Raw genomic sequence first — 144,179 nt, 5'->3', positions numbered from 1 at the left:
GTCATGGCTGCGACTAATCTGAATGAAACTTGGTTACACATACAAACACTATTAAGACACGAATGTTTTTCAGAAGCATTTGTTGTAAATGGCAGTTCTGTTGACTCTCGAAAACATCGTTCCCCTGCGTTTCTTCCACATGTCACATTCAACATACATCAACCACACGTAGCTTAATGGTCACACATGGTGGAACTTTACTCAACTCACCACTAACTCTGGAATAAAGACGCAGCTTCCTCCACACTACTTCCTGTCAGTGCCGATAGCATCACACTGTACGATTACCTGTTACGATGGGCGGTTTGATCAAAGGTACTTTAACTGATCTGAAGATGACAGTCCTGGTTTACAGAAGTAAACACAGAGCCTGCCTCAGGAGGTTGATGTTGGTGGCACAGGTGTGTCACGCAGGAAGTCGTGGTTCGAGTCACGCTGGGACTGCTGCTTTAGCCTGCTCAGCCCGTGAGCTCAGCACCCTGGAACTTTGTTTTCAGCTTAATTTCACATTTTTCTCTTTCTGATTTGTTTTGTTGTTATTTGCTTTTTTACAGCTGTTGTAATTCACTGTGTTTTAGGGCTAAAGACTACTCGGAGAGGCGCCTGCGTTCCCCTAAACGTCATTTTTAGGCCTTCGGTTTAATCTGAGCAGATGCATCTCAGTCAGCTTATACTGTCCCGGGGGGTTTAAACCATGCTGTAGATGCGCCATTACCACAAACCCCTCCAGAAACCTGTGATGTAAACTGCTCGTCATATCTACTGCCATTGAGCTGTTCAGTGCTGTTGACTCCTCTGATGTACTTTTTAAATCCCTCAGTGAGAGAGTAACAGTTATTGTTACTGAGTAACAGTTATAGTTACTGTTACTCAGTAACAGTAACTATAACTGTTACTGAGTAACAGTTATTGTTACTGAGTAACAGTTATAGTTACTGAGTAACAGTAACAATAACTGTTACTGAGTAACAGTTATTGTTACTGAGTAACAGTTATAGTTACTGAGTAACAGTAACTATAGTTACTGTTACTCAGTAACAATAACTGTTACTGAGTAACAGTTATTGCCTCACAAATGTCAGCAAATTCCTGAAATCAGAAACAAAAGTGTGAGCTTTGTATTGTTTCTGTGATTGTGCAGCATGTCTAAAACACCTGGACATGATCGCCAGGTAATCGACACACACAGATGATGCTAACTGCTAACACAGGCTCTATAAATCGGACTGAGGTCGATTACACTCAAGAAGCTTCCCACTGAGGAGCGCTCTGATGCTAACGGCCTGAATGCAACGGATGCTCTCATCACTGCTCCAAATCTGTAACCCACAACAGGCAGCATTCATTAATCTACTCACACGGGGTCTTGCACTGAGTTGCCACGAGACAGTATAATTTGTATGAATTATAAGGCTGTTACCGTCCTCTGCTGGTGAATGTCCAGCACAGTCGTCTCCTTCCACAAAACAAAGAAAATAAATCCAACACCGATCACGTTTGAGGTCAGGAGTATCGCTGTCAGCAAGAGTAGAGCTCCAGGAGCGTGTTCAGGTCCAACACGGCTGAAATCGGTATGAGAATGGGACTGGGTGGATGTTTGGGGGTGGATAGAGTGCCTCTGTCCTGGCCTGATTATGCTCTCCACAGAATGAGCTCACATAACAAAGGATTTATTATCACTAGCTGGAGAGTTGCTGCAGTGTGGGAACCCCGCGCTGCCGTTTCCTCTGCCAGGCACCCAGAAAGCTGCGTTCCAGCTCTGATGGGTTTGACAACAGCACAGCCTGTATGCGTCTCTCTCTCCCCTTTGGTCCATAAAGCAGCCAGTGTTTCAGAGACAGCTGCCTCTCACAGGCCCAGGCTCCTGCAGGTACAACTGCAACTTTGTGCTAAGACATTAACTGGCTGGACACAGTATTGACTCGACACTGTGCGTTTCACTCTGTGAAAAGACGCCTGATGTTCAGTTTAGTTACATTTCCTGAGCTCAGTGCAGGATGTCTAGCCTGTGGTAGGATCAGTAGCCTATTCTGGCGAATGTTAGCTAGCTTTGGCACTAAAGTATAAGTATAGAGTCCACTTTTTTCAGTAAACATGTCGCCTGGTTGGCTATGTGAGCAGGTGATTGCTGTGAAACTAAATCCTGAGAGTCACAGGATGAAAGGATCAAATGTATCTGTGGCTGTTTGAAGCTGCAGACAGCTGCAAATATATATGCATGGGATCAAACACAGAAAGCTGCATTTGCATCCGGTTAAAGTTGCATATGTGCTATTTTTTGGTTTTTTTATCTACACATCTGATCAGCCAGAATTGGGTCCTTTAGCCATTACATTAGCAAGTAGTAATCCAACAGTTAATCTCATGAATTAGCCCTGAGACGCTGAGCTTCACTGTGTCTGTGAAAGAAACCAAGAGAGGAACTGTGCTTCTGCACGAGGAGGTCAGGAGTGTCAGAGAAGGATGTGAGGCTGCTGCAGGACATGGCTGAGGGCAGTGACACAGTGAAGTCGTGCAGTAGGAATAACAGATGGCTCTGAACTCCTTATTTGCAGTGATGATGGACAGGTCAGCAGGTGGGGTCATGCATGAGTCCCTGTGATCTGTGGTGAGAGTGGGGAGCAGGTGGAGGCAGACCATATGATCGCGACAGGCACCAACTTTGACAGAGGGGAATTCAACTCATTTCATTAAAGATAAATCAATAAAATAAAAATGTGCTCGAGTTACAAAAGTGCAAAAATGTGTGTGTCAGATTTCAGAGGCAAAGCTGGAGACAAACAGGACTTTTCTCCAGGTCCAGATGTGCGTCGTTGAACTGGCCACACACCAGCACGGCTGACTGTTTGCTCCAGTAGATCCAGGCTTTAAAACGATAATATTTTGACTGTCATTCTTCCAGAGCATGCCTCCACTTCCCCAGTCTCTCGTCCACCTGCTCCCTACCACAGAGTGTTTGTGGCCTGAGAAAAATAAAAACCAGCAGTCAGTGCACGGTGCTGATGAGAAGATGCTCCGTCTGGTCACATACTCTGTGTCACTACAAGGCACCCTTTCACATGCACACAGTCATTTGATGGAGCAGAGCAGCTTTGAATGCAGCACATTCACATCTGGATTAGTGTAAGTGCAACATGTCAGCCAGCGCTGCTTGTTTGGCTCAGGCTTTGCAGAGAACAGATCCCACCGCCAAGCTCGGCCTGTTGAGTCTGTATCACAGACACTAACCGTGCAGGCAGGACAAAGACCAAATCTGAAGGGAGCAGCTGCAGCAGGCTCAGCATCAGTGTCTCTGTTACTGGGTTATAAAATCTCATATGGATGTCTTCCAGTACAAACGAGTAGCCAGGTACTTATGAGAAGTGTTTTCATAAGATGATGTCATACAGTACCTCATCATTTATTTTCGTCACCGATAGTAACGTCAGTGTGAGGCGCACAGCTGGAAAATGTTACCAAATGTCGCTCTGGTGTTGCCAAGAAATATGAACAGCCCCTTCTCTAAGAAATACTGGAACCACAGAGAGCTGATGAACTGCCTCTCACTGCAGCGACGGCACCGCTCGACTATCACAAACACACCTGGAGCGCCATTTGGTTCAGAATTGATCCAGTTAACAAGACTGCAGCTCCGACTTACTGTAGACGTGTGAAGTCACAATAACCACATGAGCTCACACGCCGTGAAGTCCGTCACCACGTTTGCACCATGTTCTGCTTCCCTCTGCTCCAATGTTAGTGCTCATGTTGAATTTACCTGATGCAGATGTGGGAGGGTCTGTGCAGTGGGAGGGTCCAGTGAAACCACAGGTCTAAACAAACATGTCGCTGCTGGTGCGACAAAAACCCAGAAAAACAAAAAAGCCACAAACAAAGAATGTGAGCGGGATGCACACAGGAAGCTGCTCTCTCTCCTCTCATCAGGGTCTCTCACTCACTGTGTCTCCTTGATGCACACACACACAGACGCACACACCCTCACCCCCTGAGCTTGCCCCTCCTCCCAGCCGCGCCCCAAACAGCGACACAAGGCGCTCCTTCTTCTGGGTGAAGAGATGCAGTTTTGTTCCTGAGCTGCAGAGAAATGAAACCTGACTCGGAGGTAAACACGCTGCAGGTCCTGAGTGGACTACAGTGAGCAGGCAGCTGTTCACTACAGAACAGCCATTCATTCTCTTACACTGTAAACACAGCCTCTCTGAGCACAGGTTTGTGCCTGTGAGAGCGGCGCTCTGGTCCAGTTTGTTCAGCACAACAATGAGCAGAATCCAGGGAAGACGAGTCATTTACACTCCGTCTCACTTGTCAGTATATTGGACTGATTTGGATCCAACAGTAAACGGGCAGAAAAGAAAAAGAAAACGTGCCTTTAGGTAACGCCGGCCTCACCAGCAAGCTTTAACTATTCAAAATTGGGAAAAGTACCTCAGAAACGTGTAGCAGCGAACCTGAGAAGGTCTAAAGCATCCGCTGCCAAACTGGTGGGATCACTTCAGGGCACGACACATCAAAGACTCCAAACACCAGGATTTGGGCTCTAGGAATACAAACGGCATCTGAGGAATTCCCCATGATCACTGAGCCATAAATAACCTCCTCATCCTGTCATCCTTTAACTCACGACTGTTTTTCACTCTTACATGTTCTTCGGTGCGTTACCAGTTATTCTAGTTAACTTGAACCGAATCTGAAGGAAGCAGGGATGCAATGAATGTCCACAGACTGAGTCTTTGTTAAATGTGCCAGTCGTCTTCATGGTGGTGCTGTGTTCGATTAGATCACCCAGCTTGTTTGGTTTGCCCCTCCCAAACACCGCCTGTGTTATAATAATAAAACTAACTGAAATAAGCAAGCAAATAAGAAAAACCAACGATGGTCAGACTGAGGGACGCCGTATGCTCTCAGCTGTTTTAATGTCCTGGCACAGAATCAACACATGTAGGATGTAAATGCACAGTATGGAAAGATGTGAGGGCAGTGGGCTCTGAGCTGTGCTTGTTGTGCCAACAGTGTGAAACTGACTCACCTTAATGAAGACAAACAGTGACAGCATGTTGTTTGTAGAGCAGAACCCCTGCAGGCTGTCATCTACAGCTGCTGCTTCTCTCAGCAAACTGCTGATTTGGACGTGTGCACTTGAGTACTTTTATGTAAAATGATCATCTGTGTTGTTGTTGCTGACCGAAATAAATTTCACTTCAATTCCAGCCTGAACCACTGCATCCATCGTGTGTGAATACACTTGCCTGCATGTCTGCGTCTGGAGAAAGCTTCATTTTGAATTATATGACAAAGTGCACATGCCTAACATTGCTGCGAGGCCGTGTGGGATTTATCATGATTTGTATAAAGTACACTATCAGCCTAAATCTGTCCGCCTGGCTGTTGCAGAGCACATTCAACATGTTTATCCAAAGAAATGCTGATATGGCTCTGGCAGCTGCTGGGAAATCGTCTCGCAGACACACAGCTGTGATCTATCGACACGGGCTGATAGGGGCGTTAATCAGCACTGAAATGCTCGGCTATCAAAACGCCCCGTTTGTCTCATACTCTGTTTTGGAAACCAGCTTAGCGCCGACTCCCACTACCATCACACGCTCGCATTATCAGCTGTGGCAATGCTGTAACAGTGCACATACGCCTTTTCTCAGGCTGTAGCGCTGCAGGTGGCTTCACAAGCCTTTTTTACTAGACATCTGTCTTGGCTGTAATCAGCTAGCCAACATTCCTAGTTGGTAATACTGTCCTTTGACATGGTATGTAGACGTTAGCTTTAGGCTACCTAGCATGAAACAACAGTCTGTGTGGCAGTGTAGGTCAAGACCTGCGGCCAGCAGATCGTGTGGAGGCGAAGGTGAGCCGTTTATCCTGGCTGATTAGGAAACAGAACAAAAATAAGAACACCAAACTGAACGAGGAACTAATCATGAAAACCTACACTGGGACAACACTAGGAACCAGGAGACACACACTGAGGGGCGATCAGGGAAGTGGAAACACAGCAGGAACAAATCAGACGTAATGAGAACACAACGACTATCAAAGTAAGACAGGAAGTAGCACAAATACCAAGACTGAGACAAGGACACACGAGCTTGTCAATAAGGTAAAGATCAGTAAACATGGGAGAAGATAACGGACGAAACTAAGTCTAACTAACTGACTAAAAGGACGCTAAAGACAGAACTCAGAGACAACGACGATGACAACCAGACTGACATCCACACGACTCACTGAGAACAAAACACAGGGAAACACTAAAGGGAACTAAACCAGAACCACAACAATCACAAAAATCAGAAAGCTCATAAACGTAAGAAAACTGAACGAGGAAGTATAAATACATATAAGTCACTCTAGGAATACAACAATGATTACACAAGACCCAAAACCACGACAGTGTCGCCTTCATGTGCTCCACAGAGGGCCAAAGGTGCAGAAATTAAATTAATTAGATTAAATCCTAGTTAAAATATTTATTTTAAAATAATTTTTAGTCATTTCACCGTTTGTATGATTGTTTCGTGCTTCTTGTGCTGCAGTTCATCATGAAATAATTTAAACTGTGAACTATGACTCGTCAACAAACCCTGAGTGGATGGTTGTTGCACTGCTGAAGCATTACTTTAAAAATGTAACTATGCATTTACTGAGTTAATAAGCTGGTAAGGAGCTCTTCACATTTTGAATGAGCTGTTGCAAACTAAACACCGCTCCACAGCACTGTTCACCACACTAGCTAGCTTGTAGCTAACGCTGCCAGCATCGAATAAGCTTGGTACAGTAGCCTACACCCCCCATCATGTGCAAGCTAATTGCTAAAGGCTGTTTCTTTCTGGTAACTCAACATTACTGTAACAGTTTCTCCAAAGTAACTGGATTACTTTGACAGCTAATTTTGTTATGTAACCAGTAAATTGTAAATAAATATCCAGCAATGCTAGAACTGCAGTTTTGGATGGTCTCTAAATACTGCATATCAACCACATAGCAAACTGTACGGGCGCCAGATAATCGTCCCTTACTGACAGAAGCTTGTGCTTCTTTTGCCCCCACAAATGTTAATGGTAAAAAGCTGCATGTGCTCACTAAATGTAGTGGAGTGATCGTATATATGAGTTTAAAATAAAAGCTTGAGGACCTGAGAAAATGTCCACCCCAGTGAATATGCGCCCAGTGTGGCACTGAGTCACATCCACTCCACACATGACTCCAGGTACCCTGTGTGGATGAGCCTGTAGGTAACTACGAATGAGTGCGGGGGTCAGAGGTCAATTTCTCCTTTCTGTAAACACACACGTCCTCACACTTGGCATAAATGTCTGAGACAGTAAAAGCTCCCTCTCCTTTCATCTTTAATGAAAAACATGTTTGCTCCCACTGCACCAGCACCCACGCACACCCATTCACATCCTTTACAGAAACATACAGCACAGCGCTGCGGGGCTGAGCTGAGGGAATCGCTCATTATGAACATCAAAGGCCTCGATGGGCGCTGACTCGATCCTTTGAGACAAAGGGAGTGTCTGACTCGCTGAGCAAAAAGCTCGGACGTCTCCTCTTACACCATCGACCGGGTCTAAATTCAAATAGCAGGGCTGGCAGAGGAGGAGGAATGTAAAGATGTGATGGAAATGGGTCGTCGCTTTTTGCCAGGATGTGCTCGCAGCTGACGAGCGGCGAATCAGACTCGTGTTGCCCCTGAAGCCCGGGGCCACAATGTGCCGCTGCTGGAACGTTTGATTGAACAACACTATCGCTGAGTGACAATAACGTCCACGTCGGTTCTCATGTCATGCTCTGTCTGTCAGAGCCGACATGTTGTTCCCGTGTGACGATAGCGAGCACTGGTTCCTTTGAAACGTGTGATTGCTGAGAATCTGGCTTCAGGCGTTTTTCCTTTCTGTCGTTCCGAGGCAGAGAGGAACGGCAGAGCATCAGCGCCATCTAGTGCCTCTCATGGACGCTGAAGCTCTGCCAGCAGAGGCGCATACAAACTGGAGCGCAGAGTTTTAAAGGAAATAAATGGGATTTAGATTTTCACATTGCACCAGTGGGTCTGCTCGTTTCTACTCCGACGTGTGTCTCATAAATGTTTTACACCACTTCACATTTTTACAGTGAATTTTCCTTTCTATCCTTAATATCTGCCCTGTTTTCAGATACTAATGCAAGAGTACGGGCAGGCCTGAGTGTATTATGTGAACAGCTTCAGATAAATTAGTTACCATTACTTGGGGATGGCTGTACCTCAGCGAGGTAGCGCAGGTCATCGATTGGTGGTTCGATCCCTTCAGTATGTGTCCAAGTATCTTTGGGTAAAATACTGAACCCAGTTTGTCTCTGATGCCTTCACTGAGTGTTAAAGAAAAAAGCACTCAGGTGTATGTGAGCAGCTCTGCATTGCAGTGATGTGCAGAACCCAACGCAATATGATCAATGCAAACACAAGTCACACATCAAAATCAAAGCATCATTATTACAAACACTACCTGTGGAGCTGCCATGCAAATATGTGCCCACATAATAACTGGTTCTGTTGGAGGCTTCTTTCTGTCAAAAGGAAGTTTTTCCTTCCCACTGTCTCCAAGTGTTTGCTCACAGGGCACATGTTACTGTTGGGGTTTCTCTCTTTTATTGCAGGCTCTTTGTTTATTAAAATATTCTTTCAGTTTTCAAGACACAAACTTGTTACTGTTTGTGATGCATCAGCCACACAGAGGTAAATTACTCCATTTTTTACTTTATTATTTTGCTTTGCAGTTTTCTTCATTAATCATTTGGTTAAACCTAACGCTGGTATTATGAGGCGCACACATAGTAACATTGTGTGGTTTTTCTAAAATGTTTTGTTATATTAATTATGTTTCTCTTTCTTTGAGTTACCTGGGTTTGGGCGGTGGCTGTTTCCTGTCTGGGCAAAAGGCGTGGCTGAGGACTCTGGGAACAAAATGCCTGCTCAGCAGGACCAACCATGGGCTTACCAGGAGCAGGGGTGTTTTAGGTTTAGTTAGGTTATTCTGTGCTTAGTTAATATTAGTGTGTTTTTGTTTTCCCCCCTCTTGTGTTCAAATGGTTTGGCCAAATCATTATAAAAGCTACCCTCATGTGTCTTTGTAATTAGGTCAGTTTGTGAGTTAAGTTGTGTCTCACTTTGTTTTGTTTAAGTTTCTGGAAATTCTTTTTTGTAGAGTTATATTTAGTTGACCTCTTTTATGGGCCTGCTAAGTATGTTTTTGAATTTTGTTAATTTTGGACTTTTTGAGGGTTAAAATAAAGAAAACCCTTTTTGAAGATATTTTTTTGCCTGTGTCCTCCTTGCTTTGGCTGCTTGGTCCCTCACACTGTTAGAATGAAATGTATTAAGAAGTCAGTTAAATGTAACAACAAAACACTTTGGATCCACCCTTTGATTCAAGCTGAAAGGTGACAAATTCCACGAGGAAGAGGTGGCAGGGTGGCGAGGAAACAAAGAGCAACACGGGGTTCACAGAGCTGTTTGAAGACTCGCAGAGAGCACGTTTCACACGTGGACACAGAATTCATCCAATGTGTCACAGTCGGTGAAATACTTTACTCAGTGCAAACGGCTCTGTGTAAGTCAAAGACGAATGCTTCCTGGTGGTACAAAGGTCATGGCAAAGCATGACTCGGAGGTTACACACAGATTTATGTGCTCACAGGTTACCATAGAGGTGGTGCTACAAAAACATGCACTATAGCCTTGATGCCAGGAACAGGGGCTGCAAAGCAACCAGCCATGATGGAATTAGTGAGTAACACGAGCACAAAGACACCTGAAATAACACAATGATACAACCACAAATCCCCCTCAATATCCTCGAAGAAGTCAAACATGAATCACAAGGGAAGACACAAATATGAGACATAAAATAACAACTGTAGAAGAACAGCACCATGAAGCTACAATCCAATGAAACACAGCAACACAGCCTGCATCATCATAATTATATTTGTCCAGGATCAACCCGATCAGTCTGGGGGGGAGTATTTATTCTGGAAGAGTTTTATTTATTCAATAAATCTATATTAAATAAATAAAACACATCATCAAGTCAGATTTGCTGTTGGCCAGTCCTGGTGCCAGTTTCTTATTTCATTAGCCAAATCCTTGGATTCTTGGCTAATGCTAGCTGACTGCTCAGGCACCTCATGGGTCCGTTGCAGTGGAACAACAGATTGTGGATGAAGCTCTGCTTTGATGCTGACCGGTTGAAACCACAAAGAAAGGAAGAAGTGTGGGACAAGCACACATATTTGCCACGGTGGCTCTCCACACTTTTAACCCACACAGAACAGAAACAAAATTATTTCACAAATACCAAAAGATGGAAATAAATGATTAGCTCCTCTGATGGCAATCCCTGCCCGTTCTACTTTGGCAAATCTCTCAAGCTTCTCTAGATTTCCTGACATGGACGTGCTCTTCTGTTCACCCCACAGATCTTCAATAGGAGCGCTTTGTGGAGCCCACACAGTAATGTTCACTTTGGACCTCTAGAGGAAGTTCTTCACCAGGAGCGCCACATGTTTGGGGCCAGAGCAATGACTCAGACCCAGTTTTGCTGCCTTCACATATTTTGATTCCTTTCATCTTGATGAGATTCCCAGTTTGTCAGTCTATTCCCGTTTAGGGTTTTTGTGATTTTCTTCTTTGAGACTACAATTCCCAACTTGGCGAAGTCATTCACTCCTGTCTTCTGGGGTCTTTAAACCCATCTCTCAGTAGTTTGTTCAGTACTTTCAGCTCTCTTTGAATTTCTTGATGATCCTTCTCACTCCAGTTTTTGGAACTTGGAAAACTTGTCATAACGTCATATATCCATTTCCTGATTTTCCTTTGTGAAAATCAGCAATCAGTGTGTGTGTCAGGGGGCTGATAATATTTACCCCCATAAGTTTCTTTTTCTGAAATAATTCTGATATTACGTGCCAATAGAACAGAAATATCCTTCATTGTCCCTCATTGGGGAAATTCATGTGTTCCAGCAGCAAAGACGGGCAGATGGAGCATGCAGAGTCACACAAAAGTACAGAATATAACATAGAAAACAAGAAATAAGAGACCGTACACCCGTGTGCAACTAAGAATCACTAACTAACCCCACCAAGTCCACACAGACCACCCAGGGGGTGGCTTCAAACCCAGGACCTGCTTGCAGTGAAGTAAGTGGAAGTGGAAATGTGGAACGACACACCAGGCCGGTGTGTTTTCATTTGGCTCAGAGATTATTCTGATGTAAGCTACTGCAGGTTACCTCACAATGCTAACGTAACATCCACCTGCACCTCTGTGGACCAGAGGAGAGGAAACGCCTTTGACTCCACCTGTTGCTTAGTGGAGTCCCAGCCTCACGCTGGACATTTTCTCCGTTGTCCAGCTCTGGTTTTGAAGCCCGATGAGACAAAGTGTGGATGTGAGGGAGAACACTCACGGCCACTGCGTGTTCATGTGTTAGCAACAAAATGAAGATGTTCATGTTGCATCGGACTGGACTGATCTTTGATTCAGTCCAGTTGTTGAAAGATGAGTCATTCTCCGTTAGAATTTAGTTTATTGTCTGTTTAGTTTTTATTCGTTTCAGTCATGTAACTGTGACTGTATGGACAGCATATGTCAGAGGTAGGACACTCAGCACAGGTATTACAATAAAAACAAAGATTCTTATGCCACACTTTTAGGACTTCAGCATCCAGAGTACCAGTGCCTCTAATGAATGCAGTGTGAGCAACTCAGGGTTTAGTATCGTACCCAAGGATACTTGGACGTGCAGACCAGAGCAGCAGGGATCAAACCACCAGCCCGATTAGCAATGAGCTGCTCTGCCTCCTCCAGGCGCTCTGAGGGTCTGAGACCAGACGGCACCGGGTGTGCTCACGGTGGTACAAGCCTTGAATTGTCGATGTCCAGAGTTTTAATAATCATGTACTGATGAATAGAGTTTTTACCAAACTAAGGATATTTCCTCCATATTTATTTTAGTTGGTTTTCCAGGTTCACAGAATCCTGAACTATCATATCCCAGCTCTGCTCGAGGCTCTGGTGACAACGACAACAATAGTTTTCGCACTACTTTGTATTTCCTCATTTCCTCATCAAATCGTAACCACCAGGGGAGACGACCCACCAGCCAAAGAAGAGAGAAAGTGGTAGCACTGTGAAAGGCCTGCCTGCCAGCAGCTCTCGGCCCGACGGTGTCATGGTGTCGGGGAAGTTGCCTAATTCTAATGCAGTGCCAAGTAAGCCAAAGAGGAGGCCAAACATCGCGTCTGAGAGAAACTTGGCCAGTTTGAAAGAGCTGATTGTATTTGTTGGATTGTTATGCACAGCGGTGACGGCCTTTGAAAAAACAGATAAATAAAAACGTGCAGGTGACGTGCTGGATCCACAGGCTGCACACTGGTGGATTCACCTGGTGGCTCAATGCAAAGAAAATGAAGAAGGTTTCAGACTCTGCGGAGGCTGTTTGATTACAGGTGTGCCTTCAGTGAGTCTTGAGAAGCACAGCGCTCATGGCAAACACTGATGTGATTTGTTTACACCTTCGTATTAAAAGCGGGTGACAGCCAGCGGCTGCAGCTCCTCCTGTTCCCGTCCCCGTGCTGTAATTATCACCTCCATGTCACCACCACACAGACGGAGCAGCAGGTCGTCCCTTTGAACTGCAGCCTGCGCTGCCGCTGCTGATGAAGAGCCACCAGAGGCCCTGCACAGGTCGGCTCAGTCGCAGGCTCTCTTGAAAGGGACACAAAGCCTGCGGATGAGGAGTTCCTCTGTGTGGCTCAGGGGGATGTGGACACAGGGCGATGGACTGAGCTTCATAAAGACCATTATGATCTTTGATGTCAGGCTCTGCTGTCTTTCTTACTCAGGAGTTTTCTGTGAACGCCGCTCTTTCTCTGTGCGGCTCTTTGCTATAATATTTGCAACCCCTAACCCTGTGCAACATGGTGGCTGTTAAGATGGCCAAATAAACTTGGAAAGTTAAGCTCGTGGTTTTTTGTGAGGCAGAGGAAAGAGCTCCCAGCAGAGAAATGTTTAAACCTGACGCAGGAACAGATTCAGTTGGAAGAATGTGATATTTCAAGACTGGGAGCAGGTTGTGTCCATAACAAATATCTAGATATGTAAACAGTCATGTATCAATTATTCAAGAAGTCAATGAAAGTATTTGCACAAAACCTCAATGAGCTTTAACCGAAACATACAAACTGCAGGAGTCTCCTACCTTGAATCGTACTTTCTTGAGCATCGTTACTTTAGTCCAAGTAAAATTAAACGAAACTAAGGGTTAGAGAATTCCAGCCTCCATTCAGGAAAATCCACCGAAACTCCAGCCATAAGATCCAAAAAGAATCCCAGCGTGCTCTGCGGCGAGGCGTCCGTCTGCCGGCTGTGTTTAACACGCCACAGACAACAGTGCTGCTCTCCCCTCCCTCCCCTCAAACCTTCTGCAGAGCTTATCAGCTCATTCACTCGGAAAACAGACACACCCTCCTCCTAATGACTGGAGGGCCACTATTAACACCCCCGCCCCCCAACAACACCCCACAGGCTAAATAAGGTGGGCGGTAAGCTCTCTCAAACACCGCCCCACTCCCCAACATTTACCCATCTGCTGCCCACAGCATCTCCGCTCAACATCAGACTTCATCTTCACAGCTGTTCATCTTCGTCTGTCAACACAACGCAGTCAGATGTAGAACGAGCTCCTGAAACTTAGCGGGCACGTTTCTATCTGTAAGCGTTTTTAAGGACAAGCATATGATCCAAACACAGCATCGGTGTGTCTGCTGGACTCAGAGTTCTGCGATGGACAGACTTTAGTGTGGAGTCTGGTGGCAGTACCGGCTCTCAGCTGTGCTTTGCATGAACATCCTGTAATGTGGCAGTTTCACTTTGCTTCACCGTTCCTTGGACCACTGAGGGAAACTGTATCGATGTTTCCAGAGCTTTTAATACATCTCAGTGGAGGAAACATGCTGGCCATCCATGATATGCTCAGCCTGTAAATCTCTACACACAAACTTGTGTTGGCTTACATGTACATTTACAAACAAAGGCCTGATCAGGAGAAAAATGAGCAAAGCAGAAAAGAATCAGGTTTGTTTTAAAGAAACCACCTCTCGTGTTAATATAACAGAATCTTACACAGAACTTCGTAGACTCGGCCCAGTGCTGCAGATGATATGTGCTCACTTACAAATACAACTGCTGCATTCGACTTTTAAACCATTGTTGAAGCACAAACACATTTGCAGGCTGTGTGATGCGTCACTGTACAGGCCATGCTCTGGATCTTTACCATCAATCATTAGTTTTAATAATTATATTGGCCACGGCTACAACACCACTGTGAAGTTTGCTGATGACACGGTGGTGTTGGGCGCCATCTCCAACAACAATGAGACGGCCTACATGGAGGAAGTCAAGAATCTGGCATCGTGGTGCCAGGATAACTGCCTCCAACTGAACGTTGGCAAAAACAAGGAGCTGGTGGTGGACTTCAGGAGGAGTCAGCACAGAGACCACAAGCCCATTATCATCAGTGGAGCTCCAGTGGAGAGGGTGCACAGATGTCCACATCTCCTCAGACCTGACATGGTCTGCCTACATTCAGGTCCAGTCCAAGAAGGCTAGGCAGCGCCTGTATCATCTCCGACAACTGAAGAAGTTCAGGTTCTCTCCAGTGATCCTCAGGACTTTCTATGCAGGTGCTGTGGAGAGCATCCTCACACAGAACATCACATCCTGGTATGGAAGCAGCTGTGTCAAGGACAAAAAAGCTCTTCAGAGAGTGACCCGTACAGCAGAACGCTGCTGCAGGGCTGCTCCCCCTCCCTACAGGACATCTACACGAGGAGATGCTGGACCAGAGCAGCTCAGATACTGAAGGACCCGTCCCATCCCAGCAGTGAACTGTTGCAGCTTCTGCAATCAGGCAGAAGGTTCCACACCATCTGGGCAAAAACAGAGGCTGAAGAGGAGCTTCTATGCTCAGGCCATCCGGGTCCTAAACCAGAACCCCCCCTGCATAAGTGACCGAGACAGGACTCGTTCTTAACACACCCCAGCCTGACGCTTCTCACCTTCACCACAGCACTTGACTCTTTAACACCCACTCGCACAACGTCAAATTTCCAGATTGAATAAAATAAAACAATGTATATAACGTTGTCTCTCCTTTGCACAGTCGAGGAGCGTGTGAGGACACATGACCTGCTGAAGTTCACACTGAGCATCAGAATGAGGAGATTGACAGCACAGCTGCTGGAGCCAGGCAGCCTGGTCTCAAACTACTCATCTACTGAGATGTTCCCACACAACCAGCTCTACAAGAGAAAAGATCCAGTGAGCAGCAGCGCTCCGGGTGAAAATGTGTTGTTGATGCTGCCTCCAGCTGATAGGAACAGTAACAACCACTCAATTAAAAAGCCATGCAGAAGCTGCTTTGTCCCAGCTGCTGTGACCCCCACTCATGATCCTGATGAGTGAAGTCCTGTGGGATCAGAGCAGCTGGGGGCTTAGAGGCAAACATTGGTCATCAGGAGAAAAAAAAGCCTCAAATCCCAGCAGACTGAGTGGGTGTGGTTAATCTGATTGTTGATAATAACAGGCGTGCTGGCTATTTCTGTTTCACACAGTAACCAACGCAGTGAGCACTACAACACAAACAGGACACAAAATACAATTTCTTCATGTAACACAAAAACACAACAATTACACAATGACCTAATTATGACAGGCCCACTGAAACAAAAACCCAAGTCAGACTTACATTTTCCATAATACATTTTATTCCATTAAAGATTCTTTTTTTCTAATTGTACACTGGAATGTCAAGATTCCCCTTCAGTAATGTAGTTAAAAACGCTGCGTGTCGTCAACTTCCACCTCACGTCTACGAAACCACTGCGACAATTTGGTGAGTACAAATTTGGGGAAAAAAAGGAAAAAACCCATGAAAGACAAACTCATTACGGTGAATAATAAAGTAAAGGATGACTGTGAGAACAGAAGAGCTGAGCTGGGATGTGAGCGCAGTGAGTGGAGCATCAGGCTGGCAGCCTCTGATCTGTGTGCCAACTTGCACCCACTGCCATCGGAGACGTGAGCGCTCCTGTGGGATGGTAGATTAGGGGCTGGGATGTTGTTTCTGGGCTTTTCTTCAAAGTCCTGTTTTTGGATATCTGATAGCTGAGAGCTGGACTTAAATGGACCAGAGGTTAACACACAGTCTGTTCTTGACAAAATAAGGAGTGGCTGTAATGGTGTTACCATAAAAAAACAAAACAAAAACCCATTTTCTCCAGATGCAACAGTCAAATGTATTTGCTGTTTGTAACAGCGCAGCCGAGAGTCCCTCACAAATCCTGCTCTTTACTGTCAACCTCCAGATTAGTGGCAAACAATCAAAAACATACAGCAAACAGTAAAAAATGTATCCACGTTGAACATAAAAGGAGAACTTTGCTGATGATGACCTCACACAGTACAGGCGACATACTGAGTACAGCCATGTTTTCCTTTTTAAGCACGTGTACAGAAATCTGGGGAGAAACAAAATTCAAAGCACGAGAGAGAAACAAAAGAAGCTGAATGAAGAACGATACCAAGAGATCAGATCACAACAGTTTAGTGATTAAACAAAGTCAGGCTTATAACGACTGAGACAGCTACTATTCTGCAGTTTAGAAAACGTGAAAAGAAAGAGCGAGAATCCCGGCGAGCGAGCGTTGTGGAGGATGCATGAACACCAGGGTGGGCAGTTAAACTACCAGCGCTCAGTGTAGTGGCCCGGTCTACCGCCAGGGTTTACCTGACCGCTAGGCTCTCCTGCACCCCTGCAGTCATCCTCTACTTTGTCCCATTTACAGTTCTGCTTGGCGAACACAAGTTTGCTGTGTGTGTGTGTGTGTGTGTGTGTGTGTGTGTGTGTGTTTTCCGGTTCAATTAACTCTATATATAGATGATCCTCTCATACAAACATATAAATACACCACCGCTGCGACGCTCCACCACAGGAAGAGGCCTCGCCCCAGGGCTGACTGAGTCCTGTCGATGTTCACAGTCTCATAGTGTATGCAGGGTGGGCAGGCGAGAGATCTTCAATCTTTCTGTGAAGCATAGATTTAGACTTTTTTTTGTTGGTGATTTTGTTTTTTCAATTTTTTTTCTTTGCACGGGTTTACAGGATTTCATATTTGTCGACGACAAAGGAGGTTTCTGAAGAGAATCTAATGGAGCTGTCGCCGTCTACGTGAGTCACTTTGGTAACCTGTGGACAGAGAAACACGAGTCTGTTAGCAGCAGCTACTCCGTCTATCACAGGGACGAACACACAGCACTGCCATCTGGATTTTAAGCTCACGCCACACTCTGTGGCCTCTTAAACATCCATTCAGCTTTTTGATCCACTGAAAACTTGGATTGTTTTGTTTCTTTAGTTACAAGCAAACAAAAACCACCGAGAGACTTTTTGGAGCAGGCTAATGTTAGCCAACAGCTAACGTTAGCCTGCCTTACTATGTAACAAAACAGTCTTAAGTGGACAACATGTGTTTTGTCCCAAATCCCAGGGCCACTCAGTCCCAGTTATTAATGATCTCCTCCCATCTTCCTCCCCTCACCCCCAACCACTCGCGGCAGATGGCCGCTGCTCCCTGAGCCTGGGTCTGCTGGAGGTTTCTTCGCTTCCAACTGTCACCAAGCGTTTGCTCACAGCAGTGATTGTTGGGGTATTCACCCTATTATTGTAGGCTCTTTACTTTAAAAGCACCCTGAGGGGACTTGTTCTTTGCTTCTATATAAATAAAACTGAATTATGAAGTTACTGACGTTTGTCACGTATTACACTAAAGGCCGATTCACTTTAGAGAACCGAAGACCTTCTGTGGAAAATGTGCTCCTCAGTTAAACAGAGCTTCTGTCCCTCACACTGAAGTCAGCCTCCATCATATGCAACCCACCTGGATGTCGCAGTAGTTGCGCTTAGACACAAAGAACAGGCTGACAGGAAAGAAGTCATTGGGCTGCCCAGCGATGCTGAATTCCAGGCTGCCCGTCTTGTTGTTGGCATCAATGACAGGTAGGCACCACTCGAGGATGTTTCGCCTGCTGTCGTGTTTGTACTCTCCATCCAGATCACCGATCACCGGAGCTCCCACTCCAGACCTGAGGAGCACCGGGAATGTCGGTCATACACAGGACTGACAGGGATGTAACAGAGTAACAGTTTTCTTCTTATACACATTTTGTGAATAAGTACGTACGGTACAGGGATGCTGATGACCACGTCATTGAGCTCAAGGTTCTCCTCCTGCAGCTCATATTCAATGTTGACATCACAGCCAGTCCCACTCTCTGACGGCCAGCAGTTTACTGTGAGGAGGAAGAGCCGGTCAGGTTACAGCGCAATATTTACTGCAGTATTACAGCCATGCCAGTAATGATCAAGGTTATTATCGTTAACGAAAACTAACAAAATAACGAAAACTAGAAGTGAAAAAACATTTTCGTTAACGGAAATAAAAATAAAAACAAAAAAAGGAAAACTAACTAAAACTGTAATGAGTGTTCACAAAACTAACTAAAATTAACTGAATTTATAGCAAAAATGTGTTTAGTTTCATTGATGTGTGCGTGTCCTACAATAGTCGAGGGTGAAAATGAAGTTTAGTTTCCAGATTTTTTTCTTGCTGTCTCATTATGCCAGCAGGTGGCAGTACGTTAGTCGAGTCGTCTGTGTCGCTGCTCCGTCCACGCGCAGAATCATGTCAGCAAAAGTCGGGAGAAAGCGCCAGAGTCCAATGTCGGATTACTTTGAATATGACTGTGTTTTGGATAAATCAAGTGTCTTGTAGTGGAAAGAGACAAATTATGAGGGACATTTCTGAAGGGAAAAAATCCCACAAACCTTAAAGTGCACTTGAAAAGCTCGCGCAAGAAGGCTAACCTAGCTTACCTTGAGAAGGGAGCACACTCAACCCTCATCCCCAGAAAACAGAAGCTAACCCAGGCAAGGCAGCGTGATGCATCCCGAGACAACAGGACGGGGACATCTACATAACTGTGAGAGTCAATTGCCTTCAAAAAGTTTATCAATTCACTTGAACCAAAATTACGAACACCCGGTGCTGCAAGAGTTAATAGTCTCATTGGGGCCAAGATATACATTTTATAGTTGGCTGGTATCAATGGTTGTTCATCTGCCCTCATTTATTTATTTATTTATTTAAAGAACCCATAGGTGGGAATGTGAGTTGTCTGTCTCTGCGTGTTAGCCCTGCGACAGACAGGCGACCTGTCCAGGGTGCAGGGTATGGTAGCTGGAATAGCAACATACCCAAGGATGAGCAGAAGAGCATGACTGATATGATGAAACTGGGGTTTTGTTGTACTTAATTATTGCAAACACAACTAAAACTATAACTGAAACTAAGGATTTTCAAAAAAATAAAAACTAAACTAGCAAACAATTGGTAAAAACTAATTAAAACTGATATAAAATTGAAAATCTGAAGTCAAAACTAAATAAAAACTCATGAAAATTGCAAAACTATTAAAACCCTGGTAATGATAATAAGTGCCAGTGGCAATCTTCAACATTTCCCCACACAGCCATCTAACATCAAGGCTCCCATTATCTAATGAAATCATTACGCAGCTACTCAGCTAACTAAATATTCACATTTAGGCAGAAATCACAGCGTGCTAGTTTAACTTCTTCACTGAGGATATGCGACGCTTGTATTTGTCATACATCAACCCGAAGAGCTCAGACTGAGCACACATGTAAGGCTAAACACTGTCTACAGATGCCATCCTGTGCTGTGGGAAACAAACATTACTACCACTGTCAGTGTGCTTTCTTAAAGAGGACAGGAGCTGCAGACATCAGGACGTACTGGTTAGAGGTATGAGGGACTCGTCTGTGGTTTGTAGTCTCCACTTCAGCACACCCACATCATTGTTAAGAGGGAAGGACTTCTCCGGGTTCTTCAGGCCAATCACAGACTCAGCTGTGAACAACTTCTTGTCCACATTAGGATGTGTCTAAGAAACAGAGGGCGAGACGCGTTTCAATAAAGATCTTTTACTGTCAAACATCACAGCAAAACAGCCTGGGTCACTTTAAACAGAACAGACTCAGAGGCTTACGCTCTTCTTACTATTTCATTATTTCTTAACAAAGTGAAGAGCTTAAGTCTCTGGAATTGCTTTGAAGAGGGACATTTGCATTTGCAAGCTGCTGTAAACCAAAAACATGCAGTCATCCAAACCTGAAAGGAATTTCTGTGTTTACCTGTCGACCAGGAAAAACACTGCTGTGTCTGCCTTCATCTCATTTTTAACATTACACTGCTCACTTCTGTGTTTTCTGAATGTGGGCTTATATCGCCACCTGCTGCTCTGGCATGCTCGTGACAGCGTGTAACATAGTTTGTGTGCTTTCACAGAAATATTTCTTAAAACATAATAATTATCTTTGTTTGCTGGATTGTGTTTGAGCCCCTGTAAATAGGGGACCGTGGATATAGATTCATCATATAACTGTAGCTTCAACGTTCAGGTACGCAGCTGAAATCCAAACGCACGTCAAAATTACGATTATGGTTAAAAACAAATGTAATGTAAATAAAACTGAGTTATGTGTTTAACATAACATACACAGCGTAGCACTGTCTGCTGCACACGTGTGTGTGATAAACCAACCTGCAGTTGCAATCCTTTGCCATCATTGTTATTGATAATCAGGCGGATGCGTCCATATTTGTCGTCTGTGACTCGGAGCGTCACCATACCCAGCACCTCCATGTTCTGTAGGCCGCCATCACGGCCACAGGTCAACGTGATCTTCTCCTCCACACGCAGATGCACACTGCAGGTCAAATCACCCACACGCACTTTAAGAAAGCAGCACTGAGATGACACTGTGACTGAATCTTAGCATGAAGTTGAAGTTACACCAGTGAGACACACGCACGCACACATGCGCTGAGAAACAGGAGATTTGTAACCGTCCGTTTTCTTCACCTGTCTGTAAGCAGCCTGTCTGTGAGGCGTGCTGCACTGTTGGACACTTTGTTACAAATTAAAAAGCCTCACTTATGAAAATGTTACATTGTTACAATGTTAGAATTGTTATAACTCAGTTATAACAATTCTAACTTTAGGACCCACTGAGAGACAACTATGAGCCTGTTAACCGCACCCAGCACGCACCTGTCACACTGTGGGTGTGTTTGTTTTGTGTCACTAACTGGGTGGTGCATTAAAGCAGGGGATTAATTAATGTACCAGTTTTACAACCAGGTTAGGGCGCACTGATGCCAAGCTCGACCTGTAATGACATCATCCTTTATCCTTCTGTTATTTGACTTTAACAGGGAAACTTATATATTTAAGGTAAAAGTATTGGATTGCCACAAATGAGAAGAATAAGTAAATAAATGTGTCGTGATCACAGTTCAGATGTCGTTACTGCAACAGCCTGATGAAAACAGCCAGTCCCAGAAGAATACACAGCACTGAATGATGAGGGCATACCTCTCCATGTTGACTGGTGGGGGCAGAACTTTCGAAACATCGGATCCCCTCTTTCCTGTGGTGGGCATGATGGTTTCACCCTCAGACTTGAGCTTGTCAACAAAATTGTCCACCTCTTTCCCTTTAGCCCCCAGTTTCAGAGCCTTACTGGGTCCACTTGGTCTGAACAGAAACAAACACGATGTCCCATCAGCCTAATCAGTCCACTGTTTGTGCAACCACAACAAAATCTTCCCATACAAACTTGAGTTGTACCTGACTGGAGCCGCTGTGATCTTGGGCTTCTCTGGCTCGATGATGGTGTCTGTGATGATGGTCCCTGAGGACACACTGGTCATGCCAGCGCTGCCAAACCCGCCAAAAGCTGGCACCTTCTTCCCGGAGCGCTCAGCGTCCCTCCTGGCCTGCTGCAGTTCCTTGGCCTTCCTCCTCATCTCTGCCTTGGCCTCGCGCTCCTGAGTCTGTAGGATTACAAAAGAAAGTGAGCAGGGATCAGAACAGCACGCTCAGCGCTAATACAGTCACAGCACGACAGCTGGAAGTTACTCTGAAGGAGGGAAAATATAAGACTGTGTTAAATTTTAAATAGTGACAGTGCAGCTGTGTTGTCAACCATGCGGGTTCATCACACTTTGCTTAGCCTGTACAGTGTGTACGTCTCATATTCTCCTTCATCTCCCTCCTTCTATTAAGCTTTGAAAAATCACTAAACTCCATGTTAGATTTGTATTGTTGATTGTTATTTATGCTTAGAAATATCTACTCATATATGCTTAGAGGTGTATAATCAATGTCATGTTGGTAGAGGTTTGATCCTTAATAGTCTGCAAAGGCTTTGTGTGCATTCCAGAATGTTCTGGCATTCACATCCAAATCCTGGGAGCTTGGGAGAGGTCTACCTTCTCTTATTGTTTTATGGTAGGATAAACGTAGCTATGTCAGTTTTAGTCTAAGTGCCTTTTGTTTAGATGAACTGTTGGACTTCCAACCCAGCAGGCTTAGGGAAGTCTTTATGGGGTCTCTCACACACACACACACACACACACACACACACACACACACACACACGGTAGAGCAGGGCGATATGGCCAAAAATATTTATCACGATATATATTTGAAAATTTGTGATAACGATATAACTGACGATATAATTGATGAGAGACAAAATACAACTCCACAACGTTACTAGCGCAAAAAGACAACCTTCCATTTATTTTCACTTAAACAAGAAGCTGGTTTTTATGTACATTAAAGCTTTATAAAAATGTAACAGTGCAAATGCAAATTCCTTGCTGAAAGTTTAACCAAAAGGCATTTCCAGTAGAAATGGGCTGACATATCCTGAGCATAACCATGTATAATATCCACTGAAGTTAAAAAGAGGTGCTTTGCAACATTAAACTGCAGTGTGCAGTACGTATTTTTCGGACCGTAAGGTGCACGGGATTATAAGCGCACATTAAGCGAAACAAAGCAGTCAGATAAATCAAACTTTATTAAACTCATTCTTCTTGCTTCCTCCACTTCTGTACCATTGATTCATTAATGAATGAATTCTGTTCTATTCCCATGTTGTTGCAGTATATTAATGACTAACCTCGTATTGTGGATGGATTATCTCAGTTGTTCTCCTGACTGAAGTTTGGTCCTTTTACAGCATCCTGCCATGCGATTGTATTTGTCTCTAACTATCAGGAACTTTAACGTTAACTTTTATAAGTGGAAAAGTGTTAGTGTTCATCCTCCAGCTTCACTGTTTACGTTATGCTAACATAGCTGTGTCGCTAGCGATCACGTAGCACATCATTATATACCAGCTAGCCCAACTTCAGTAACCCTACAAACGTCACTGCTGTTTAGTTTCCCGTCTTCATTTATGTTGGAAGTGATAACAGAGCTGTACGTTTGAATTTTTCCAGAAATCTCAGTCAGAACATGCTACATCATGCTTAGGTAACTAGCGAAACTAGCGAGCTAACTTCCGCTAGCTTCCATTTTTACAAACCAATTCTGGTTCATCTGTTTCACTCAACAATCGGCCATGTGCGTATGAAAACAAAGGCACTGCGCATGCGCGTTTTACTCATATTCTATCGCGATAATTCATTTTCCTATCGTTGCCTAACATTATACCGGTATTACCGTGAACGGTATAATATGGCCCAGCCCTAACACACGGTACTCTTTGTTTGTATGTAGACGTTGTATGTTAATGCACCTATGCTTATTCATGTAACCTCAATAAAAGAGCAGTATTACGGGGGAGCAGATGAGAGCAACTGGGGTCAAGCGAAGGGACGGCATTTGTCCAGTTCTCTCCCGTGCACAAGAAACATAAAAAACTTTGCCTACTCGTGTCTTGCTTTGCTGTGTAATTAAATTGTCCTTAACGTTCCAGCGACTAGGTTTATGCTACAAACCTATCACTCCAATTGTTGCATTTTGTTTCTTTTACAAGACAAATAATAATTGTGTAATATAACTTTCCATGTGCTTCTTTCTAATTTGCCTGAATAATTCAACAGGAATCCAACGAGGCAGGCAGAGCCACATCTCACCTCCCTGACGGCGCGGAACACCTTCTCCTCGTGGGAGTCCATCTCTGTGAAGGTGCGGATCTGAGCCAAGTTGACGTTCTCTCTATAGCCCAGTGCAACGATCTCATCGAAGGCGAAGATCAGGTCGAAACAGTGCTCCGATATTTCACTCTCCTCCAGCACACGACAGTACTCTGGGATCTGGAACAGAAGGGAGGAGCGATTCATTTAAACTAATGGATAAGGATACAATAAGGACACATTAAGCACCACTGTAGCCTAGTTCTTGCTGACAGACTTTACTAACACCATTTATTTACCCATTATTCCCAGAACCTAATCTTCATTTGCACACCAGCTTCCATACAGATTAACTGGTATCATCTGCCCCACTTCTATCACCATCAACAACATGTGACTGAATACAACAAAGCATCAATTGGATTCACAGCTTTTCCCCACAATGAAAAACTGACATCTGTATGTAGATTTCCTTCCTACCGTGTCCTCACAGTTCGCAGCAGAGGATGCAAAAATGATATATGCCAACAGTGACATGTTTACCACATGGATACTGGCTGGCCTATCAAACAGACAGCAACAGGGACCCAGATGTTACAGCTGTTTCTCCTTATTGGAGACAGGGGCCTTTGTGCTGAACAGTAACTGTAGGTAAACAAGGCCCACAGTGGCCTTTTAAACACAGTGATGAATAAGAAAATATGGCGTAATGCTGTGTGTCCACAGGCAGTGCTTCCTGCACTGGAAGGAAACGTGGACTCACACTCAGAGCGCTTTTTCCTAACACGTGTTGTTGCTAGGCTACAAAGACATCTTCAGTGTTTTGTCCTCTGCTGTTATTTAGTGTTTAGAGCTTCAGAGGAGCTTTGAGTCTCATTATGCAGTAACACTGATTAGAGCAGCTGCTTGCTGAGGGCAGTTTTAACGTAAGGACTTCAATTTTTGTCCAGCCCAATTTTTACTCTTTAAGTGTGTGTGTGTGTGTGTGTGTGTGGGTGTGTGTGGGTGTGGGGGGGGGGGGGGGGGGGTGGTATGTGTGTATTCACATCATTTATGTTAATGAGAGTGTGGGGGGTGATTTGGAGGGTGGGTTGGGCTGCTTTTAACTATGTAAAGCACTTTGTGCTACATTTTTTGTATGAAAAGTGCTTTATAAATAAAGACTGATTGATTGATTACTTTTTATTATCTTTTTCCTGGTTTGTACATGCAGTGTTTTTAAAACTGTATTTTAAATCTTTATATTTTTTGCTGTTGAAGCCTGACTCTTAACATCTACTGTAATACAAACGTTTGGTGGTATTGCATTAACAGCCTAACACTGTTGACTTCATCACTTCAGTCAGCATGAAGTTCAGTGGCCGTGTTGCCTAAAGGCTGGTAGCAAAAGCATCGCTCCACCTCACATTTCAGCTTCTCGCACTTTAACATCATTTCAGTCATTAGATTTTTTTCTTTCTTCATTAATTCAAGACAAACGTGGCTTTCATGCCCAACTACAACAAACTGTGGGAAAGCAACAAAAAGAAGTCTGTAATCTTTCTTTGCTTTCTTTTCAGCGGCCACCAGGGGGCGTCTCCAGGTAAACACTTAGCTGGTGAGTTTATGGGCTCGCTGACTAATTTCAGGTCATAATGAATAAAATATTGAGCCCATTATGGAAATATGAGTTATTTTGGGTGTGAGGATTACCCAAGGTATGCTCATCGGCTAATGTTTGTGATTTACATGCTGCTAGCTAGTCATCTTTTTACAGTGAGATCACCCTTAGTTCATCACAGCTGGTTTCAAAGAAGCTACATCCATCATGTACACTTACTGTAACGTTCAGAACGTACAGGTTTATACAGTGACACGTCTCTACATTTATTCTTCTTTGTTACCAGACCGGTCACCTCGTCGGCATGTCAGACAACATATACTTAAATGCTCTTTGCAAACTGACTTCTATCCAAGCCTGCCTGTGTGTGCTTACCACACGGGAAAACAGTCTGAGTGTCTCCAGGTCCTCCAGGATGTTGCTGTTCTTGGTGGTGATGAGGACCATGTAGAGCTTCTCCAGTGGCTGGTACACATAGCGAACGCTGTCTGTTTCCACAAAGGTGTGCTGCTTGCCCGTGTTCATCAGTTTAGGAAATGCAGCTAGGAGACCCTCAATCCGTGTCCGGGTCATTTCCACAAACTGCCGCGATACGATGGCCTTGCCGGCCTTGGTGCACACCGCCGCTGCCAACAGCACCTGAGGGGTACAAAGGAATTTCACTACTTTAGTTTCCCACAGACCTGAACTATTACAACTAAAGATGCAGTAATCAGACCAACATCTATGCTCATAATAACAAAAGGGAGATCAGCAAATGTCAACATTCAATTTTTTTTTCATGTAATATTTTCTTCTTTTATTCCAAAGAAACAAGAAAAAACTAAACAACAAAAAAAACAGAACTGTTTACACTACTGCAGATCTTCATCACACTTACTGAGGATTCATTCATCAGCAGGAAATCTACCACATAGGTACACCGTGACTGCAAACTACTTGGAAACCCTACATCTTAACCTGATGTGCTCCTGCCTAAAAATGTAACGTCACGTTGACACAGCCAGAAACAACTGTGACTGTTCAATACCACCGATCCCTCCTGTGAATTCCTGCTACTTTTTGCTGTAGTCTTTGATTTGATTTATCAATCATCTACATATAAGGAATAATCATAGTAAATAAGAACACACATTTCACCAAATTACAGGAGGAAGATTGACAAAACTATCAGAGTGAACATGAGGAAATGTACAAAGAAGAGGAAAAGCTTCACATTGAAGAGTGGAGACTCAGGAGCAAAAAGTCTTATTTGCTTTCGTCATAGGTGACACTGCATATAAAACCCAGGAAACGAGCACAATGTAATTAGCACATAATGCACCAGCACACAAATGCTGATAACATTGGCCACTTGCATAGGTTACATCGTTGGCTCTTCAAATATCCACTGTAGAAGTCTAAGTCAGCCATTATCCAATGCTAGCCTGATGTGGCCTACACTCAGGTAGGACAATATCAGCTGATTCTGATATTTAGCGATACAGTGAAGTCAGAAAAACCAGACAAGAGTACTTGTCATTTGATATATTGGTGCTCTCCTGCTTACACACGGCTGTAGTTGTTTGAGGACATTTCTAAATGCACATGAACTAACCGCTGTTTGCCTTTCTCTTAGGTGAGCGTGTCTTACTGGTGCAGATGTTAGCACAATGGAAAATGATCTTATAAAAGAATCAGGGGTCGTTTAATATAATGAGTATAACAATGGTTGACATAAACGGACGCTTTACGTGGCTGTGCTAAATGACTGGAGGAACTGCATTGATTACACGTTGACAATAGAAATGGAAGAGCCGATCGCACCGATGTGAACTCGATAAAGACGCGCAGCAACTTTGGTTATCGAAGTCATCGACACTAGCTAACTATAATAACACAGTTGTACGTATAGTTGGGGTATGTCGCAGAGCCGGGGTCGGTTTAACCTGGCTTATTACAATCTGACAGCAGGCAGTGGTTGCACGGATCCGGCTACTGACAGGAGACAACTAGCGCTAGCCCGCAAAGCTAGTTCACGTCAGCACGGACTGCACAGCTAAAGCGCTTCACTCAGGTGAAATTCAACTTTGACGACTCATTTACTCGATTTTAGCACCTGAACATGTCGCTATCACTGTGGCTCCGATAAAAAAAAAGCACCGTTTATTAATTGTCTTCTTTCGTTCATGAGGGGGGAGAAGCTAGTTTGCTCATACCTAGCTTTAGCTACTAGCCAATGTTATGATAGCTGCTAGGCCCGATAAAAGGCAGGCAAATAATGGTCACTTTCGACTGTCACTCACCATTGTGGTCTCTCTCTACGGCACGACGGTCGTCAGTCTCTCGCGTTTCTTGCTTTGGTGATTCCTCGTCCCTCTGGAATAGCAAGGTGCGAATATACAGCTGACTTCTAGTTGTGTGATTGTTAGCTAGTTAGCGTCAATATGGCAGCAGCGCAGAGCCACGTCTCCACCGGAAGAGCCGCGCTGGATCAGCCCACCGTGGAAACCAATGACGTGGGCCCCCAAATGTTGGCCTTGTTGCATAAAGAAGTTACTCAGATTACTTCCACCAGGCGTTTCTTCTTCTTCTTCTTTAGACTTCTGACTACTGACCACAAATTACCTCCACGCGATTACTTTTAACGTTTATCAGCGTATCAATAACCTGGCAAACACATAAATAATATTCAGAGAGGTTGTCAGAGTAGTTCTGAGTGATAGCGTTTCACGTCTGATGGGGCTGGTCTCCGGGATGAAAATGTCTTCACCCACAGAGCACACAGGGGGTCGTATAAAAAAGAAGGATATGCTACAGTCCTCAGTGCAGGCAGCGCTCTCCACCACCGTCGTCAAAACACCAAATTCATCCCATCTGTGTATCCGTGATGTGAACACGTCACAGTCTAATGCAACATATGATAAAATTAGTCTTTTCTCTTTGTTGTCCTCCTTACGTTCTTTATGTTACATTTTAACCCTTAATTGTAAACATAAATATTCTCGTTGGGCATTTATCACCTGACGGGGGGGGGCAACGAACTAACGATGGCTGTGAAGCGTGTGAGGAATGTAACTCACATGTTGCACTTTAACAGTCAGATATATTATGGAATTGAATTTTGTCTTTTAAGTTTAAGTTACAAAAATGTTGAATTCTGTTTTTTATTATTATTATTATTATTATTATTATCATCATCATCATCATCATCATCATCATTATTATCATCATTATTATTATTATTATTATTATTATTATTATTAAAGAAAGAAAAGTAAACATACTCCAACAATCCATCCTTCTGCTTTTCCAGTTCCACGACTAGCTGGAGCTTATTCCAGTTCTGATGGGTGAGGGTACCCTGTCACAGGGCTAACACACAGACAGACAACATTCACACGTACAATCAATTTCCAACTTCCTGTTAGCAGGTGTGACTGTGACTGGACAATAAAGAGTTATCTAATTAAACTAACCTGTGCATGTCTTTGGACTGTGGGATTAATGCCCAGACAGAAGATTAATTACTGGAGATAATTAATAAATTATTAAACATATAGAAGAAGAAAATTGCCTTTCATTAGCATGTTTTATTTGGTTAATATTAACATAATAATATTCACTTATATTTGATATTAATTAGTATGTTAATATTTTGATCACGTAGTGAAAAGAATACAGACTTCTTTATTTGCATGGGGGATGAGTGTAGCAGGAAATATTTTAGTTTATGGAAAATAATGGGTTTGATAGCTTATAGATGAGGTAGAACATTTTAAGCAGACAGTTTGAGCATCCATCCATCCATCCATTCGCTTCCGCTGATCCTTTTCAGGGTCGCTGGGGGCGCTGGAGCCTATCCCAGCTGTCATAGGGCGAGAGGCGGGGTACACCCTGGACAGGTCGCCAGTCTGTCACAGGGCCAACACACAGGGACAGACAACCATTCGCACATTCACAGCTAGTGGCAATTTGGATTATCCAATTAACCTATCCCCACAAGCTGCATGTCTGCATGGACGGTGGGAGGAAGCCGGAGTACCCGGAGGGAACCCACGCAAACACGGGGAGAACATGCAAACTCCACACAGAAAGACCCCGGCCTGATGGTGGAATTGAACTCAGGCAATAGTGCTAACCACTGTGCCACCGCGCTGCAGTTTGAGCAGACAGTATTTTTTATTTAATGTAAATGCACACGTAAGCAAGATGCTGGTGGCAGGAACACTTTACGATATTCAGAATGTTCTTAGGGACATAAATCCAACATTCATATGGGAATACTGTTTACATGTTTGTCATGCACAGTGCGTCACTGGAGTGTGAACACATCGATGCGTCTTTCACCCAGGGGGAGGGGAAATGGTTCTCATTTTAGACCCCTAGCATGAAAAACTACACACGTCACAGTGTTGCAGTAACTTATTTAGGTCACTAGGTGTCGCCATTTAAACAAAGGGAAGAGGAACACGCGCGATCCTGTATTTATCTCACTGCGGAGGATGTTGGTTTTTTCAATCAACAGATATTTCACTGTTCCATTAAATTATACAGTAACAACGTAAGAATATGCGTGTAATATATTTACTCCCAGTCCTGCATCCGACATTGTGAATTCACTGACGCACTGGATACGCCTACAGGTGTGTAGGGTAGTTGGCATAAAAGTCCAAAGTTGACAGACAGGGTTTTATGGCCACGTCGTCAGATCACAAAAACATGGCACAAGACGTCAACTTTTAAAGTAATCGTTTTAATACTACTGGCGATATTTAGCAGCCGGAAGTCAATTATTGCGCTTTCCCTTCTTAAACAATAACAATTTTGTTTCTTTTAAACTTCCAACATAGTCACACTTGAAGTCGTGGATGTGAGCACCCACGCCCGCAGAAGCAGAAAGGACAGGCGGGACCAGGAAATGACCTCTAGCCGGTCCGATGACATCATAGCCACCACGCTCATTCATACGCGGAGCTGTTTGAGACGAGTGCTCGGAGCTCATCCAGGAGTTTAGGTGTCTCTAATGGTCTCTGTGTCCAGAAAAACACGCTGCTGATTCGCGCAACACCGGCGGAGTCAACCGAATCACCGACATGTCGGAAGAAGCTAGTTCTCAGGTAGGTTTTCTTCACTGTTCTGTCAGACTTGCTGCTCATTCAGCGTTCACGCGTCGTGTGTAAATTTCGTCATCACGTAGGGCTCGTTGATTGGCTGACGTTTGTGCTTGTCTGCGGATTCTGCTCTCCATTGGACAGGGGGCGGTGTCAAACGTGACAGACAGTAGCTGTAAAAAGCTAAACGTTTTAGTTTGATTTGGGAAGGTTAAGATCAGCGTTGGTTAGAAGCAGGCCGCCAAACAGAGTGCTGGCACCGAAACGCTGAACGCTAACCTTACAGGCTGCCTGCTTGTTCATTTGCTAACGTTAGAGTTCAGCGTGTTAGCTATAGACACCGAAAAACCCCACCGCCACTGTTTTCCCCTCTCAGACTGAAGTCACTCAGAGACACTGATACTGAGTTCACTTAAGCTTTTATATTCCTCCCTCGTGAAATGGGCAGCACTGATTTTGCTCCTGCCTCAGAGTTACGTTGATAAACTTGGGGGTGAACGCATTTAAAAGTTCAGCATTTTATTAAAATGACACTTAGCTGTTATGTCACTGGTGCCGAATGGATGTTTGCCACCTGCTAACATCGGCTACACTATAACAGGTATGTTTCTAAAGGCGCTGAGTAAATACATGACAAATTAATCGATTTTTGGACGCAGTTTTCGGACAGACGGCTGGAAATTCAGTCTTTGTTTTACCCTTCGTAATACCCAGGGTTATGTCTGAGACGTGCACGGGTCAGGTGAAAAATAAATGAGTAAAAAGAAAGAAAATGTTACAAATAATTCAGATTTAATAGTAAGAATAATAATTTAACGATGTAATCTGCATGTAGCACGCACAGAAATGAGTGAATTATCAGTTATTTTCATTAATAATTAAAACGTGTATAATAAGTCATCTAGTCAAAAGCAAACAGTCAAATCAAACATCTGGTGTGCTGTTGAAGATTATCATTTATTTTTATTAAACAACATTTTTAGTTTTAAACTACAGCATATTAGCAAATACGGAAATACTTCCGTAAGTATTACTTTGTTTTACTCGGCCACTGCTATTAAACTGTAGGCCAAGTCTGACCAGGATCACAAGGAAATAAAGACTTCCAGTGACGCGCTTAAGATCAGTCTTTACTCTGAGCAGTGTTTGCATCTTTGCATTTATTTCAGCCTTGTGTGTCCCTGATTAAAAACAGCCAGCAGTGTTATCTGGATATTTCTGTAACTGTGTTTGAAGAGGAACGTTTCCACTCACACTCTTCCCTGTGACCACACCCTGTAACCAGGACCCTCCTAAACTGCCTTTTGTAACGGACTCCTTGAAAAGACACACTTATCTGTGGGAACCAGAGATACTAGAGGTGGAGGTCCTTAGTGGGGGAGGAGTCAGCTGGGTCCAGTAAGAAAGGACACTGTTTAGTATCAAGAGGCTATATGACCTCAGCAAAGCTCCTTACCAGGACGCAGCAGTCAGTCCCAGACACACAGCGCACACAATAGCCTCTACAGTGCAGAAGCTCAGTGTGGATCATGGAGGAAGGACCTTACAAGTACATCAGGGTGAGGCCAGCAGAGAGGGATCATTCATTCGTATTTTAAGTCAGAAAGTGTAACTGTGTTGTGCTGATTGAACATATGAGGAATACATCTCGGAAGCGAGCGAGTGTTTGTAAAATCTTGTGGCTGATCTGGTTTTATGTTCCGGCAGGATGGAAACGGCAAAGTTAGCCGAGTCATTCGAGTGGGAACCCGCAAGAGCCAGGTGAGTATTACATTATTATCCAATCAGGAGCTTCAAATTCAGGCAGGTTTGACTCTAATGTAAAGCTGAACTTACAGATCCCGAGTGTCGGTTGTGAATTATCTGATTTGAAAGCCGTCTGGACCTCCTTTCCACAGAGATAAAACAATCCTGCCTGACGAGTGTGTTTTTATGATAACTGTCTGTCATCTGCTCTGTTCTGCTGATTTAATACGTGTGAAAGGACAGTGAAAGCTGACAGTGAGTGATCTTCTGTTGCAGCTGGCTCGCATCCAGACGGACAGCGTGGCCGAAACGTTGAAAGAGCTGTACCCTGACATCCACTTAGAAATCGGTAAGAAGGCAGCCCCTCTGTCTGTGCAGCGTTTCTGCTCTGTCTCCATGTTTCTGTTCAGAGTGAATGGATTACACACACGTTCTTACAGCTTAAGTCTTAAAATTGAGTCAGAATCTGTCCACGCTGTCACTCCATCCTCACCGCACTGAACACACTGAAGTTCGTGTCTTTGTTCAAAGCAGCTGGTGACCTCGTGTGTTTCCAGAAAACGTCACTGAACCTGAACGCGAGCAGCAGTCCAGTTAGACTGTTCCTGCGCCTCTTAGTCACAGATGGAAACTAAAAACCAGGAATTATTGAAAAAAGTAAATCCATCATATTACATAGAACAAGCAGTGATTTTGAATATATCGTCCTATTAAAAGGCGGCGTGCACTGATAGGGATTTTGATTGGCCCAGAATATTACCGTGTTTAAAATGCTAGTTTTATTCTTCTTTTTTAATTCTGATTAAAATAAAAAGGAATAAAGAGGAATGGTAACTTTTTAGAAAACAGTAACTAAAACGTTAAAAAGTATTTCAGTGTTTGCAGACAGTCAGCCCACTTTCATGTTCAGTACTTTCTCCTGGGTTTTTTCTTTTTCTGGAGACTGAACCAACACAAAACGGATGCAGCAGTCTTTATATGGATCTGCACATTTAATCGATACCACCACCTGTAAGTCTGCTACCAAATTCAGCAACTCTACTTTTTCTGTTGTCGTCCACCCTCCCACTGCAAGAAGTCAGCATTAAAGCTGTTCAGCAGGAACAAAATGGCTTTACATGATGTCCAAATATTGCATAAATGCCTGCTGCTTAGTGCTCATAGGGATCCCTCTCAGGAGGGAGAGCCAGTATTTTTCAGGTTTTTGATGCTCAGAAAAAAGTTCTCAAATTTGAGGATTTGAAACTTGTTCCTAGAAGCTAAATTACCAACAGCACCATTGTGTAGACAAACAGGATTAATGGCAACATTTTGTGTCTTTACATTTGTTACTAGTTTCCAGTCCGTTGCCTTAGACGGTGCGTTCACTGCCCTGTCTTATAGGGTGGGAAAAGTGCAGCATGAGTTACTGTCGGCTCGTCTCATGATCTAATCTTTTGTGTTCCAGTTGCCATGTCAACAACAGGAGACAAAATCCTCGATACTGCTTTGTCAAAGGTAAGGCTTCCAGGAAGTGTAACGGACATGACTGCTGCCACCTACACAGTCTTGTCAGCGCTGACATGAGCTTCATGGGCAACAGTGCAGACCAAACGCTGCATGGAGGTTCTTGATAAATGTGAAGCAGTTAATGGGAATCTGTCTCCTGCAGATTGGTGAGAAGAGCTTGTTCACCAAAGAGCTGGAGAATGCACTGGAGAGGAATGAGTAAGTGTGACCTCTGACACTGCTTCACACTTCCTCCCTATTTTCTCTTCTTCAGAAGCGCTCAGCTCGAATAGTTACTCAGCAGCCTGTAAAATCTGCACATTTTAATGGTTAAAAGAAGAAGCAGCCTAATACCAGTATAGGAACCTGCTAGTTTCAAGAGTTTTGCAACAGAAAATACAGAAAAGCTGTGTGGTGTTAGTCCACAGGAGCATGTGGAGTGCATGCAGAGCCTCAGATGTAGCAGGTGGGCTCTGGTTGCTGCGTAAATGGCTGCATTGTGGAGCTCATACATGCGAGTGCATATCCTGTGTGTGCTTCAGGGTCGACCTGGTTGTTCACTCCCTCAAAGACCTTCCCACCACTCTGCCTCCGGGGTTCACCATCGGGGCTGTGCTGAAGTGAGTCACTCACACACTTCTGACTCTTACAGTTACTTTGGATGCATTTACTCTTTTCAGGACAATTTCAGTGCACCCGGCACCTCGTGGTCTTCACACGGATAATCGAATACGTTCTGCTCTTAGATAACCTTTTATGACTCCGAGGCTCCACTTCATGCTTTTGATTCACAGGATGAAGGGTATAGTACAAGGGGCCCAGTCCCAGTCTTCGAGAGCTACTGTCCTGCAGCTTTTAGATGCGTCCCTACTCCAGCACAGCCGAATCAAATGGTTTGATTACCTCTTCAGCATGCCATCAAGTGTGGCAAAGGCCTGATAACAAACCATTCATTTGATTGAGGTGTGTCAGAACAAAGATGCATCTAAAAGCTGCAGGACGGTAACTCTCGGGGACTGGGCACCCCTGGTGTAGTGTGTGCAGTTACATTGTGCCAGTTTAAAATCGATGAAAAACAAGTTATTTCGAGGATTAGGTGTACCAAAGGTGCCACGCAGTGTGCGGAGCACCAGCTCCTCCTTTGTTGGGACAATAAGTCAAATAATGCTTGGGGTCATAGATCGTTGCAGCATTTGTGGTTGTGATCTGTGCGTCTTACAGGAGAGAAAACCCCCACGATGCAGTGGTCCTCCATCCGAGCCATGCAGGGAAGACTCTGGACACGCTGCCAGAGAACAGGTGCAGTCAGAGGGACCTGATTGATGCATTCTTATATCTGCTTACACTTTCCTCACGGCTAACACACTCGACTTCGTTTGTGCAGTGTGATTGGCACCAGCTCGCTGCGCCGAGCTGCTCAGCTGAAGAAGAGGTTCCCCCACCTGGACTTCAAAGACATCGTATCCTTCCTGAGAGCAGTCACGCTGTTCCTGTGTTTATCAGCTGTTTGCGCAGAGGAAACCAGCTCCCCATACACACAACTTTCTGCTGTCTCAACACCATAATGGCTAATTAGAAGGACAATATTTACCTGGATGTTACTACACCACAAGCAGCCATAATCTTCTGGGTAAATGATCATTTTCTCACGTGTGGTTACTGTGTAGTGTTAGCGAATACTATTTTTATTACAGACGCTGGAGTGCAGGTCACAAACACTCACAAACTGGTTTTGACTAGTGTGTGAACAGAGTCGGGCTAAACAAGTACACACAAAGAGGGCCAAGCTAGAGGCTAACACCAGCTGATGTTTAGGAAATATATCCAGCTGCTAACAGTCCCAAACTGTGATCACACTGCGCTTGTGTTGATGACGGCCATTATCCAGTGGGTTTTGAGTGGGCAGTTTCTGGGTTTGGTGGGCTTTTCCTGAGCTGCAGTGTTCAGCGTGGGAACCTGAATACACGGCTGAAGAAGCTGGATGAGAAGAATGACTTTGCCGCCATTATCCTGGCGGCTGCCGGCCTCAGGAGGATGGGCTGGGAAAGCCGCATCAGCCAGGTACACTGTGTGGTTATATGCAGCCTGTGGGTGGCACTTCTAGTTTTACAGTGTGATTCTTTCCCCCTGGTAGATCCTGGAGCCCGAAGACTGTATGTATGCTGTGGGACAGGTAGGAACTGCCGAGTGGAAAGGTCAGGAATCCACAGGACGGGAGGTTGTTCATGGCTCCCAATAAGGTGCATGTGTGTTTTTAAGGGGGCCCTGGCAGTGGAGGTTCGGGCCAGAGATGCAGACATCCTAGAGATGGTGTCCATCCTTCATGACCCTGACACTGTGCTGCGCTGCATAGCTGAAAGAGCCTTCCTCAGACGCCTGGTACACACACACACACACACACACACACTTGTGTGAATCTGTGATGACTCTATCATTTATTTGTGTGTTATTTTTGCAGGAGGGTGGCTGTAGTGTCCCAGTGGCTGTGCACACCCAAGTAAAGGACTCCCAGGTAAGAGTGTTAGTGACTGTGGCTCAGCACTGTTATACATCGTGCTCTTGTTAGCTACAGATCCAGCCCTGTACACACTTTATCTGCCACTCGTAGCAGCTGTGGGAGTATTTCCTGCCACTCTGCTGTGTCTCAACAGACTATTGGCACCAAGTGGCAAATACTCATATTTTATACTAATGGCCACAAGTATCACAACAGTATCAATAATAAATGGTAAATGGCCTGTATTTGTATAGCGCTTTACTAGCCCCTAAGGACCCCAAAGCATTTTACACATCCAGTCATCCACCCATTCACACTGATGGCAGCTACATTGTAGCCACAGCCACCCTGGGGCGCACTGACAGAGGCGAGGCTGCCGGACACTGGCGCCACCGGACCCTCTGACCACCACCAGTAGGCAACGGGTGAAGTGTCTTGCCCAAGGACAAATCGACTGGGACTGTCCAAGCCGGGGCTCGAACCGGCAACCTTCCGATTACAAGGCGAACTCCCAACTCTTGAGCCACGATCACCCCTAATACACAAGTGATGATATCAAACAGCTGCTATGGTTCCTGCTCAGTTTAACTCATCAAAGAAAACTGCTCTGTTGTATCTGCTGTGGCTTCACAGTGTTTTAGGTTCTGTTGATGCAGTGGCGTGCTTCAGGTCACAGCTGATGGGCGCTGCATGCTGGGCCTCAGCAGGCTTCTGCAAGATGACTGAACTATAAATGCAGGGATATGATAATCAGAAGTTTCACTGTGACTGATCACTATCCTTAAATCATTAGCAGTCGCGTGCATATGGAGACAAACCAAGTCCTGTACTGGTACCTACTTGATTCTGCAGCAGCGGCCCGCTCTCATCTGATTTTAAAAGCTTGTTGTTTGAACGTGTGAGTAACCCGGAGAAATCCTGTATGCTTTTCCAGCTGTACCTGACGGGGGCGGTATACAGTCTGGATGGCTCAAACAGCCTGAAGGAAACCATGCAGGTCAGCATCGCTGTGGGGACCCAGGTAAGAGCTGCGTGCATTGTGTTTCTGCCACGTTACCTTCGTTGCACATAGGAACCTGTTTTCATAACAACGTGCGTTTCTGCCACAGAGCTCAGAAAAGGTGGACGAGCAGGTCCAGCGAGTGGGAGTCACGGCCAACAAGATCCCAGGTAGCGTCCAGGACGAGGCCGAGAAGCTCGGCGTCGACCTGGCCAACTTACTGCTCAGCAAAGGAGCCAAGGAGATCCTGACGGTGGCCCGGCAACTCAATGACGTCAGATAGGTCTTCCTGGCTGACAGCGGGGCTCCAGAGCATGCAGGCAGTCGCAACCTGAGCTCCATCTAATGTTGGTCTGCTGACTGTTTGCTGCATGAGGTCAGGACCTGTGGTCAGGGTTGTAGAAAGCTGCTAAACTGGCTGCTATTATCCGCTCACTGAGAGTCCCCGCTGTCTCGGTTCCTGTGCGTTCTCACGCAGAGAACCTCATGGAACCTGAGCCATGTTCAGTAAGAAACACGCAGTGGCCTTCAGACATTGTTGTCAACACTTAACAGCACCAGTGCTGGCTGATATCAGTCTGTCAGCACTGCCTTCGTCTAATCATTTGTTCCCAAAGCTCAGACCGTTTCATCCACATCTGCTGTCGTAACTCACACAGCATCTTCTCGTTTCGACGGTGCCAAAGACGAGCGCTGTTCATTAAGGCGGACTGTCTGCAGAATTTCAGTTCACGCTTATGTTCACTTTGGCACACCCATTTGTTGCCATCACGAAAGAAGAGGTGACGTCCAGCTGTGGAGGGCTGCTTGCTTCCTCATTAGCAGAGAGAGCATATTTGATCCACACACTGGGCTTCAGGAGTGCGTTCTTTAACACTGGTAGTAATGCACATGTGGTGTGTGTGTGGGTTTTAATATGACTGCAGCTCCAGTGCCTGCACGTTTTCACTGTCCTGCTCTGATTCTTAAAGCATGCACTGTGGTCTTTTGTAGTGCTTTGCTGGCCACAGGGATGCACTGATATCCATACTGTACTCACTGATGTGTGTCAGAGTTCAGAGTTCAGTGATGGTGTGATGCGGAGCTGTAAGTTCAAGGAGAATAAAAAAACGACACAAAGGAAGCTTCCTGTATGAGCTCTCAGACAGACCAGTGCATCCCTGCTGGAAGCCGATGATGGGGATGAACTGTGAGCTTCATTCCTGTGAGCGATGCTTGAAGACTCCCCAAAGCTGGACACGCATCATCAACAAGAAAACACACGTGATTAGAAAAGTTCCCAGTTTTTGTCATGATGAAGACTCATGCTGTGGTGACGGCCTTCGTCCTGTTACGTTGTTCTGACTTTCTGGATTTAGATCATTATGTAATATTGACAGTAGATTGATTATTAGAGCACCTCTGTTATATTTATGGAGTCTGTATGTCACGATCACTTTAAGTATCTGAAAGCTGATGAATTGGTTTGAAGGTTTTACTGATCAGGACTCATCAGCTCACAGACGTCAGGTTAGCGGCACATAGAAGGTTTACGCTGTACCCCCCCATATATCACAATGTGTTAATGATTTTTACTGTGATTGTCTAAGTATTATCTCATTTTGCCTACAAACTGCACACCTGCCTTACATGCAGCATTCTTCACTCTGCATCATATATCCAGTGTTCATGGAATTCAATGTTCTTTTTCTAGGTTTTTGTTGCATATCTAATTTAAACCTCCTGAGACAATGAGAGGTCATGTTAGCCATATTTGTTTTCAGCTTTAATTTCTTTATAACATAGAAGACTGTTGTACTCAGTAATTTTCCCACAGCGCCGACTGTTCAAAACAAAAGGTCGTCATCAAGAAGCAATAAAGTTACTGTGCTGTGAAAAAGTATTTGCTCCTTCTTATTTTTTTATCATGCATATTTCAGATCATCAGATACATTTTAATATTAGACAATGATTACTGGAGTAAATGCAAAATGCAGTTTTTAAATGTTACTTTATTAATGGGGAAAAGTAACGAGTTCAGTGTTATCAGCCACGACCAGGTCTTATTAATGTCTCACGTGAAAGGTGACGATCTCACAGAGCGACGTGCTGTGGCCCGATCTAAAGAAACAGCCAAGGAACACCATGACTGACATCTATCAGCCTGACAGGATTTACAGGCCCACAGTCAGAGCCAGGATCCACACGTGGAGAAAACCTGGAAACTATCAAAAGTAAGCGGCTCACCAAAATTACATTAAGAGTGCGTCAATGAATTATCAAGCAGGTCACAACAGACCCATAACTCCGACGATCTCTCCACTGCATATGTGACGGGGTGGACGGATAGTCCAACATAAAGGCTCGTCTCCCAAAAAACCACCTTGATGATGAATGGATGTTGGACAGAGCACAGAAACAAGTGTTTGGGTGAATGCTGTGTGAAGTGCTCAGAGGAAGAACCAGAACGTTTAACTTTGGGAGAACATTCTGTGCACTGACGAGGCAAAAGCAGAACCTTTGTGAGGTTTGTGGGACACAAACATCTGGAATAAAAGCAACGCAGCATTTCAGAAAAGGGACATCACAGGTGAGGATCAGAGGATTCCCAGCCACTGCTGGATGTTTGGGGTTTTCTTGAATCGCGGATGGGAGCATGGGATGAATTAAACTGGACTCCGATTCTGCATCTGTACTGGGAGCATGCTGTTTTCAGCTGCCCACTGTGAGGAACTGTGACGTGGCCTAAACCTGTAAGCAGCTGTTTTAGAGAAGGACTAGAAACATGTACAACTTTACATGTTGCACTTCACTGTATCCCAGCAACTAAACTGAATGAAAGGAGGCGTCAGAGTTTTTACATCTTTACACTGACATATAAATGTGTAGAAATGAGGACGGGGTGAAGGGCGTGCTAACTGAGAAGGAGGCAAATATTTCCCATTTGAAATCAGTCTAAAGATGCTAAACCTTCTGTGTGTTGTGAAACTGAAGTGGATAATCTCACAATGAGTTCATTATGAAATTAGTGCCTTTGGCTACTCAAAATATATCTCAGTGATTCCTGAGATTAGGGACAAAACAGGTTTTAATTTTCTAAAATATATTTTTTGATTTTTCAAAAACACATTTACATATAATTGTTACACAAAACTGACTGTAAGGAAACTGCCATAGTAACACATTAATAATGCCATATGGACCATAGATGGTATTTCAAATTTCAAATTCAAATTCAAATTTTATTTGTCACGTACACAGTCATACACAGTACGATATGTAGTGAAATGCTTGGACAACTGCTCGTGACCTAAAGAAAACAAAAAAGGAAAAGGCTATGAATAAGATAGGAAATAAATATGAAAAATTAAAAAGGGTAAATTTAACTAGGAAGGAATAAAATATAAATTAAGGTTAAAAATGAAATAACTGTACAACACAAATTAGAATGAAGGGTAAATTTAACTGGGAGAATAAGATAAAATATATAAATTAAAGTTGAAAATAAAATAACTGTACAACAAAATACACAATATAGAACTATATAAGAATGTATGAAGAAATATAAATAAATATATACACAATAACAGCAGCGTGATTTAAGTATTTAAAACATGGACGGAGCTTCTGGGTGGGACAAATGAAGCCAGTGTGGAAATGCTTAAGCCTGCAATCCAAAAATCCAAAAGATTAGGCAAGCAATTGGTACATCAACAGCAGATCCAGACTATGTACTGTGTCCACCGAAAAACTGTTTAAACACCATCAAACAGTTTCACCCGATTAACAGCAAAGACCTGGAGGACATCTTAGGTAAACTGAACTCCTCCTCCTGCTGTTTAGATGTCCTGCCAACACGTTTTTTCAAAAAGGTCTCAAAGACTTTGGAGTCAGACCTGTTACAGATCGTCAACTTTTCTTTATTATCGGGCGTGTTTCCAGAACCACTAAAAACTGCTGTAATCAAACCTATACTGAAAAAGGACAATCTTGACAAGACACAAATGAACAACTACAGGCCGATCTCAAATCTCCCATTTTTAAGTAAGATCATTGAAAAAGCAGTTTCTCAACAGCTCAGTTACTTCTAAAACAGAATAACTGCTATGATGCCTTCCAGTCAGGTTTTAGACAGAACCACAGCACTGAAACCGCTCTGACCAAAGTGTTCAATGACATATGTCTGAACACAGACAGTGGAAAAATGTCAGTCCTAGTTTTACTGGATCTCAGTGCAGCATTTGATACAGTTGACCACAACATATTACTCAAACAACTGGAGAACTGGGCAGGTCTCTCAGGAACTGTACTAAACTGGTTCAAAACATACTTAGAAAACAGGAAATACTTTGTATCAATAGGTAACTTCACATCTGAGCAGACAAGTATCACATGTGGAGTTCCCCAAGGTTCCATCTTGGGACCCCCTCTGTTTAACATCTACATGCTCCCACTGGCACATATTATAAAGAACAACAAAATAAACTATCACAGCTATGCAGATGACACACAAATATATATCACAATGTCACCAGGAGACCGAGGCCCTGTACAGGCTCTTGGTAAGTGCATTGAGGAAATTAATGACTGGTTGTGCCACAATTTTCTCCAGCTAAACAAAAACAAAACTGAAGTAATAGTCTTTGGTGCCAAAGAAAAACGATTACAGGTCACCAGAGAACTTCAATCTATACACCTAAAAACCACAAACCAGGTGAGAAATTTGGGTGTAGTGATGGATGCAGACCTAAACTTAGAAAAACACATTAAGACAATAACAAAGTCAGCTTACTATCACCTCAAGAATATTTCAAGGATAAAAGATCTGATGTCTCAACAGGACCTGGAAAAACTAGTCCATGCATTCATCTTTAGTAGGCTTGATTACTGTAACAGCATCTTTACAGGTCTACCTAAAAAATCAGTCAGACAACTACAGCTCATTCAAAACTCTGCTGCTCGAGTCCTCACTAAGACCAAAAAAGTGGACCACATCAGTCCAGCTCTGAGGTCTTTACACTGGCTGCCTGTCCGTCAGAGGATAGACTTTAAAGTCCTGATGCTGGTCTATAAAGCTCTGAATGGTTTAGGACCAAAATACATCAGTGACCTCCTGACCCAGTATGAACCTTCCAGATCCCTCAGGTCATCTGGATCCGGTCTTTTATCAGTTCCCAGAGTCAGAACCAGACACGGAGAAGCTGCATTCAGCTTTTATGCTCCACATATCTGGAACAAACTCCCAGAAAGCCTCAGATCAGCTGAAACGCTCAGTTTATTTAAATCCAGGTTGAAGACTCACCTGTTCTCAGCTGCATTTGAATAAAGCACCAAATCCACACTTTTAAGCTTAAATTTCAAAACTAACATTTTAACTACTGATTTTATCTACTGTTCTGATTTTATCTGTTTTGATTTTATATATTTTTGTTTGTTAATTAGTTAGTTAGTTAGTTTGCTTGTTTTAATCAATTTTAAATCATGCTTTTTATTTGTTTTTGTTTCTAATGTCTCTGTAAAGCACTTTGAATCACCTTGTTGTTGAATTGTGCTATACAAATAAACTTGCCTTGCCTTGCAATCTTTGTGAGGTAACAGCTGTGAAGAAAAGCAGTCTGCTTCTACAGGAGACTCTGAGAAACAGGTTTCTATCTCAGCCTCAGTGATCACTGTCCGCCTGAATACACATATGAACTATTTTTAATAAAACTTGGACATACTATGTTAGCAGCTCATGATTAACAACCCAACCAGCCGGGATGTGGTCTCACAGTCAGACTTGCCCCTCCTCGTCACATCCTGGTTTTGTAACCAGGATGGTGGAGGCAGGAACACTCCTCTCTCAGGGATTTGGACTTCAGAAGTAGCGTCGTGGTCGCTTTTATACAGTTTAACATAGAAAAGTAGTTTCCCTCAGTTGAAACTGTATCGTAGAAACTGAAATTTGCAGTGTTATATTGACAAATGTAACAGAAAAACACACTTTTACTAGAATGTGGACTTAAACTGCGTCCATGTAGGAAACAGCTAGCAGTGATGTGGAGACCACAGGAAGTCAGCGACATCACAAATGACTGTGAGCAAAAAAGCGTGTGTCCTGAGATAAGTTTGAGTGATGGCTTAGACGTCATATAAACGGACGCAGCCTCTGATGTCACCTACGCGTGCAGGTTAGCCAGACCTCCAGGTGACTGTTTAGCCGTCGTTCTCTGACGTCACATGAAACAGGTTGAAACTGAGGGATTCTGCATGCTCGTGGGCTAGCGGCGTGTCAATGCCAAGATAGGCCTGAAACATAGCCATCATGCTCTGTGACTCTACTGGGGACAATAATTACCAAAAGAACATTTATTCGATAGGACTGTTTGAACAGGAAAGCCATTACCGAGGCTCCAAAGCGAGTGTGGCTGGTTTTCCATAGACTTCTCTTCTTTTACATCCAGAGGACTCGCCCTCTGGTGGCCATTAGGGAGAATGCAGCTTTAAACGTGCTCAGCAAACATTTGCATTCATATTTTTGGTCAAAGCAACAAGGACACAGTTCCCCTCTAATTAAATTGACTTTGAATGGATTTTACTCAAAAGAACAATGTAATCATGTCAATCGAAAAATACTTGACGGTAGGCAGGTTAGAATAACACGTGGTCTTTACTGGAAACAAAGAAATAATTATACTGCAAGTAAATTTCAAACAGTTTAGTTCCAGGCCATATTATATAGTATTACCATATTTTAAAGTTAATTTATTGTGGGGATACTTTAAGCATCTCTGAATATTAGGGACCTGCCCCCAAAATATATATTCCAAATACTGCTGTGTACCTTTGGGAATGACTTCATGGAGCTCCATTTCTGTCTTCAGCTCTCTCACAGGCTTGCTTCTCTTCTCATCACAGGAAGTTGGTCTAGATTTCAAATAAGCACACCTGAATTCAGTAATTCATGATGTACACGATTACCACGAGATGTTCTGAATGACTTTTGAACACTCACAGGAGGTCCGGAGCATTTGTTGGATCATCTGCTTGCTTCTGAGGCGCCACACTAGCGTCCTCAGAGGGTTTCGGCCGTTCGTTCACAGGACTCACAGTCTGGATAAACTTCTCCGTCTCGTCTTTTCCATTTTCTTTCTTCACATCAGTTTTTTTCTTTTTCATCGCTTCCAGCTTCTCTTGAGGTTTTCCAGCTTCCTTTTCTGTCTTCTTCTCTGTTTCTTCTTTCTTCGTGTCCTCACGTCCTTGCCAGTCACGTCCTTTGAACGTTTGAACACAAACACGTGATGGAACTAACAGCAGTGTTCAAAACCACCATGATGCATTCTTTAAGTGGGACCTACTCTCTTTCCCACCTTTCATATCCCATTACAGTGGTGGATGCTCCTGATAATCATGGCCTTGTCTGAAGCAGTGACACAGCGATCGCCATGAGTCCAAATCTCAGGCTGTACACGCTGTGAGAGAGCTGAGACGCTACAGCCTCCCCACCAAGGGAAAACCACCAAAGTGCGGGTGACGGGAACCAGCTCTGTGACCAATCACAGTTTGTTGTATCCAGACAAAGTCAGTCTGTGATTGGATGAATGTGTCTGTTGGCAGTTACATGAATTCAGCGATTAACTGTTTAATATGCACAGAAACACAGTTATTGACACAGTTATTCACAAACCCACCCCAGTCTCAGCGTGACTGCAGACAGCGCTGACTGTGAGCACACAAGCCCCGCCCAGTCTCTGCTAGTATATTCTGTTGGTGAGGGGCAGCCAATCAGAGGAGGTTAGCTTAAAGACAGCAGAGCTTTTTGTAGACAGCCGGGCGAACTGAGAGACTGCAGACCTAGAATAACACAAATGAGGATTATTTCGACCTGTGACTCATGCTAAGCTCTCGTACTCTGGCAGAATTCAAGACAGACTTTTAATTCATTTGAAAGCCTGATGCTCAGCCTCGTCCACCCCAGCTGTGAAACTCAGAAACCAGTCTTACTTATCTATCGTCCACCTGGGCCTTACACAGAGTTTCTGTCTGATTTCTCAGACTTTTTATCTGATTTAGTTCTGAGCTCAGATAAAATAATTATTGTGGGTGATTTTAACATCCATGTAGATGCTAAAAATGACAGCCTCAACATGGCATTTAATCTGTTATTAGACTCAATTGGCTTCTGTCGAAATGTAAAAGAACCCACCCACCAGTTTAATCACACTCTAGACCTTGTTTTAACATATGGCATAGAAACTGAACATTTAACAGTGTTTCCTGAAAACCCTCTCCTGTCTGATCATTTCCTGATAACATTTACATTCACAATAATTGATTACACAGCAGTGGAGAGTAGACTTTATCAAAGTAGATGTCTTTCTGAAAGCGCTGTAACTAAGTTTAAGAATATAATCCACCCACTGTTATCATCTTCAATGCCCTGTACCAACACAGAGCAGAGCAGCTATCTGAACGCTACCCCAACAGAGGTCAATTATCTTGTTAATAATAATTTTACCTCCTCACTACGTACGACTCTGGATACTGTAGCTCCTGTGAAAACTAAGGTCTCAAATCAGAAGTACCTGACTCCGTGGTATAATTCTCAAACACGTAGCCTAAAGCAGATGACTCGTAATCTGGAGAGGAAATGGCGTGTCACAAATTTAGAGGATCATCATTTAGCCTGGAGAAATAGTTTGCTGCTTTATAAGAAAGCCCTCCGCAAAGCCAGAACATCTTACTATTCATCACTGATTGAAGAAAATAAGAACAACCACAGGTTTCTCTTCAGCACTGTAGCCAGGCTGACAAAAATATCTTTTCATACTTTTGGGTCAATAAAACCCCTTTTTTGAATTAAACACCTGTGTCCTTTATACATTACTGCTTGGTCCCTGACACTGCTCCTCACATACAAGGTCTTAAATAATCAGGCCCCATCTTATCTTAATGACCTTGTAGTACCATATCCCCCTATTAGAGCACTTTGCTCTCGCTCTGCAGGCCTACTTGTTGTTCCTAGAGTATTTAGTATTTGGTGCAATAGACCTCAATACTTGAAATGTGCAATTCACTTGTATTTTTATTTTTATTCCTATTTATTCTATCCCCTTCGTATATTTTATTTATATATGTCTGTGTATTTATATATGTGTGTGTGTGTGTATATATATATATATATATAACATTCTGTAACTTCTGTCGGTGCTGTGCTTTTGGAAACCGAATTTCCCAGAGGAACCCACCCGAGGGATTAATAAAGTTCTATCTTATCTTATCTTATCTTAAAAGTAGAATGGGAGGCAGAGCCTTCAGTTTTCAGGCCCCTCTTCTGTGGAACCAGCTTCCAGTTTGTCTTCCTTCTCTCACCCCAACCAATCACAGCAGATGGCCCCGCCCCTCCCTGAGCCTGGTTCTGTCAGAGGTTTCTTCCTGTTAAAAGGGAGTTTTTCCTTCCCACTGTCGCCAAAGTGCTGCTCATAGGGGGTCATATGATTGTTGGGTTTTTCTCTGTATGTATTATTGTAGGGTCGACCTCACAATATAAAGCACCTTGCGGCGACTGTTGTTGGTGCTATATAAATAAAATTGACTTTAATTGAATCTAAGAAAGAAAAAAACGACGGCCTTAGTGAGCACGAGGCCATAAAGATTTTGATGAAGGTATTTTAGGGAAAAGTCCCAGAGTGACCAACACTTTAACTGTGAGGCGAATGTACAGGACAGTCTGCATGTACAGTATTTTCTTGTTTTTCTATAATTACAGTACTGTGCAAATTCATGAGCTGGACATCATTTTTTCTCTCGCAGCCTCTATTGATCACATAAGTATTACAGGAAAAAACAAAAGTGGCACCAATGTGTCAATATATACGAGCCTAAATGGATTTAAGAGCCAGCAGTCTTCAGTCAGATTTGCTGGTTATGAACAATCAATCTTCACAAAACGATTAGGTATTGATTTTTATTTGACTCATTCTCCTTTACAGTAACTGCATCAAATCAATCAAGTCAAACAGACAATAACTTGCACACATGTAGCAAAACTTCAGTTATGGAGAAAAATTATGTTTCTCTTTCAGCTTCCATCAGAACAAAACACAAAGGATCATCGTTCAGTTGTAGGCTGACGCTCACACACGAATCACTATGAAAATATTACAGCCGTTAAAAAGCGCAGCTGCTCTTTATACCTCAGCACGAGACAGAGACTGGAGATAAAAGCCTACACACACACACACAGACGCACACACACACACACACAGACATGCACACACACACACACAGACGCACACACACACACACACAGACGCACACGCACACACAGACACAGACACGCACACACGCACACACACACACAGACGCACACACACACACAGACACGCACACACACACACACACACACAGACGCACACACACACACACAGACGCACACACACACACACACACAGACGCACACACACACAGACGCACACACACAGACGCACACACACACAGACGCACACACACACACACACACACAGACGCACACACACACAGACGTGCACACACACACACACACACACAGACATGCACACACACACACACACACACACACACACACACACACACACACACACACACACACACAGTTTAAATTACAGGCCAACCTTTCTTTAAATTAAGTGCTGTACACATCTGGTGATATAATCAGACAATAAATAAAGAGTAAAGGAACACCATGGCTTCTTCCTCGTCACTTTTCACACAGATTAAGACTTTATGTTGCTCCTGAATGTTGGACGTTTATTAAACAGGAAGAAACTTTCACATTCGTGTGGGAGCAGTGACTCTTCCCTCACACATTTGCATCTGTGACCACTGTGCAGTGACTGAATTCAGCAATGCTACAAGTGCTTAGCGGGTCTGATGTGAGGTTTTCACTGCATGGACTGACTCGAGCATCGCGTCGTGTCGCCGCTGCTGTGTTCCTCCTGACTGATGCTTCTCACTGAGAGGTTTCATTGCAGACTGGTCATACAGTTTTTACAACGCAGATGTGTTCCTGCAGCTTCTTTCTTTACTCTGAGAGCAAAATTCATTGTTAGCTCTTCATAATTTACAGTTTGACAGAAATGCTAGTCAATCAGGGATTATCCTGGTTTAAAAATCTGAAAGTGATACAGCTTACAAAACAGAAACAGTTTAGAACAAGTCAAGCTTATAACAGGTTATTAAATCACCAAATGCTGTTATTAGTCTTGAATTCTCTTTATCCACCGTACTGGTTTCAGCTGCTTTTACCTGTGATGTGACCGAGTGGAGCTCTGTTGTCTGTAGCAGACATGGCAGCCGTGCAGCTGGAGTGCAGGGAACGGCTACACTTGCCAGCTGTGCCAAACTGCTTCTTTAAAGGAGCAGTTCTCCTAAACGTTGGTTGAGTCTAGGCTGAACTCTCCGCACACACGTTTCTACACAGCGACCCTTTAAAATGATCAGCGCTGAGAAGCCTTTTTTCAAACTGTCGAGCTCTTCCTGTGGCGTTGGTGATGAACACCATGATGCTGTATGTGAACGCAGCCTTAGCTCTCGTGTTAGCAATGGAAGCTGCTCTGCACTTGGAACAACGCTGACTACTTTGCTAGTATGCACGAAGACGCCAGCATTACATTGCAGTGGGAACTCATTTTGCATTGGCAGCATGAGCCAGGATTCCCCAAACGCAGCGGGATAAAAGAGCAGATGTGTGAATACGTCGTTTCTGCTACAGCTGCTGATGGCAGTTGGTACATCAGTTTAATCTTAGACAGGGGCAACATCACAGTCAATCAGTGGAACAGTTTTCAGACCACACACACTGTGTGTGTCTTAAATGTAGTCAACACCTGAGATACAGAGCATTAGTTCTTGCATGCTGTTAGAAATGATACCTGTTTTTATTATTTTTGCTTGTAACAATAAAGGCTTATAAATAAATACAAATAAAAGTGGAAGACGTTTCTGATCGCTGAGAGCGTCTGAACAACAAACTGCTGCTGGACCAGAATTAAGAAGCTACTTTGTGATTGTCGGTATTGCAGGTCGTGATGTTGCTGCAGAGACACCGCTGTCCTCAGTGTGCTACATATGGAGACGACAGTGGGGGGATGCATTGTACGGGGGCATCGGGAGGGTGTGACGAAGACTACGAGCTGTGGCGTAAACGTTCTACCTCAGCTGGTGACGTGGCAGCGGCAGGACACGGGACGCCAACTCCATGAAAGCTCCAATAACACTACGCTGTTGTTCTGATCGGGAGCTCCGTGGTTACAAACCCACAGTGTCATGAAATTTTGAGAAACTCCACTGCAGAACAAAAAGTGTTCAGGATCCTTCATGTGTTTACATAAAGCCATGTTTTTAATGATGTCGTTTATTGTAAAGTTAGAGTAAAACAGTATCTGATGCCTTTCTTTGCCCCATTCAAGGGGAAATCTTTGGACTTACTGTAAATGGAGGTGGTCAGTCTACTGTAACTAATCTTTTGTCCTGTCCAAATGTAATACTACACAAACATCGGCGTGTTTAAAACTGATTGTAATTTCACGCTTTGAGCAAAAACATTTACACCTATAGCCAGAATGCTACTGCGTGCTAACGTCACAACTCAATAGATCAAATTCTGAGTCTTCACTAAAATCAATCAAACGTCATTTTTAATACGGCGAGAGAACCGCCGTCTTATGATCCTGATGCGTTTCCTGAGACTGGGTGGGTGATATCTGAGCGTGCTTAATGTTGAGCGAACACACGCTGCCAAACGTTGTCACCTGGGGCAGAGAGCCGAGGCGCTCTCTGCTGACGGGCTGAAAGTTCCAGTATTTGGAGGAAGGGCGGGGGTGGGGCGGCGGTGCCACTGCAGTCCGAGTGTGTACATCATCAGGTTAAGAGGGTCTGCTCAGGCCGTCATTCTTGCAGGAGCGTCTCCCTCCAGTCAAAGCTGTGGTTTGGCCCATGTGTGAGGGGGAGGATGGGAGGGTCCGCTAACTGCCACACCCCCGTGTCCCCCTGCTCCTCGCAGGAGCAAAAGCCCAGGTAAGGGATCTGAGGAGCAAGCAGAGCAAAGGAAACGTGACTCGGACAGTAGATTAAAGATGACGGCGGTCCGACACAAAAACTTTGTAACATTTTCATTATCGTTTCCTGGATTTTCCCGTGTTTCCAAATGTAGCGCTCCTCATTTAACCTCCAACAGGAAGGAAGCCACGACTTCATAGATATTATGTTACAAGACTTTGTTTTATGTGTACTCACACTAACAGAGCACGTGACGTGAATGTGGGAAATACAAGGATAATAATCTTTGTATCATTTCTTTGTATTTAACAAAAACACACATTACTGTTTCATTAATTATTTATAAATCAAAGAATTTTTTTTGATCCTTTTAAGTTTCCACTTTAGTGCAAACTGATTTATTTATTTCCTATTTTTTGACATCATCAGCTGCAAAATATGAGCTGAGTATGGGTGAGACTTATTTTAGTGGCACTAGGTCAACTGTAGCAGTGCACCTGGAGTCACCAACGATTAATTTGGCTTTGGTTGTAAGCTTAAATCGATATGAAGTATTACCCAAACTACAAGGTTCTCTTGTTCTGTATAATCTTTCACTTTCACTTAAGAAAAAGCAGTATTTGTCGTTAACATCTGCAAAGTACGAAAATGCTTTTAAATGTAATATGAAGCGAAGGTTAATGATGATTGTTTTACTTTTACTTATATCCGGAGATGTGAAACCAAATCCTGGACCTGAGTTAAAAAGTGTCCAGACCCCTGCCGACTTTAAATCTCAGCCAGGGTTAAAATGTATTCATCTAAACGTACGCAGTTTATTACATAAGATGGACTTGGTCAGAATTTGGGCGAAATCGACAAACGCGGATATTGTGATTATCTCCGAAACTTGGTTGTCCAAATCTATTACAGATGACGACATCAACATAACGGGATACAATCTTTATCGTACAGATAGGCCTAGGAAAGGTGGAGGCGTAGCAATTTATGTTAAATCAAGATATGAAGTATCTATTGTTTTATCTGAATCTATTCCTAAACAAATGGAATTCTTGGCTTTGAATATTAAAATAGTAAAGTCTCTCTCTATAACAGTTGTTGGATGCTATAGGCCTCCGTCTGCTGTAAGGGAAACTTTATTATCTTTGAAGCATCTTCTGTCCAAATTAAATTATAATGAACTTCTATTGGCTGGAGACTTGAACTGGGACTGGCTGAATATAGCTTCTGATGAATTTAAATCCTTCTGTGACTCTGTAAATCTTAGCCAGTTGGTCAACCTACCTACAAGGCCAAATATAAAGAGTCCTGACAAATCTACTTTGATTGACCTAATTCTAACAAATGTCCCTCATAAGTTCCTGTCTCTAGGCGTGTTCTGTAATGATTTAAGCGATCATTGTGTAGTTGCTACTTGTAGGAACACTAAAATCCCTAAATGTAAACCGCGTATCATTTGTAAAAGAAATTTTAAAACATTTAATGAGCAAGCGTTTCATTATGACTTGTCCATGGTAAACTGGGAAAATTTGAGTCTGATACCAGACATCCATCTGGCTTGGGCTTATTTTAAAGAAATTTTTATGAAGATTTTAAATAAGCATGCACCTGCCAGAAAATTTAGGGTCAAGGGATGGGAGAACCCGTGGTTTTCATCGGAATTATCAGAGTCCATCCATCAGCGCAATGTGGCATGGGCAAAAGCTAGGAAAAATGATTCCCTGACTGACTGGTTAGACTTTAGGAAATTAAGAAACAAATGCACGACTCTTATCAAGAAGGCTAAGTCAGAATATTATTTATCTGTTACTACAGAAAACCTCAATAACCCTCAGAAATTTTGGAAAGTAATTAAGTCCTTATCTATAAATAAAATATCACAGGCTCTTCCAAAATTTATTTTAAAAGATTCTGTCCCAGTTTATGACAGAACTGAGGTCTTAAACAGCTTTAACAAGCACTTCGTAGCTACTGGTTTTTTATTTAACTCTGTTGGAGCAGCCCCCATGAATCCCTGTACAGAACCCCAAACATATTTTGGGGAGCTTTTTGATTTTTCTCCTTTTTCTGTCCAGGAAGTGCATAAAGCTCTTAAAGCCTTAGATCACAGGAAACCCCCAGGGCCAGACTTAATAGAGGCCTATTTTCTGAAAATAGCAGCTGATTACATTGCACAACCTCTTACGATCCTTTTTAATCTTTCAATCCAAAATAAAGAAATTCCACTTGTTTGGAAGTCTGCTTTTGTTACGCCAATATTAAAAGGAGGCGACCCGGCCATTCTGACTAATTACAGGCCAATATCAAACTTGTGTGTCTTGGCAAAAGTCCTTGAGTCTCTCGTCAGTGAGCAATTAAAAGAGTTCTTGTACTCTAATGAAGTTCTCTCAAAAATGCAATCTGGGTTTAGAAAACAGCATAGTGCTGTTACGGCTGCCACAAAAGTGATAAATGACATACTTGTTGCTCTGGATAAAAAACAGCACTGTGCTTCTCTCTTTATCGACCTGTCAAAAGCTTTCGACACTGTGGATCATGCCATTTTGAAGCATAGGCTTCTTTCTTTGGGGCTGTCTAGACATGCTGTCTCCTGGTTCACTAACTATTTGAGTGACAGGACTCAATGCATTAAATGTGAAAATCTGTGCTCAGAACTTTTGAATATTCGCACTGGGGTGCCACAGGGTTCAATTTTAGGACCTCTGTTGTTCATCATGTATATAAATGATTTGGGACAAAATGTGTCAAATGCTAGTATGCATTTTTATGCTGATGACACAGTTATTTATTCCTTTGGCTCAAACCTTGAAAAGGCAATAGAATCTTTGCAGAAAGCTTTTGATGTGGTTCAGCACACACTTCTGGAGCTGAAATTGGTTCTTAATGCTGAAAAGACAAAGCTAATGTTGTTTTCAAACATGAAGAGATTTCCTCAAACTGTCCCTTTGGTGTCCACTCTTGAGGGAAACCTCATAGAAGTGGTGCATACGTATAAATATCTTGGCTTTTTAATTGATGATTCTCTGACCTTTAAATCTCACATAGACAATCTTGTGAAAAAACTCAAACTAAAATTAGGATTTTTCTTTCGAAACAAATTTTGTTTTTCTTTTGAGACAAAAAAGCGTCTTGTAAATGCCACATTTTTATCTGTTTTAGATTATGGTGATCTGCTGTACATGAATGCTTCCGCCCAGTGTCTTCACAAGATTGATTCAGTATATCATGCCTCTTTACGGTTTATTACAAACTGTAGGGCTTTGACCCATTGTTGTGATCTGTATGCTTGAGTGGGATGGCCTTCGTTGTCCTCCAGGAGGTTTGATCACTGGTGCATCTTTATTTACAAGGCCCTGCTTGGACAAATGCCCACCTACATTTGCGATCTGCTCACATGGAGGAGTACTGTTTCTTATAGCCTGCGTTCAAGCGATCTTCTTCTGCTCAATGTTCCATTTGCCAGAACTGAAATGGGGAAAGAGGGCTTTTCCTATGCTGCCCTTTTACATGGAACTGAGACCCATATGAGAAGATGGAATTCGCAGTGATCTTATTCATTAAATGCTTTTCAATTGAAGCCAGGAAAATGTTTTTAAATGTAATTTTATTTATACATGTATGTAACTTTGTAATTTAACATGTTGTGCCTCTGGCAGGACTCCTTGAAAACGATGTTTTAATCTCAATGGGACTTTTCCTGGTAAAATAAAGGTTAAATAAATAAAAATTATACTTCACAGTGTCATCCAGCAGAGCGCAGCACAGTCAGTGTGAGTATGAGAAGTTAATGACCCTCAGTGAACATCAACAGGAACATGAACTGCAGCGTGGACAGATCCTGTACTGTGATGGCACAAAGCTACGGCAGCGTTTAGTTTACCGTTGCTAAAAACACATAAAACTGCTTTTTTGTTCCGTTTAATTGAAAAGGGAAACCAAAGTAAAACCAGAGGGAAACGCACGCACTTCACTTTTTGACTTTGCGTTATCTGTTGTCATTTGGGCATTTCCAATCTTCCGTAGCCATGTTTGGTTTGACTGTTTCACATTAACACCCTGGATAAACACTAAAGCCTCAGTGACGTGAGACACATCAACTCATTTCCCCCCAATGAGCCACCCAGAGAACAAACGTTATCTAAAGAGGAAGTTTAGTCTGGTAGGAACCCACAAACATGATGGTAGAAACTGTGCACATGAGAGCTTCCAGTCGCTTCCCTGCTTTTCAAGTCGGATCAGAGAGCTGAGGATGAGCGAGCTGGGCACTAAAAACAATTTAGAGTAAATGCACATGTTCCTTATTTAAACTGAAACCATGTTAGACAGTAGGGCTCGTGTTGGTTCATCACATGATTTCAGAAATGTCCCGTTCACAGTTTGTTATTGTCTGATCCTCCAAAACCCGTCAAAGAAATACAGCTTTGACTGTGTTTTCCTCTATACAGTGAACGCACCCCTGTTTTTGCACAAATGGGCTGGAGGAGAGGAGGCTGGGAAGCCAGACGGAAGCAGTGACGGATGGGCAGAAAGGTGGAATGTAACAAAGACAATAAAACAGATGCACCAGATGAAAAGAGGTGTGTGAGCGGACCTTTCGGACGACTTGGATGAAGTCCTTGGCGCTCTGTGGGCTGCGGCCCTGCAGCTGGCGCGTGCAGGCCTCTAAGGAAGAAGCGTGGGCTACAATCAGCACGTTGTTTCCTACGGAGAGTGGAAACCCAGGTGGGATGCACAAAGACATGAACATGCTGATCTTTAAACGTTCCACATCTGCAGCAGCTCTGCTGTGTGTCTCTTACCACTGTTTTTGCAGTCTGACAGGATGTCTTTGGTTACTTGATAGCTCCGACTCATGTAGTTCTCGTAGGACTCGGACACAGTGAGCTTGCTGACTGGGATCAGAGGTCTGCATTGAGATAAATAATTAGTGAAACATGTTAGGCAGAGTAAGTGTCTTCTTTGTGCCTTTGAGTGGGCGTGGACTGCGGTTTGGGAGATGGCGTAAGACTCGCTCTGGATCCTTCAGTCCATCAGAACTACAGAGGAGATCTCTGCAGGCCAGGCGGACATACACAGGGTTCCTGCTGGCGTGTTACAAACCCTGCTGCTCCTGCTTCAACCCCCCAAAAGTTGGGACTCAGTGTAAAATCCGTAAAAGCAGAATGCAACGATTAGCAAACCTCTTAATCCTGTACAGTGTTTTAATCACAACAGAAGTCAAATGCTTACACTAAGACATTTTCTATTTTATGGAAAATATTAGCTCATTTTATCCCAAAACACGGCCTTGTAGGTTTACAGTTGTGCCGTACTCCTTCCATTTCTGAATGATTGCTTGAACAGTGCTCCGTGGGATGTTCAAGGCTTGGGAAATCTTTGTGTAGCCTAAGCCTGCTTTAAATGTCTCAGTAACTTTATCCCTGACCTGTCTGCTGTGTTCTTTGGACTTCATGGTGTTGTTGCTCCCAATGTTCTCTTAGACAACCTCTGAGGCCGTCACAGAGCAGCTGTATCTGTACTGACATTAGATTACACACAGGTGCATGTTGCAGGTTCATGTTTGTGGCTGTAATGTGACAAAATGTGGGAAAGTTCAAAGGGGGCCGAATACTTTTGCAAGCCACTGTATATCATCTACAAAAAGATTCAGAGAATCTGGAGCAGCGGCTGTGCACAAGGCTGAATATCACTAATGCAAACAGTCACGACTCTGTGCACGGGTTCAAGAACACTTCCAGAACACAGCCCGCTGTGCCACGCGGGCAGGTTAAAGCTGTGTCGCACACATCATCTCTGGACCCAAGCTCATTCAACATGGACCGACGGAAGATGGAAAACTGCTCTGTGATCAGACAAACTCAACATTTGTAACGTCCTGTGGACTAAAGAGCAGCGGGACTGTCTGGCTTGTTATCACGTAGTTCAAAAGTCTCCACCTCTGATGGGATGAAGGAGATGGTGGAACGACACAGCAACATGTGCTGCCATCCCGACCGTGTCCTTTCCAGGGAAGAACCGTCCATATTTCTGTGAAACCACACAGAGTTACGACAGTGTGGCTTCACAGTACAAGAGTGTTGAACTGGCCTGCAGACCACCAGCGGAAACATTGAGAACATCATGAAACAAAGAAGACGACATGACCGAGGAGAGTCGAGCAGCTACGATCCTCTGTGAGACCACAGCGGGACAACCTGGGCCACAGGTCCAGCAGCTGCTCTCCTCACGTCCAAACATTTATGGACTGTTGGTAGAAGAGTTGCTGCCCAGCTACAGCCAGGACACGTTGCTGCCATTAAATAAAATATGAGCTAATATTATTCTTCAAATGGTCCTTTCTCTTTTTTAACATCTGATATATTTTCTGCGCTCTACTGTGAGTGAAATACAGTTCATGGTAAATGGACTGATTCTGATACAGAGCTTCTCTCTCGCTTCATACAACACATTCACACTTGGCGTTAGTATATTTGTAGATTAGAGGGATGCAGACTGGCAGGGATCGAACCACCAACCTTCCCATCATCACATGACCAGCATTCATACCATTGCTTTCTGTGTGGATTTATATTTACAGTTGTATAGATACGTCTTAGTTTCTCTCCGTATTAGAGGTGTGAAATATGCAACTCTAACACGGCACAGTTAGCATCCAAAGTCCCCACACAAGCAAAAGCCGCTGCTCGGCAGTCATCACCTGTAAGTTGTGTCAACACTGAAGTGTGCAACAGCCAGGTCGGTGGGAGGTATCCACGCAGGCATCGAGCTCCCAGACACCCACTTGGTCCATTCGAAAAGCCCCGGCTCCACTCGCACCTTCAGCTTGCTGTCCTGCTGTAAACCTGTTCGCACAAACCAAATGTCGTAGATAAAAAAGAAACGCACTATCTCGATGTGTCGGCACGACTGCTGGTGCACAGGCCGGACCCGTTTTTACCTTTCAGGATGTTCTGTGCAGTCTGAACACATCGCAGAGCGGGAGAGCAGTACACAAAGTCTATGGCTGTGTTGCTCTCTAACAGGGCTTCACCTGGAGAAGAAAGCAAAGCACACGTGCAAAAACAAAAATGTCAGCCTGCTCATCAGCAGCAGGTGTTTTACACCATTCACATCTGCACCAGTCACGTACCCACAAGCCGGGCCTGGGTGGATCCAAACACAGTAATGGGAGCATCCATGTCATAGTCTCTCTGTCCTCCCCACAGAGGCAGACTGGGAGGCATGTTCAGGTTGGAACGTACGTATCTACCTGCAGAGGCGGGAAGAAAAGTACCGCTGCATGTCCAAACCTCACCGTGAGACGCACAAAGACAGTAATGAAGGTGTGTGGACGTGCTCACCTTTACTATCTGAGCAGAGGGAGAGCCAGTGTTTGCCAAAGACCACATCCATCCTCTCACCGTGGCGGCACACGAAAAGAGTCCGCTTGGGTTGCCGAGAGTGACCCCCGCTGATCCGCAGGACCTGCTGAACATCCGAGTAACAGGGCGCTTGAACATTTGGACAGATAACAGCAACATTTAGTGCGCGGTTCACAGGTTGAGTACCTGCATTGGATGACAGATGAGACTAAGGGACGGTGTGTCCCCGGGACTTGTGCTATCGGGACGGCGGCTGTCCAACAGTCCATCGAACAGGCCTCTGTCTTTACTGCCCTTGTCACTGGCCTCACAGCTGAAGAACGAGTGGGAGCTGTGGTTGGTGGAAAAACACTGTCACTGTAAATCTGGTGCTACGCGAATAAAATGGAATTGAACTGAGCTGAGAGACGTGTGTGATGTGAACCTTTAAATATTCTGATTGTTTCTTTGGATCCTGAGAAGTAAGGTTAATGTTGCCATATGGAAACACAGCGAGGCGGGGCGTGGTCTGCGATGCCGCTGCAGGTGAGATGGATGCACCTGGGCGGCATCTGCAATCATGCTTAAAATCTGTGCTCTGTCTGAGTCAGTGCTGTTGTAGTCGATGTGGATGTCAAGCTGTGAGCTGTAAAGCTGCAGCCGAGTTTGTGAACAGCAACCGTGTGCGGCCAATAAAGTGTGTAAGACGCTGAAAAGCACGAACATGTGGACGGGTCCGCCGTGGTTTTGTTACGCACAGATTCTTTGGTTTGGGCTAGCTGCAGACGCACTGTGCAAAGCCTACAGTCATCAGTGAATGTGCACGCTCATAAATATTCAGCAGCAACGTTCCTCGTGTGCTACACTTACGCATGAAACACCCAGGTGTCAGATTCATCCGCCAGGCTCACATAGTTCTCAGGCAGCAGGCCGGACAGCCCGGTGGCGAGCGAGGTCCCGTACACCCAGCCCTCGCTGGTACTGTTCTGATCCACGGGAGACATAAAGACGAAATCCCCGGGAACCAGCTCCAGCTCATCGTCGTTCTGTGGCACGTAGGGGTACATCACCCTCAGGGTCTGCATCGGCCAATCACAGACAAGCAGAACATACAGACATCACTACTCAATAGCTGTCCTCAGTGTGTGCAGTTCTGGAGCATGCGGGGTTTAGTCTGAATATCAGCTACCTCGTGGTTAGCAAAACGAATGTCCCGGGAGAACAGAACAGCCAGCCAATCACATCCCAGCTTCACTTCAATGCCCTTAGCGAGTTTCTCTAGTGAGGGGAGGTGATCACTGGGGAAGTTGTAGGCTAGAGTTACATGGAGCTGCTTCTTGTGAGGCTCCACGTGGACTTCTGACAGAGACAGAGGGACAGGAGACATGTCACACAGGGACTGCTTTCAGAACGAAGGCGCACTTTGCTTTCAATCTGAAGAAACCTGTGTCTGTTTTTTTCTTTAATGCTAAACAACCAAAATATAACAGAGCATCCGCTCTGATAAGATGTGGGCGTGTCGCTGTACTCGGAGTGACAGAATGAGCGAGGCCTTCAATAAGCTGTTAAGAACGCCGTTCACAACAAGCACAAAGGCAGTCAGCATGCATTACTCTGTGACAACAGTGAAGTGATGCTGACAGACGGTGACACACTGTGAAAGATGGAACAGACTGACAGGAAGACACACGTCTTTAATATCAGAAAGCATTGTGGGTGCAGATATCCCTCACGCTCGTACTTCTTACCTGCCTTCCTGACAGCCTCTGCAGCAAAGTCAGCTGCAAACAGCTTGAGGATATCGGCCACCTGCTCCTCCACGAAAAGACCGATGAAGTTAGAAGATGTGTAGAGCTCCAAAGGCAGCGGGCTGGGAAACCGACCCCGCCACTGCTGTACGCTGGCCTGGAGGGCTTCGCACAGAGCTTCTACTTTGTGGTCTGCACACTGTGTAAGCAAGAAGAGATGGTCAGAGTGAGGGCTGGGTGCCATACTGATGCACATCTGTGGAGTCTCTGGAATATAACAATGGTGCTGCTCATTAAGAAATATCTGCTGCATAAAGAAGATGTAAACATGCAGAACGACAACATACAGTTTTAGAGTGCTACACAGTTGTGTAGTTCGCTTTTTTGTAAAGTTCACAAAACTCTCACGTGTGTGGATGTTACGCTATTTCCTCTTGTTTTGAAAGCTTCTTTTGTGGCTTCCTGTGGTTTATTACTTTCCTTTTTTAACTTCCTCCTTTGATGTTTTCCCACCATTGTATTTGCCTTGACTCAGTTCACTTGTCTTATTGTCCCTCCTCCCTATTTCAGATATTCGTATTTACCAGAAATGTCTTCAATCTTAAAGATTTTGTACAAAGATCTCTCTTCTGGCTCTTGGAGGAGGCGGACGCATTTTTCACCCTCTCCTTCCCTTATCTTCCCTGCTGCTGCTTCTATGTCCTTGTCTTGTCTGACTCTAACCCTGAGAGAGTCTCTCTTTCTCACTCTTGTTCTCTAAAACTAAAGAAGAACTATGGATTTGATCAACTGGTCCCTTAACGCAATTGGCACTCTATTCTCAACGAGAAGCCTGGGTTCGAGAGAGCCAGAGTGTCCTGAAGGGACGTTCCCTGCTGGATACACGATGGACGGGTGGCAGAAGTGGCGTGTTGTGTGCCTGGCGAGACTATCTATCGAGGACATTGAAGACATCTACTTATTCGGACCCATGATAACAGGGCTCTTGCTGTTTGGAGCTGCCTTGGCCCTGGCTTACCAGAAAGTGAAAAAAGCAGTGACTGCTGTTCAAAACCCCACAAGGCTCGCCGCTCTGATGGAAACTGTGGGAAGAGCGGTGAGTGCTCAGACTGTCCTTAGTGAACGAAATATGGGAAAGATCTTGGAGGAGCTCAGGGCTCTTCAAAGAGAGATACACCTGGAGACCAGTGATGGACATTAGAACGAGTGTAAAATGGGTGCAGTTCGACCTAAAACCAGTTACCTACATCTATAATGCGGCTATACCCCCACCCCCGACGGCGCCAGCTGCTTGAAGCTTGACGCCAAGGAGAACAACAACATTCTTCCAGGAGATACGAGAACGAGAACGAACTGACTCAAGGCCACCTGCGTAGGCTGCGGACTGTTGATCTTAGCCCAACAGGCTAAAGGACACTTTCTCAGGCTGAACTCAGGACACACACCCCGACACGCACACATGCACACTGATACTGATATGCACTCACCACACTCCCTTCCCCGGATCCAACGCCTCCTCCCATGCTTACCTCCCCCATGGAGACAGCGGCTCAGCTGGAGGCGCGAGGACTCGCAGCGTCCGTGACGACTGTGTACATCGGTGTACCCCCGCCCTTATGTTGCTTGTCTGTGTTTCATGGCGTTACAGTGTGATCATATCTGTGCTTCTTTACGTGCTATGGAGTTTTTGTGTTTTCTCCTCATGGTGACTCACTGGTTGGAAGTCATGATGGGCAGAACCCTTTTTTTCTCCTGACTTTGCCCCCATATGTTACATATTTCACTGTCTATCCCTTCTTTTGCTGCCTCGCCTGACCTGTCTCCCCAATGTAAGTTTGTATATTGTATTGTCTGTATGGTCGACTGGGTCTGTCATCTCAGCTGCAGGCAACTGCAACTGACAAATAAAGCTTATCCTTCAATTAGTTCTTCAATTTTTTTTACGATTCAGTTCTTACTCATCTCTAAGGCTACGTTCACACTGCAGGTCTTTATGCTCAATTCCAATGTTTTGATCAAATCGATTTTTTTGTCTGGTTGTTCACACTACAAATAAAATGTGACAGCAAACGCGCTCTGGTGTGAACGGTTCACGGCCCTCAAAGCGGCCACATGCGCAAAAGAAGACGTCACACACAACGCGCTCTGTTTACGGAAGTAAAAATGGCGGCTACATGTGGGCTCAAAATGTGGTCATAAATATTTTGTACTTGTAAATCAGTTTTGTGTGTGTAAAAAAGATTTGTGTGTGGACTTAGCCAAAAAAAAACCCCTGCAAGTTACAAGTACGAATTCTGACCCTATTTTTCTTCCTTTCATCTGATTGGTCAATGTCATGTCAATCACAAATGTAACAATCCAATCAGAGAACAGATGGGTTTGGCTGTCGGAGGGGCGCTTTTTTGAACTGCAGGTCTTTGAAGTGAATAAATGCCCTTTTACATGCCAACCCAGCGTTTTCCTTCATCACCACGACGGAAAACAGTCTGTGGTCGTCCGAGTTTGGTGATTTTTGTGTCACAGGACTACGTGTTTAATACAGGGACTTCCACAGCCTTTTCAACAGCGCTGCGGACCGCGGGGTGGGGGCGGGCAGTGTTTTGGAAATGACAGTCTTCATTACAAAGCTTTCTTCGTTATGAATTAGCATACATGTTTTTATTGAACATTTGAAGAACTAGCAAAAAAACCAGAAACTCTTGTAGTTCACATAAAGTCAGAGATAGAAAAGACAAGGAGCAGGTGCATCTAGTACAGGTAGAGCTGCTGCAAAAACCCACAGAGCCCAGCAGCCAGCAACAAATTCTGGATCCTTTGCTTTTAGTTAGCAGTTAGCATTAGCAGCACATCCTGCGTCCGATGTGAAAGGACTTTTATGCTGCGCAATGTGACTCACAGCCATGGTCCCAGGTCAGCCCTGACTTTGTGTTAAACTAATCCTAAAGTAATAATGTTATTTCTAACCACTGATATACCACAACTTTATCCTTTCAACAGCTGCTGAAAGTTAGGGGACCTAGCTGCTATCGGATATTTATATAGAGATCCTCCAGCTTCAAACTGTATCACCCTTCAAGGACCTGCAGTTCAAAAAAGCGCCCCTCCGACAGCCAAACCCATCTGTTCTCTGATTGGATTGTTACATTGGCCAATCAGATGAAAGGAAGAAAAATAGGGTCAAAATTCATACTTGTAACTTGCAGGGTTTTTTTTTTTGGCTAAGTCCACACACAAATCTTTTTTACACACACACACACACACACACACACACACACACACACACACACACACACACACACACACACACACACACAAATTCTGTTTACACATACAAAACTGATTTACACGTACAAAATATTTATGACCACATTTTGAGCCCATAGCTACAGAGCTAGTAGGTGTTGTTGCAGCAGTCTATCAATTTCTCCGGTGCTGATGATTGGCGTCTGTCTTGTGTCAGTGACGTAAAAGACAGATTTGTGCCGTTCACACTGTCACAACATGATCGGATACGGGTCGCATAGGGTCAAAAAAGTTGGATTTGATGCGCTTTCGCCTGCACTGTGAACGTAGCCTATGACAGCTGGTCGTTAGTAGACACTACGAGCTCTGATGGCACCGTCACATGTATTTTCCTATTAACACTGTTGATGCTGTTTCAGTGATAAGCCAAAGCTTACCTTAAACTATTCAGATAAATAACTTTATGCACAAGGACAAAGAAGAAAATAATCTATCCAGATATCGACGACTACAACTGTTGAATTTCAACCATGAAAGTTAAATCCAGTATAACTCACCATGAAGAACTGGCAGAGAGTAATATGGGGGAAAATGTTGTGGGCTTTGTTCTTGCCACAGGTGATCCGGCTCTGCTGCCAGAAATGGGAAAGCTGGTTCTGAAGGGGCCCGCTGGGTCGCAGGTAGAGGACGTACTCTCTCGGCAGCGGGTCGTCCAAGAACGGGTCGTCCACGTGTGAAAACAGCCTGTGTGTGACATGGAAACGTCTCACATCGTGCTGCTGTGACATGTCGTACATTTACTTTCACATGAAACCTTGAAAGAAGAAACGGGTAAGTGCACATATCTGACAGTGGATTATTTCAGCTGTGCAGCCAGATTACTGCCGGAGCCCTGCAGCTCACTTCGAAGTGGAACATTTCCTGTTTGGAGACTCTGGGACATAAAACGCTCCCCCTCGTCTGCTTATTGGCTCACAATGCTGCTCTCGCCCGGAGCATGGACAGCAGTATTCGACTGAATGTACTCTTTGGCTTTCAAGAAAACTAATTTTCTTCAGATTATTGGAACAGCCAAATACCCTCATATGAACACTATCCTCCACATCTAGAGCTTAAAAGGCCCAGAACAGTGTTTGTTTTTAGGCCCACAAGGATAACACTGACTGTTAGAACGTGAGCACTGACCACCCTGACAATACTCAATTCAGTTTCATTTCCATACAGCGCCAAATCACAACAACAGCCCACTCAAGGTGCTTTATATTGTAAGGAAAAGACCCTACAGAGAAAACCACAACAATCATATGACCCCCTCAAGCACTTTGGCGACAGTGGGAAGGAAAAGCTCCCTTTAAACAGGAAGAAACCTCCAGGCTCAGGGAGGGGCGGGGCCATCTGCTGCGATCGGTTGGGGTGAAATGACAATCAAATGAAAATGAGAAAAAGCAGAATCGAGTGAGTCGAGGCCGTCTTTGCACACGAATCATTTAGGTGTTAACGTGCACTGCACAAATACTGATTGTGCTGTGTTCCTGACCCCGCCCCCTCTACCTCTAAAGATAGATTTTTCTCTATCCATCTTTAAATTTGAAAATCAGCCGTGTTTTTCTGACAGTCGGGTAGAAGAGGGTTAGTCGTCACTATTGTGTCTGCTGTTCCTGATTATGATCATCTGTTTATCGGCTCACACAACAGGGATCTTCGATCCAGCGAACGTGGCTCGTGCATCTCTGGGCTTTGTATTCTACAGTGCGCCGTCCTCGGCTTCTTGTTTCTCAGATTATCTCCTGCCATCAACCAGGATGTCTTTTCTCATATGTCCCACGCAGCGGACGCTCATCCACTTCAGACACGTTCTCAAGTGGAAATGAAAATGCTTCCTGTGTGTGGCAGGACGCACGATGCCCACTGTGAACAATGGCTGAGTGGGCACGATTCTGGTCATCTGCACTTCTATGCAAACTTTCATGATCTGTAAAGAAAGCGTTGCTGTTTTCTTCAGAGGGATTAAGAGAAGATGAGCTCTGTGCAGCAGTAAATGATAAATGCCTGTGACACATCACATCCTGTCAGAGCTGATTGTGACTTATTAAAATTTTATCAGACCATCAGTTTGACGCACACCCAACTGTTTTAATCATGACTGTTTATTCATTGCTCAACTTTTATCCCACGTGAATCAGTTTCACAATATAACAATAACAATTTCACAATATACGAACAAGCTGAGCACACCGTCCCTCCAAACCTACAAAACACAAAGTCAAACACAATAGAAAGACATACAGGAGCATAGCTTTCACTACAGTACTGTGCATTTTAAACTAGGAAGGCACTATCCTTTAAGTGAGAATTTAAACATGTGCAGACATAAATGCAAATCCAGTATATAAGATAAAAACTGAGTACAGTTTAACAGGCTTGAAGGTCAATAAATGGTAAAAGGACTGATTCTTACATAGTGCTTTATGCAACATGCCACGTCCACACGAACACTTCCTTCTATGCTTTTAGTGCTTTCTAACATTCACACACATTCAAACTCGGAGAGCAGGCTGGTGGGAGCCAGGCGTCGAACCAGCAACCCTGCGATCAGCAGATGACCTGCTCTGTATTTTCTTTAAGTTGTCTTTAGGAATAAGAAGCTCTTTTTCAGATGCTGGCAGCCTTTTTGTTCTGCTCATTGTCAATAATGTTGAAGCACATTTGGACTAATCACTCCATCAGAGCTGTTGCCGCTGGTGATCAGCCCAGTTTAGTCTGTTTGCCTTTAGAAAGACTATGTGGCTGTATCCCAATTCAGGGTCTGCAGCCTTAAAGGCCGCATTTTAAGGCCGATTACATCACAGCAACGCGACGAAGGCTGTCCCAATTCAAAGGCTGCTCGAAATGCGGCCCTAAAATGCGTCCTTCATTTCCCTGAATTTTAAGGACGTGGCGGTGTAGACTTCATGGCCCAACATATCCCAGAATGCATAGCGCGGCGGTGGGTGTGGATAATTTTGCCGAAAAAAAACGGCGGATGAGGGGCGCACAAAGAGTAAACTTTAAGTAAGTACTGAATATTATGTCACTTATTTATGTGCAAATGTTTAATAACGAAGAACATTAAAACATTACTGTTGGCCACATGTCGGCAAAGTCATGTGACATTAGTGACGTTTGTACTAACTTGGTTTTAAAGCCTTTACTTTAAAATATACGCCGTTCAATAGCTGAGCTTAATCTCACAGAGAATGATCAAAGCTCATGTAGAAACAAACAAATGAACAAAAGATTTTCTCCTTCATTTCTGTCAAACAAAGCTGTATGACACGTTTCCAGCTGTTAGTATCATGGTTGCTAGGCAACCTGGGCAGCGCAACGAAGGCTAGACCGTCCCATTTCACAAGCCTCGCACTTCCGGCCTTAGTGGTCTTTAAGTACGCGGCCCTTGTGGACCGTTAAGGCTGCGTACTTTAAGGCTGCAGACCCTGAATTGGGATACAGCCTGTGACAGCCACTCTCCACTGATGAGTCAGCAGGCGATCAGCTGAAGGGCCAGATGCAGCTCTCAGGTTCATGGTTAATCACACGGCTGCCTGATACTCTTCAGATACTGCGAGAAAATCAGAGAATCAAAGGCAAACTTGGAAAGACCGTCAGAAAGCCGGAGACCAAATTTGAAAAATGACAAACGACTCCTTGGAAGCAAAATGTAAAGAAACGAGGACTAGCTTCAGACTGGCAGAACGACGCATTTGTGCCAGTGCTTCAAATCTAAAGAGTAAGAATATTACAGCTCTTGTACTTCACTCAAGAATAGTTCAGTTCAGTTTAGATATATATGCTAGAATACAAAATGCAGTCTGTCATTAATACAACAAACATTTAAAACCAGTCACATGAAATTCAAACCTGACTGAACAAAAATCTATAAAATATTTTTTAATATTGTTGAGCCAACCAGCTACTTAAACAGATGAAGTTACACTCATGTTTGAGGTCAACTTGTACTGAGTTATTTCTGACTGCATACTGTAGAGTATAGCTGTACATGTCCCATGTAACAGTGTGAACTGGTTTATTTAAGTACAGAACGCTTTCCAGTTTAAAGTTATTGGTAACAACAAACTGCAGGTAGTGGGTTGTTGTTCAGACACTGATGAAACCAGTGTTGCTGTCAGAGTGAGCTGCTGTGACAAAAACACAGATCTGTGTCTGCATCGTCCTTTTTTCCACAAAGTGTTTGATTTACACTCAGCTGCAGTTGACCTGCAATTATTTAACACACAGTTTTAACACACTTGTCCAGCAGAGGGCGGTATACGATACATTTCACTGCCTGGTGATGTGTCCTGTACACATGATGGAAATGTGCTGTATACACGTTTAGTTGAACCTACCAGTCACATGCTGCTTGGACACTCCGACCTCCAGTCGACACCAGAGCTTTGAGTCTGTGAAAGAAGAGAGGAAGAAAAATGAAACGTACGCCTTAAAGAAAGTTCACCACAGCACTCAGAGACTGCCACAAAGGGCTTTTTTAGCTCTTTGTTTGTCTTTGAGTTAAGGAACAAGATGATCTTGTTCGCATCCTGAGGAACTTTCTGGCTAAACAACAAAACAGAAATCAGCCACACCTATGTGGATGCACACGAGGGCTCGAAAAGAAAAGAGTATGGAAAAGTTGTTGAGCATACCTAACATCGAGGTTTCTACAAACAGTGAAAAAGGAAGTCTTTGGTATTCTTCAGGTTTTACTTGTTACTCAGTATTTTTTTAATGAGTGGTCCAAACAGCAAACTCTATTTTTGTATTTTATAATAATGATGAAGCTTTTTTATGCAAATGGAACAGTAACTGGTTTAAAAATGTTTGTTTTCTGTCAGACAAAAATGGTCGCAGTGCTGCACGACCATATTAAACGCTGTTTTCCAGAGACAACCAATAAGAAACAAATCTGGCTTAAAGCGAGAGGAACTAAAACAGCTGGTCAAGAGCACGACGGAGGCTGGAGCTCAGGACCAGAGCAGGTCAGCTGCTAATCAGACGGCTGGTGCTTTAATCCTCGACTGCTCCAGTCTGCACACCAAATGGGCAAGATGTGAACCCGAGTGGTTCTCCCATCAGAGTTTGAATGTTAGATAGAAGGGAAGTGTGAATGAGGCACGTTGTGTAAAGTAAGAACCGAACAGGATTCATGCAGAGACAACGATAAACCACAGATATGAACCTGACAGCTGAAGCACATTTTAACTGAAACATCTGGAGACGGTACAAACAGTGCAGCAGCCGTTTACCCACAGAATTAGTGATGTGTCGGTCGCGGACGAAATGGCACTTAGAGCCGGATCTGTGAAGTGAACGATGCGAGCCGGCTCCTTATTGGGAGCTGTGGGGGGTTTTTTCTCCTGCCCTCTCTTTCACTTTTTTTCGCTTCACGCTGCAAGTCACCCTTGTGTTTGCGCCCCGCCCCCTCTGCTCAGCGCTGAGCAGAGGGGGCGGGGCGGTAGTTACACTCGCAACAGCAGTAGCACACAACAAGAGCAGGAGGGAGAAGGAAAGAAAGACAGCCGGGAGCAACAACAAGAGACAACACCGTCACATTGGAAAGGTACAGTAAAGAAAATGAGTGACACCAAGAAAAGAAGCAAAGTCTGGAACCATTTCAATCTTATTGACAAAACAAAGGCAAAGTGTTAGAGTCTGCAAAAAAAGGATATCATATAGAGCCGGCTCCACAAACAACAGGCACCTGAGAACTGTCCACCCACCAGTGCAATGGGAATATATATGTATATATATTATATATATATATATATATATATGCTTAATAGAAATATGCATTCGATTAGTATAATTTAAGTGATCTAGTAGCTCTGCTTTGAAGTTCAGTTCATGCTAGAAATGTGTTTTGGAGTTTGTACGTGTTTCGTCTCTAGGGGCCACCGCATATATTTATATATAAACATACATAAAGAAAACCACGTTTTTTTACATTACTAATTCCTTTTGTGCATAATTTTATATTGTTGTTGATAATTAATTAATTAAAGCAACAAAACAACCTGAAGAGCCGGCTCTCTAAAAAGAGCTGGAAATCCCATCACTACACAGAATCACTTTTGTACTACTTTTGTGAGAATATCACACAAATGTAGGCCGATGTTTCATCCAAGCATGAAAAAGTGATTTGAAACTTTTGTTTTAAAACATTAAAACAAGGCACGGATGAAAGTTATTCAAACAAATACATGTTGGCATAATTGTCTATGTAGTTACACACAGAGCAGACATGGAGAAACAGCGCTCATGGAAAACGCTCCACTTTCATCACCTGCTGTTCATGTTGACGGGTGCTGGACAGGTACCAGGGGGCTGACGCCCTGACGACGGGGGAAAGAGACAACGTTGTTCACACCGACTCTGAATCGACACGCAAAGTCAGCCAACACACACAAAATAAAAACTTAGCAAGGCTGAATGTCTTTCTGTAACTGAGACGGGTAACTGTTTATGTCTCTGTCATTATCCTCCCAGGACCTGCGTCCACATATGTGGGCATCACATTCTGGGCTGAACTAAACAAACATGGCTGCAGCTCAGTGGTGACGACCATTTGTTCCTGATGTACTTTTGTATTGGGCACATTTACAAAGAGGGAGCACCTTTTTTCCCTGTCCCATGACCGATAAAATCAGAGTTTATGAACGTTCGAACTGAAAATTTTATAATTCTTTCCGCTCCTGCTGTTGGCTCTAAATGTCAGGGTGTATGCGTGAGTGACTGCATGTTTGTGTCACACCGGGGATGGAGAAAGACCAAATGTGAGTAAAGATGAGACGCCAACATGGATCGCGAGTCAGAGGAAGCGTCAGTTCCTCACCAGCAGCAACATGGAAGATGATACGCAGCGTGTGTAGGATGATATTAGCGCCTTTCACTCAGAGTGTGAACACCACACAGGGCTGACTCCTCTTTACAATAAATTGACACTTAAGAGTTACTTGTAAAAGTGTTACTCACCCGTTGGAGTGATCATCATGGTTGTGTTTCATGTTTTCTGCTTTGTAATTCAGAGAGGGGGAAGGACAGTAGGCTGCAGTAACGGTCTGCATCCTCAGTTTGTGTGCAGGCCACAGTGAGCAGTGAAGATGAAAGAGCCACTTACACAGAGTGAACCGAAATGTGCCCTCTCACGCCTCCAGCCCAACCTGGAGCTAAAGCTGCCGAGGAAGCAGAAACGGCAGCACATCAGATTATTCAAATTACAGTCAGAGAGTGGAATTAGCCACCGCTCGGAGATACGAATCTGAACACGCTAATGTGGTTTTCATCTCCGGGCATTCAGAAGTTTATTCTGTATGCCACGAGCTATTGTTCCTGTGGGACAGGGGTACTGCATACGGCACGGTCTGAAGGTTTGAAAGCACAAAGCTGGTGAGCAAACTAGCCTCCAAATGAATGCTGAGGCTGCTTTTCACCCTCCACAACAAAACTATTCCTGCCAGCTTAATAAAGCAGTAGTTGCATCAGGATCTTTGCGTCGTCTCCTCGCCGCAGATATGAAAGATGATGTTTTTCCTGCCCGGTACAAGCAGACCTTATAGTGTCCACTCAGACTTCTGTTCTAAATAACTTCTCACTTGGTTTGCAGACAGACTGCACATGCAGCCTTTACACAAACAACAAAACACGTTATTTGCCATTATTCACCCATTTTATCGGAAAGGACACATAAAGTGTACACCTTACTAAAATAAGTTTGCTCTTTAAATTGCTGCGTTTGATGACTTTGTTGTGGATTGAGAATTTCTTCCAGTCAAAGCGAAGCAGACTGCACTGAGGTTGAGCTGTTGACCTGATCCGAGCTGTTAAACATAATCGTACGTATCCCAGAACATAAAGCTTTTTATGACGCCCCACGCACAGAGAAGGACAAAGCAGTACTGTTGTGTAGATGCTCTGTGAAGGGGAAGAGACAAACAGCTTCACCACAGCGAGCTCAAAAAGCTGCAGCTGAGACCACAGCAGAGACGCTGGGCTGTTTGGGTTTGACGAAGCTGCTCGTGTCCCACAGGTAAGACCTGCGTATCACTGCACACATGTGAGACGAGCAGCGGTGGCTGAAGACGCACGCACACACGCACACACACACACACACACACACACACACACACACACACACACACACACACACACACACACAGTAAAGTGAGCCAGGGCTGGAGACATTACAGACGCTTCACCTGGCTGGCATTCAGTCTGAACACAAACTGTGACTCGAGCACATCAGGCTTTCACAGCCCTTACAGCGAAAGCAGAAGCAGATTCTGTGAAACACTCGCGGTGCTGACGTGTTCGACTACACCGTCAAGCCGACACACTGTCATAACTACGACATAATGAACAGATTCAAGCGTACATGCAGTGCACTCATAAATAATGCTCCATGAGGTAAATGCTGCATATCAGCATTAAAGCACTGATAAATGTGACCTCGGAAACATGGCATCACAACCATCCTATACAGGCTTTATTAGTCAGAACTGGAAACATGAGACAGTTTCCTGCTTCTTTGTTTGTCATGACAAGAAGGCAGCTCAGTAGGAAAAAAGCTTTTGCATCACAACAGCTTTTAAAAAGACACTAAAGCCATAAAACGCAGACGCTGCACTGGACTCAAGGAAACCACAAACAGCCGACGCAGAGCCGGCGCGTAGAAACGTCCAAGAACACAAGAGAAGAGAGCAAATAAGAGCGACACACTGTACGAGCCGACACAGAAAAGAAGCAACGTGAAGGTTTAAACACACACAGAAGGCAACCAGGGAGAGTGGAACCGTCACAGTAACAAGACACAGCTGAACTCAATCTAAGCAATGACACACAGGGAAGTTCAACTAACAGACAACAGGAAACACCGGCAAACTTCCCTGAGCTCTGAGGAACACACTCTACAACTCACTGGATGACAGCACAGATCGATGTGTCCTCAGATCACACGGACGTATTCACCACTGCGAGTTTTTAAACGCGTTACTGGTACAACAGCTTGCACAGGTGGCCTTTGACCTCGATACAATTCAGTTTTGTTTTTTTACATCTCCCAGTACTGTAATGGTCCTAAGAAGCTCCACGCCGTGACAGCATGGTTCCTTCTTTGTTTCCACCTTTTAAAATGATGCTGCTGACTGGTGAATGCTAAAGTTTGCAGCTGAGACCAAAGTACCAAAAACATGCATCAGATGAAACTGTTGCAACTGTTTTCAACACATTTAGTAAAAGTAAAAAGCCAGAAATGAACGATTATAATAACATCAGTGACATCAGTCGCTTCTGAGAAAAAGCCTCTTTGTTTATTCTAGTTCGAACGAACGAGCCTCAAAAGAATCAGGAAGGAGAGAACGACAACACCAGCTAAATAACTATATAATAAACTATCTAATCTATGGTCACATCATATATAATACATAATCTCAGATTGGTGCCGGTCGCACTCTTGAGTTTGGATGACGATCAGAGGAAGTTCTCAGATAAAAAAGGCTCCACGGCTTCTTCTTCACATTAAAAAGTGTAAAACATTCATGTGGGCTGCAAGCACAGCTTGTTTCCATGAATGTACAAACATCCAGGAAGTTAGAAGAAGGGCTCAAATAAGACTTCCTCAGTGTGACTCGAGCTACAGTTGAAAGCATTTCTTTGTAAGTAAAACACGAGTTTATTTAGTCAGATGTGTGAAGAAAATGTGAGTGACAGTGACGGCGTCTGCTCTAAGAGCAGGTGAGTAACGGCTGCGTGTTTGTGGCGAGGACAGCCCCTGGTACGTGTGGGGAAAAGCAAACATGGCGTTCCAACATGGAGACCCGTCTCGATCTGCATCAAACCGCTGTGATGTTTAGAAATCACACGAGCAACATAACTACAGTGCTGTGAAGAAGGGTTTGCCCCATTCTTGTTTATTTTTGCATAACTGTCACACTTTTAGATTTCAGGTGATCAAACACATGTTCATGTGTTGATAATGATAATGTGAGTAAATGCAAAATGCAGCTTTTTAAAAATCCAGTTAATCACAGTTAATTTAGGATTTAACAAAACGCAGGAGAACTCGGCTTGGATACTTCGAACAAATCAACATTTAAAGATTACACACTTCAAGGAGTGCACATCAGACTGGAGACAGAAACGACAGAAACGTTGCTTCAGAAGATGACTTTGTGAATCTGTTGCTGTGACAATCATTTCAACAATTATTTCAAAGAACCAAAACATTTGCAATAACATGAAGCGGCACCTTAAACTCGCCCCCTCATGATCGCGTCACAGAGCTTAGAGCTTCAGAGTCTGGGTGCACATTTAAAGCAGTGAGGTCAGTTTATAAAGTCAGCAGCCACTCGTTATGGAAACTTATGCGGAGAATTCAAACGAAAAGCTGAGGTAAAAATGGTAAATGGCCTGTATTTGTATAGCGCTTTACTCGTCCCTCAGGACCCCAAAGCGCTTTACACATCCAGTCATCCACACATTCACACACTGGTGATGGCAGCTACATTGTAGCCACAGCCACCCTGGGGCGCACTGACAGAGGCGAGGCTGCCGGACACTGGCGCCACCGGGCCCTCTGACCACCACCAGTAGGCAACGGGTGAAGTGTCTTGCCCAAGGACACAACGACCGAGACTGTCCAAGCCGGGGCTCGAACCGGCAAAAAAAGTGACACAGTTTTATATTTAAAGCCATTCAAAGCTGCAGTATTGATTTCTACATGTGAAAGCTCTCTGAGTTTGAACTAGATCAAAGAAACATTTTCAAATTTGTTTCATAACTAAAAGAAAATAAAAGTGAAACTGTGTCTGGGTTCCCCTCGACAGCCTCCACTTCCTGTTCCTCGTGCTGCCTCTCAGGGTTTCCAGAGCCGTGGGCTGCCGAGTCACACGCGTCCATCAGAGGCGAGCGAGGATTGGAGGAGGAGCCTGGGTAAACACAGTGTGGAGCCTTTTCTGGGAACGAGCTAATGTCAGATTGCATCATGAAAGAAATCAGAGGCAGTGTGTTCAGAGCAGCGATGCTAGCGCAGCCTGGCGTGAGGTTTGCTGATCAAAGGGGGTGAGATCACTTGGATCTGCCTCGCTAAAGCCTCAAAGGCCAGCTACTCACCACGCCCGCAGACTTCATGATGATGGTGCAAATCTGCTCACACGCTCTCAGCCCCTCTACGCTCATCATTTTAATGCTGAGCAGCACAAAGGCACAGCCGTCAGCTCCATGTCTGACTGACCCATAAACAGCTCGGCTGCTCGCTTTCATTGCAGTTTTACTTTATTACTGGACTCCAAGTGAGGTCCTGCCAAATAACTGCACTTTAAAGCTATGAACCAGAAATGATAATAGTGGTGAATATCAAATCAAATTTATTCATATCATTCTCATGTTCCAGAGTTTGGGTGCAGCGATCGATAAAGCTCGCCTCCGTTTTTACGTCTCGTTCTGGGAAAGTCAGAAGCAACTTATCTGCAGACCTGAGGGCTCGACTTGGGTTATTCTTTGGGTTGGGTTAAACGTGCCAGGATTGGGGAGATATGATCAAATTTGCGAGTGCCTGTCAGGAGTCGGGCCGCCGCATTCTGCAGACGCGAGAGTACGGCCTGGTTAATACCAAAACAAAGACTATTGCAGCAGTCCAGCCTAGAAGAGATAAATGCATGCATCACTCTCTCAAAGTCGGCGAATGACAACATGGTCTTGGTTTTTGCAACGACCCTCAGCTGGAAAAAGCTGGTTTAATTACAGAATGTATTTGTTTGTCAAATGAGAAGGAGCTATCGAGAAACACTCGATGTTTGAGTCAACATTAAGGGACGAACAGGGGTCAGAGGGGGCGATTAGTATGGTCTCTGTTTTCTGATCATTTATATGCAGAAAATTTAATGCGAGCCAAGATTATTGTCATCAAGACAGTCAAGTAAAACTTTAGAGGAGTCTGCAGAATTGTTTCTAAGGGGAAAATAGATTTGAGAATCGTCAGCGTAACAGTGGAACGGGAGCATATACTGGGAGAAAAGTATTGGGCCAAGGACTGACCCTTGTGGGACCCCACAGGTGAGGGGGTGGATGTGGAAGAAGAGCCATTTAAGATCTGAACCATTTAAGTGCAGTACCCTTAATGTCCACACAGTTTTCCAATCCTGATAGCAGAATTCCCTGATCCACTGTATCAAATGCTGCACTTACATCTAAAAGCACTAACATGATGGGATTACCAGAATCGGTTATCAGTAAAAGATCATTAAGAACTTTTATGAGCACAGTTTCAGTGCTGTGTAGCGCTTTAAACCCAGACTGAAATGATTCCAACATGGCATTAGTCTCCAGAAAGGCAACTTTGAGACATGCACGATGCATCAAACGTATATGAAACAGACAATATGGCAATAAGAAAATAGTTGGAGGGGAGCGAGCGCTGCACTGCAAAGTCAACATTAAACGGTAGATAACGAAATGTTTTCCACTGTTTTTTAGGAATTACAGCAACTTTAATACAAAATGCCTCAAAACTGCACAGACTCTGTTTTTAATGACCAGGGCTCTCAAAATTTCAAAATCCCTGGTAGCCCTTTGGGCAGGGACTCTTCAGTTTTTGGTAGCCCAAAATAAATGTAAGTAGCCCGAATAAAAAAGAGAGCAATTTTTTGATTGATGTTTTGTTTCCTTTACAATATTATACATTAAAGTATAATATTGTAAAGGAAACAAAACATTAATCAAAAAATTGTTGAAAAACAAATTACAACATTGTATAAAAATTACAATCATCAACTCAAATACTTGGTTCTAATTGAACAGAAATTTCTATGAACTTGTAAGAACTGTGTAGGACATGAATCAGTCTGTGTCAGATCCTGAATTTGAAATTTCCGCTGAAGTCACGGGTAAGAGACAAGTGGAACCAAGATCTAGGCCATTTGCTTTTTGAAGTTTGCAAAGACTGCTAAATTTTGCCAGTGACCACTCTTTGCAACATAGTACGCTGTTCTAAACAGATTTTTCGGGTTTATTTTTAGTATGTTATTTGCAATTGGTGTTTGTTCTGGGAAAGATATTGCAGACTGAGCAATAATGCATTTCTTGCATTTCTCATGGGTTCTAATGGGGGCCTTTCTTAAAATGACTGGTCCCAGTAACAAAGGCGCTTGTCGACTCAGAAATCGAGAGAAAACCAACAACACACCCGGCAGAACATTATGTTATTTACACGGGTGGTCCGCATGTGCGCATTCGCTGTCAAAATAAAAGACGCGCACCAGATAAGAAGTTGCAACGCGCGTTTGCGTCCATATAAAAAGCACTGTTTTTGTCCGCTAGAGTGGGATTTTCACGGCACATTCCGCACCACATCTCTGTGCGTTCATCATTTGTCTGAAGCCAGCTCACCTCCTGCAACCACTTTTCCGAGAATACATGCTTCTTTTGTGGTTCGGACTCCTTCTGACATTTCTTTGGAGGTGGAGGAACACCAAAGTAATTGCTTAAAGGAGCTTCTTCGACATCTTTAAGAGTTTTAAACAAATGTCTGTCCTCCTCCAGAAAATCTTATGTATGCAAACACGCGTTGCAACTTCTTATCTTGTGCGCGTTTTTTTTTTTTTTATTTTGACAGCGAATGCGCACCTGCGGACCACTTATGTGCAGCCCCGGTTATATAGCTCGTCATATTGCAGCCACAGAAATTATTTTGTCCATGAAACCATAAAGCTGCACTTTCTTTTTGCCTTATAGTCTGATTTGTCATAACTTTTCCGTTTTGTGGTAAGCTTTTCTTTGGCTGTCACTTCTTCACCCTAACCTGTCTTATTTGGCTCAGCAGAACTAAAACTGCTGCTTTTACACAGGCATTCACATAAGCTCAGCGATTCTCTGCGCGATCAACCTCTCACATGTTTAAGCTTGCTGCGGGAGATTTCACTTGTCATGTTTGCATAGTAAGCTAACGATTGATAAGACGATGTCAGAGGAATTGGTGCACAAATTATCATCACTCACCAATCAGTGCTGTCGCTCTCTATACACAGTTCGCGCGATTGCAAAGTGAAAGCAAAAAACAAGCGCAAATTCAAATGCGACTTCAATATGTCACATATTGACAGTGGCTCACCGATGCCAATGACATAATTACCCAGCTACATTTCCGAAAGAATGCAAAAGCATTGACATATATTTTTCCTTCCTACAATAGCCCGAAGGGCAGGGCAGAGATAGATTTTGGTAGCCCGACTGGAAAAATCGCTAGCCCCGGGACGTCGGGCTAGCGATTTTGCGAGCCCTGATGACTGTCTGCAGTCTGAAACCAGTGAAATCACCATGCTGAGCTTCCTCTGTTGCTCTGCTATGTCTTTATCACACACGCCCATAGTTGCTGCTTGATTGTGTGGTTGGGTTGAAATCAGGTGACTGCCTTGGAGTATCCCATTTCTTTGCTGTCCAGTTCATTTTGCAGCGCTTGGCTGAATCTGAGCGTGGAGCTCTGTGCACAGTTCATCCTGCTACTTTCATCAGCGGTCACATCATTAATAAACAGCCAGACGTGATCAGCATTGCCTCCGCCATCTGACAGGTAATTGGCTATGCTTCAGATCACAAGTCTAATGTGGCCGGCCTTTGTGTTGTTGAGTGGAGCCGGTGATGGTAACCCCCATGTTTCCATTCATGAAGGTGTCTCCTGGTTGTAGACTTGCTCTTTAAGAGTGTTTGTGACTTGGATAGACGGTGTTAAGCTATAAGTAATAATAATTTAAGAAATAACTCTTTAATCACACACGTTAGTCATCTTCCACGTTCCTTTGAGTCTTTTGCTGCTGTTGAGCTTGGCCGGTGTTTTCGGGCCCCTCCAAATGTTTTTGCCGCCTCTCTGAGAGCTCGTTTTGTCACTCTGATAAAGTCTCCATCACTCGTACTGACTCGTAAGCTTTCAGTGAAAAGCTGTAAATATAAATTCAACAGTTTCAGATATTATGTCTGCTTCATTCGTCATATAATAACAATAATGGGGGAAGGGGACAAACTACAGAGATCACCAAAGAAATCTGTAACTGGATGATACTCCAGTATGTTCTTGTTGGGTGGACGTCTATCATAGCAAACCTTAGATTCAATGGTTAGCCAAAACATTTGAAAATTTCACTAGGAAGTCACAGAACTATTAAGAATGCTTGCTATAAGAGAAATATGGGCCCCGTGTATTTCTGGAGCCCTGGCTGTGACCACTTCCTGCATCCCGATGACACACTGACTGCTCCACAGCTGTCCCACCACCACACAGTCCCAAGAAAAGTTCAAAACCCCCTCCACCTGTGAGCATGCAGCAGAGCGAATAACAGATCGTTGGGGGGAAATGTCCCCATGTGATCATTTTCCCAAACAGTGTTGAAAAAGATAAACATGGCCTGCATGTACACAGAGCAGATTATTTTCAGGCTAAAAACACTTCTTCAGCTCTACAAATGTTTGATATTGTAAATAACACATCGAGGCTCAGTCTGGCAGCTTAAAGGCATTTGTTAGGAGGAAAAACCCTCGCTCATTCGCACCCACAGAGATGTGAAAGCAAGTTTTCCAACTGCAAAGAGATCCTCTGTTAACAGCTCACAGAGACAGGAAGAGAAACAGACAGGCAGAGAGCAACACGCCCACGCAGCGCTGCGCCGACCTGCAGCTCGTGCAGCACGTAAGGCTTCGCTGAACACAGCATGCCCCAAACAGGTGAATGTAATTAATAGCAAGTTAAACAGAAAGACTGATGACATCACAACGATAATAATTCGTGCGACGCAAAAAGCTTGAGACTAAAAGCCAAAGGAAGTGGGTTCTGGTTTGTCAGGCTGATGGAAAAAAAGACCCTTTTGTAATAAATATGTGGTCAATAGTGTGATGGTTTGCAACAGTACAAACACACACACACACACACACACATACCTGCAGATTCCTGTTAACTAGCTGGTTTACGTGCACTCGCTTCAGATTCTTGTTTTTTGCCTGATTCGTCTTCAACTCTGAGCTTGTTGCATCAGGTGATTTGAGACGCCGAGCTAAACTTAACCTAATAATCTCTGTGAAATGGAGTGTGTGTTATAGTGTGTGTCACTGAAACACCATCTATGCCACTTCTAAAGAAAAGGAACATTAGCACAGCTTCAGTCGTGGTTAACTCTGAAAAATAAATAAAATACAATCGGCTGTAGAAAAGGCAGCCTCTAATTTATCAAGCAAGAAAAATGGCTCCAGCTTTCTTCTGTTTCATATTCAATGAATTTTATAGAACAAGTTGTAAGTTAAACTTCTTTATAAATACAAATAAAAAGCTTTAAGATTTCCATTTTTTATGTGCAGCTTCTTGCTTTGCAAACACCCAGAGTAATATCACATATGAAAGCACACGTTTATATATCAGAGTGACTAAAAGTGACTATTTATGTGGACAAATATAACTGCAGCGTTTCCCTGAAATTAATATCAGGTTAGCTTTATTGTTGTTTGCTAAATCAAAACTGTCTCCCTTTAATTTTCACAAACAGATAATAATAAAAATAATGATGATAATAAGAAATAAAAGTTACTTTCTGTCGAGAAAAGTATAAGAACACTGGCTTTTGAAATCAAATGTGTGAATCTGGTTCTAATTTAAAGAATTAAAATAGAAATGTCAGTGAGGTATTTTCAGCTTTGAAGTTTCTCTTGTTCTGTTTGAACTGCACTTTTACTGATGCGCCTAAAAAGGCCACTATGTTTGACATGTTTGACATTTTACTAGCATAAATAATTCATCCACTAATGTACGAGACATTTGTTCCATCGATTATTCAGGCAGACAGACAACCTGCAGCTCTACTGCCATCATGGAGCACCATGAGTCAGTGTTCAGTGGGAGGAATACCCCCGACTGCACAGACTCGCCGTAATGCTCGGTGTCAACTACGGCCTTAAAAACAAAACAGCTTAGAAAACGTGTGTGTGTGAAATATGTGAGTTTATGCTGGAGACCAAAATGTGAATAAAACCATCAGACCAAGCTAGCTCCTGTTATCATAGGACACTTAAATGTGTAGCTAACAGTCGATGTGTGTGAATGATTAGTATGGATTTAAACACGTTTCCATGGATCAGTGTAATCCCAAGTCTCTGGACTATGGAAATAATAAAAATGCTTCTTTGTGACTGAACCACTTTCAACAATATTGAGCAGCAGGATGTTCCTGACTCTACACACGTCTGCTGGTATTAATATTTCCATACCACACTGGAAAAAATGTTCTGGTGCATATTAATTTGCTATTCTTTTCCCCACTTCTGTGCTGACGTGCGCTTCTTTTGCTAAAGGGGGTTTTGTGAATACAGCTTTGGTTAAATGATCCCCACCGTGTTTAATGTGTTTCTGTGAAGGCGTTCATCTGCTTCACAGCGTAAGTCTTCACGCCTGATGTAGCGCGTCTTTTCTGACAGCACCGATAAAGACAGCAGAGCCAGCAGTGCAGCATGTGCACGAGGCGCGCTGCAGCGCACGGCACAAATGTCACCAGGCTGCACGCCGCTGCAGGTTGAAATTCTGCTCTGAGCCTCGGCAAAGCTTCAGGCAGCCACAGGCACAGTCTTTGTACAGCAGCTGTTAGACGGCACACTCGCTCGCACACTTTAAAGTCTACCACTGTACATTTGAAAGTATTGTTGCTTTTATCCTGGACAAACCCAGCAGGTCAGCTGTTGTGGGGGCAGTGGGGCAGGCAGGAGGACGGCTGTGGACAAGCAGGAGTCACTGACCTTCAGCCTAACCCGGTGTTTTGGAGGAAAAAAAGAAAAGCAAATAAGAGCTTTAAGAAAAACTGTAAAAAAAAAAAAAAAAAGATTTGAATGAACACCAGCTGGGCTGATTCTGTTGGTGTCATATAAAACTACAAGTATCCTGATAGCAGAGGGTTAACCCAGTGATAGCTTGGACCTCACACGGTAACTAAATGATCTATTTTTCTGTCTTAGAATGAGAAACTATGAATCAAACTTTTAGTAATTATAAAACCAAAGACAAAGATGTGTCAGAACAAACCCGTGCAGCAAGGCGGCGTGGCGTTTTAGCCTCACGCTAAACCAGGGCTGATTTTTTAAATCATCTGTGCTGTTCGTCTGCTTTCACTCTTCCCCCATAAAGGTGTCATTTAACAACAACTCCTGTACGCTTTGACACCTGAGTCTGCATCAAAAAAGATGCGGTTTGAACACCATTAAAACGGTTTCTCTGCACAGGCAGAGAGCACCGCCTGTCCCCACAGTGTGGATGCCCCACAGAGACCCTCCTTGTGTTGTCTGACAACTGCTGAGCCTTAATTTGTTTCGCCTGCTTCCACTGACTAATGCAGCTCTGACGCATGTTCCCCTACATGCCAGCGAACGCTATGACAGAGCCGTTCCTCTGCCTTCGTGTTCACAGTGACACTTTATTGATTCTCTTTCGTTTTTAGCTGGAAACTTCCAGCCATCGCTGCGAGTTTGATTAAACACATGAACAGGCTCTGTGTTGGTCTCACGCAATTTATCATCCATCCACAACATACATCCACCACAAGTGAGCCCACCCATGTGAAAGGAAACACATGCATACAGACACACACACACCACCCACTCGCAGCGAGCCTCATTCAGCTGAGCCGTCCTGTCACTGTGGGAAATCCCATGGCTCTGTGTCCTCTGGCTGCATGCATCCTCACACTTCCTGTTTACAAATCTGACAATACACACATTTTCAGAGACCCACATGCAAGCGACCACACACAATTACTGCAGATGCATGACCGTGGCAGCGAAGGGTACATACACATGAGGGGAAACAGATACATGAGGCCGGTCGCCGCAGTGACCGCAAAGGTAAAACCACACGACTGGGTTCCCTTTGCCTATTGTGTTTCGCACACACACACACACACACACACACACACACACACACACACACACACACACACACACACACACACACAGTAATGCCTTTTGACCTTAAAGCTTGCAGCTGCATTTGACCAGAGCGGTAAGCACTTTGATCTGTCAGATTAAAGCTCCCAGCTCGGGGACCATTTATGTGGCCCTACACTAAACTGATACTAGCGTCTTTGAATTTCACCTTAAAGGGTGAAGGATTTAAAGCACCACCTTCGAATAAGGCACAGTTTTACAGGGTGGAGGTTTCAGTCATTAAAACTGTAAGCAGACCATGTCCAGGGTCTCTCACCCAGAGCCCCCTCCTCCCCACGCTGAGGCTAAGACCTTGTCTTTGGCCTCACCGTACACTGGAAGGATTCATGCTTATTAATTCACATAATCTCCAGCAGTCCTGGGCTGCAGATATTGCTTTGGCCGTTCTTCTCCTCCAGCTTGGTGCGATTAGCGCTTTATATTCGTGAGCTCATTGGTAGCAGCCTTTTCAGTAACATCAGACGAATGGCCCTATCGAAATCTGATTTTATAATCTGACGAAACAACACATTTTATAGTTTGGTTTGTTTCGTAGAACTAGTGCTGCGTGTCAACATGCAGTTGTAACATGTTCCAGGTGACCTGTGTGCAGCTGTTCATATCACAAAGCTCTGGTCCTGCTTTTGTTCTACAAACACAAAAACAGGCAGCACGGTGGCACGGTGGTTAGCACTGCTGCCTCACAGCAAGAAGGTCCTGAGTTCAATTCCAACATCTGTGTGGAGTTTGCATGTTCTCCCCGTGTTTGCGTGGGTTCCCTCCGGGTACTCCGGCTTCCTCCCACCGTCCAAAGACATGCAGCTTGTGGGGATAGGTTAATTGGATAATCCAAATTGCCACAAGCTGTGAATGTGAGTGTGAATGGTTGTCTGTCCCTGTGTGTTGGCCCTGCGACAGACTGGCGACCTGTCCAGGGTGTACCCTGCCTTTCGCCCTATGACAGCTGGGATAGGCTCCAGCGCCCCCGCGACCCTGAAAAGGATCAGCGGAAGCGAATGGATGGATGGATGGATGAAACGCTAAAATGTAAAAGTTGTGAGACTCTCTCCACGACAGCCCGCACTGCATCCGTCAGCTCTGTTTATGTTGTTTTCTTTCTCCATCTAATGTTTCCCTTCCACATCTCATACAGTTGGAAAAGGTCATTTGAGCATGTTTGTATATGTTAACTTTTCACTAAACTGCGTCCCTGCTTCAAAAACCAGCAGAGTGCGTGTTTAGCACGTCTGTGCGGTGCTGACTTGCTGGTTTTTCCAGGGTAGCTGTGTAAGTAGCTCTGGTTTTTATTGGCAGAAGTGTGCGTTTGTTCTCACAGACTGTGTTGCTATAATGAGCCAGCATTGTGCTGCGTGTAGCGGACGGGGATACAAACTTCCGTCCTCACAACAATAGAACTGAGAATTGTTTTTCTGTGTTACTGTACATTGTTCCAGGGAGTCTCCAGCCACACAAAAGCTCACAAAGTGTTTACTCGAGCACAGTGCAAACCATCAGAAACCATGTGCAGCTTTAAATATGTACTTCTTTATTTTTGCCCCAGCTCTGTTTGATTGGCAGCTTTACAGCTACATGAAAACACACTTTCCAGCTGGGACGACGCTCGCACACTACAAACATAAATCTTTATGAACAAATGAAACTACGAGTGCATTCAGATTCATCTGTGCAGGACAGAAATGTTTATCACGTTACATGACGAGACACACACACACAGGCCATCTAAGCCACACAAGAACATGCAGGAAAATTGTTGCACAGCTTGTATCGTAGCTAGCTAACTACAGGGTTAGCCAGCTACGATACACACACACACACACACACACACACACACACACACACACACACACAGGTTAGGGCTACAGTTTGTAACAGCTAACAGAAGATAAAACAGGATGAAATCATTTCTGGTTTTTGACATCATGATTAATCTGAATAACTACTTGATGTGTTTATCAGTAAAAGTGGAGATATTCTCAACAACAATCCTGTGAGTGAAACTAAACCAGTAGCAGAGGTGGGTAGTAACGAGTTACATTTACTCCGTTACATTTACTTGAGTAAGTTTTTGAAAAAAATGTACTTTTAAAGTACCTTTTTTGCACGATATTCTTTACTTTTACTTGAGTACATCTGTGAAGAAGAAACGGTACTTTTACTCCGCTACATTTGCAAAATTCGACTCATTACTTTAAAAAAAATAATTAGTTTAACACATTAGATAACATGCCGCCAGTGGAGTTTTCTGTAACTGTTTTACCAATCAGATGTGGCCATGCAGTCACATGACCAGTTTGAAACTGTGGCGGGCAGAGCGGCCCAAGCGTTTCAAAGTAGCGACACACGGAAAGAAGAAAACATGGCAGAGCCAGTCGTCTACGCTAGAGTTGAAGAGGATGAACAGCCTTGGCCTCACTTACAAAGAATGTTCAGTTTAAACAGTCTGCATTAAGCTGGGCAAACACTGCGATTTTTTTCAGTCGTGTTATTCAGCTCCTGCTCAAACTGTACAATTGAATCTCAGGGGTTAGAAGTTCATAGGTCACGATGCAGGTCTCACACTATACGGCCTGATGCTCTGATGCGACCTGAGTGATCAAACTGTGCGTTTATAACATGAAGCTTATCATACAAAATCTGTCCCTCGCTCTCCCTCTCTGTCTTTCACTCACACAGACACACACACACACCGTCAACTTTGCTAAATTACTAATGAAAAACATTGACCAGGCAGCTGTGATTGAGCAGCAAAGTCCATCCAGCTCTTTTCATGGTTGTTGTAGTCGTGATAATGTTGTAAATGGTAAATGGACTGATTCTTATAGAGCGCTTTTCTACTCTCCCGGAGTACCCAAAGCGCTCTATACAACATGCCTCATTCACCCATTCGCACAGACTCATACAAGCACTTCCAAACACAAGTGCAAACTAAACTACATTCACACACATTCACACTCCGATGAATGCATCGGAGGGCAACTTGGGGTTAGTATCTTGCCCAAGGATATTTGGCATGCAGACTGGGGAAGCCAAGAATCGAACCACCAACCATCCGATCAGTAGCTGATCTGCTCTACCACCTGAGCCGCAGCCACCCCAGGTGGCTCTGTGAGGCCACATTGAAAAGCCTCGGATACAGAAGCGTAGAGCTGCTACCCAGGCAAAAGAAAAATATATCACGTTATAACATGAAAAGTATATTATTATAGTATACTATTGTTCTAACAAAAGTTTATTGTTCTAACAATATACCTTTCACGTTTGAACAATATAATATCAGGTTATTACAATATACAGAATTATCACGTTCGTACAATATAAATATTATAGAGGCTACATCGCAGCTCCAGTCACGCTTCCATCACCATCTTTCGTCTTTTCCCAGAGTAACAGCCTAACAGGAGGATCTATTGGCTAGCACTGCTTAGCCTTGCACGCGTTCTTATTTTAAACTTAATCTGGAATTCATTGCAAACTGTTTGTGCGGGATATGAATGACAGGATTTTGTTTTCTACAAGAGTTAGTAAAAAACATCTCCAGTGTGATCAAATCTTCTTGCCAAACATCCGCAGCTTGGCAGTGTATACAGCACTATAATGACCAGAGCTAATTCTTTTGAAAACCTTACATCTTTCCACAGGTCTCCACTTCATCAGACATCACCTAGATTCAGAGCTGGATGAGGCCAGCACAAACAGCAGCCTAACCGACTAAGATGATGGACCCATGGGGTCAGGACAGCCAGAAGCAGGGCTGGAGAGGTACCTTTCATGTCCATTCACTGGAGGTGTGGATCTATTGCATGGCGTTCCTCACATCAAGAAGCTGTTGATCAAAATCAATACAGCTCTTCCTGCATCAGGAGCTTGTGAAGGAATCTCAGTCATGCAGGACTCCTGTTCACTGCTGAACAGTTGAGAGCAAACTGCTGCTGAAGCTGAACCATCACCTCACTGAGTGAAGAAAGGGCACATTTTTGCTAAATATGCAGAAATAGATGCACACCCATACAACTTATGGTAAACTGAGCTGCCTTGTATGAACATATGTTGAAGATGCCTCGCTCTGTTTTCTCTGAGGCTGCTGTGCCATTTGGAGCAAAGATGAATATAAAGTTTGCAGCATATCTTGTCACTGGAAATTGTTTGCACTGTTTATATTTTTATATTATTTACTGCAGGTATTGGTGAAAAAAGCTTTATGTTGTGAAAAACTGAAATCTGGAAATTAGAATTGTTGTGCCTTATTTTGTTGATGTAGTAATTGTGCACTCTTGTGTCGCTGTATGGCCTACAGGTGTTGGAACTAGATTCAGAGAGGCTGAGCGTCGGCTCTGCTCTACGGTGATGCGAGCTGTGCTGTCTGCAGAGCCAACACCGCTTCCCCCCCCCCCGCAGTGATAAGGGAGACTCGGCCTGCGTGTTATTAACGGTGAAAACGAACTCTGGGGAAAACGATGAGCATCTTTCTCCAACAACTTGTTTTCTGTGCTGTTTGTCATCCACACTCATTAATCCTAAGCGGCCCGTGCTGGAGAGAGACAGAGCTGTTGGAGCCGCCCAGAGCGCTTGTTCACTCATTGATTTGACTCCAAATATGCACCCATTCATACACTGATAAATGAGTTCACACACAGATGCTAATGGAAAGAAAAATCTGACTCATATTTCACTGTTCAAAGCTGGGCATTGAGCTAACAGGAAGTCACGTTACAGGTCGTAATCACAGGCTCACTTTGACCTTCTGTGAGCGTATTTACGACACAACAGGATCGCAATGAAAACAAACTCAATTAACGCTCATTTTCAAAGCTTTGATTAAACTTTTCTTGTCCAGTTCGGGGCAGGAGAACAGCCCACCTTTTACTTCTTTTATGTTTAGACGTATTTAGAGTCATGTGTAGTTCACGTGCACACCTAAGGAGGGACAAGCACATTTCAACTGGTGTATTAAAACAACACTGTTTACATGTGACAAATAAATAAGAGAACAACCCAAAAACTGAACTACACCCAGCACCTGAAGATGAGATATGACCTAACATTAGACCTGCAGCAGCGTGGGGCTGTGCCGCTTCTCTGCACGAGTTCGTCTCCTCACGCTCTTTGCTCGGCTGCATTTGGCTGCGTTGTGCCGACAAAGCTTAGTGCTGGTAAAAACTAATGAAGATTTTCAAAATGAAGACGAGACCCTGCTTTGGTCTGAAATTCACACAAGTACAATTGACGTTTACTGCGCGTAACACCAAACACTCATTACATCCAAGCCTGTAATTAAATGTCTCATCAAATCTATTTTCTTCTCCAGTCATTTCAATCCAGTCATCCAGGAGGATTAGTGGAGCTCAGCAGGGGGAGAACAGAGCAGGAAGCTGCTCCAACACGGGCAGCTTCCTGCCGGTTCTCAGCGCCGAGAACGCGCCGGGCAGACGGCAGGCACTGGAGGACGCAGGCTGCTGGAGCCTCTCCAGACGCTGCTTTGGCAAAGCTACTGCGGGCGCAGATGGCTCGGTCGTCAGCGAGCACACAACAACACAAACATGTAAAAGCCGCTGACAACAGATGACACACGAGCGCACGCACGCAGCAGCGCACGGGCCCCGCAGACTGAAATGTGTGCACGAACACTCGCGCGCACACAGCGTCCACATCAAATTGGGCATGAGATTAAATGCTACATCAAATCTACTTTAATTCCTGATCCCTTCAACCCTGTAGTGGCCCGCTTTACGGGACCAAAATAAAAACAGCAACTGTGTTCACAGATCAGTTTTGCGTGCTTGTGTTTGTGCGTGGCGGTCACGAGAGAGGCTCTCTGGCCGAGGCAGAAGCACCACGGCCGACAGCGCTTCCGCCGTTCCCTCCCTACCTGCGCTCACCTGCGCTGCAAATGAAAGAACAAAGTAGCAAAAGCACACTCTGGCATGGGTTATGAATTTTGAGCATACAGTCCAAAGCTGATAAAGAGATGCGCTGCAGAGCGTGGAAAGGAGGCTCGTGAGCAACGAGGCCCGATACAGCTCCTGAAAGATGCTGCTGTCAGCTATCAAAGCTGTGAAAGAGGTCGCTTATCCTCCCCAAGAAACACAAGTATTTTTTAAAATGCATCACAGGTCAGAACTGAGAGAGAAATAGCTCGTCAAACCAGCCGTGACAAAAGTCCGACTCAGCCTGGATGCTGTGAAGATTTTCTGTGTCTGCCTAAAGGCATAAACCTCTGCATGCAACAGCTCAGGTTGATCCTTTGGTTGCCATCTAGAGGAAGTAGAAAGTTCACCACTGCTGACTGTGGAAACACATGATTATTGGTTGCCTCCAATGGTTTTTCATCCGCTCCCAGTGGTGTGCGACAGAGATGAGTCTGTTATGGGCTTATCCGTCCAGGTCCTGAGCCACGAGAGTCCACTGCCACCTGGCCTCTCTTTCACCCTGACAACACTCATGTGGTCTGCAGGAACAGAGAGCTGTCCTCAGTGACACGCCTCACAGTCAAATAACAAGGACCTCCGGTTTGGTCCCTGACCCCAGCCTAGTTTCTTTTGCCCACTCGTTTGGTTCCCACTCTTATACTCATGGTTCACAGAAAACCCACTGCTTGTTCTTTTTAGTCCAATAAATGTCACCGATTATTGTGATTGATACCTGAGAAGGACGACCACAAGACAGATTTCTGAAATTTATGAAAATGTAAAGTAGTGCATCGCCCATCCTACCACACATCACTGCGGCTCGCATCGTGCTGGAGTTTATTTCACTGCTGTTTGTTTTTACGGCTGCACAATGTGCAGGAAATATTGTTTTATAGAACAACTCCTTTTCTTAAATGAAACGAAAATAACGAGCTTCTTGAAGTTAAAACAGCTCGACAGAAGTCGTCCTGCTCTGTAACCCGCTCTCCGTCTGCTGCAGGTTCTGGTTTAAAACTGACCTCAGCACAGCTGAATGAGCTGGTCAGCAAGAAAAAACACCAGCGTCTCACTTCTTCTTTCAAAGTAAGAGCAAATGGATTATTTAGAAGAAAGCTGATCGTGGATATCCTTATTATTAAAAGAGAGAAAGGCACATATAGTTGTGTGGCCTCTAACATGTTTGGGTAACTCGACATGTGGGAATCACTGCTCTGCCTTATTTAACTGTAAAAGAATAAATGTTGAATGAGTCAAACAGGCAATGAGTCATTGATCCATCTGAGGTTCACACTTGGTTTGGAACATAGTGAGATTCTGCTATTACTAAGCACACCAGAGTATTGCCTTCAGAGGTGTGAAACTAGCACACAGGAGAAAACCTTAGCAGTATTGTTTTTGGTCATCAGTCAGCTGGAGGGAAACCCGAGCTGCATGTACACAAACCCACACTGTAGAGCTCTTTCAGATCATCAGACGGTGCGTTTTCAATTTGGGGTAATCCCACCAGTTTTAGCTCGGCACTGAAAATCTAAAGTGAAGGTCACGGCAGCACTGAAATATGAGATCATCCATGTAGACGGTCATTCGGTTCAACGAGCTCAACAATCATTCTGTTAGCAACTCATTATGTCTCTGTGCTAATGAACACCACAGCTATAATACTGACATGCTTCAGCATGCCGTAAAAACAGTGTGAAGCTGCAGTTGCATCATGAACGTATTCTAACAACATCGAGCTGTGAATACCAGCCGCCGGACCCAGTTTGAATATTGACGAGATAAGTGTTAAAGCCACAGGTTACCAGATACAATCATGAACGCAGAAGAAATGCAGATTGCAGCGTCACAAAGACACCACAGTCATATTTACATCTCATGGTTTAAAATCAAACTGAACTGTTATCCGCCTGCTCTGATGGACGGGCTTGTTTTACCAGTGCACACAAAGCATGTGTCAGACAGAGCGGCCTCGCTGTTCGTCTGACTGCAAACGTGTGCACGTACATAATAACACCACATATATTATTTGGTCCGATTCTTTTCTTTGTTTTCAAGTCTTCCATAAAACAGACAGCCCATCCATCTGCAGTTCATTTTCTGCCCTTACAGCCAAGACGGCGGCCACTGTCTCGATCATGGAGCTCAGCAGGATAAGAAACAAACTCCAGAGTGAGACCACGTGAGTGTGTTGCACAACTTTCTTGCGTACACTTGTTTTCACAAACTTCCTCTTGCTAAAAAGTCTAATGATGAGGAGGGAATAATCAGCTCTGAGCTAACATTTGTGACTCCTTGTGTCCTTTTGCCTGTTTCAAAACCTTTGACCCGATCCACCCAAGAAGTCTGAAGGAGACTGAATCAGTGGGCGGAGCTTGTCACCACTACGGACCATCGTGAAAAGCATCGTCGTCAGAGGCTCTTATGCTATGCTGTCATCAGTGACGACCCCGAGAATTTCATTTTGGGACGGACAGAACTGGGACAGAACTGGGACAGGGTTAGGGCATTAACCAATAATGTCAGAGCAAGCACACTGAACAGCAGTACTGCAGTAATGATACCATTGCATGTAGTCACTCTTCACACGTTTGTGAAAACATTGATGTGACAGTGGCTGAGGACAGCAAACATTCTTGTTCTGATGTAGCCAAACTTTATTTTATGTTTGCACGATTGATTTATTATTGATTGATATGATTTATTTCAGTTCTCAGTTTGTCCAGTTTACTTGGTTTGAACTCACTTTACTTACCTGTGTTCCAGGAACCAAGTGCTGCCTCACTTCCTGTCTTTATAGCTTCCTGTTTAGTGCTGATATCACAGGAAGGGAGCAGGTAAAGTGGGGGCGGGGATAATTTAATAAAGTCAGTTTTATTGGGAGTTATATGTTATATTGTTGCAAACTGTAATGGCTACACCATAGACGTGTGTGTTCACTGCTGGTACAAAGTCACATCATAAGTGTATGATTACGACGGTGTGTTTAGTCTTGCCTGTTGAATAGTCCACAGGAGAACATGGTGCTCGGAGATGCTGAGTATTTTGGAGGACCAGTTCAGCGCAGCCGAGTGCACGTGACATGCACTTTGGTTTAAGTTCAGTTTATTTGTACCAAGTTAACTTTTTGTCAGTATTTTGGGTCTCCTGACGTTCTTCAGCCACTTTGGCCAAGCTATCTCACAACTGAGAACTTTCATTTTGGGTGTTTCAGGAAATGACATTGCGAGCCAGGACACATGCAGGAAACCTGCGGCGCTCCTAGCGCCAACCCTCAGCAGTGCTAACTGTTACACTGCTGTAGAGTCTCGTCTGTGTCCGAGGCCACATTAACACAGAGCTTCTGCTTTTACCGCTCGAAGCAGTGCATTCTTACTTTGGAGCTGGCCATTTGTTTGGAGCTCATTTGAAATGCAAAGCACCCCCCTCCCTTCCTCCCCCCGGCAGCTGCACTACCTCGAATTTCATAAATCCACAGTGAGATATCCGAGTGGAGACAATGGCCCCATAATCTGATAGTGCTGTCTGCTTCCCTGCTTCCGGACAGAGCTTCAAATGAAGCTTGATATGATGACTGAGCAGGAGTGCTACTTGTGCACAGTGATGCACCTCTCCTATTTCAGGAAGGAGGCTAATGTCATTTATGTGACCTTGTTAGACGCTCCTCCGCGTAATGATGACATGTCAGGTAGATATCTTTTGGATTTTGTGTTTTTATCTTTAAGTACTCCAGAAAAGATGGAGACAAAGGGAACCTTCATATTCATGTGCACTTCATAGAGAATGACTCAATAATTCATGAGCGTTACCGACTTCACAGCACTTTGTGGTTCTCTGCAGCGGCTGTGTGCAGCGGGCTAGGACTGGACAATGTGCAGGCGTTTTTTCTTTCCTTCTTTTAAAAGAGCAAATGTGCGACGCTTGAACTGAGATACACAGAAAACACATTTCCTCTGCTGACAGCTGGTGTGAAGCAACAGAAACACATCAGCAGCGTCGAGCAAAGACACGGGTTTGGAGCCTAGGACGCACACATTTGTGCGCTGCAGTCCTCAGAAAGACAACGCAATTTTATGACCAGTAGAGCAAATGTAAAAAACCACATTATCTTCACAGGAAGTGAGTAGGCGTCCATCTGACAGAACATAAGAACTCAAATTCTTCTTTGTAGGTTGATGGCAGATGCACGCCAAGCCACAGTTATATAGGTTACATCCCCTACGTGCACGAGAAAAACCAGAGTCAGTCTTAATGTACTACACAAAAACCTGACACACGTGTCCACTGTCTTATTCTTCTCTAACAAAACATGTTAATTCCTATGAGGAAAAATGCTAAAGAGTAAGTCACAGTGTGTGGGTTAAATATTATGGACATGTCAGTGCAGCTGTAAAAGCCTCACGTTCTCTCACCTCTTATCAAACATCTTTCATTAATTAATTAATGATTTCACTATGCTGATTCCATCATATTAATAACAGAGCACAGAAATTTCCACTACTAAAGTTCTCTGCTGTTCATGTTATTGGACCTAGGGTTTACAAAAAATACATTTTTACATTCATTTTTATCAGCGGAACAACAGAGGCATGAATGCAACAAAGACACACACACTTACAGCAAAGTCAATCTGAACTACTGATGAAATGAACCGAGGGTAAAAAAACGACACGTTAACTTTCAGTCGTCTCAACGAAAAGAAACGTTAGATTCCAGTTTTAGTTACGTGTGAGATTTAATGTCTTACACGACAGCGACACAGGCGAGTGTGGGTGGCTCGCTTAGGTCACAACATGATGACTAAACTCTATTTAGATTTTTTCTATATAAAAAATATATTTTCACTCCCCCGAAGACGTGTTTGCCTCCAAAAAAAGAAAATCACTTATTTACTCAAGGATGAAACGCACAAAGTCTGCACAGACTTTACTTTGTATGAATGCACACTAGCAGAGGTTAAAGCCACAGTCTTATTCTGAGCCTTTTAAAGCCCTGCTGCTTATAACTGAGGCCTGAAGCGCACTGGGCATGAAAGCTAACACATACTGGACTACATTATCACCATCTACCAGCACGTGCCTCTGAATGAATGAAAACAGACTTTTCATGTGAAATAACCAAGCCACCAAACTGTAACTTTGGTGGCTTCAGATACACAATCAGAGGATGTTGTTGTTCTTGTAGTTTAACTTCTGATGGCTCGTGTTGACAGCATCGGTTTCTCACTGCGCAGACAGTTTGTCCGTGCAGCTGATAGTGAGCCAGCTCGTTCTTTAGTTCTGTCACCATCCTGAGCCAACACGCTCACATTTCAGACTTTTGTAGTGAAACCAAGCCTGACTTGTTTCATGTATAACTGAACATTGCACTAAGAGGTAGCTAACACGCACGAGGCTGTCATTTAAAGAGTTGAAGAGAGGCACCTCGTGACTTCCTGGAAGCCCGTTTCTCTCTGGAGATGAGAAAACCGTATGCGATCGATTTGGTGATTTCACTTGGAGTCGACGTACGGGAGACGCAGACGAAGTGTCAGTTGATGCTAATGGCAGGATAGATTTCTTTTTGTTATTATTAGTACAGGAATATGTTTAACATGATGTTATAGGTTATGACGAGTTGTTTTTCTTTACGTTTCTGTCATTTATGATCGATGACAGATTTACATTTACTATCACAGCCTCCTTAAAATTAGACACAAGGCAGCAGCGAGGGACCTCGCTGACATTAATGACAGTGCTGTGCTTTTAAATATCACGAGAAAGTGAACTAATAAAAATACAAATGAGATAACTGCATTTTTTAATTTAGCTGGCATGGAAATATTAAAGTACCTTTTGAATGAAGTGATGAAATTATGTTGGAATAATGAGTTGATTGTGTCGGGATATTGTGATTACATTTTATAATAATGACAGACTTATTAAATCAAAATAACTTCACATTCACACAAAGTAGTCGTGATGACTTTCGTGCTGATTTCTGTCAGCTGCTAAAGCAAATGTTTAGGAGGACACTGAGATCGATGTCCAGTACTACAATACAAACTGTAACCTCCTCTCTACTGCGCAGTAGGGCTGCCACAAACGATTATTTTGATAGTCGACTAGTCACCAATTATTTTTGCGATTAGTCGACTAATCAGATCATCATCCATTGGACGTAAAACTACAGCTTATTGCACCAGCAGCATCTGCTCTTATATAACTATCATTAGCTTACAGCTTTAAGTGTTTAAGGTGCTAACTAAGAATAAAGACAAGATGATAGTTTATTACATTTTAATGACATTTGCAGATTGTTTCAGTGAAGTTTAATAAACTCCTTGCTATCTAAAATATAACAGGACACCGGAGTAAATTCTCGAGCATTTCACACTTCTGATAATCAGCTGTCTGCCTGACGTTTATTCAGCTGTGTAAAAACTATAACTTTAATCTCAGCCAAACAGATTTACTCAGGAACAAATAAAATACTGAAAAAAGCCAAACAACAACATTTTTAAGTTATCTACGTGACTTATATGTTTAACCTGAGTAGCGAAAGACGGCGGTGGGTTTGAAAACGATTTGCCGGTGTTGTGCCAAATAGTGATTGCCTGCCAAAAACTGATTTCCGGCATTTGCCAAAAACTGATTGGTCGTATTTAAACTGCTATAAATAACTTGTTGGGCTATAATATGTGAAACATATGTCAAATGGATCCCTCATGGATAACATAAAGTCATCTTGGGCCACAAACAACATTTGTGTAACAAGGTAGAAGTCGCAATCAGTTTTTGGCAGTGACTTTTATATTACTTTTATTTATGCAATTCTCATTAACATTAAAAGTCTTTTGTAAGAGTAAGTTGGCCAAAAGAACAGCAAAAATGGCAAACTAATTACAATAGTTCTGTAAACATATTTTAAGTGGGGATAAAGGACAGAATTTGTTATAATGTAAGTACAGTAACACAGAGTTATAAAGATACTTGAAAAACTGATCTTTTAATTCAATTTATAACCCCTTTGTAAACCCTGTTCACCGAAGTCTATTTACCAACACATGTAAAGATTTTACTCATAAAAAAATACACAGACACATTGGAAATCACTTTTTGGCACAACACCGGGAGTCCGGTGTTCTCACGGCTCTAGTGAGCCTAGCCCCCGGCTAGCTATTGAGCTAGTGGGTAACAGACGTCTCCGAAAACGTCGGAGCGCTTTTGAAAATATGTGGTGTCTTGATAAACTGAGCAGATATTTGAGGTTTACACAGCTACATTCTCCCTGAAAATATGTTAAACGTTTATTTTGTGACCCAGAAAGAATAATACGAGTAATATTAAAACTAACTAGCTGCCGCCATTGTTGGAAACTGAGCTGGGCCGCGCTATGAATTCTGGGACAGCTTCTTCTTCTTCGGGGTTTAACGGCAGCTGGCATCCTTGTACATGCAGTGCTGCCATCTTCTGTTTCAGTCCGTTATTACACTCTTAAATCCTGCTACTTATTCCTGCGTCTTTTGGGATCTTACAAAGCTTCAAACGACGCGTCGACTATTAAATCAGTCGTGATGATTTTGATAGTCGACGTAATCGTGACTAGTCGACTAATCGTGGCAGCCCTACTGCGCAGCCACAGCAGATGGATTGAATCTCAACAAAACCGAGATGAGGGATGAGCAGGCGACCATATAAAGGCGAAGGAGTCACAGGCTGATATCACCGGGCTGTGATAGTGGGTTCTACACCAGCGCTGGCTTGCCTGCAGGGCCTGTCATTGTTTTCTGTGTCCATTCATCAAACCACAGCACACTTCCTCTGACACACACATGATGTGTGACATGTGCCTGGACGAAACCCTCTCAGAGCTGGAGCACTGTGAGATTTGCTCCGTAATGTAGATTAAGATGATTTCTGCTGTTTGGAGCAGCTCGGCTGTCAGAGGTCACCGTTTGGAAAATGTTAAACAGGAAGTAAGGTGTGTTAATGAAAACACACGGCCATGATTCATGGAGTATTCAAAGTGATGATCATGTGACACGGGAAAGAACCAGTCAGCTGACAGTTACTGCTTCATCGTGTACGTGTAAGTCCTGAAAAAGTACGAGCTACGTTATTTAACTGACAAGGAAACAAACAGGAAAGCAAACATTTGCTGCCTTTGTTGGTTTAAAGTATGAAGATTAATTCAGTTTCAGTCACTGTTACACAGTTTCTGCTTTTCCAGACATCACAAACCTCTAACCTCCCCGACACTAAACTGCAAATGTTTGTAGATGTGGAATGAAACAATGACAAGAAACGTCATGGAGAATATTCTTTCTGTTTTCTAACATTTTAAAGATAAAGCAATGAACAGATTACAATAGAAATCAGTTGCTGCCCTTGACACTGTGTTATATGTAGGAGTACGGTGCTTTTTCAGACCATGGCCCATTCAGCATTCTTTGTTTCCTCAGAGGGAAGTAAGCACTAACAACAACACATCAGATAAACGGTGATGAAACCACTGGCACGCCATTAGCACCGGCGTCTTCTAATATCAGCATCAATATTAACCTAGAATTTGAAAACGAGTGCGTCCATAATTGTGTTGTAATCAGTACAATGCTCCGATGGTTGCCATCGTTTCCTTATGTCCAGACTACAGCACTGGCTCTCCTCTGAGCCCTCCAGCTCAGCTCCAACCACTTTTAGTCTGATTTTGATAACTGTCTTGGTTTTCTGACCACACAATCATTATTTTGGGCTGCATCAGGCAGCTGTTTCTAAAACGTTGTCAGAAACCAGCTGTGCAATAACTGCCCAGCTGTAGGACACCCGCCGTGTAAGCCGGCAGACGTACAAATTCACTAGAAATGGAACAAAGCCTGCGAGCGCTACATGCTTCTGTCTCCTCACGTCACAAACCAAACACAGTGCCCTAATGCGGCGGCCTGCGCCCGCAGTGAACTTCCACCTTTTCCTCTGACGTGTCGTTGCTGCTTTTAGGGCAAATGGAAAACATGGACAAGGCTTCCACGTCTGAAGAACGAACCATTAACTACTTAAACCCACATTTTTCCTCAAGGCTGGCAGGGCCGACTCCTCCAGCAGCGTAAAGCTTTGCTTGTACAAACAGCTTGACTAGACTAGTTAGCAGTTTCAAGTTTCACTGATGCATCACGATCTTCACGTAGTTCAAAAGTGTCTGTTAGTGTGAAACGGGACAATAACCTGACAGGCCGCTACAGTATGAGCGTGCAGCGCACTTTGGTTTCACGGGCAGATCCACCTCGCACTCTTCATATCTGGTTTCAAAAAAGCTGAGACGGCGATGGTAAAAACACTCAGATCGATGCTTCAAAACCAGAACGTCACAAATCAAACAGTGACTACATCCACCTTCAGTTTGTCAGGCACATCAGAGCTACTGACAGGAGGCATCGTTTAAGCCCAGGTCTGCTGTATGTGTGACATATATGTATATACTGACTGTGTGCCCACACCACTGACACAGAGGCTGTTCAGTCAGTAAAGCTTTAGGACCTCAGAGTTTGACAAATCACTCGAGTTTCCTGGTCGGTTTATTTAATTCTTATTTATATTCTATCAGCGGAAATCCACTCACATATTTGTGTGTTTGCTCAGATCAAACATGTGGTGTCTTATTGTGTTTCCTTTAATCACGATCTGCTTTTTTAGAGCACTGGAACTAAAACCTGCTGCTTATGTTTGTAAATATGTGAGGTGACAGTAAATCCTCGCAGCCTCTCTCAGGGTCTGAGTGCGGAGGGCTGCTTTCGTGGTGGTGATGTACAGCATACAGTAGGGTTGTGTTTACAGTGAGTGCCTGCAGCCGACTGGACAGATGTGAACCCGTCGATCTGGCCAAGTCAAAGACAGTCCCTCCATTCAGTAAGGGCCCAGGACACAGGGTGATCCATGAGACCCCCTCCGCACGCGTTCACACACACACACACACACACACACACACACACACACACACACACACACACACACACACAGTGCTTCATCACTTCAGAGGATGCTGAACACACTCGCATCCATTTCCTGCACATCCAGCTCAACCTACCCATGTTGTTAACCTAACCTTCAGCCAAAATCATCTCCAGTGCGGATTATTTACCTCATGGGGACTTCCTTTACATCCCCAAAGGGCGGAAGGTCCACACAGTGTGGCTGCCTAAACAGATTACTGTGACACACACACACACACACACACACACACACACACACACACACACACACACGACTCCTGACTCCAGTTTTGTGAACAGTTGACATATGAAACATGACGTGACCATAGAAAACCTCAGAAATAATTCAACTTCTAATGTCGTTACTTTGTGTCACTACATCCCAGCACAGCTGAGAGCCACGATTTAAACACCACCCAGTCATCCTTCATGCTAACCTCTGTTCATTATGATTCACTCACCCACGCTCAGTGGACATTATATGTAAAATGTCATACACGCACGGGAAACGGGAGAGCAGCTAGCCGCTGTGAGTGAGGCTGTGCGGGGAGCGCGCTGATGCCGTTTGACCCGTCCGTCCGCCCGCTCACCGTCACGGTGCTCACGGCTCTGTGGACCGCCCGCTGTGACTCTCGTGTAATCCTCCAGCGGACACACAAACATGCAAACATGTACCCGCGCGCTCGCACATACACGCGCTACTTACGCCCTTGGTTTGGGGAAGCCCATGGACAGCAGCACGTCCAGGCTGGAGCTGCATTTCATCGAGCCCGCTCGGTTCTGCCGGAGCCTCCGAGGGAGGATTTTGCTGTAGAGGTCTTCCTTAGCAGCCATGTTCAACCGGCCTCAGCCCACTGCAGTCTGACTCAGTCCAGCACTTCACCTCCGGCTAGTCCACGAGCTTCAGCTGGGTCCGCATGAGTGAAGAGATCACGGCAACTGCACGGCAGAGAGCGCAGCGCTGTGCGGCCAGGCAGAGCCCGCTACTCCGCCCACTGGAGGAAGCAGCACAGCGCAGCGCAGCTCACGCACCGACACCGGCGGCTTTACTATAGCGTGAAACAGACACGACCCGCTGTGAAAGCTGCCTTTATTATGTGTAAAATTACACTTGGATTATACACAATTACGTGATCGTATGTAGGACAGCAGTGCGTCATGTGTCCACTGCTGCACATTAAAGCAGAACAGCAGCGGGGCCGTCTGTGCTGGGCGGCACCGACAGGCTCCAGACACCGTTTCCTATAAAATGATTGTTTTGCACTGAAAACAACTCTGACACATTTTAATACCAGACACTAACTGTTGGTTCTTTCATCAGTATCACTTTATTTCCCCTCATTATCATGAACACTTGGCGGTATTACAGTCGGACCTGCTGGAGCTCTGGCCACAGACTGTGAGGAACAAACATGGATATGTTAGGGCTTTGGAAATTATTTTTATTGCACTTCTGGCACATTTTGAATTCTATGAAACACAAAATTATTAAAATGCATAAATGCCATCTAAGCTTTGTTCTCCACTGTAGTGATTTTAGTCTTTGAAACGACACCGGAGCTCTTTCAGACACGTGCACTGTGCCACGGCCGTGAATTGGCCCCAACTGAGCCGACCGAGTCGTGTGGAGACGTGTGAGGTTAGTGTTGGCCACCGACAGCGCTGGCAGATGGGTTATATGGAGAGATGACACAGAACACACAGCCTGCCTCCTGGAAAGCTCGCCTCATCTCCACCTAGCGGGCCAAACACAGACTGCATCAGAGGGAGAGAGAGGGCTCCACATACACAACTTCAACAGGCCCCAGCGACACGAGTGACCTAAGATGCTCCTCAGTCTCCCACCAGAGGAGGAGGCTGGGGGCCGGGGTGAGAAACATACAGTCACTGTACAAATGACGTGTTACATTTGGGATTTTCCAAAAACCCATAACTAGTTGGGTGTACACACACTGCCATGCAGGGTAACAATCCCCCCAACCCTGCTGTTCATTAACAACTGATCGAATAAGCTATCACAGAAACCAGACAGTATTATTTGGTGTCATTTTATAATTAGTCCTGTTGCTGTTAATGACGTACTGTCTGTTTGTATAGGTCTTTCTTGCTGCTGTTACATCCAAATTTCCCCTTGTGGGACACTTAAAGGATTATTTTATTCTATTCTAGACTGGTCACTGGTCACCATGTGGAATGAAAGGATGGAAATGAAAATCACCCGTCTGCAGACCGAATAAAGAAACTCTGAAAATCACAGTGAAAAAACGATGCTGAGACCAGTTTGTTTTACTGAAATGCAGCAACTCCGAATGACGCGCAGAAGTTTGTGTGACCTCCGTGTGCTTGTCTGCACGCCTGACCCTGGAGGAGCTCCTCCCACATCTGGGATCTCTGGGTTGTCGTCTTAGGGAAAATACTGGTTTGCTCCCAGTGTCTCAGCCTCCCAGTAGATGCACTGATGGTATAAATCTTATGGTGTTTTTCAGAAACACTGACTTCCGACCTTGAGGTCAAGGTTACTGGCAGAAGCCAATATGAAGGCGATATGATCAGAGAGCACAAACATGCTGCGGCTGTGTTAGCTCAGTGACAGACTCACACTCATGTCTGCAGTTTATTTTGTTAAACACAACGACAGCAGCAGTGCTGCCACGTGTGTGCACAGAGAGCACCAGTGCGTTTGTTTGTTCAATGAAAGGCTTCAGTTACAGTGCAATATCTGAAATGTAAACAAACTAACAGTACAGAAATCTCTGAGTGTTTGTTTTCTTGTTTGTTTTGAGCTCAGCTCATTTAGTGTGAGAGCCCTGCTGTAGATGGATAGTTTCTAAATATTTGGAAAAATCATGTAAAACAGTCTTTCTACATGATTAGTTGGAAACAGAAGAAAAGAGTGGGGAAGGTTTCAGCAAATCAAACCTCACATCCACCCGACACTGAGTCCACTAAGACAATACACATGATCTACTGAGACACATCAGAGACTCGTGGCTCTAACTGCAGCTCATTCTCTGATCCATCTATAAACTGAGGTTTCCTATTTGCCTCCAACCTTTGAGTAAATCTATTTTAAAGGTGCACTTCACCTTAGAGTCAGTATTTTTTGCTCAGGTAAAAAATCCCTCCATAGTTTTGGTGGAGTCGCCTCAGCAGTCACAGAGCTCCACATGTGAAACAAGAACGACATGGAGCTCTGGATTTGTGTTTGCTAGTTAGCGAGTTAGCGCTCCACTGGAGCCAAAGCCACCAATTTCCTGTGCAGCGAGTTAAATAATCAAGACGATGAAATACCGAGATCAATACAAAGCTCCAGGCCAGAGTTATTATCAGTGGGCACTACCATCACATTTAGTTTTACATTTCTGGGTTAAACTGAGATTAGTTTTGGTTATATTGAGGTTAATAATGTAATAATAATAATAATGTATATTTTATTGATCCGTGGGGAAATTCCTCTTTGCATTTAACCCGTTCACTCAAGCAGTGGGCAGCCATTGGGTGCCGGGGAGCAGTGTGTAGGGACGGTACCTTTGCTCAGGGGTACCTCAGCGTAGCTGTTCAGGGGAATCGAACCCCGACCTTCCGATCATGGGGCCACCACTGAGCTATCCCTGCCTGGTTCAACTGTTTACTGATGTTAGTTTGAGTTTTTGTTATTTAACAGGGAGGCATTTGTCACATGTAAGATTTAAGAGGTTCACGGAGTCCTACAGAGACCTCCACACAGCGCACTCTTACCAGCCTCGCCTGGTCCAGGCACAGACCCACCACCGCCCCCCCACTGCCGGGTAACTTCACTGCCGATCCAAACTGCAAGAACCAGCGCAGACTTTAAGAACGCACGGACACAGAAACACAGCCTGATGCAGCGCGGTCTTTAAACACCACCCACCTGCCTCGCCAGCTCAACCATCTTCAGATTCCCGGGGCCGAGACAGTCATCGGTGTAAATAGACCTGTGGGATAGAGGGCTAACGTTAGCTCTGAATACAGCGAGTGCAGAATGCATGCCTCAAATCAAAACGTGTCGTTTACCGGCGCAGCTCAAAGTTCTGGTCCATCAGTTGAACCAGGCGGCTCCAGTCCTTGTCCCGGAAAGCCGTCCTGAGGGAGGAAGTCACGTGACACCAAACTTTATATTAAAACGCTGTGAATGCCACAAGCTGGCACGGGTACATTTGTGCCGGCAGCGGTGGAGGAAATAAAGCCTCAACACGTGGCACCGCCAGACCATGAACTTCCACAGGTAACACACTGAGGAGTGGTCGGATCACCATGGCAACCGCTCTGACCCCTGTATGTGCTGGTTTTCATCTTTGCTTCATGCTGTGAGTATTTGGCTACGAACACAAAGGTAAGAGAAAGAGTGTCTGTCTGTCTGTCTGTCTGTGTGTGTCTGTCTGTCTGTGTGTGTGTGTGTCTGTCTGTGTCTGTCTGTGTCTGTGTGTCTGTGTCTGTCTGTCTGTGTCTGTGTGTGTGTGTGTCTGTCTGTGTGTGTCTGTCTGTCTGTGTGTGTGTGTGTGTGTGTGTGTGTGTGTGTGTGTCCTGCTGACTGAAAATTCTGAGACATTTTACAGAGAAACGCAAAAATAATGTAACAAGTTACTTTCTCCTGGGAGTAATTAAGTAAAATACTGCATTACTTTAGAGAAATGTATTCAGTGTAACATGTGCAATGACCCCAACACTGATGACCACACAGTGCGTCTTTGACGTGTTGCTAAGCGACAGCGGTGCCTCTCAAAGCAGAGCCAATGAGAGCCCGGTGAAATCAGAATGCATAGGATACATTTAGTAACCTGCGACTTTAATGAGTCAGTTAAATTAGTTGAATTTGAACAGGGATGCATGAAACAGGAGCTACAGAGTAACAGGCTGTAAACTAACCTGGCCTGATCAGTCAGCTCAGCAAATCTCCTCATGGCTTCAATGACCAGCAGCTCCCCTGCAGGACGACACAAAACACAGAAGCAGTCTAATGCATGGACCGGTGTGCGTTTGTGTTTTCTGGCAAACACACTTTCAGTTTCAAACAATCCCATTTACCTTATACTGGGACAGAGACTTCCTGGGTGGATCTGTCTGACTGATGAGGTCTCAAATGTTTTATTCTGGTCATTTTTAACATGTTATTGTTCAGACCATGGACGCAATTCAACGTCTTTTAAAAGATCCTGTCTGTGAGGTGAGCAGCAGCAGAGCATTTGTAGGAGCAGCTTACACGTGCTGAGAGACTTCTGCTTCGAACATCGAGCGACAGTTTGGAAATGGAGGCCTAAACATAGCGAGCACGGTTTTTAAGGATACAGCTGAGGCTTCATTTCATTTTCGACACGTTACTGATGCTGTCTGATAAAACAGATCGTTGGGGATGACCCTGTGAGAATCCCCTGCTGTGCCTGCAATTCAACTACAGCCAATTTCTGTACCGTGGAAAGTGGAATCTGTCTGATTGGTCCCTTTAATCCAACTTTGATTGGCACAAACATTAAGCAGCAGGTATGTTCGGCTTCTACTGTCTGAGATGAACATATTAGAGATATCACCTCTCAAGTCTGAAGCTGAGTTTCTGCCCTATAGAGCTGACCTGGACCTGAGCTTGGAGGGTTTTGGTTCGTTTCAAAGGGTTATTTGTAGAAAACACGGACTTTGTATCAGGATGGTTCCTGCCAGTGAACAGCACATGACACTGATTATAACAATGGGTTTGAATAGTGGGATTACTCCAAAATAAGAGTGTGGTGGGAATGTCACTAGTTTTGGTCACGTGAACTGGACTCACTCCTGAGTGAAACAGTATTGATACTGATGAAACACGGCAGGTGACTACAGAGCACCAGTATAGCAGGAAACCGCGAGATCATCACCATCGGTAGGATTCATCTGCTGAGCAGCTGTAATGTCGGCACCATTCGACACCTCTTGCCTTCAAAAGAACAACGTCTGATTTGGAGACGTACCACTGAGCCAGCGCTGTCGGATGTTGCTATGGATACGGCCAGAGTCACTGGGGTCGCTCAGGTAGGCCAGCCAGAACGGTGGAAGTTCACTCATGTCCATAGGAATGTAGGCTCCTGATAATGGAAAACACGCACAGACACACACGAAGACAATTTCAGCATCAAATGACAATAAATCCAAACGATAAGAAAAACTGAGAACTGCAAACGTCCTGCACTAACATCACGCAGGAGTCTGAGATTATAAAGGTCTCCTGAAACCACGCACATGAGGATATACCCCCCCACACACACACACACACACACACACACACACACACACACACACACACACACACACACGATGTAACAACAACTTTTATGGCGCGCTGACAGGGAGGTCGGTACCGAAGCCGTGCTCTTCCATGAGCTCCTTGCTAAAATCCATGTACACTAAGCCTTCATACACCTGCAAGACACAACAGTAACGTCTGTCACTTCACAGTTAACACTGACAGGCAGGTCCACGCACCGTGGGTCATCAGACTGACCTGTACCACTCGGTCCTGCAGCCCAGCAGTAATGGACAGCTCATCCGTCTCCACATCGAGGATGAAGTTGGCTCTGATTGGTTTGGGAAGATCCTGCAGCATTAATAAAAACCAAAACAAACGTGACTCAGGACGACATTCAGTGCAGTACGGTTTTAGAGAAGAAGACCCAGATCTGCAGTCAGGAACTCAAATATGCCTTTGTCCACACGCCACCTTTCCATTGAATTCCATGTGTGCCTGTGCTGCCATTCCCATGTTATTACGCTGTATCCATATAAATGGCCACCCTGTATTTCAGATATGTGTGTAGGTAGACTGATCACATGTCCTCACATTATCTGTGATGTTGTAGAACTTCATGAGACACTTCAGAGCAGCTGAGACGATGGCACTGTGAGAATCATAAACAAGTAGAATATTACAAAGTGCACAAAATGACCTCTGAGTTATGGTACGCCGTTTCAAAACAAAGCAAAAATACTCACCTGCTTCCAGCAAGGCCCTTCACACAAACACAAATATACGACATCATCATTAGACTGAATTAGATGCAAACAGGCCACAACCGTTTACGTGTTACACTCTGAAGTATCTGAAGGGATCCTTACCACTTGTCGGGGAATGTTGGTGTCGTACTTCAGGGTGAAGTTCTGCTTTGTCAAAGCAATCCTGCAGAGAAGAATGCAGAGCATGGATGAGCTTTGAAAACCAGTCTGTGGGATCCAAACCTGTAAACAGCTAACAGGGTTCTGGTGGCATTTGAACCTTTCCACATATCTACAACCAGGCACATGTGGGGGGCGGGGCTTGAGTACCCACCCCTTCTAATGTCTCTGCACGGCCCTGTCTACAACCATAGCACTCTCAGACAATTCAACAGTGACCTCATGCAGTCGTTTACAGTTGTGTCTGTATTACTGAAAGTAAGTGAGTATTTGTACTTTAATAAAACTGGACTTTGTATTTCCATGTTTATTCTTGGACTCCAGGAGTAGCTTGAATTTTATGATCAAACTCAATCAGTTCATGAATGGACTGTTAGCTAATAGCAGCATGTCTGCCAACACAAGTGCCGACGGTCTGATGTAGCAAAATGCCGTCACAAACTGACACAAAATTCTTCACCCGCTTTCAATAAGAGACAAGGCTTTGCAGGGCTCTAGAGTGCGACCAAATCTTTCAGTGGTGCGACTAAAAAAAAAAGTATTTGGTTGCACCTGTGCACCAACTGTTCGGGTAGCAAAAAAAAAAAAAAAAAAAAATCTGCAACCTTCCCTGTGGTCAACAACAGACACATTTTGCCCCTATCGTGGACTAAACCAATCAGAGATAGTAAGGGGCGGGACCTCTCTGATTGGCCGTGGTCCAGTTGAAAGTGCAGGTGGAAGTGGGAGGTGAGTAGCTTGAATAAAGCGATATCAATTCATTAAATCCTGACTTTTAAATATAACTGTGTTTTGCCAGAAACGCCAGATTCTCAGATTAAAGCTCACAAAACCATTTCAACAACAACCAAACAGCAAATGAGAGCAGGTACACGGATTCTACACAAAGACGCAAACACAGACCCGACGCATCAGAATCAACTTTGTCTTTCTCGGCTTTCTCACCCGACTGCCCGTAGACGGACACGCTGTCGGAGCTCAGCGATCCTGATGCGTCCGGTCCGCGCTGTGATTACGTCTTTTTGCGCTGATTCTGAGCTGCAGGTTTTGTCTCTCCAACCAAAATTCACCGAGCCAGCAGCAAAAGAAGCAGCAAACTGCGCTTCACATTTGATCAATGTCGTCATGAATTTTGCTGTTTTGCTTCCACGACTATTAAAATCACACTTCATGCACAGCTAGCTCTCTCTCTCTCTATCTCTCTCTGTACTTCAAGAACAGTTTCCGTCTCCAATCTCCGTTTTCTGTATTATTCATTCACTTATTACCCACCAGTCTACCGTTGTTTACAGCGCTGTGGCTGCTGTCTTTTTCTTTTTCACTTAAATGACCTCGGACAAGAAAGCCTGTTTTTTCTGTTGTTCAATACTGAAGAAATTTAAACTTTATATGCAGAACATTGTAGAATATTTTTAAGGTTATCTGCTATAAAAAGCCAGACCAGGAAAATCTCCTTCATGTTTTTCTGTGTTTTATTCTCAGTTACTTTCACACAAAGGCATCTGCTGTGATGTTCACAATTCTGATGAAGTCAGTGCTGATAAATGATCAGAATTATAATATTTCTGACTGTCTGAGGCTAAGTTGAATCGAATCGGGACTTTGAAAACCGGAATCGAATGGATTATAGAAATCAGTGATGATACCCAGCCCTAGTGAGCAGCCTAGGCACGACAGAAGTGGATGTAGCTGTAATAGGAAAAGAACTATTGCTAACTTTTCTGTTAAGGCCTGATCCTTCTGAAATTCATAGCCAGTGCTCTGACACGGTGTCATCAATCTTTGAATGCTGAAAAAGCACAGTGTATCCAGACAAACACATTATATTATATAAATTATTAGAAAATTTGTGTGCGCCTAACTTTTGTGCCGGTACGCCTAACTTTAAAAAGTTAGGCGTACCGGTACGCCCAACTTTATAAAGTTAGGCGTACCAGTACGCCCATGGCAAAAAGTTAGTCTAGAGCCCTGCTTTGTTATGAAGTGTTTTAGCTCTTATGAATCAGCAGACACGGACAGAGTACATTAGAGATCATCTACACCAGGGGTGTCGAACTCCAGGCCTCGAGGGCCAGTGTCCCTGCAGGTTTTAGATCTCACCCTGGGTCAACACACCTGAATCACATTACCTCGTTACCAGGCCTCTGGAGAACGTCAGGACATGTTGAGGAGCTAATTTAGCCATTTAAATCAGCTGTGTTGGATCAAGGACACATCTAAAACCTACATAACGCTGACCCTCGAGGCCTGGAGTTTGACACCTGTGATCTACACAGACTGATAGCAGGTACCCTCACCCTTGTTTGGAGCAGAACTGGTAAAACTTCTTACATGTCGCCTGTAGCAGTCGAAGACCCCCCAGGTACCTGCAATCAGTAATAAAGACAAAGACTTCCTCACTATGACGCCTCCATCCTGCCTTTGGGCTCAGTCAGCTGGCTGCATACACACCCTTCCTTCCTGCTGATACAGAACAGATCTTGCAGGCTGCCAAACTCTGTGGGGTCGTTGAGTGGATGAGGGACTAAAACCTACAAAGGTCACAATACTTTAGAACAGAGTGGAGATGTTTTAGTTTATAAGAATATGTGTTCATTTGTATTACCAGAGTCTGGGTCTCCAGCAGAGTAACCTCAGCCCAGAAGTTAGCGATGGTCATGGCGATTGTTTTTCCATTGAAGCCATCTGAGGGATTCCCCATTAGTCCCACCCTGGGAGTCGTCAGAGATTTGGGAAGTATTTTATACCATAGTGTGGCAGTTGTGTGTCCGTGTTTTCTTACCTGGCGTATGACCGGCATGTAATGGGTTTAGCAGGGCTGCCTTGCTGCTTGGTGGAGTAGTGCGTGAGCCACTTGGTGTAGTCTGACAGTCCCTGAGATGTTGTGAGAGAAAGTGGTGTTAGACTGAAATTTAACCAGAAAAAGGAAGTAAAGTAACTGTACGCAGAAATGTAATTAAGATAGATTTTACATTAATGTAAAATCTAAATGCAATTTTATTTCACTCTTTTTACCCCAGACAATAATGGTTCCCTTAAAGAGGATCTATCCTGCTCAGTTCTAGCTTCAGGTACTCGAGAGTACACTATATTGACTCGCCCGTCCAAACCAGGTGTTCCAATCACTGTCATGGGCACAGCTGCATAAAATCACACACCAAGGCAAGCAGGCTGCTTCTATATACAGACCCTTTCCAAAAAAAATCAGAATATCATGGAAAATGATATTCTGAATGGAATTTCCATAATTCCATTCACAACGTTTATTAATCCTTTATTTATCCAGGTAAAAAAATCTCATTGAGATTAAAAATCTCATTTCCAAGAGAGACCTGGCATCATGGCAACAAAAGTCACATACCACATAGGTATATAACATTTAAAACAAATTAAAGTTAAAGTACTTAGTTGTTTATTTGTACATAATTTGGGCTTCCAGCTCATGAAATCCATGAAAACATGATTTCAAAAAATTTGAATACTGTGAAGACATCACCATTTACTTCTCATTTTTTGCAGGAAAAAAAAAAAGAGAAATTAGGATCACATCAAATTAATCAAAATGTGGTATTTTCAAAATGATATGTCAATCTTCAATACTTGGTTGGGAATCCCTTCGCCTTAACCACTGCCTCGATGTGGCATTGATGCAATCAGCCTGTGGCATTGCCTGGTAGTTATGGAAGCCCAGATTTCCTTGGTGCTTGCTGTCAGCTCTTTGTTTTGGGGTCTGGGTCTTTTCCTCTTCATACCCCATAGATTCTCAATGGGGTTTAGGTCTGGTGAGTTGGCTGGCCAGTCAAGCACTGTGATGGCATGGCAATCAAACCAGGTTTTGGTGCTTCTGGCGGTATGGGCAGGGGCCAGGTCCTGCTGGAAGATGAAATCTGCATCTCCATACAGATCCTCAGCAGAAGGAATCATAAAGTAATCTAAAACACTCTGGTAGACTGTTGCGGTAACCTTGGATTTAAGAAGGCAGAGTTTACCAACACCTGCACCGGACATTGCACCCCAAATCATGACTGACTGTGGTTATTTGACACTGAACCTCAAACAACTTGGGTTCTGTTCCTCACCCATCTTCCTCCAAACACTTGGACCTTGATTCCTGAATGAAAGGCACACTTTACTTTCATCAGAAAAGAGGACCTTTGACCACTGGCCAACAGTCCAGTCCATCTTCTCCTTGGCCCAGTTGAGTCGCTCAGGCTCAGAAGTGGTTTTGAAGCTTTGACTCCTGCCTCATTCCACTCTTTCTGGATCTCTACCAGATTCTTGAATCTTCTGTCTGATAATCCGCTGAAAGCCACGGTCATCTCTTCTGCTGGTGCATCTTCTCCTGCCACATTTTGCCCTTCCACTAGACTTTCCATTGATATGCTTGGACACAGCACTCTAAACAGCCAGCCTCCTTAGCTATAAACTTTTGTGGCTTACCCATCCTATGGCGGGTACCATTGATGCTCTTCTGGCCAGTTGTCAAGTGTGCAGTCTTCCCCATATTGAACCCAACTGAGACAATTGGATCACAGTGAAGCAAATTAATGACACCTGGGAAAACCTGTGCAGGTGCTTTGAGTTAGTACAGTGGTTCCAAACTTTATTTGCTGGGCCCCCCTTTGTTTTACAAGAAAAATATTCGCCCCCCCCCCCTCGCAAACACATCCTCCAACCACACACACCCATATTTTGCGCCATTGCGGTTTATTTCACACCTCAAACATTTAGTAAACAATTAAGCAAATACAAGTAATCTGCAGGTAGTAAGAAAATAAACTACCAACTCTTTTACGCTGCGTCCGCACGTACACGGGTGATTTTTAAAACGCAGCCGTTTCGTCCACGTAAACGGCGTTTCGAATCACCGAAAACAGATTTTTTTAAAACTCCTTTTTTGCGTTTATGTGTGGACGAGGAATACAGAGTTCGTCACGCAACGTCAAAGGTATGCGCCTTTTTCACGTCAGCTGTGGCCACGTTATTGTTTACATGAGATGAATTGGAGAATGATAGTCAGATTAACAGTATTTTGTCTCCATCTGCAGGTTTACACTCTTACATAAACACGCAGTTACTGTCCCTCTATTTACAAAGGCAGAGGCGTCACGGTGTGATTGTTTTACATGTAGTTGTTTTTTCCTGTGTAATAATGTTCAACATTGCTGTCAATACATTTTTCAAAAAAATGCCTCTCTGTGCAAAATGGGTTTAAAAACATAAACAGCTGTGGGATCCTGTTTGTCCGTGGTTTAAACAGCCCAGCGCTGCTCCCGATGAAGGGAAAACCTGCAGGGAGACCTACCTCAGCACTTGTGAAGCCAAAGGGCAGATTTGCTTCACCATATTTTCTAGTCTTTGGCTTAGAATGAAGTTGGTTTGGAAACATATTCAGCGATGCTTCAGCTCCTGCTTTGCGTTTGTGTGGGTGCCCTGTGCTAGCAGTGTCCAAGCGTTGTTTTGTTTTTTCCCTTTTCATGCCGCAATGGCTCTGGCGGGCCCCACACTTTGGGAAGGTCTGAGTTAGTAGATGAGTTATGTGTGAAACTCAGTTTAAAACATTCATGCCCTGTAAGATTTGGGCTCATGTCTTTATAGTTTCTAATTTTTCGAAATCATGTTTTCATGGATTTCATGAGCTGGAAGCCCAAATTATGTACAAATAAACAACTAAGTACTTGAAATCGTTTAAGTTGTGGGCCCTGAATCTATAATCTATGAAAGTTTAATGTTTTGAATGGAATTATGGAAATAAATAAACTTTTCCATGATATTCTAATTTTTTGGAAAGGGTCTGTACATTTGTGAAAGAATGGGTCGCTCATAGGAGCTCACTGAAGTCCAGTGTGGTACCATGACAGGATATCACCTGTGTAACAAATCCAGCTGTGAAATTTCCTCATTACTAAACATCAACAGACAAGTCTGGGTTTGACGGTTGCCAGGGGCACAGTACTAGTACTGCACTGTGCCAAGTGTAGAGTTTGGCAGAGGTGGGATTATGGCAGGAACTCCAGGCCTTGAGAGCCGGTGTCCTGCAGGTGTTAGATCTCACCCTGGGTCAACACACCTGGTAGCGGTAGCGGATTCACGGAGAGGGTGGCGTGCCCACTTCGGGTCGGGGATGAGTTCCTGCCCCAAGTGGAGGAGTTCAAGTATCTCGGGGTCTTGTTCGCGAGTGATGGGAGAAGGGAGCCGGAGATCGACAGACGGATTGGTGCTGCACCGGTCCGTCGTGGTGAAGAGAGAGCTGAGTGTAAAAGCAAAGTTCTCAATTTACCGGTCGATCTACGTCCCTACCCTCACCTATGGCCACGAACTGTGGGTAGTGACCGAAATAACGAGATCGCGGATAGAAGTGGCGGAAATGAGCTTCCTCCAAAGGGCGGCTGGCCTCTCCCTTAGAGGGTGAGAAGTTCAGCCATCCGGGAGGGGCTCAGAGTAGAGCCGCTGCTGCTCCACATCGAAAGGAGCCAGCTGAGGTGGTTCGGACATCTGACGAGGATGCCCCCTGGGCGCCTCCTGGGTGAGGTGTTCCAGGCATGTCCCACCGGGAGGAGGCCCCGGGGCAGACCCAGGACACGCTGGAGAGATTATATCTCTCGGCTGGCCTGGGAACGCCTTGGTGTTCCCCCGGATAAGCTGGAGGAGGTGGCTGGGGAGAGGGAGGTCTGGGCTTCTCTGCTTAGGCTGCTGCCCCTGCGACCCGGCCTCAGATAAAGCAGAAGAAGATGGATGGATGTTTTCAGTGGGAGAAACGTTTCGTGTCTCATCCAGGTGACGTCTTCAGTCTCAGCTGACTGCAGGTTTCAATCTCATAAACAGGACATTTGCATAATGACTGAAACCAGCCCACTGAGGAACAATGGGCTGGGAGGTCAGTTCCTTCATCATAATTACACAAATTCTCATGACCATTGATCAACAACCACTGATCAATGGCCATCAGTCCCATTCACAGGGAGTTGGGGAATGGCTGCAATCACAGCATTGTAAGATGGTGACAGATGTACCCTCTGGTCCCCTCCTCCATTCAGAGACGGTCTTTCCCTTTTTCACGTAAATGGCCTCCTTGACTCGGCGCTCAAACCAGCGTTCCTCCCTGTCCAGGATGTTACATCCTCATAGAGCTAACAGAACCAGTAACTCGGGTTAGGGTTATAGAAGCTTTACTCACGGTGATACATTGACTGCAGGCAGGCAACTTGTGCCTCTTGGTTTGAACATGTTCTTCCACATCAGGCACTTACTATCACCTGCTTCTGATGGCTTCAGCTTCACCTACCTCACCCACTCCTCAGTCTACACTCAGTGCTATCTGACCAAGATTCAACAAGGCTGACTGTGCAGGTGAAGTTCATTATGTCTGATTGTGTGTAATGTTCTCTGATGACCTATAAAATCTACATGTTTGAAAAACTGCCAAACTGATCTCAAAACAGCCCAAATTTGAACTTTATTCATTTGAACCTGCAGGATAACTGACTCCGAGACTGAGTTACTGTTTGTTCCTCTGGCCACAACATTGCAGCTTAAATGTATTTACTCATCTTGATTGTTCACTGCAAACAGCCTTAATGCAGAAGCCAGGATTCTCCGTGGTACGGCCTCATTTGCTGACAAACTCGAGTATAAAATAAATAGAGCACTCGTCTCCAGCTTGTTTGCATTGATGCAGAGGGAAGTGTCGAGCTGAGGTAAGAATACAAACCACTTGTCCGATCAGCTGGAAGCCAGTAGGAAGCTTCATACCAAACACGTGGCGCTGCTTCTCATTGATGAGCCACTCCTGAGGAGAAACAGTCATTAAAGTAAGTCTTCACTTTTTTTAGCTTGTTATAAAGTTGGATGGATTTGATGGGTTTAGATACAACAATGCAACAAGAATAAAAGGCAGTTCCTGCACATTGCTGCCTGCATGGAAAGAAGCACGTGAGCTGCTTTAGCTTTACGAACCCAGAACTGTCCAAAAGCCCTGCCCACGGTCTGAGGCTGCTGGCTCAGGAAGTCCGACATGTAGGACAGCGTGTCCCTCTGGATGCAGTAGAACACCACGCTGGCTAGCTGGGACGCCGTCTGCCCTTCCTGTGGCTTTTCCAAGAAGCGAGTTACCCTGATTCAGAAAGTGCAGCATATAAAGCATTCAGTCTCAGCTGCAAATATTAACACAACATAATTAACACAAATATTTCACAGCCAATCGTAAGTCTGCATTTTCCTTTGAACTGATGGGAAAGCAACAGTAAGTGAACCACAGAAGAGCCGCTGTGAATGGACAACAGGTCAAAATTTAAAGCCGATGGCTACGGCAGGTCTCACGCTTAGATGAGCTAACCCGAACCCTCCTCTCATGTAAGGGCCACTTCACTTGTCCTTGGGCAAGACGCTTCACCTACCGCCTACTGGTGTTGGCCAGAGGGGCCGATGGCGCGATATGGCAGCCTCGCTTCTGTCAGTCTGCCCCAGGGCAGCTGTGGCTACAACTGTAGCTGCCTCCACCAGTGTATGAATGTGAGAGTGAATGAATAGTGGCATTGTAAAGCGCTTTGAGGGCCCCGAAAAGCGCTATATAAATGCAATCCATTATTATTATTAAATATTGTGTAACAAGACCAAACTGAAAACGTGAACGCAGATTTTAACTAGCTGAAGTCTTTCATTTAACTACCAAATAAACACCCAGGGCACGTGTGCGAGACCCCTGGTCTACAGCATCAGAAGACCACACTGGCTGCCACTCCTGTCAGCTAAGAACAAGACACTGAGGAAATATTTCACACATGCTCACAAAAATCAGCCCAAAGGAGACTGGAAAATGCTGCCTGGTCTTGAGGAGTGTCACAACATTTGGATGTTGGCTCACAGTTTGGTGTAATTTAATGAAAGCTTGAATCCATCCTGTGTTGTCCAGTCAGTTCAAGCAGGTGGTGCTGCTGTTAGGGTGTGGGTGGATATTTTCAGTAGTGGCTACATCATGTATAGTGCTGTTTCCGATCATGTCCCTTTATGACCACAGTGTATTTATGTCTGATCGCTGCTTCCAACAGTATAACACAACAAAGCTCAAATCATCTCAAAATGGCTTTTTGAGCAGGACACGGAGTTCACTGTGATCAAACGAAAAGATTTGCTTCTTGGCTGTGCAGCCAACAACTCTGCTGTGTGATGCTATCATGTCAACATGGACCAGTATTTCTAAGGAATGTTTCCAGCACCGACCTCACCTGTGGGAATCATGGCAGACTTCTACGATGCCTCTGGAGCTGCTCTTCTCTCCTTCTTCCAGCTCGTAGTATATGATCAGCTCACCGGGCTGCAGTGGAGACACAACATGGTGAGCTAGCACACATAATTCACCCTTAATCCACAAAAAGGGCTTATTAGCAAAACTGCTGCACAAAAGCTACGAACTGTTAACTCTTAAGCCCATATCATAGCCAATAACCTTCTGTGGAATTCATCCCATCCATCCAATCTCTTCCACTTATCTTTATCAGAGTCACAGGGGAAGCCTATCCCAGCTACCACAGAGGCGAGAGGCAGGATACACCCTGGACAGATCACCAGTCTGTCGCAGGGCTAACACAGATGACCATTCACACTTATGGGAAATTCACAATCACCAGTTAACCGCACTAACTACATGTCTTTGGACTGTGGGAGGATGCCAGAGTACCCGGGGAGAACCCACAGACACAGGAAAACATGCAAGCTCCAAACAGAAAGGCCCCGCCCATACAGTGGATTCAAACCCAGGACCTTGTTGCTGTGAGGCAGGGGTGGGGAACTCCAGGTGTTAGATATCACCATGGGTCAACACACCTGAATCAAATGACTGGTTCATTACCAGGCCTCTGGAGAACTTCAACACATTTAAATGAGCTGTGTTGGATCGAGGACACCGGCCCGTGAGGCCTGGAGTTCGACACCCCTGCTGTAAGGCGACAGTACTAACCTCCACGCCACCGTGCTGCATTCATTGTTCCTTTGCTTTTTAAAAAAAATGACCTCATTGTGACAAATGTTTGATTTGTATGAAAACAAAAGTCACAGAGTGCTGTCAGTGTTACAAACCATTAAACAAACACGGTGATCGGACTGATAGACGATTTTATGACCAATACCAATATTTGGTGATTTAAAAAAGGTGACTATTTTAAATGTGATCTTTTTAAAAACACATAAAACATAAAGAGATATCATTAAAGTTGAGTTATTTATGAGTTCTTATGAAGATAATTTGATAATGAAGTTTAAAAATAATAGGCTACTTGTTGCCAACAGGGAAGTGGCAGACTGCCCCCTGGTGGACAAACAGCAACATTCATAACATGATTGAAGGCTGTTTCTCTTTAAGTAGTTTAAAGTAACAGCAGCGCTGTACAAGACAGCAGCCATATTACTGTGAAATGATTTTAAAAAACACAAGCAAACATATTTCCCATGTTTCTTCTAGCGTGCACTGAAATAGCAATATGATTTAATATGTATATGGTTTAATGTGCTCACCTTTGTTTCAGCTGACAGGTGCTTCATCACTTCAACTTTGCACATTTGGCACAAGATAAATATCACCCATCATATCAGCTGATGTCAGTCAAAGAAACAATGTCAGCCATACTGATCCACAGTAGTATCTCCTACCACACCACTGCTATACCTCACAGAAGTTCACACTGTCCACTCAAAAGACTACATTAAATGTTAAAACTTTAACATCTGCTACAGTTAGATGATAACCACACACTCGACCAACAGGTACCATCACTGTGACAGTCTTTTATATGCAGTCTGTCATGAAAACACAAGGCTTGGTGTCAGTTCATACAAGATAAATGGCATCTACCTGTACTATGAAAATCTCACCTTTGACCTGAAGAAGCGAATAACTTGAGCAATGTCAAAGTTTTGGTCTGCACACAGCATGTCTCCAGCAATCTGCTCACACAGAGAAGAAACGCTGAATAGCAGGCCTCGGGATTGTTCAGTGTTATTTAGTCCATTAGCCACGGACAGAGCGATCATACCACCATAATGTCGTCCTGCAGCTTCCGGCTGCGTACGACCAACTCCAGGTCAGCCACGGCCCCGAGGCGATCCTCCAGTGTAGTACTGCCGTCATTTATGATATTTTCCACAGGGAAGTCGGTAGCTGTGGCCCAGCGCTCGTAGTGCTTGTACCTGGTCGGGTTCAGAGAACAGGAGTGGAAGGAAAAGCAAAACTATGGCCAAGTTTCCAAACACCAGCCAATCCGTGCAATCACTGCCACTCACTTATCAGCATTGGTAACCAGATAGACCTCTGTGAACAGCTGGCGCCTGGAGACACAGACAGACACCGTCAGTGAGATGCAGAGGAACATGAAAGCTCTCCGGATCACGTGTGGATCACGCTCACGCACATGTTGACAGTTTCCCACCAAAAGTCAAGGATCTTCTTTCCTCCAATTCCAGGAAGCAAGGCCTTAGGTACCCCGCTCAGGTGGCTGTACAGGCCTGTTTCATCATTCTGGCAGCAAAAGGAAGATTTACTACACAAAAACCACAACCTGCTAACAGCCCCCCCCCCCATTCGGCATGAAACATGGCTAAGTCAATAGGCCAAATTATCACCTTTGTAGCAACACATCAACAACATGGGCTATGCTGTGGTAACATCTCTGTGGCTTACTTGGATACTGAACCAATTCAACAAATTCTATCATCACAGGTTTTGTGAAAGCAGCTAAAACTTGGATTACACTAACAGTGCTGCACACTACCTGAACGTTTTTACACCTTTCATTTATTTCACATGAAATACAGAGATTTTCTGCGAGCCCCCCTCAGCTCAAAAGAATCACGTGGACTTGTATACCTGAGGACCAAACAAGGACTGGACGCAGCTCACGTCCTGCTTTTTTGCTTGCATTGGTAAACCGACAGCAGCACTGTTGTACCTGCATTAAACCACTCCAGTCCTTTTTGATCCCACAATGAACTGTCGTGTTCGTATTGTTGCCATTTCTGCCTCAGTCTTTGCAAAATCTCTTGAAAATACATTTTTCATGTAAATGACACTTCACTGAAAAAAAGAAAGAGCAGACAAGTTTGTACCTTATGACAGAAAAGTCTTTTTTTTTTAACCGGAAAACACCAGTTACAGGCGTGTAGTGGACAGCACACACGCAGTGGCCAAACTAGTGAAATAAGCCATCTCTGTTAGCGTCTCTCATAGTAAAGACGACATTTAAACGCTGAATGTCCCATCAGTACTTTATCGCGCACCGCCGCTTTAGAAAAACCCTGCCATGTTATCGTCGCAACGGCCTGTAGGGGGGGCTGCAGACACGTCGTTGAAAACGACGTTTTGAAAACATGCGCTGGTTTGTCAGCCGGATTTCCCATTACATGGTTAATATTTCGTAAACATGCTAAGGGACGTACGAACAATAGCCAGAGTTCAAGCGGCGCCAAAGTGTCAGCTTGTTTCGGGCAGTTCGGCACAGAGCGGCGGCTTCACAACTAACGTGAACTTTGCACTGTTGCTGCTGCAACGTTGAACCGACTTACCTTAATCTGGGCCTCTAACACGGTGCCGTGCCCGGCTACCAGCAGGACACAGATCATCGTAGCCGGTCCCGGGGCTCCTCTGGAACCTTTAAACACCGAGGGGTGTGTGTAGGAAATGTCTGTGCTATGTGCTTAAACCTTAGCGTCCACAAAGACGCCCACTTCCGAGCGGGGCCTTCAAAATAAAAGCTTTAGAAAGGAAATGGCTTTTCTAAAGTCTTTTAACCAGTTCATAAGCTTTATTAATCACAGCTGAGAGCGGCTCGTGACATGTAGCATAATATTTGTTTTTATTATAAAGACATACATAACCTACCTACTATGCAATGCCCCCCCTCCAATTTATTTAGTTAGTTACATTGTTGCAATGTAATAAATGTCCCCAGTGAGGCTTCATGACACATTAAAAATACAAAGCAAAGAGTCAGACTCTTGGATGACAAACTCATAGCATCGACTGATCAAAGTGATAAACAATGTGAACATATGAATGAGTGTGTGTGATACACGGACACAGAAAGGAAAGAAAAGTGAGCTTACTGTACTGGAGGCTAACGATAATGAACAATCATAATGTTTGTGCAGGGAGGCGTTAAATGAGGGCTTCGCTAAATCAATATGATGATTGTACCGTAGATAAAAGAATGCTGTAAAAAGCTCGGAAAACAACATTTAAAGATGTCATTTAGCAAAGAAGTTGGATTTGAATATTAATGACAATATTCACTTCTTTCCCCTGTTTCATGCACACTGATCACAAATGAAGTATCTCCAAAGCATTTCAAGTACTCCTTTGGCCCACGTGTTTGATCACTGCAGGGTTCTCACTGAGGCTCTGTGCTGGACGATCCCACAATGCCGTGCTGTCGCAAGAGGTTCCTCAGGATCTGATTCTTGGACTTCCAGTCTTCCACCTGAGCAAGTACACAGCAGAAATGCAGCAGGCATGAATAAACGGCTTACCTTTGCATCTGGAATAAAACACCATGACTTTATGACGACTGTATTTTGATAGGGGTTACAGTGGAAACTAATAAATCATGAGAAAATGGAGCAGTAATTAGATGTATTCACGTCGTCTTAAAGCCTTTCAGAAAGTGCAGCCTGCCATTCTGTGGGACATGTTTGATCAAATGAAGTATTATATACAGTTGGAATGGAAGCAGTCCTGGTTCAAACTTCAGGTGAATGTTACAAAGCAGCTACAAGTTACTGGGGCGCTGGGCAGCTTTAGTCTTGAAGCAGACACACCTCCTGTCTCAGTAGCTGGTTGTCAACTCTTAGACGATCCAGAACGCCAACGTCCTCCCCAAGCTTCAGGTTGCTCTGTCGCAGCTCCTTTATGTATTCGCAGGCTTTGGACAAGATCCCCCCTTTACTCTGAAACAGGAGTTACGATAAAGCTTCAGCGTCTACTCAAATGGGCTGGAAGCCACCGTGTACCTGAACGCTCACCTGTCCCGTCTTGGTGTAGTCGACGTTACAGTCTGGAATGGCCTTTGACAGCTGCACGATCCAGTTGTTGATCTTGTCCCGGCGCCTCCGCTCAACTGTCGGTGAAACATTTCGCTTATTTACACTGTCACAACAGCCAGATCAAGCTCCCGCTGCATGTCTGCGCTCACCTTCGTTGTGCTGGGCTCGCCGTTTCTCATCTCTGGAGGCCCGTGGAGCGTCCTGCTTCCTAGAAAACACGTAACAACAAAGATACTGAGCTGCTTCAGCTAACTGGGAAGTTAAATATCAAGTGCTCTAATTCTGGAGATGTGAGATGGAATTACGCAATGTACGGCTGAGTTCGAGGTGCAATCGTCCTTTGATTGGACCCCGTCAAAACCTCCTGTGGTGACATCATCACATAAAGCTGTCCTGTAAATCAATAAAGCCAGATTCAGAGGACCGGTGTAACCAGATTCATGCTTTTCAAACAGAAAACGATGTGACTGCTGCAGACTGCTGCGCCTGGTTATCTTTGCTCCCTGGAAGTTTCACGTGTGTGCTGGATGTCAAAATGCTGATTGTTCAACTTTGGGGAAGTTAATGAAGTTATGAGTGAAGACCAGTGGACTGGTACTGCTCAGCAGGAAATGAAAGAAGTCCGCAGTGTCTCTCACTGCCTCGCTCTGCATATGCAGCACTCTGAAAAAGTTCTCGCCTCTTCATGATTTATTCTATTTTTGTATATTAGACAAAAATAACCAGAGTAAATACAAAAGCAGTTTCTAAAGGATAATGTCATTTATGAAGAGAAAAGTCTATCCAGACCTTTTTGCTCAGCACTGTTTTGTCTCCCACACAGGCCGTTTTTGCCCACTCTCTTTTTTATTGTTCAATCATGAACTTTGACCTTAACTGAGACAAGTGAGGCCTGCAGTTGTTCAGGTGGATTTCTGGGTCTTTTGTGAGCTCCTGGATGAGTCACTCTTGGGGTGATCTGAAGAGCCAGCATCTCCTGGGAAGCATAGCTTTCTCCATCCATGGATGATGGCTCTCAGTGTGCACAGGAAGGAATTATGAAGGCATTTCTAAGGATTTCCCAAATCCTTAGAAATGTCTTCATAACTCCTTCCTGACTGACAGACGTCAGTGACTTTGTTTCTCAGCTGTTTCTTTAGATTGTGGCACCATGTGCTGCTCTGTTCGATAGTTGGACTGAGCAGGTCTGACTGTGGTTGATTCGTGATGACAATTACTTTTTCAGAGAGGGGGGAATGGTCTGGATATCGTTTTTTCCAATAAACAATTAAATCATCTTTTTAAACATTTTTTTTTTTTTTTTACTTTGGTTATCTTTGCCCAATATAAAAATTAGTTTAATGATCCGAAACATTTCCGTGTGACAAAGATGCAAAAACTAAAACTGGTAAGGGGACAAATTCATGTTCCACAGCACTGTACGCAGACCAGTCGACCGCCTACCACTGGGGGTAGTACATGAATAAATCGCACTAAAACAATGATGTAATCATGAGTAAAATGAACCAGTGGTCATGATGGGACTGAGAGGTCTGAAAATCAAACGTGCTAAAAATGGTGAGAATGTGGCCAGTAGATTTAAATAAGGTGAGGATTTGGATTTTTCTACTTTGTAATTGCACATGAGAAACATTTTATAATGGATAAGACTAAGAATGTGACCTCTTCAGCCTTCTGACTCATGGATGTATTACACGAGCTTACTAAGAGCAGTGACAGTGTATTTTTGAAGAGCACACAAATATCCAGGCCTGATGGATACGCAGTGATTACCTGTGGGCGTGGTCTGGCCCAGAAGCGTGTCAGACGCCTGCACGGTGGTTACCATGGTACCAGTGGTGGCATCTGCGATGGTGGCAGGGTAGTAAGTGTACTGTGTCTCAGCGCTGCCATCTCCCTCCAATGCCTCTGACTGTGAGAAGACGGCCTGAACAGTAAAGACAGTAAATATGACTGAATAATATCCACAGTGACTCACATACACAGTGGCACAGCCATAAAGGCTCCTGTGAAACTGGATCAAAGCACACGTCTCTTTTGTGAGCCAGCAGTTTAGCTTTTTAGGACGCTCTAAATGATTCAGTTTTTTACGTCACTGAGCAATGAACCTGATACGGTTATCTCAGACCCACAGCAGCAGCTCTGAGCACAGAAGCTCCGCCCACCTCCTGCTCAAACCCTCTGCATACAAAGGCCAGCCAATCAGAGAGGGAAGTAAGGGTGCTCGAGCAGCTGGTCTCAGACAGAGGATGACCCTCCACAGGGCGGGTGTTATTAGTATTATTTTGAATTGAATTATGCAGAGCTACCCAGTGACACTCCAGAATAAAACTGTAGATGGAAGTGAACCAAACTGTTTCCTTTCAAGCGACGGGGCGATCGTGGTTCAAGGGGTTGGGACGCTCATCTTGTAACCAGAAAGTTGCCGGTTCGATCCCCAGCTCTGTCTGTCTTGGTCGTTGTGTCCTTGGGCAAGACACTTCACCTACTACCTACTGGTGTTGGCTAGAGGGGCGGATGGCGCTGGGGATAAATGCAATCCATTATTATTATTAAAGCCTGCAGCCATAAAGTGACCGAGTGCTGCAAATGCTTCAGTTCTCCCCTGTCTGCCTCTGGAGCAGAGCAAGTTAATGTTTTCTGACTTAAGACAGGGAGATGAAAACTAAATACTTTTTTGGAAAAATGTTTAAATAAGTCAGAAACGTTCTGGGAGGCAAGTTGTTTTTTTTAAAAACTAAATGTAAAAGTGTATGAAGGGAGTTTAGAGATTTATATTTTAACATGCAGAATGTGTTTGCATGTTTAACCACCTTTGGAAATACTAGAACGTAGAGCTGGGCAATAGAACGATAACGATATGTGTCGCGAAATAACTTTTTCTCGATAGAAAAATTGAACTATTGCGATAGACCTCGCCGCTCTTGTCCTCTTAAAAAAAAGGAAAAAAAAAGAACAGCCAATCCAAATTAAGTAGCGCAGAGCTGAACCAATCACAGCCGCAGCGGCACGTCACGTGACTTGTTACGTACAGCACAAGTGCCAAGCCGCACATGTGTATTTGTTTGGGAAGCAGCCAGCCGCCGTGCCGCCCGGTAATGGAGGAAATGAGTGTGCCGACTAGAGAAAAATCAACCGAGAGCCTGACCGAAGGTTACCGAAGAGAAAACAGATGATGGTTCCAACGCCGGAGAGATTGTCGAACGGAAGAGCCACAGAAGCTCCGCAGTGTGAAGGTATTTCTGCTATTTCAAGTCTGACAAAAACAGAGCAGCTGCACTGTAAATGTGCCGAACGCAAGTCTGGAAATACAATAAAGCGGTGCAGCTCAGTCTCTGACTGGAAGCGCTGATTCGTCATTCGGCTTTTGTCAGACTAGTAACTGTTACAACTGTTTGAAAAGCTCAGCTACACAACAAGGACAGATGGAGAATTTCCTTTTAGTTCTCAGTTTATTTGATATCGACCAAAGTTAGTCAATTTTGTCTGTTCTTCTGTAAAACAAACTAAGATTTATTTTTAGAATTAATATTTTGTTTCTAAGTGGAATCGACAATTTAGTCTGTTTCGTTTGTTCTGTTTTGAAACTTAAACGCTTTAGCGGCTGCCTTTTGTGTAGTTTGCAATATTTGCCTTTATTTATCTGAAAAAGTCTCATGTTCCTTAAGTACATCTACCCTGTTGAACTTATTATGGGAAATAAATATTTAAATCAAAACAAGCTGCTGATTATTTCACATTTTACTTGTGAGCAACGGCACATTTAAATCTTACAAATATACTTATTTGGCTGATATCGTGATATCGTTATCGCCTGAAATGAAAAAAACATATCGTGATATGAAAAAATCTTATATCGCCCAGCTCTACTAGAACGGTATTCTTATTCAGTTGGCTGTCAGTGTGTTTTGTTTTTTCTTTGCGCCTGTCCCATTTGGCTCTTTTGCATCAGAATTATTGTCTAAAGGCAAAGAAAGATGCCCAACGGATTTACTTTACCAAATAGACCATCCCAGCCTTGCCGTAATGGTCTATTTGATTCACCTTTTATTGTTTATTTTATAAATTTTTTATTTTCACTTGCTAGATACGGGACAGACTTGAATGAGGAAAAGAAAAGGGAGAAAGGAAGAGAGAAAGAAAAACAGTGGGGAAGAGGGACGGGGATAAAGGGCAACAAACAAAAACCAACTAAATAAGCAGACAAAAAAAATACATATAATCAATCACCTGGATCACCTGTTGAGAAAGAAAAAAGAAAACAAGCAGAAGAGAACAAGAGTAATAGAATAAACAACATCACAATGATATATGGGAATATGACAGTAAATACTAAATATTGAACATTATTGTGCAGCACATAAGATCAACAGCACACAGTGTGCTTTGAGGTAGGAGCCAAAAAGGGTGTAGTTTGTGGGTGTGATCACCCGTGTGTACACCTGTGAGCATGGACGCGCTTGTATTAAAAGGTTACTTCATGTAATGATCTGCTAGAGGGTGTGGGGGGGCCACAGCCCCATCCTCCAGGGCATGAAGCAGGTATGGAGGAGATCAAGACTCCAGACATCCAGAGGCCCCCAGAACACAAGAGACCAAGGAAGACCAACAGAGGGGCAGCCGCGCCACTGTCCCAGAAAGAGCTGAGGAGAGTCCCAGATGAGGGCTCACTCAGCAGCCAGGGGGGGTTGCAGTGACGCGCCCGGGAGCTCCGCCGGCAGCCAGCTGTGCCTGAGTGACCGAGCCCCAGGCCGGGAGGCCGAGGGCACCCCACCCCCGAAGTGGCCCGAGCGAGCCCCGGGCTCCAGGCCCCGATAAGCAGCCACCAAGGAGTGAGCCAGTGTGTACCTGGACGCCCATCCCCAGACACAAAGAACCACCAACGCACCGATGTCTGAGGGAGTCCGCCACCGCAGGGGAAGTGGTGGTGGGGGGAGATAGGCCTCCATACCTTGGAGGGCCTGAGATGTCCCCAGAGAGGTGGCGTCTGATACCCAACCTGACATATAGACACAGACATAGAGGCACACACAGATACAAACATCCATTCCCACCCTCATGCTCTCATATGCAATTACTCAACACTCAACCAACGTGGAGACAGACATAGAGAGACGCTGTACACACAATCACACTCCCCAAGTGTACTCTAACCCCCGGGTCTAGGTACCCTTGCCCCTGGAGGGGGAAACTGCACCCAGACCCAGGTGGTGTTACCCTTTTCCCTGCGGTGGGGAGAGGCAGACCGCCCCGACTCCGTAGCAGCAGGGAGGCCCCACACTCCAGACCCCAGTCGGACGGCCAACTCCTCCTCCTAGCCCCCCGCTCCAGCAGGTCGCAGAGAACGGGGGTGAGAGAAGACTCCAAACCTCCCTCCGCCTGCTCATTGTAGTGTTGATGCATGTGTGTTCTAAGGTGCAATTAAAACCCAGGAGGGCATGGAGCTACCTGCCAGAGAGCAGCAGGTAAGCGCATGGTCCCTCCTGCTAGCCCTCAGTGTCTACGTGTATTTAAAATTGAGGGGTGGGCAACGACGCCAGGGGTGAGGTGTACACCCTGATGGTCTTTTGGAGTCCGTGTAGCATGCCCACCCCCAAGATCCTATATGTATGTGTTATGAGAGTGTGAGTAATGTGAATGTAAAGATAAAATTGAGGCACAGGCAGCCAGAAGGGGACAGAGGGGGGATGCCTCCCCTGCACCCTGGTGACACACCTTTACCCCAAGGCCCTGCATGTGTGGGTGGTTGTGGTGGAGCGGGAAGAGGGAGGCAGCTGGAGATGGGGAGGGAAGGAAGGGAGGGGCAAGTGACCCCTCCCTGGGGCCAGCTCCCCCGCTGACCCCAGTAGGCACCCCCATATTCTGCAACCCGCCAGGGAAAGGGGGCCCAGGCCCATCCAGACCAGGGCCCAGAACAGCAGCGCCGCCTGTCCCTACAAAGCCCAGGACAGCCCACCCGACCCCACCACAGAGAAAACTACACCCACCCCGTCATCCACTCATCTTCCAGACTACACAAGACAATAGACGCCCAGGCTGAGATCTTCCTCCACCTCTCCTGTATCTCCTGTAGTCAGATCACCTTCTACTTTCTTTAAAAGTGGGATATGGTTTAATTTAGTTAGATCTGCAAGCTTGGGAGAAACATTAATACCTAAATATTTTATATTTCCCGATTGCAGTGGTGTAGAAGAGGAATTATGGAAAGAGCAATTAATCGGAAGGACTGTAGAGTTTGACCAGTTAATTGAGTAATCTGATATTCTTGCAAAAGAGTTTATCAATTCAATCACCCCAGAGATATTGGTTTGTGAGTTTTGGAGAAAGAGTAACACAGCATCCGCATAAAGGCTGATTTTATGTTCCACGTTCTTGCATTTTATTCCATTAATTACTGAATTCTGTCTAATTGCTGCTGCTAGTGGTTCAATAAAAATTGCAAACAGTGAAGGGGAGAGTGGGCATCCCTGCCTGGTGCCCCTCAGGAGACAGAAGCTGGAGGATGTCTGGTCATTTGTTCTGACACAAGCTGTTGAGGAATTATATAATATTTTTAACCAGTTAATGAAAGAGGATCCAAAACCAAATTTGTGTAAAGTTGCAAATAGAAATTTCCAGTTAACTCTGTCAAATGGTTTTTCTGCATCTAAAAAAAAAAAAAAAGCACTGAAAAACTCAAGGTTCTCAGTCATACTGGTCCCAGTAACAAAGGCGCTTGTCGACTCAGAAATCGAGGGAAAACCAACAACACACCCGGCAGAACATTATGTTATTTACACGGGTGCACATAAGTGGTCCGCAAGTGCGCATTCGCTGTCAAAATAAAAGACGCGCACCAGATAAGAAGTTGCAGCGCGCGTTTGCGTCCATATAAAAGGCTGTTTTTGTCCACTAGAGTGGGATTTTCATGGCACATTCTGCACCACATCTCTGTGCGTTCATCATTTGTTTGAAGCCAGCTCACCTCCTGCAACTACTTTTCCGAGAATACGCGCTTCTTTTGTGGTTCGGACTCCTTCTGACATTTGTTTGGAGGTGGAGGAACACCAAAGTAATTGCTTAAAGGAGCTTCTCCGACATCTTTAAGAGTTCTAAACAAATGTCTGTCCTCCTCCAGAAAATCTTATGTACGCAAACGCGCGTTGCAACTTCTTATCTTGTGCGCGTTTTTTATTTTGACAGCGAATGCGCACCTGCGGACCACTTATGTGCAGCCCTGGTTATTTAGCTCGTCATATTGCAGCCACAGAAATTCTTTTGTCCATGAAACCATAAAGCTGCACTTTCTTTTTGCCTTATAGTCTGATTTGTCATAACTTTTCCGTTTTGTGGTAAGCTTTTCTTTGGCTGTCACTTCTTCACCCTGACCTGTCTTATTTGGCTCAGCAGAACTGAAATATAAATCCTGCTGCTTTTACACAGGCACTCACATAATGCTCAGCGATCCTCTGCGCGATCAACCTCTCACATGTTTAAGCTGCGGGAGATTTCACTTGTCATGTTTGCATAGTAAGCTAACGATTGATAAGACGATGTCAGAGGAATTGGTGCGCAAATTATCGTCACTCACCAATCAGTGCTGTCGCTCTCTATACACAGTTCGTGTGATTGCAAAGTGAAAGCAAAAAACAAGCGCAAATTCAAACACGATTTCAATATGTCACATATTGACAGTGGCTCACCGATGCCAATGACATAATTACCCAGCTACATTTCCGAAAGAATGCAAAAGCATTGACATATATTTTTCCTTCCTACGATAGCCCGACGGGCAGGGCAGAGATTGAGTTTGGTAGCCCTGCTGTTCCATTAGTTCCTGGTCGAAGGAACTAATGGAACAGCAGTTCCAAGGTTTTCCATTAGGTCATAATACCTCGTACCAGGTACTGTTTTAGTACCTGCTCGGCCGGGGTTCCAAGCTAAACTGTGACGTGGTCAGACTGCACACCACCGATTGGCCAGTAAGGAGCGTCGCTCGTTTACGACAAGCTGTGACAGAGCGATCAGCAGGTATATTCTTGGAGGTCCTATATTGTAATGGCAAACCAGCCAATCCCAGTAGGTACTAATGGAAAAGGGGATTTAGTGGGACGTTGACCCATTATTGATCATGTGACTCATCACAGCAGCCAAGGTGTGAAAAAGTGCGTGGGTCCTTATAGGGCTTTGGAGTTGACGTCACCCCGCAATGTATTGTGGGAGGGCGGCGCCATTTTCCGGGTCCATAAATCAAAACAATTTTCAAGCCGCCAAACTGTGAGTACGTCGTCATTCAAACCAAGGTAAGTCAGCTGGAGTGCATCGAGTGTAATAGCCATGGTTCACCCCCTACCACAGTTTATGTTATACATTTATCAATGAACTGCTAAAATCTTGTTGTCATATTATGTGCCCATAATTGTAAAGTTGATGCAAACTCCCACATTGATAATCGGGCAAGATACTACATCCATTTCATAGGCAGGCTTCCCTACAGTTGTGCGAAAGAATTAGCAAATCGTTACATAACACGTATGTCTGCACAGTCACTCCATTCGATGTTTGTTCACAATTTCTATAACCTCCGAGACCACCAACGATAATATTATTAAGCTATAAAGAGTGATATGAATATATATATAGAACTTACCAGAATGAAAATGTCCGGTAAGTTAAGTGATATCTGGACATGGAAGCGAACTGGATATCAGCTCATCTCACGGCTGCTATCCAGGCTAGACGCCTTCGTTTGGTAAGGTCCGCCATATGAGCTGCCTCATGTTGCTTCCAGGTTGAAAGAATAAGAAGACAAACCCTTTTTAAGCTTATTCCTGTGCCGGTTGTGCGATCGAACATTGCAGCCGACCACACAGCAAGTACGAACCATGGCTGTTGTGTGTGCTTGCACTTTGTTTGGACCCGGAAAATGGCGCATCAGGCCAAAATCCTTTCCACGCCCACCCTGTGACATCACGCTCCAAAGCCCTATCAGCAGAGGTTTCGGGTGAAACCATTGTGAGATCTTGCCCCACCCTATCATGTGACTTATTAAGATCACCTGGTGCAAGACGTGAGTGGATGTTAAGGTGCCTGGGAAGGATCTCTAAGGCTATGTCCACACTAATGCGTTTTTGTTTGAAAACGCATCGTTTTGGCCTCCCGTCCACACCGACGGCGTTTTCCCCAAAGAAAAACGCAGCATTTTGAAAACGCTCTAGAAAACAAATACATTCAAAAGGGAGCTGTCCCGTCGCAGTGTGGACACTCGAAAATGCACTTTCTAAAACGATGACGCATTTTAGTCATGTGATGCAGTCACGTGACCAATTAAACAAAGATAGCGGAGGGCATTATACAGCAGTTGTTTTGATTGCTCTCAATTTTGGCAGCCCTAAAAAAGATTAATATCAGTTTGTACATGCTCCAGAGAGCTTTTCTTCAAATTCTTTAATTCTCACTCGCTTTTGCGCATCCGCAGGACTGGAACGTAAGCGTTTTCGGCTGTTTCAATGTGGACGCACAACTCTGGGAAAACGACTGAAAACGCTAGTGTGGATGCCGAGCGTTTTCAGACAAAAACCGCGTTTTCAAATCTATCTGGGCTAGTGTGGACGTAGCCTAAACTTGGATTGTAGCTGGCAGACAGTTGCACGGCGTACACTAAACATTGCAGTATATGCTGTGCAATGCTCAGTAGGGCTGGGCCATATCATACCTTTCATTGTAATACCGGTGTAATGTTGGGCAACAATAGGAAAATGAAATCTCGCGATAGAATATGGGTAAAACGTGCATGCGTAATGCGTTTGTTTACATACGCACATGGCGGCGACGCAGAATGAGAAGAGCGAAAGTGGATCGTTGAATGAAACAGATGAACCTGAACTGGTTTGTAAAAATGCTGCAGCTTCAATGGTGTGGAACTGGTTTAGCTTCGTCCGTCAGATACACAACAAAGCACTATTTTTGGTAGCGCATGCTAGCGGGCCGTCGTTATTACCGTGTTTTTTTGGAAAATACGGCGCACTTAAAATCAATCCTTTGATTTTTCTGAAAGTCGACAGAGCCCCTTATACAGGGAGTGCAGAATTATTAGGCAAATGAGTATTTTGTCCACATCATCCTCTTCATGCATGTTGTCTTACTCCAAGCTGTATAGGCTCGAAAGCCTACTACCAATTAAGCATATTAGGTGATGTGCATCTCTGTAATGAGAAGGGGTGTGGTCTAATGACATCAACACCCTATATCAGGTGTGCATAATTATTAGGCAACGTCCTTTCCTTTGGCAAAATGGGTCAAAAGAAGGACTTGACAGGCTCAGAAAAGTCAAAAATAGTGAGATATCTTGCAGAGGGATGCAGCAGTCTCAAAATTGCAAAGCTTCTGAAGCGTGATCATCGACCAATCAAGCGTTTCATTCAAAATAGCCAACAGGGTCGCAAGAAGCGTGTGGAACAACCAAGGCGCAAAATAACTGCCCATGAACTGAGAAAAGTCAAGCGTGCAGCTGCCAAGATGCCACTTGCCACCAGTTTGGCCATATTTCAGAGCTGCAACATCACTGGAGTGCCCAAAAGCACAAGGTGTGCAATACTCAGAGACATGGCCAAGGTAAGAAAGGCTGAAAGACGACCACCACTGAACAAGACACACAAGCTGAAACGTCAAGACTGGGCCAAGAAATATCTCAAGACTGGTTTTTCTAAGGTTTTATGGACTGATGAAATGAGAGTGAGTCTTGATGGGCCAGATGGATGGGCCCGTGGCTGGACTGGTAAAGGGCAGAGAGCTCCAGTCCGACTCAGACGCCAGCAAGGTGGAGGTGGAGTACTGGTTTGGGCTGGTATCATCAAAGATGAGCTTGTGGGGCCTTTTCGGTTGAGGATGGAGTCAAGCTCAACTCCCAGTCCTACTGCCAGTTTCTGGAAGACACCTTCTTCAAGCAGTGGTACAGGAAGAAGTCTGCATCCTTCAAGAAAAACATGATTTCCATGCAGGACAATGCTCCATCACACGCGTCCAAGTACTCCACAGCGTGGCTGGCAAGAAAGGGTATAAAAGAAGAAAAACTAATGACATGGCCACCTTGTTCACCTGATCTGAACCCCATTGAGAACCTGTGGTCCATCATCAAATGTGAGATTTACAAGGAGGGAAAACAGTACACCTCTCTGAACAGTGTCTGGGAGGCTGTGGTTGCTGCTGCACGCAATGTTGATGGTGAACAGATCAAAACACTGACAGAATCCATGGATGGCAGGCTTTTGAGTGTCCTTGCAAAGAAAGGTGGCTATATTGGTCGCTGATTTGTTTTTGTTTTGTTTTTGAATGTCAGAAATGTATATTTGTGAATGTGGAGATGTTATATTGGTGTCACTGGTAAAAATAAATAATTGAAATGGGTATATATTTGTTTTTTGTTAAGTTGCCTAATAATTATGCACAGTAATAGTCACCTGCACACACAGATATCCCCCTAAAATAGCTAAAACTAAAAACAAACTAAAAACTACTTCCAAAAACATTCAGCTTTGATATTAATGAGTTTTTTGGGTTCATTGAGAACATGGTTATTGTTCAATAATAACATTATTCCTCAAAAATACAACTTGCCTAATAATTCTGCACTCCCTGTAATCCCGTGTGCCTTATGTATGAACTCTGGTTAGTTTACTGACCTGGAAACTATTTTATGTGCACGGCGCTCGAAAATCTATCAAATGTTTCAGTACGACTTTGCTAAGCTACGAAGCCGCACCGCTTGATGGATTGTCGGAGCATTACGGCTATCGTAGGCGGAGCCTCGCAGAGTGATACGTACTGTGCTTCAACATAATATTACCGTATTGTGTGTGTTTAACCCCTTTTTAAGTTTTGTGGATATTATACATGGTTATGCTGAGGATGTGTCGGCCAGTTTCCACTGGAAATGCCTTTTGGTTAAACTGTCAGCAAAGAATTTGCATTTGCACTGTTACATTTTATATAACTTTAATGGACATAAAAAACAGCTGCTTGTTTAAGTGAAAATACATTGATGGGTTTTTTTGCACTAATAAAGTTGTGGAGTTGTAAAGTATTTTGTCTAGTGTCAATTATATCGTTATCGCAAATTTTCAAATGTATATCGTGATAAATATTTTTGGTCATATCGCCCTGCTCTAATGCTCAGTACTCTACACTGGCTAGATATCGAGCCAGCTGGCCACATGGCTGTGTAACTCATAAACACCCACTCCAAAAACACATGGCACAACACAGAAGAGCCACCTCGACAGGACGAGACTCAGCTGTACATCTGCATCTAAAGGTCAAAGGTCACTCTGTTGAGGATGCCAGCGTTCACATTTTGGACAGAGAAGACAGATGGTTTGAAAGAGAACTGTAAGAAGCCATCCATGTGCAGTGTGAAGGACCATCCTTGAACAGATGCAATGGTTTACGACACCTTTTTCTTCCAACCTCCTAAGATTACAGTTAGCTGTCAGTTATTGTTGGCACCTGTGTGACAGTCTGAGTGGTCGCGGGGAAACCGGCGACCAGGCTGACCGCTGCAGCTCCGTCTGTCTGACCCTCCAACTGGCCATCTGCCACCTGGATCACTCTGTAGGTCACCTGCAACACAACACATTACACTGAGTGCTTGATGTCTCATTACCTGTGAGGTGACAGGTAAACCTCAGGAGAACACTCCAATCTACCTGAACTTCTAAGCTGGAACCTGTGCATTTGTGCTTAGGTGAACTACATTCAAATTAGAAGTGTCAGAAAACAAACAAGCAAACAGTGACAGAATGAAAGCAAGTCCTTCCTCTCAGCACTCCGTCCTACCTGTCCACCCGCTCCTTCTGTCTTGAACAGATATTTGATGGGTTGGTCAGTAAAGGTGGCAGCAGACTGAATGGTAGCAATAGCTGCTGGATCCTCAGCGGTAGCTACGGACCCTGAAGAAGCAAACGTATAAAATGTAAGACAGCCCTAGAACCATCAGAAATAAGTCTGAGGACACAGCAGCAGTTTAAAAAGACTGAAACTGTGTTACTTATGATTTGGCTGTCCCACACAACCAGATATGCTCTGGAAGATTACAAAACTGCAAAGACTTAAAGGAAATGTTATAGTAACAACACAATCATGTCGCTCCAGGTCAGCTGAAGTCACTCCTTTATTAATCCATTATTAATGTCATCCCTCTTTGTCTTTCAGTGTATCCTGGAATCACCCTTATTTAAGATAAACTACATAGCTACAATCACATGGAATTCAGGTTAACCAGCAAGCTAAATATTAAGCTTCTCCACAAATCTGTGTGTAAAAAAAAGGAAACTCACTTCCTTCACCTCCTCCAACCTAAAAGCTCCTTGTATCCATAGCCATGTGCCAGCAGTGAAAATACGTGTGTGCCTGCCTGTTTGATCGGCTCTTAATGAATAATGAAGCAGTTTCACTTAATAACTGCTGGTGAGGACGAGATATCTAGCCAGCTGGCCACATAGCTGTGTAACTCATCATAAGTGTCAAAATGAAAGCTCGGTCTGCTTTCAGTTGGGAGATACTGACTGGATCTTTGTCAGCAGCAGGACAAAGGAGACTCCAAGTCCCATCAACTCAACTGTACTCTCAGGCAGAACCGCCCGAGTCTGCATCGGACTGTTTAAAGTACATAGAAGTACCACGGCAGTCCCTTAGTACAGTGTTAATAGGAAACTTTAAAGGCAGTGACACACACACACACACAGTTTTTTTTTCTTTACCTTCCTCGTTGACGGTAACAGTGCCGTCTTGTTCAGGGCTTTTCTGCTGACTTCGCACGTTGGAAACAGAGGATACATAAATTAGCTCATTCCCCTGTTAAATACAAGTCCTTGACTTTGTCGTAACTGCAACAATGGCGCGTTTAAACGCCCCACTCACCTCTTCATTGCTCGGGAAGCTCTTGGACGAGGAGACCGCCTTCACTCGCTCCCACAGCCAGACTGAAACAAGTTCATGAGTTTGACAAAGACGTGGGACAAACTTTGCTCACGACTATAAAATATCGTGTGTCGATATGGTGTCGTTTGAGCGAACACACGCTTAAAGCGGGAGATTGCAGCTAAAACGACATTAGAAAAACGTTGGCGGTAGCTAGCAGTTAACGCCGAAGGAGCAGAAACCGTGCGAACGTCATGGTCTGTGCGCAGGAAACGAGCAGATGTCGCCTTCAAAGTTAAAGCATCAACACTGGTGGCAGCAAACAAGGCAAGTCACTGAAGTGTTCAACGTCGGTGTCTGTTGTCGTCAGTGTTACCTTTAACACTATAGCACGTTATATCTAGCTTATATTTGTATTTTACTGCTATGACTGAGCGAAGTTTCGACGTGTGCGCCAAATCAGCGCTTTTAATTTGACAGTTCTGGCGGAAATGTAATGTCTCATTGCGACTCGACGAGGATCCTGTCTTTTCTGTTACATTACCGTACGGCCCCAGCGGTTTTTGCAGATGTTTAACAAAGCACTCCTCTTCCTGCTGCCTCGGTGAAAACAGTGTCTGCCCTCGCTAATAAAGACGACGTTTTTATAAAAAACATTCTAATGTCCAAATTATGCGCTTAGTTCTAAATGATGGCCAAGATATTCCAGACTGAACAAAGATCTACTTACACAGTGGTCCCTCCTCCGATATTTGTCAACAGAGCTGTTTCAGCTTTACGCATGCGCCACAGGAGATCAAGTCGGCTGCTTCCAGATCAGTAACAGCAACAATATACAAATAACTACACTTCCGTTAAAAATGAGTCTATGTTACACAACTTCCAAATATATACTTGCGTCACTATTCAGAGTAAATTGGTACATTTGACTGCATTCATGAAAGAGGACCTCACGGAAGACCTAACGTGTACCAGCTTGACACAGGTAACCTGAAAGTGTGTGCTCTGCGGCCAGGAGGGTTCACTGTTCAGCTCGGATGTCCAGAGCGTGTGGAGGCGTCTGTGGGGTGTCCCTCGGTCACTTCAGTGTTGCCTTTATCCTTCAATTACTTCACTACATCCGCAGAGGGTCAACATTCAAAATAAACAATGACAGAAATCAACATAGGTCTCCAGTATTCTGGCGGAAATGCCGTTTTAGTTGCAATAAAAATGCATTATTATTATTATTATTATTGTAGTTATTACTCGATGTAATACTAAGCGTGATGCATTATGAACGTGTTCAAACGAAAAAAAAAATATGAGTGCTCGGGCCAGGCGAGGTAAAAGCGATAGACAGCGCCCGTGGTTCGAACCCTCTGACGAAGGCTAGGAGAGCTTTCTGTTGCTGAGAAGTAACCACTGAGCTAAACTAACGCGGAGGCAACAGCGGGGAAAGAGCCCTTTAAAGGCGTCTGTGTTTGGCGAAGCAGAGTCCTGTCGTGTCATGTCTGACCGACTTACACCTTAAAACACTCATAAATATCCGATTGCCTGAAGGCCTTATGACATCTTCCACACTATGCACTTGAAAAGGCGATGATCACCTCTTTTATTGAGTGTTTTTTATCAACCTTGTTACATCTGTGGTGTTCCCGGTGAAAAAATGTTTGTTATGCTAACTTAAGAGCTGCTAAAAGAGACCGGTCAATTGTGACCGGGAACACTAGTAAAGCTTAAGGAATCACTTCCTCATCCACTGTGAGTGGAAGAAAAATAGATGTAAAACACTGGACAGCGCCCGTGGTTCGATCCCTCTGGCGAGCGTAAAGCGGTTCAAAGGTGCTGAGAAGTAACCACTGAGCTAAACCAGCGCGGGTGTGACTGCAGGTAAAGTGCCTTCTAAAGGCTTCTGCCTCCGTGGCGAAGTCACCAGCTTACAGCGCCACGCTGCTTTCAGTGAAAGTTGTGGTGTTTAATGTCGGCGTGGAAGAACAACGAACAGAAAAGAAATCCCAACAAAACCCCAGAGATTCGAAAAAGCGCATTTTGGAACAGAAGAACCTGTTCTCAGCACTCCACTCCATTAAAGAAGGGATCGCCAGCTACTGCCCTGCAGCTTTCAGACGCATCCCTACTCCCACACAGCTGAATCACATCTTCAGCATGCCATCAAAGGCCTCGTAACCGGCTATTCATTTGATTCAGGTGTGTTGGAACACGGATGCATCTAAACGCTGCAGGTCAGTAGGTCTCGAGGACTGGCGAAAGAAATAAAGAAAAGGAAAGAAGCACCGGACACGTCACTGTTACATCCCTAACCCTCCAAAAGCCTTTTTGTAGATGGAGCGGTTAGTAAACAGGATACTTGCTCTTTTGATGAAAAAAAACCTACACAAATAAAAACGTTTTCTCCCGTTGGCTTCAAATAATAATAATATTAAAAAAACGTAACGTCCACGTCTCACAGACCTTGATACTTCACGTGGTTATTGTCATCGCCTAGTGGTCAAATTATGATATTACAACATGACCTTTTTCTTTTTCTTTTTTTTAAAGACATCTGATCAATTTTCCACAGATTTATTTGATATGTAATAAATCTACTCATGGCAGTCATCTTAGGTCACTGCAGATGAAACAAGGCCCATGTTTTATGTGGTTCCTGTTAGAGCAGGGCGATATGGCCAAAAATATTTATCATGATATATATTTGAAAATTTGTGATAACGATATAACTGACGATATAATTGATTGAGACAAAATACAACTCCACAACATTACTAGCGCAAAAAGACAACCTTCCATTTATTTTCACTTAAACAAGAAGCTGGTTTTTATGTACATTAAAGCTTTATAAAAATGTAACAGTGCAAATGCAAATTCCTTGCTGAAAGTTTAACCAAAAGGCATTTCCAGTAGAAATGGGCTGACATATCCTGAGCATAACCATGTATAATATCCACTGAAGTTAAAAAGAGGTGCTTTGCAACATTAAACTGCAGTGTGCAGTACGTATTTTTTCGGACCATAAGGTGCACGGGATTATAAGGCACATTAAGCGAAACAAAGCAGTCAGATAAATCAAACTTTATTAAACTCATTCTTCTTGCTTCCTCCACTTCTGTACCATTGATTCATTAATGTTGAATTCTCTGGCAGCTGCTCTATTCCCATGTTGTTGCAGTATATTAATGACTAACCTCGTGTTGTGGATGGATTATCTCAGTTGTTCTCCTGACTGAAGTTTGGTCCGTTTACAGCATCCTGGCCATGCGATTGCATTTGTCTCTAACTATCAGGAACCTTCACGTTAACTTTTATAAGTGGAAAAGTGTTAGTGTTCGTCCTCCAGCTTCACTGTTTATGTTATGCTAACATAGCTGTGTCGCTAGCACATCACGTAGCACGTCATTATATACCAGCTAGCCCAACTTCAGTAACCCTACAAACGTCACTGCTGTTTAGTTTCCTGTCTTCATTTATGTTGGAAGTGATAGCAGAGCTGTACGTTTGAATTTTTTCAGAAATCCCTCAGTCAGAACATGCAATATCATGCTTGGGTAACTAGCGAAACTAGCGAGCTAACTTCCGCTAGCTTCCTGCTAACTTCTAACTCCGTTAAATGTAATAAATTTTATTTTCATGGATGCCTGGAAGTTAAACTTCATAGTTACACCTGGTGAAGCAGCAATGCTGATCGTTTTATTAAAGATGAAAGAATTTAGACAGTTTTTAACTCTCAGTGATGCTGCAGTGTTCGTTTGACCTGAAGCATACGGAGTTTAGGACCCAGATTACTCCAAGATTTAAGAGCATCTTAGTCCGACAAATACGACAATAACGACGGCCGCTTGCATGTTCTGCAAAAAAATGTGCTTTGTCGTGTACAGTGGGGCAAAAAAGTATTTAGTCAGCCACCGATTGTGCAAGTTCCCCCACCTAAAATGATGACAGAGGTCAGTAATTTGCACCAGAGGTACACTTCAACTGTGAGAGACAGAATGTGAAAAAAAAAATCCATGAATCCACATGGTAGGATTTGTAAAGAATTTATTCGTAAATCAGGGTGGAAAATAAGTATTTGGTCAATAACAAAAATACAACTCAATACTTTGTAACATAACCTTTGTTGGCAATAACAGAGGTCAAACGTTTACTATAGGTCTTTACCAGGTTTGCACACACAGTAGCTGGTATTTTGGCCCATTCCTCCATGCAGATCTTCTCGAGAGCAGTGATGTTTTGGGGCTGTCGCCGAGCAACACGGACTTTCAACTCCCGCCACAGATTTTCTATGGGGTTGAGGTCTGGAGACTGGCTAGGCCACTCCAGGACTTTCAAATGCTTCTTACAGAGCCACTCCTTTGTTGCCCGGGCGGTGTGTTTTGGATCATTGTCATGTTGGAAGACCCAGCCTCGTTTCATCTTCAAAGTTCTCACTGATGGAAGGAGGTTTTGGCTCAAAATCTCACGATACATGGCCCCATTCATTCTGTCCTTAAAACGGATCAGTCGTCCTGTCCCCTTGGCAGAAAAACAGCCCCATAGCATGATGTTTCCACCCCCATGCTTCACAGTAGGTATGGTGTTCTTGGGATGCAACTCAGTATTCTTCTTCCTCCAAACACAACGAGTTGAGTTTATACCAAAAAGTTCTACTTTGGTTTCATCTGACCACATGACATTCTCCCAATCCTCTGCTGTATCATCCATGTGCTCTCTGGCAAACTTCAGACGGGCCTGGACATGCACTGGCTTCAGCAGCGGAACACGTCTGGCACTGCGGGATTTGATTCCCTGCCGTTGTAGTGTGTTACTGATGGTGACCTTTGTTACTTTGGTCCCAGCTCTCTGCAGGTCATTCACCAGGTCCCCCCGTGTGGTTCTGGGATCTTTGCTCACCGTTCTCATGATCATTTTGACCCCACGGGATGAGATCTTGCGTGGAGCCCCAGATCGAGGGAGATTATCAGTGGTCTTGTATGTCTTCCATTTTCTGATGATTGCTCCCACAGTTGATTTTTTCACACCAAGCTGCTTGCCTATTGTAGATTCACTCTTCCCAGTCTGGTGCAGGTCTACAATACTTTTCCTGGTGTCCTTCGAAAGCTCTTTGGTCTTGGCCATGGCGGAGTTTGGAGTCTGACTGTTTGAGGCTGTGGACAGGTGTCTTTTATACAGATGATGAGTTCAAACAGGTGCCATTCATACAGGTAACGAGTGGGGGACAGAAAAGCTTCTTACAGAAGACGTTACAGGTCTGTGAGAGCCAGAGATTTTCCTTGTTTGAGGTGACCAAATACTTATTTTCCACCCTAATTTACGAATAAATTCTTTACAAATCCTACCATGTGAATTCATGGATTTTTTTTTCACATTCTGTCTCTCACAGTTGAAGTGTACCTCTGGTGCAAATTACTGACCTCTGTCATCATTTTAAGTGGGGGAACTTGCACAATCGGTGGCTGACTAAATACTTTTTTGCCCCACTGTATCTGACTGACAAACACCAAACCAGTTCCACATCACTGAAGTTGCACCATTTTTACAAACCAATTCTGGTTCATCTGTTTCACTCAACAATCGGCCATGTGCGTATGAAAACAAAGGCACTGCGCATGCGCGTTTTACTCATATTCTATCGCGATATTTCATTTTCCTATCGTTGCCTAACACTATACCGGTATTACCGTGAACGGTATAATATGGCCCAGCCCTAGTTCCTGTTTGGCTCGCGATATAAAATGTGCATTTATGCTAAAATCAAAGCACAAGCCGTGCTGCTCCTCACAGGTTTCAAATAAGTATGAGCACTGACCTTGGGTAGCGTCTTGTCTCCTGCTCGAACACAGCTCACAACTCTGTTGACCACAGACATGGTAAATGGCCTGTATTTGTATTAGAGATAGACCGATCCGATATTACGTATCGGTATCGGTCCGATACTGACCTAAATTACTGGATCGGATATCGGAGAAAAATAAAAAATGTAATCCGATCCATTAAATATCACGAAAGCACCTCACAAAACTTGCAACACGCCGTAACTCACCTCAGAACGTTAGCACGTTGGAGCAGTATGCATCACGTGATAGAGCGGCTGTGGCATGCGGGACCTGTCGGTGGTCTGGATAGCATTTGGAGCTTCGCTAGCAACCCGGCATTTCATCTCCGACAAAGTTATCCCCGAGAGAAGTAAAGCAAGTGTGTAAGTCCATCTCTGAATGTTTGTAAAGCATTCCTGCGTTAAGCTTAACAAGCGACTGCCTCTTCTTGCTGCTACTTCAATCATGAAACTGCTTAACGATCAGCTGATCGGCTTTTCTGTCGCGAGTCCGTCTCTCTAGTTTGCTTTTGGCCCACTTTGCACCAGAAAGAGGAAACCAGCGGCTGAACAACAGCAGCACGTTTAAGCTTGATCAGCTGTTGTTAGAATGTATTTAATATTACTTTCTACTCCAGGATCTTTTTCTACGTAGCTGACGCTGGTAACTGTGCAGGGGCGGATCTAGCAAAGTTTAGCCAGGGGGGCCGATAGGGCATTAACAGGGAAAAGGGGGCACAAAGACATACTTTACTTTCTTATTCTCATTTATAATGTCTAGCTTTTAATAAATAATTATCTGACACCCAAAGTTTTAATTTGATGCAAAATGAATAGAAGTCCATTACTGTATATAGTAACTATTAAGTCTAATATATATACCCTAGTAAGCTATAGTACTTTTTCCTTTGGGAAGGTACCATCTGTGCAGTCTGCAATTTTGTTGAAGAAAAATGTTGAATCTATTTAATATTTCTTGAAAAATAATTGATTTCTGTGCATTTTTTCTTTCACACTGCATCAAATTAAGGTTGATTACGTCGATTAAGCATCATGAGGTGGAGGGTGGTTCCCTATTTTTTATTTATTTATTTTTGTTGTTGCTGGGAGTTGGAACCCTATTAGTTAGGTTGCTTAATATTTATGCTAAGTACTCTTTAAAATACCAGAATAGGGAGGACGGTGTAGGTTTAAGTTTATTAGATTGATCAGTATTGCTGAACTATGAAATTTTTTTTTTTGCATACAGGTATAACAGAATAGCTTTAGTGTAGTTGTTGTTTTAAACTTGAGTATGAACTTATACAAAATGCAGCAAGATATTTAAAAAACTGTTTTGTTGATTAAAAAACACTATATCGGATTCATATCGGTATCGGCAGATATCCAAATTTATGATATCGGTATCGGTATCGGACATAAAAAAGTGGTATTGTGCCATCTCTAATTTGTATAGCGCTTTACATCGCTACACTTTAGCCCTGTGAAGCTGGAGAGCAAGAGCCGGATCATTTTGACTGTGTGACAGAACCAGCAGGTCCCACCCTGCCTTCCACAGGACATACTTAAATCTACAGTCACAATCCAGTAGTTACTTATGTTTCCAGCCCCCTCCCCCCAGTGTTTTGCAGAACATGCCTTTCTTTTCTAGATTTAGTTTTTAAGTCAATTCAGGGTTACACAGAGAAACACTTCTGCATGGCAGTCATGCTGTAAAGGCAAAGGCTAAGAGTAATTACCTACTAACAATCAACAATCTGGCTTAGAGGAATTTACCAAGCAAAATCAAACGTCAGTTTCTGTACTACACAAAGGTAAGAATTAGATTCAGTGCTTTCATGAAAGGTTGCAAGAAGCCCAGAGAACAGTGAATATCATGACCCACAGTGAAAGCTGGAACACTGTGTAATAAAACAGAATCCCACATAGCCATATTATATTCAGTGCAGCAATTACCCTCTCGTCTTTTAACAACAGTCCATAAGAGACTTCTGGAAGTTTATTTATGACGTATTGCTGGCATCAAATTTAAAATATGCAATTTTCCTGCTATAGTATGATGTCTCAGTTTAAACATCTGGTGTATATTTTATGCTGTACTGTAAATAAAATATGGGTTTCTAAGATTTGCTGATCATTGCATTGTTTTTATTTCCATTTTGCACAGTGTCCCAATATTTTTGGAGCTCACAGAAGGACAAAAATACAGCTTCGCCCACTCAGTGAACTCATTTTCCTTGCTATCAGATCTTTATGACGCTGAGCTTCCCTATCCTCACATCTATGTTTTCCCACAAACTCTTAACGCTGGAAAACTAAGGTGCTTTTGAATACTGTGTTGCGATGTGCAGCAGGAGCTGGTTTCAATGACGCCCAAACGTCCTATTAAAAAACAAAGCAATAATGATACAACGGAAGTGAGTTAATGCTTTTAATTCATAAGTCTTTAATATATCATATTATCATATATCATAGTTGGAATTCAGTTTATATGTTAACATACTGCATTATTGCATGTGCTTGGGGATCAGGCAAGTAATGGAAGCCTGCATAGAAATGTATTTAAGAAAGTTTCTTAAATTTTAAAATGGCTAAATGGAACAGATACATCCGTGTTAGTCAAAGCGTTCAGAGACCCTCCTTCATGCTTGCTTCATCAGGAGTCAACGACTCTCCACAGAGTGAGGAGCACCACAGGCCACAGGGAGGTTGGGCTTGCAGCACAGCACTTTGGGATTCGTTCTGTAAGGATAAGAAGAGCACAGCTTGTCTCATCCTGTTTGATGGAGCCTGACAGTGATGCTGCTGCTACACAGTTAACGCTTTCTGCTGCATTTTGAATGAATTAACTGCACTTTTATTGAGCTCGAGTTCTTTTAACTTCTTTGATCTGTTCTCTTGACACATCAAGTTGCATGGATTCAACTGCGGCACTCCACACCATGCATGAGTGGACAACACTCATATTCATTTCAGTGTTGTATCTGGCAAGCTTTAGGATCGAGGAAACGTGATTAGAAAAAGACATGAGCTCATTTATTTTAGATTATTTTAACCACAAATTCTGTCTCTCACCTGCAGATCTATTCTACTGTAAAGATGTATTAAAAATAAATAAATCAGTAACATTGCAAGCACTAGTTATTCAGAATTGTTAAACCTGGCAGTTATTTTCTTTGATATCTGATTAATTATCGAGTGTGCTATTTTTCAATTCAATTTAATTTTATTTATACAGCGCCAAATCGCAACAACAGTCACCTCAAGGAGCTTTATATTGTAAGGTCGACCCTACAATAATACATACAGAGAAAAGCCCAACAATCATATGACCTCCTATGACCAAGCACTTTGGTGACAGTGGGAAGGAAAAACTCCCTTTTAACAGGAAGAAACCTGGAGGGGCGGCGCCATCTGAGAAGGAAGACAGGATTGTCATGGTCTCCGCTCCTCGACAGCTGACAGCTGTCAGGTGCTTTGTTTTTGTTTTTCTTTCTCTCTCGCCCTCTTCCATTCTCTCTTTCTCCTGCCCCTGGCCTACACACCTGGAGGTGATCAGCACATCTGTTGCTGATCATAAGAGATTGGAACCCTTCTTAAGAGGGCGAGTCTGCTCTACCCGTCGCTGGATCGTTGAGCCATCAGCGTCAGTCGTCCTGTATTTTGTAAAGTCAGTTTGTGAGCCTGTCTGAACCAGGAAACTAATGGTTTTTTTCTGCCTGTGTATAGATCGCCTCTGGACCTGTTCTTTCCCTGTGCATGGCGACTGAACGGAAGCAAGAGAGATAGAGGAGAGGAGATGTGCGAGGGCTGAATGAAAACCTTCCCTTCCTGGACTCCTGCCTCTTTCGCTCCTGTACCCTGGAACCCCGGCTCCTTTTCCCTTGACACCATTATATGTATATATGAATTCCACTGTAGAGGAACACTGTAAATAAATGCACCTTTTGAAGACACTAGTGGTCTGTGCGTGAGTCCGATCTACGAAACCTGACAAGGATAAAGACATGCTGTGGAAGCGAGATAGAGATTAATAACAAGTACGATTCAGCAGAGAAGTCTATTCACACATAATGAGTGAAGAAGAAACACCCAATGCATCATGGGAATCCCCCAGCAGTCTATTGCAGCATAACTAAGGGAGGATTCAGGGTCACCTGGTCCAGCCCTAACTATATGCTTTAGCAAAAAGGAAAGTTTGAATTTTAAAGGTAGAGATAGTGTCTGTCTCCTGAATCCAAACTGGAAGCTGGTTTGCCAGGAAATTGTCAATTGTATGCTAACCATCGTCCCCTCAAGCCTAGAACATATTCAAAATGCTTTGGATGCATTAGACCAGCGGTCCCCAACCCCCGGGCCTCGGACTGGTACCGGTCCATGAGTCGTTTGGTACCGGACCGCGAGAGTTGAGGCTCAGGTGTGAAATGTATGGTTTTCAGGGTTTTTATCGATTTTCAGCGTTATTTTGTTATTGTTTTTATCGTTTACTCGGTTTTCCTGGATCTTTTCAGTGTGTTATGAATAAATCTTCTTTTTTCGGTACTAGTTTTATTTTGTTGTATTTATCTGCGACACCTTAAAGGCCGGTCCGTGAAAATATTGTCGGGCATAAACCGGTCCGTGGCGCAAAAAAGGTTGGGGACCGCTGCATTAGAGCACTTTTCAAAAATTTTTACATAATAATTATTGATAAATCCATTTTAAATACTAGGACACCGGCAAGCATCAACTTACTTTGATATTTGTGTTAATTAAACAAAATTATTACACTGACAAGCACAGTTGGGGCTCAATACTGGCACAAAATATTGATTTCATTTTCCAGTTTTAGCTATTGTAAGTTTTTAAAATGGAAATAAACAAATCAACAAAAGCAAAACAAAAAAACCACAATGGATGAAAAACAATTTGTTAACACTTTGCATATGACTGGGTAGTATTAGCAATTTATAGCCAACAGGAAATCAGGAAATAAATCACTTTCTCTTGTATTTTGATTACAGTGAAGATTTAAGACCGGCTGGGCCACTGACCTTTAAATGATCACCTGCTGAACTAAATCCTTGCTATGAGTCTCTGTCTCTGCCCACCTGTGAAATTTGCTCATCAGTTTAAAGGTGGCTATATGCTTGTGAAATTTTTCACACATGCAATCCTAAAGTGGACAATGTCTGTCTATAAACGGGCATTCAACACTTCCCAAGGTGCTCAAAATGACCTTTGTGGTAGTTCCAACTAGGCTTTTTACAACTGCGTTGCATCTTTAAAGTAATGATTATTGATTAGTTGATCTCCTTTGCAAAAACATTATATTTGGGGCGACCGTGGCTCAGGGGGTTGGGAAGCGTATCTGTAACTGGAAGGTCGCCGGTTTGATCCCTGGGCTCTCTGTCCTGGTCGTTGTGTCCTTGGGCAAGACACTTTACCCTACCGCCTACTGGTGTTGGCCAGAGGGGCCGATGGCGCGATATGGCAGCCTCGCTTCTGTCAGTCTGCCCCAGGGCAGCTGTAGCTACAACTGTAGCTGCCTCCACCAGTGTGTGAG

The 144,179-nt window shown here is 44.1% G+C and overlaps 6 protein-coding genes across 14 annotated transcripts in view; 1 reads left to right on the top strand and 5 right to left on the bottom strand.

Annotated features, from left to right (window-relative positions):
* phldb1b (pleckstrin homology-like domain, family B, member 1b) overlaps positions 1–13,435 on the bottom strand; it is a 109,286-nt gene extending 95,851 nt beyond the window's left edge. Inside the window, exon 1 of the mRNA XM_040006328.1 lies at positions 13,254–13,435. Coding sequence (XP_039862262.1) covers positions 13,254–13,277 — 24 coding nt within the window. The 5' untranslated portion in view covers positions 13,278–13,435. The remainder of the gene's footprint in view (positions 1–13,253) is intronic.
* Positions 13,436–15,799: 2,364 nt separating this feature from the next.
* arcn1b (archain 1b) lies at positions 15,800–28,196 on the bottom strand. Its single transcript, XM_040006346.1, has 10 exons — positions 28,018–28,196; positions 26,108–26,371; positions 24,133–24,312; positions 21,830–22,035; positions 21,575–21,736; positions 20,741–20,906; positions 19,933–20,080; positions 18,298–18,406; positions 17,995–18,199; positions 15,800–17,303 (listed from the first exon to the last, which is right to left on the bottom strand). Exons 1-10 carry the CDS (start codon positions 28,018–28,020, stop codon positions 17,214–17,216), a joined length of 1,533 nt encoding a protein of 510 aa, XP_039862280.1. The 5' UTR covers positions 28,021–28,196; the 3' UTR covers positions 15,800–17,213.
* On the top strand, positions 27,198–39,438 carry LOC120718034 (porphobilinogen deaminase-like). Of its 5 annotated transcripts, none has more exons than XM_040006350.1 (16): positions 27,198–27,788; positions 30,565–30,831; positions 32,111–32,384; positions 32,533–32,586; positions 32,848–32,920; positions 34,019–34,068; positions 34,223–34,278; positions 34,602–34,679; positions 35,281–35,358; positions 35,444–35,519; positions 36,007–36,120; positions 36,194–36,232; positions 36,319–36,438; positions 36,518–36,571; positions 37,491–37,577; positions 37,666–39,438. In XM_040006350.1, the coding sequence occupies exons 3-16, from the start codon at positions 32,355–32,357 to the stop codon at positions 37,837–37,839; spliced, it is 1,083 nt and encodes a 360-aa protein (XP_039862284.1). In that variant the 5' UTR covers positions 27,198–27,788; positions 30,565–30,831; positions 32,111–32,354; the 3' UTR covers positions 37,840–39,438. The 5 variants fall into 5 exon arrangements, with proteins under 5 accessions (XP_039862284.1, XP_039862283.1, XP_039862285.1 ...); XM_040006349.1 differs by lacking the exon at positions 27,198–27,788 and adding an exon at positions 30,044–30,458; XM_040006348.1 differs by lacking the exons at positions 27,198–27,788; positions 30,565–30,831 and adding an exon at positions 30,846–31,426.
* Positions 39,439–49,413: 9,975 nt separating this feature from the next.
* On the bottom strand, positions 49,414–98,923 carry ubash3bb (ubiquitin associated and SH3 domain containing Bb). 2 transcript variants are annotated; one of them, XM_040006337.1, is made up of 14 exons: positions 98,450–98,923; positions 67,269–67,322; positions 63,441–63,627; positions 59,641–59,839; positions 59,082–59,251; positions 58,763–58,971; positions 58,100–58,244; positions 57,893–58,019; positions 57,682–57,801; positions 57,490–57,582; positions 57,250–57,394; positions 55,352–55,458; positions 55,144–55,253; positions 49,414–50,579 (listed from the first exon to the last, which is right to left on the bottom strand). In XM_040006337.1, exons 1-14 carry the CDS (start codon positions 98,575–98,577, stop codon positions 50,442–50,444), a joined length of 1,932 nt encoding a protein of 643 aa, XP_039862271.1. In that variant the 5' UTR covers positions 98,578–98,923; the 3' UTR covers positions 49,414–50,441. The 2 variants fall into 2 exon arrangements, with proteins under 2 accessions (XP_039862271.1, XP_039862272.1); XM_040006338.1 differs by having other exon boundaries at positions 57,893–58,016.
* A 129-nt stretch (positions 98,924–99,052) lies between these two features.
* Positions 99,053–117,628, bottom strand: LOC120718030 (glucuronokinase with putative uridyl pyrophosphorylase). 3 transcript variants are annotated; one of them, XM_040006339.1, is made up of 23 exons: positions 117,454–117,628; positions 116,304–116,410; positions 116,176–116,220; positions 115,929–116,082; positions 115,768–115,839; positions 114,126–114,214; positions 112,858–113,014; positions 112,613–112,690; positions 107,684–107,775; positions 107,507–107,612; positions 107,353–107,432; positions 107,199–107,267; positions 104,845–104,905; positions 104,722–104,738; positions 104,570–104,627; positions 104,234–104,326; positions 104,091–104,151; positions 103,704–103,817; positions 102,631–102,688; positions 101,779–101,847; positions 101,636–101,699; positions 101,482–101,553; positions 99,053–99,479 (listed from the first exon to the last, which is right to left on the bottom strand). In XM_040006339.1, exons 1-23 carry the CDS (start codon positions 117,508–117,510, stop codon positions 99,384–99,386), a joined length of 1,869 nt encoding a protein of 622 aa, XP_039862273.1. In that variant the 5' UTR covers positions 117,511–117,628; the 3' UTR covers positions 99,053–99,383. The 3 variants fall into 3 exon arrangements, with proteins under 3 accessions (XP_039862273.1, XP_039862275.1, XP_039862276.1); XM_040006341.1 differs by lacking the exon at positions 101,482–101,553; XM_040006342.1 differs by lacking the exon at positions 116,304–116,410 and having other exon boundaries at positions 99,384–99,479; positions 117,454–117,566.
* A 91-nt stretch (positions 117,629–117,719) lies between these two features.
* Positions 117,720–133,683, bottom strand: usf1 (upstream transcription factor 1). 2 transcript variants are annotated; one of them, XM_040006355.1, is made up of 11 exons: positions 133,556–133,683; positions 132,826–132,887; positions 132,666–132,715; positions 131,743–131,855; positions 131,413–131,526; positions 120,703–120,856; positions 119,235–119,322; positions 119,079–119,137; positions 118,909–119,003; positions 118,705–118,833; positions 117,720–118,367 (listed from the first exon to the last, which is right to left on the bottom strand). In XM_040006355.1, the coding sequence occupies exons 2-11, from the start codon at positions 132,831–132,833 to the stop codon at positions 118,278–118,280; spliced, it is 900 nt and encodes a 299-aa protein (XP_039862289.1). In that variant the 5' UTR covers positions 132,834–132,887; positions 133,556–133,683; the 3' UTR covers positions 117,720–118,277. The 2 variants fall into 2 exon arrangements, with proteins under 2 accessions (XP_039862289.1, XP_039862290.1); XM_040006356.1 differs by lacking the exon at positions 133,556–133,683 and having other exon boundaries at positions 119,244–119,322; positions 132,826–133,547.
* Positions 133,684–144,179: the final 10,496 nt, after the last annotated feature.

This window comes from Simochromis diagramma, unplaced genomic scaffold, assembly GCF_900408965.1.
Source record: "Simochromis diagramma unplaced genomic scaffold, fSimDia1.1 OVJJ01000024.1, whole genome shotgun sequence".
Taxonomy (NCBI): Eukaryota; Metazoa; Chordata; class Actinopteri; order Cichliformes; family Cichlidae; genus Simochromis; species Simochromis diagramma.
Note: the sequence above shows the minus strand (reverse complement) of the source record. Positions and strands in the feature narration are given on the sequence as shown.

Bases quoted from the DNA above. Each gene is read 5' to 3' on its own strand.
- arcn1b (XM_040006346.1), bottom strand. The intron at 20,907-21,574 runs GTATGCCCTCAT...TTTGACCTGCAG, and splicing joins CCACCAGTCAACATGGAGAG to TGTGCATCTGCGTGTGGAGG. The intron at 17,304-17,994 runs GTGGGTTGCATA...CTCTGTCCACAG, and splicing joins GCAACTACTGCGACATCCAG to GTTACCAAAGTGACTCACGT.
- LOC120718034 (XM_040006350.1), top strand. From the start codon at position 32,355: ATGGAGGAAGGACCTTACAAGTACATCAGG. The intron at 32,385-32,532 runs GTGAGGCCAGCA...ATGTTCCGGCAG, and splicing joins GACCTTACAAGTACATCAGG to GATGGAAACGGCAAAGTTAG. The intron at 36,233-36,318 runs GTAGGAACTGCC...TGTGTTTTTAAG, and splicing joins GTATGTATGCTGTGGGACAG to GGGGCCCTGGCAGTGGAGGT.
- ubash3bb (XM_040006337.1), bottom strand. From the start codon at position 98,577: ATGGCTGCTAAGGAAGACCTCTACAGCAAAATCCTCCCTCGGAGGCTC. The intron at 67,323-98,449 runs GTAAGTAGCGCG...CTTCTTTCACAG, and splicing joins GGCTTCCCCAAACCAAGGGC to ACTCAAAGCTCTGGTGTCGA. The intron at 50,580-55,143 runs GTCCGCTCACAC...CTTGCTCCTCAG, and splicing joins TCATCCAAGTCGTCCGAAAG to ATCCCTTACCTGGGCTTTTG.
- LOC120718030 (XM_040006339.1), bottom strand. From the start codon at position 117,510: ATGATCTGTGTCCTGCTGGTAGCCGGGCACGGCACCGTGTTAGAGGCC. The intron at 113,015-114,125 runs GTGAGGTCGGTG...TTTCTGAATCAG, and splicing joins GTCTGCCATGATTCCCACAG to GGTAACTCGCTTCTTGGAAA. The intron at 107,433-107,506 runs GTAATACAAATG...TGACCTTTGTAG, and splicing joins TGCTGGAGACCCAGACTCTG to GTTTTAGTCCCTCATCCACT.
- usf1 (XM_040006355.1), bottom strand. The intron at 120,857-131,412 runs GTGCCAACAATA...TTTACTGTTCAG, and splicing joins CCACTCAGACTGTCACACAG to GCCGTCTTCTCACAGTCAGA. The intron at 119,138-119,234 runs GTAATTCCATCT...CGTGTTTTCTAG, and splicing joins CGAACTCAGCCGTACATTGC to GAAGCAGGACGCTCCACGGG.